At 32.1% G+C, this 144,179-nt stretch overlaps 6 protein-coding genes, 1 non-coding gene and 1 pseudogene across 10 annotated transcripts; 3 read left to right on the top strand and 5 right to left on the bottom strand.

Annotated features, from left to right (window-relative positions):
• The first annotated feature begins 2,023 nt into the window (after nucleotides 1-2,023).
• LOC126265176 (U6 spliceosomal RNA) lies at nucleotides 2,024-2,130 on the top strand. The gene has a single exon (XR_007547718.1). It is a non-coding gene; the product is annotated as a U6 spliceosomal RNA (small nuclear RNA).
• Nucleotides 2,131-6,469: 4,339 nt separating this feature from the next.
• LOC126264772 (exodeoxyribonuclease III-like) lies at nucleotides 6,470-7,069 on the top strand. Its single transcript, XM_049964044.1, has one exon. The coding sequence runs from the start codon at nucleotides 6,470-6,472 to the stop codon at nucleotides 7,067-7,069; it is 600 nt and encodes a 199-aa protein (XP_049820001.1).
• Nucleotides 7,070-35,547: 28,478 nt separating this feature from the next.
• On the bottom strand, nucleotides 35,548-36,704 carry LOC109607179 (peripherin-2). Of its 2 annotated transcripts, XM_049964626.1 has the most exons (4): nucleotides 36,595-36,624; nucleotides 36,082-36,536; nucleotides 35,811-36,030; nucleotides 35,548-35,764 (listed from the first exon to the last, which is right to left on the bottom strand). In XM_049964626.1, exons 2-4 carry the CDS (start codon nucleotides 36,438-36,440, stop codon nucleotides 35,588-35,590), a joined length of 756 nt encoding a protein of 251 aa, XP_049820583.1. In that variant the 5' UTR covers nucleotides 36,441-36,536; nucleotides 36,595-36,624; the 3' UTR covers nucleotides 35,548-35,587. The 2 variants fall into 2 exon arrangements, with proteins under 2 accessions (XP_049820583.1, XP_019879256.2); XM_020023697.2 differs by having other exon boundaries at nucleotides 36,082-36,704.
• A 9,736-nt stretch (nucleotides 36,705-46,440) lies between these two features.
• On the bottom strand, nucleotides 46,441-49,296 carry LOC126264941 (cyclin-dependent kinase 5 activator 1-like). Its single transcript, XM_049964728.1, has 4 exons — nucleotides 49,240-49,296; nucleotides 48,979-49,190; nucleotides 47,058-47,379; nucleotides 46,441-46,993 (listed from the first exon to the last, which is right to left on the bottom strand). Exons 1-3 carry the CDS (start codon nucleotides 49,241-49,243, stop codon nucleotides 47,131-47,133), a joined length of 465 nt encoding a protein of 154 aa, XP_049820685.1. The 5' UTR covers nucleotides 49,244-49,296; the 3' UTR covers nucleotides 46,441-46,993; nucleotides 47,058-47,130.
• A 37-nt stretch (nucleotides 49,297-49,333) lies between these two features.
• LOC109596905 (vesicular glutamate transporter 1) lies at nucleotides 49,334-55,580 on the top strand. Of its 3 annotated transcripts, XM_049965196.1 has the most exons (8): nucleotides 49,334-49,451; nucleotides 49,507-49,706; nucleotides 49,760-50,002; nucleotides 50,054-50,353; nucleotides 51,442-51,721; nucleotides 51,776-51,879; nucleotides 51,932-52,017; nucleotides 55,289-55,408. In XM_049965196.1, exons 1-7 carry the CDS (start codon nucleotides 49,448-49,450, stop codon nucleotides 51,980-51,982), a joined length of 1,182 nt encoding a protein of 393 aa, XP_049821153.1. In that variant the 5' UTR covers nucleotides 49,334-49,447; the 3' UTR covers nucleotides 51,983-52,017; nucleotides 55,289-55,408. The 3 variants fall into 3 exon arrangements, with proteins under 3 accessions (XP_049821153.1, XP_049821152.1, XP_049821154.1); XM_049965195.1 differs by having other exon boundaries at nucleotides 51,776-52,017; nucleotides 55,289-55,580; XM_049965197.1 differs by lacking the exon at nucleotides 49,334-49,451 and having other exon boundaries at nucleotides 49,569-49,706; nucleotides 49,782-50,002; nucleotides 51,776-52,017; nucleotides 55,289-55,580.
• On the bottom strand, nucleotides 55,529-57,113 carry LOC126265117 (2-hydroxyacyl-CoA lyase 1-like; annotated as a pseudogene).
• A 3,622-nt stretch (nucleotides 57,114-60,735) lies between these two features.
• On the bottom strand, nucleotides 60,736-61,974 carry LOC126264933 (uncharacterized). The gene is made up of 4 exons (XM_049964701.1): nucleotides 61,620-61,974; nucleotides 61,361-61,548; nucleotides 61,225-61,305; nucleotides 60,736-61,174 (listed from the first exon to the last, which is right to left on the bottom strand). The coding sequence occupies exons 1-4, from the start codon at nucleotides 61,673-61,675 to the stop codon at nucleotides 60,924-60,926; spliced, it is 576 nt and encodes a 191-aa protein (XP_049820658.1). The 5' UTR covers nucleotides 61,676-61,974; the 3' UTR covers nucleotides 60,736-60,923.
• Nucleotides 61,975-62,792: 818 nt separating this feature from the next.
• LOC109605213 (uncharacterized) lies at nucleotides 62,793-113,912 on the bottom strand. The gene is made up of 3 exons (XM_020021777.2): nucleotides 113,442-113,912; nucleotides 75,730-75,890; nucleotides 62,793-67,389 (listed from the first exon to the last, which is right to left on the bottom strand). The coding sequence occupies exons 1-3, from the start codon at nucleotides 113,677-113,679 to the stop codon at nucleotides 67,330-67,332; spliced, it is 459 nt and encodes a 152-aa protein (XP_019877336.1). The 5' UTR covers nucleotides 113,680-113,912; the 3' UTR covers nucleotides 62,793-67,329.
• Between the last annotated feature and the right edge of the window lie 30,267 nt (nucleotides 113,913-144,179).

The following is a 144,179-nucleotide window of genomic DNA, read 5'->3' as shown; positions in this document are numbered from 1 at the left end:
ATTACAATTTTTTGAAGAGCATGGAATTAGGGGGGTGTATCTAACAATACCACCAACAAGTGTGGAGTCAGAACGAGCCTTTTCGGCTGCTCAACATACAACCACAAAAATAAAATCGAGGTTAGACGACGGTACGTTGGATCATATATGTTTTTTGAAATAATATTTCAATTTGCATCAAAAATAATAATCACTTGGACGAATTAATATAATATATATTAAAAAAGTTGGATTTAATTTTGTTAAATTATTCTTAAAAATAAATATTTTGTAACCTATAGTAAGTGAATTTTAATTTTGTTTACATTTTTTAAAATAATACTAATACCGGTATTTTATCGATATTACCGGTTCCAAAAGCGAAAATACCGAAATACCGGTATCGAAAATTTTTAACGGTATTGCATTCCTTACTGCCTACTCCACATCACATCGTAACATGAGATTCCCAAATGTGTTATCGATTCAATGAGAATTGTTAATGCGAATAGTCAACAAATATGAATCTAAACAAAGAAACGCGTATGAGAATAATTTTCCTTAAAGAACAAGGGAAACAGTGAATTTTATATGTAGCGAAGGAAGAAAACGTTTACATATGGCTTAATGTTTTAGGTATTTTAATTTTAATTTGTTGTTATTGCAATTGTTAATTGAAGGAAGAGAACGTTTACATATGGTTTAATGTTTAAGGTATTTTAATTTTAATTTATTGTTATTGCAATTTAATGTTCCATATAATAAAATAAATACAATTTTGTGATTATAAAATGAATTGGGAAACACTATGGCCATTCTGCAAACCGACTTTCTGAGGTCAAAAATGATTTAGATTTAAGAATCGAATCGAAACACGACGTGAATTTTGTGATATATTAATATCAAATTATGTATCAACAATAATGTTAGAGATTTGCAGCCAGTTTCTTATATTCTATTTTAATAACAAAAATGACAAAAAGAAACACTTGTTTACTTCGCAGCTAGTCAGATAATTCATATAATTTAGTCATTCTATTTATTCATTTATTTTTTTCTAAAATTTCTAAATATTTTTATAATATTACATATAGAATCTCATAAACAATTTAAATAAATAAAAAAGTACAAAATATGTGTAACTGAGAGAATCTGGAAACGATAGAATGGATAAACATTATTATAACTAATATATTATATATGTTTACTCAATAAATATCTTATATTTTAATCTTATAATTTTTTTATTTTCATTTACAATATTGATATTTAATTTATTTGTTTAAAATAAATATCAATAATAAAAAATTAAATAATAGTAATTACAAAATTATATAACATGAAAACCTAATGTATATATTTTTTTAATATCTTACACTCGAGGCTATTTAAACTGTATGCAACAACATTTAAAGAATATCATTTATAGAAACAGATTACAAATGATGAATGAGTTATAAGATACAATCACAAATAATGTTCAAAGAAACAATAAATGAAAAACAAGAGTGAGGATCTTTTTTGAACAAACCAAAGTGGTATTTTTGAATTCATAGATCAAAATTCTGTTTTTCTATTTCTATCACTCGATCTTTTTAATATAATATTTGTTCATAACATTTAAAATGTTTTAATATGCACTATTTTACGTTTCGTAAATACTTGGTTTTGTTATGAAAATAGTTTATTTTATTTCTTGTATGTAATATTTTAAATATTTTTAAAATGTATCACATAGCTCAAATACTAATTTAAATCATTTTTAAAATAATTCAAAATAATATTAATTAAGATTATTTTAATATTATATTTTTATTAATATACTTAAATACTTGGTTTTGTTATGAAAATAGTTTATTTTATTTCTTGTATGTAATATTTTAAATATTTTTAAAATATATCACATACCTCAAATACTAATTTAAATCATTTTTAAAATAATATAAAATAATATTAATTAAGATTAATTTCATATTTGTTATTTAAATAATCGCTTTAAATATTGTAGTTATTATAACAATTTCAACAAAACACAAAAATATTCGTACTCGCTTCGGCGGTACATATATTAAAATTGGAACGATACAGAGAAGATTAGCATGGCCCCTGCGCAAGGATGACACGCAATATCGTGAAGCGTTCCACATTTTTCCCCAGGATGGATCCACCTTGTCGTGGTCCTGGGGCTCAGTACCGCTCCACAAGCCAGTGGTAGTGGGGAGCTAACGGATCCAACACCTGCAAGTCCAATCCATCCCCAGGAAGATCTTCGGATCTTCCTCAGATTGGACTTGTTCTTCCGAACCCAGTTCCCACGGGGCTGGCATCTTTGTCAGTCCCACGTCTTCTGGTTCAGCATACCCCGTATATGCAAATATACGTTCTTTTCCCCCATGTATACATGGTAAACACTATGGCCATGATCTTCGGATAGGTGCCCGGAGAGGGGTTTTTAAACTTTCCCCTCTTTGTCCCCCAAACAAAAAAAGAAACAAAAATATTCTCTGAATAATTAAAGCTCACAAAATTAGTTAATAATTTGGCGTGGCAGACCACTTATGCATCCGATAGTACCTCTCTGTACTATTTCAAAGTGGGTTCGTTCAGATCACCCTCTGACAAAGATGGACGAACGGCGGCATGGTTAAAGAATAATTTACATGGATAACATTTTTACGACTGTAAAGATGATTAAAACCCTGACGAAATTATTTCAGTTTTTATGGACCTTTGCCGTACCGCCGAGTAGGTAAATGTAGTAGTAACTAAATCACCTGCCTACTGTCCACAAATGGAGGTGAAATATTTTTATGAATTCCTGAAAAGGAATAATTGGTTGTGCAGACAAAAGGAATAAAAAAAACGACAGTGCAAAGATGACGAATAGTCTATCAGATAACTACTATTACTACTACTACTACTACCACCACTACTGGTAGAAGAAGAGAATTAATTTTTAAAAGTGTAACAAATTTAGAAAAATTAAGAGAACTTCTACAAGACATTAATTTATAAGAGCTGAAACGTAAGTTGTTGATAAATTTAAGATAAATTTAAAATTATAAATTGAATGGTGAAGCGACAGTATGGAAACAGTGAGTGAAACGATTTGCAAAATAAAACAATTATTAACGGAGAAAGAAAATTCATTGTTTACTGTATTAAAAGTAAACTGCTCTATTAAAAAAACAACTGGAACATTGTTATTGTAGCGAGCAGTGGGCTAAGCAACAGCGCGCCAGAAAATTCGGGAGCGTCCCATCTATGCCGTCAAACGCTGAGTGCAGCGCATAAGGTTACAGACTCGATCGCGATCGAATATCCTAGAACAACCGGCTGAGGATATAAACGCACGCTTGACCAACAGCAGAGAGTCAGAGAGAGTCAGACAGTCAGAGAGAGTCACACTAGCAAGCGTAATAACGGGCCATTGGAAATAAATAACCATAAGGGGTTGAAAATAAACATCAGTGCCTTAGATATAAATAGCTATAAATAGTGTGTGTTAGTTTTTAAGTAATTGTAAATATAGTTTAGTTTAATTTAGTATCGGTTTTTAATTTTCACACTGTCCGAACCCTTGAAATTGTTACATTATGAAGATGAGGAGTTACCGGAGCAACAGCAACAGCAGCAGCAGAAAACTCACTTTAATGGAAGTTGCTAGTCCTCTTCAGACACCACCGACGGTCCCAACACGTACAATTGTTTTCACATAAGACTATGTATTCAAAAAGACAATGAAATTATCAATTAATATAAATAAATGTAAGGTAGTAGTAATAGTAGTAGTAGTAGTAGTAGTAGTAGCAACAGCAGCAGCATCAGCAGCAGCAGTAACAGTAACAGCAGCAGCTGCAACAGTTCTTGATGATCATGATTTTGATAGAAACAACTACACGTGGATGGTTAAGTTGGAGCTACTGAAAGGGATAATAAATGACGAAAAGTATGATTATATTTTGAGTTTGGCATTGTAGTATTCTGGATGTGGCTATTTATTAGATAACTCTTTATTATATTCTTGTCAAAAATATGTATCCTACATTAGTGATGTTGTATTAATTAATTTTAAAGAGTTAATAGACATAACTGATAGGATTTGGGATAAATATGCAGATGTTTTATGTAAAGCATTGAAGGATATCTGTTTTAGCGATTGCTTTGCTAAGGAGTGTTTGTGTGATTTCTTAGGGATGTTCTTAGTGTGTAAACTAATACCTGTTTATTTCGACAATGTTTATTGTTCGTTATACACTGAGTGAAAGTAAAACGTCACGGAGTTGTGTGAGTGAGTTACACTGATGTCCTGTCTGAATGAGTGCTGATAATGACTGCGTGAACCACTGATGAGGGAATGACCAACTAAGAGGGCGAGTCAGGGAGTTTAGGTCATTTAAAGGGTACCCAGGCACTTCTACATCTGGTGGGCCTTCCCGGAACACGCACTTCCTAACGTCATAAACGTACGCCTCCAAAGAAGGTATATCCGCATCTGGTGAGCCTTCTCGATATTTGAAAGCTAAATCTAAAAAAAATATTTGTTATGTGGAAATTCCCACAGTGTAATTAATAATAATAGAAATATGTGTATTTAAATAATTATGTGTTTTATTCTGATTTTTTGTCATGCAAGCAGATGTCGTTGTATGGGTGGGAGTGGGGCTTTCTATATAATTCAAGTGGGAGATAAGTCACATGTCATCTCTCGGGCAGTCCCGCTCCACAAGCCAGTGGTGGCGGGAGGCCGACGGATCAACTTCAAGCCCAATCCTCACCCAGGGAGGTTCTAGGACCTTCCTCAGATTGGGCTTGTTCTTCCGGGAACCAGTTGACAGGGGGCTGGCATCTTTGTCAGTCCCGTCTTCTGGTTCAACTTCACCCGTGTATGTATATACACGCCCTTTCCCCCATATGTGCTAGCACATATGGTTTCCAATTGGTTATGATCTCCGGATCGGTGCCCGGAGGGGGGTTTACACTTTCCCCTCTCTGTCCCCAAAAAAAAAAAAAAAAAAAGTCACATGTCAAGACTTGCGTTCGAACCGTCGAGCTGTGCGGACGTGTTTTTCGGTGCGCTGCTATAGTGATCGTGTCAACAAGTTTGTTGGCAGTTGTTATAACTGTGTTCGTGGTGAGTGCTCCTCCTTCCACTTGCGGTAGGAGGGTGTCATTCCCGGTGCCCCAGGTTGGGGTATCTTCGGGTTCTTGGGACTTGGGTAAGTTTGTGTCTTGTGTTGGGACATGAAGTCACACCAAGAAAGCCCCGATGGTCGAGATGAGCGCGCTAGGGCGGCAGTGTCCAAAAGCCGCTCTAAATCTGAGAAGAGGCTGGAGAAGCGGGTTTCTGCCCTGCTCGATGAGAATGAGGACCTGAGAGGGCAATTAAGTCTTCAGGGTCAGCGTATTGAGGCTCAAAATAGTCAGATCGAGGAGCTGAAGGTGCTGGTTAGTCAGCTTCAGGCTGCACAAAACAGGGTTTCTTCTCCCAAGAGGAAGAAGGGTCGCGTCTCGCAAGAGGCGGCTACTCAAGAAGAACTGGACTTGGGACGCTCCCGTGTGTCCACGTCACCTGAGCCCTCTCAGGTAATATCCCCTCAGGCAGCTGAGCGTCCGGGGATGTTGTCTCAGGAGTCGGCCTCCTATGCCAAGGTGGCTGCGGCTCCTAAATTCAGTGCAAAGATCCCGCCGATTGTCGTCGAAAACCCTGACGATTGGGCGGCACTCCGTAAGGAGATCAAAGAGACGAAGACAGACATCGTCAAGGCGAAGATCCTTGGCAAGTCTGTTAAGATCTACGTGAAAGACTCCTCGGACTTTAGGAGACTGACGGCCTTCTTGGAATCGCACAATCGTGCGTATTACTCCTACCGGCTGCCCGAGGAGAAAAAAATCTATGCCGTGGTGCGAGGGCTACCCATCACGGCTGAGATTGAGGATATTCGTGATGAGCTTAGCAGCCTAGGCGTCACGGATAGCGAAGTGTCCCGCATGACCAGCTTCCGCACTAAGGAGCCCATGCCACTGTTCTTGGTGAAAACCAAGAACCAAGATGTCTTTAAGGTCACCAGGATGTTGGATCTGGTGGTTAGGGTGGAGCCCAAGAAGAAGTCTGCTATGCCGAGCCAGTGCTACCGATGCCAGCAGTTTGGCCACACCCAGCTGAGATGCACATTTCCGCAGAAATGCGTGAAGTGTGCAGGTAGTCACTCGGCCGGCGAGTGCACGTTAGCTAGCGCGGAAGGCGAGAGGAATGCCAGATGTGCTAATTGTAAGCAGGTTGGGCATCCTGCGAGCTATCGCGCGTGTCCCAATTACTCTTACAAGCGTAAGGTCCCGGTCGCGAAGTCCGGCCAGAGAGCGCCCATCAGCTCAAGGCCCACGGAGAAGGTTGCGAGCCAGTGCACAGGGCTGGTAACCACAATCGTCAGCACCATCATGCCAGAGATTCGGAAGGTGATCCTGGCGGCATTAGAAAACTATGACAAACATGTCTAGTACGACCTTAGGCAGTATAGCCGTGATATCCTGGAACGTAAACGGTTTTAAGACGAGGAGGGCGGATCTGGAGGAACTCATTTTTGAGCATTCCCCGGACGTCCTGTGTCTGCAGGAGACTAAAACCCCCTCGGGTTGCAGGTTGGCGCTCCTAGGCTACAGCGCCTATAGATTCGACCGGGACACCCGTTCGGGTGGGGTTGCTATCTTGGTCAAGCCAGGAGTTGATCACTGTTTCCTGGGGACGGATTCGGGTGTCACGATGGATAACATCTCCATTGAGCTGAGCACTGCAACTGGTCCAGTTAAAATTACCTCTCTGTACAAGTCCCCCCAGCAACTGCTGGAGAGGGATGATATACAGTCACTGGTTGGATCTGATGTTCCGACGATTGCGCTGGGAGACCTTAACTGCAAAAGCCCAGCGTGGAATAGCCGCATGGCAAATGCCAACGGCAGAAGATTGGAGGAATGGGCAGACGATTTTGGGGCAGTGGTAGTGGGCCCGTTGGAGCCTTCCTACATCCCCTATGGGAGGGGGCTGCCAGACGTCTTAGATATTGTAAAAAGCAGTTGTAAAAAGCAGTTGTAAAAAATGTCATGACTGACGTAGATCTCCGGGCGATCAATCTTGGTACGTCCGATCACAATCCAGTGGCCTTCACCCTAACAGCGGATCGTGACACGAACATGACGCTGTTCAAGAAGAGAACGGCTTGGTTGGATTACCAGGCGGCGCTGAATGCTAGTCTAAGGGCAGTGCCTCAGATCAACTCGTGTGCAGAGTTGGAGGTAGCTGTGGAAGACTTTCAGGCTAGTATCTCGTCTGCTTACGAGAGGATCCACTACGGTGTCACCGAGGGCGCGTAGTAACTACTATGACGTTCCTCGTGGCATTAGAGCGCTGATCACGGAGAATAGGCGGCTCCGAAGGAGGTATACTTCAAGTCACTTGGACCGGGACAGGCTTGCCTTGAATAGGCATAGCCATCAGCTGAAAAAAGCTCTGAGGGACTTCCGGCTTGAAGTTTGGAACAGGAGATTGGAGGAGTTGTCTATACGTGATCACTCTGCATGGCGCATGCAGAAAGTGCTCAGGAGAGAGAAGATGGTAATCCCGCCTATTCATGGGGTGTTTGGTATCGTATACAGGGACGAAGATAAGGCGGAGGCGTTCGCGGAGACTCTTGTTGAGGAGTGTTCGCTGAACGTCCCGGCGGAAGTCGAGGATGAGCAACATCTTGAGGATGTGCAGGTCCTCTGCAACAGGATTGCGCTTCACTCTCCTACATTAGGTGGCCTCAAACCAGCTTCTTTAAAGGAGCTGAGGGAGATTGTGAAGCGCCTCAACAAGAAAAAGTGCCCGGGTTACGATAGCATCACCAATGTCATGATCCGCTTCCTACCGAAGAAGGCCATGTGTCACCTGGTCAAAATTGCTAACAGCATCCTGCGTTTCTGTTATTTCCCAGAAGTATGGAAACGAGCTATTGTCCTGATGATCCCTAAACCTGGGAAGAATCATACCTTCCCACAAAACTATCGGCCCATCAGTCTCCTGCCGGGGCTAGGTAAGGTTGTGGAGAGGGTGATCCTGAAAAGGCTGGCGGAGGAGTCGGAGACGCTGGAGGCCATTCCTGATCATCAATTTGGATTTAGGGCTGGCCATTCCGCTGAGCACCAAGTGCTCAGAGTGGTCAACCAGATCACTTCTGGGTTTAACAGAAAAGAGGCCACCGGCGCAGTGTTCTTGGATGTAGCCCGAGCTTTTGACAGGGTTTGGCACGATGGCTTAGTTGCCAAGATGAGCAACCTGGGGTTCTCCTGTAACCTGGTGAAGCTGATCCAGAGCTTCTTGTGTGGCAGAGATGCTGTAGTTAGAGTTGGGAAAGCGTACGCTAGTGCGCGTAGAATTTCGGCAGGGGTGCCTCAGGGTGCAGTGCTCTCTCCTATGTTGTACAGCATCTTTGCGTCTGACATGCCAGCCGGCAGTCGTGTTCTGATGGCGCAATATGCTGATGATACAGCTATTGTTGCTAGCCATAGAAATACCTCCGTTATCTCCAAACGCCTGCAGGCAGCTATGGTAGATATCCAAAAATGGTGTGCCAGATGGAAAGTTAAGCTTAACCCGGGGAAGTGCCAGGCGGTTCTCTTTCAGAAGAGAAGGCTTGGCGTGCCGGACAACATAGTTGTAGATGGCAACGTGGTGGCATGGGCTAAGGACGCGAAGTACCTTGGAGTTCTCCTTGACTCGCGCCTCACCTGGCAGTTGCATACGGATCGTGCGAAGGCTATTGCGAAGAGAGCTCTGGTAAAGCTCTATCCGATGCTTTGCCGTCAAAGCAGGATGAATCCTGCTGTGAAGATTCAAATCATCCGGGCGGTTGCCCGTAGCCAGCTTTCCTACTGTTCGTCAGTGTGGGGCTACGCGGCAAAGACGCATATCAGTAAGCTGGCCAGAGTTGAGAGCGTGTGGTTGAGGATGTCCGTGGGTGCCCCCTGGTTTGTCCGTAACAGGCAAATTTTCAGGGACATCCACTGGACGGAATTCCAAGAGTACATCAAGAAGAAGGCTTCTAAGTTCTTCACCATCGCGGCGGACCACCGCAACGCGTTAGTGAGGAAGGCGGCTTTAGGGCCGACTCCGGAGGAGCGTGTTTGGTTCGCCAGGACAGCTCACAGAATGCCCAGGGACATCTTGAACGTCATGGAGTAGCGCTTGCGGTTGGTCGGCCTGGCAGGGCAGGAGCCTGGCTTCAGTTCTGGCGGGGAGCTGCAGTGGCGGCGGTCTACAGTTGGTCTTGTGGCGGTTGTTCGGGTTTGGGCGTTGTGGCCGAAGAGCAAAAGAATTTAGGAAATTATACCCCCTCTGTAGATGGGTTGGCTGTGGTTCGGTTGGGGTACTGGAGTTTTTCTTCAGTCCCTGGCGGGGCTGCGGTTGGCCACTCTGCAGAGGGCTCAAATCCCCCTCCCCTGTGTGTTTGTTGGTATGAGTGATGCTTACCCTGGATCCTGTTGTTTGGATACAGGAGTCGTGTGATGCTAGTGTACCCACGGCGGCGGTGCACGAGATGATACACGAATGTTGTGTTGTAATCTTGGTTTTAAAAAGGTTTTTACCTGTAAAACCGTATTCCTGTTTGCAGAGAGGACGTGTAGGTGGTTATAGGTTTGGTGGGTAGGCCCTTATGGCCAGCCCCACACTACTCAGCACTCGGTGCTGAGTGTGCGTAAAAGCATTCCCCCACCTTTAAAAAAAAAAAAAAGTCACATGTCAAAATTGATCAAAATTTTTCTTCAATCAAGCATTTTCATTGGCCGACAACTTCAAGTTAACAAAAATTCACGAATTCCCATTGGTCAGAACTACAAATTCCCATTGCACAAGGAACCTCCGCTTATCGCGTATTGGCCTAAAACAATAGCCCATATCTCTCCTACAGTCAAGGAGGGCGGGACAAGTCATGTGGAGGGAGGAACGAGCGCTGTGATTGGTCAGTGGGCCAGAATCCACTTTGCTATAATTACTTCAACGAATCCGAAACAAAATTCTACCCAACCTCACCTTCACCCCCATCCAAACCCAAGAAGCGGAGAACTGTTCTCAGCCCTCCAGCCCCTTCTGATTCTGATTCTGAAAAAGAATTCGATCCTTTCGATGAACTGACTTCCGCCTCTGAAGATTCCTCTGAATTTCCTCCATTGCCGTCCCCCTCGCCAATGGACACCGCACCTCCCACACCTACACCTCCATCTCCTTCTCCACGCAGGCAGCCACCCTCTGAACCCTCCGCCTCGAAGTCTTATCTGGTTCCTATACAAATTCGCTATGCCAAAGCATGGCCTACCGTTTTGGAGGTCATAAAGGCACGTAACATCTCCTATAAAACCGCCCGCAGTAACGCGGACGGAATCCGAATCTGTCCTTCTACAATTCAAGATCATCGTAATATAACGAGGATTCTTGAAAATAGAAAAATTCCTTACAATACCTTACACCGAATGCGCCGAGGCGCCAATCTCTGGCCTTTAGTGTGGGACGGTCACACAACAAATTATTGCCATGCTGATTGGGTGTGCGGCTACTGCACCCACAAGCATGCCACCTCTCTATGCAAGAAAATTGCTGACCCTAATTCCAAGCCCAAGTGCGCCAATTGTTCCGGTGAACACAGAGCTTATTACAAAGGCTGTCCTAGGGCCCCCCATAATAAAAATAACCCTAAATCCTGAACCTGAAAAACCCATAAAATCCCAAACAACTCCCCTGCCCTAGTCACACCTGGAATCTCCTTTGCCCAAAAAGTAGCTGGAACTTCCGCTGCTTCTCCTAAACAAATAACCCCCCAATCCACCCAACAACCCCAACCATCTTCTGATCCAAACTACTTAAACATGATGGCGGAACTCCAACGCTAAAACTCTCTTATCCTGGAGCTATTCAGTATGCTCAAAACCCTTCTGCCTAACCAAAATAATGGCCAGTAAACCCTCCTTAAAAATCCTATCCTGGAATGGCCGTGGCATTCAAAGTAAAATCCTTGAACTATTCAAATTCGTTGAGGACAATGACATTGAGGTCATCTGTCTTCAAGAGACCATGCTAACCCCGTCCAGAAACCTATACATCCCTGGATATATTACCTATCGTCTAAACAGAATCACCCAGCCCAATCAAAGGGCTTTTGGTGGTGTTTCAATCTCTGTTAAATCCTCCTTTCACCACAGGCAATCAAATATTGCAGGCTTTGCTGGTGAAACCGTTGGAATAGAAATCTTTCCCAGATTGGGCAAAATTATCCGTATCTTTTCTGTTTACATTCCTCCGAATGTAAACATAAATAATGTAGACCTTCCTGTCCTATTCCATCCTGGTTGTGAGATCATTCTGGCTGGTGATTTCAATTCGAAACACCAAGCCTGGAATTGTCTTCAAACCAACTCCAACGGCAAACATCTTCTTAGACTTTCCACCATCCGCGACTTCGCAATCGAACCCCCAGACTTCCCTAATCATTATCTAGGTGATCCCAATCTCAATCATGATATCATCGCTCTGTTCCTATGCTATAACCTCTCCCAAACTGTTGAAATATCCACTACTCCTGAATTATCCTCTGACCACAATTCAACGATTCTCAGCAAAACAGGCAACTACGTTGCAGGTGAGGTGAGTTACCGTTCAATGGATTGGACAAAACTCCGATACCTGCTTGAAAACTCATGCAATTTCATTCGAACCCCTTCCGACCTAGATATCTCCACTGCTATTAACCAGGCCACAATCCTGAAAAATCCCTCCCGTCCCACCAAAAACCTACCCCCGGATGCAGTCGATCTTATCCGACGAAAGAACCAAGCCAGACGTAGGTGGCAACGTTCTTGTGATCCTGCTTATAGACATCACTACAACTATCTCCTAAGGCAAGTAAAGTATCGCCTTACTAGAATTCGCAGTGACCATTTTATCAGTGAAGCTGAAGCCCACCCCAAACGTGTTTGGAAGATTATCAAATCCATTCGTGGATCCAAACACAAAATTCAATTTCTTCAACATAACGGTAGAAGAGTTTCTACCAACCCCGACATTGCTGAAACTTTTGCTTCGTGCTTAAGTGAGCAATGTTCCCCAAACCCCAGCGACCCGTCGCATGAGAACTATCACCGGGTAGTCACTCAGTTTATTTTCTATATTGAACCTGACCCCAACCCCTTTTCCCTGGCTTCTGTAGCTGAAATCCAAAATATCATCTCTTCCCTGAGAAACAAAAAAGCCTCTGGTCCCGATGGAATCCCAAACGCCGTCCTTAAAATCCTCCCACGCAAACATCTTGCAATGTTGACAAACATTGTCAACGCAATGATGAGATTACAGCATTTTCCAACTCCTTGGAAAAATGCTGTGGTTGTTTGCATTCCTAAAGCAGGGAAACCTGCAAATCTTCCCTCAAGCTACAGGCCGATTAGTCTTCTTTCTACGCTTAGCAAAGTTGCTGTGGAGGTCATTCGAGCCCGTCTCGAAGACCACGTCTCCGAAAATAACCTGATTCCTAATTTTCAATTCGGCTTTTGAAGGCAACATGGCACCGGCCATCAGTTGCTGAGGGTTACTGAGCATATCTTCCATACCAGGAACCTACGCCGACACGTTTCTATGCTACTATTAGACATCAAACAGGCTTTTGACAGAGTCTGGCATGACGGACTAATTTTAAAAATGCAACCCCGTTTCCCACCTTATCTTACGAACCTAATCAGATCATACCTCTCGGGCAGAACTTTCCAAGTTCGTGTCCAAAATGACCTATCCAATCCCGATCCTATCACCGCTGGAGTCCCTCAGGGCTCAAAATCTCTCCCACCCTATTTAATATTTACTGTTTTGACTTCCCGACTGATCCCAAGGTTCTCATTGCTGCCTACGCGGACGATGTAGCCCTCATTTCGTACTCACAGAATGTGGTACACTCCCCTACCAGAATCTAGCATTTCTTACCCGAAGTACTGGACTGGTACTCCAAGTGGAGGTTAGAAATTAACCCTACTAAATCCGTCACCTTATTCTTTTCCGATAACAGGCGGAAACCCCCAAAAATCCATATCAATGATCATTTCATTGATTGGAGTCCCAATGCCAAATATCTTGGCGTCATCCTTGATCGAAACCTCACCTGGTCACCCCAAGTCCGCGCAGTGAGAAACAAAATACTTGCCGCGTTTACCTCCCTCAAATCCTTTTTCATGTGTAAAAGGATCTCCAAGGATATCAAATTGCGCGTCTTTAAAGCAATTATTCATTCCATTATCACCTAAAGGTGGGGGAATGCTTTTACGCACACCCAGCACCGAGTGCTAAGTAGTGTGGGGCTGGCCTGAAGGGCCTACCCAAACCTACAACCACCTACGCGCCCTCTTTGCAATAGATATTCGGTTTTACAGGTTGAAGACCTTTTTAAAACCTTGATTCCTTCTCAAATATTCGTGTCTCATCCCATGCACCTCCGCCGCGGGTGCAATTGCATCACACGACTCCTGTATCCTTACATCAAGATACAGGTTGCCAACTCTAACGAACTTAACATCACAGTTAGATTCACACAGAACAAAAACAAAACAAAATAAAACAAAAACTAAACTAAAACATAAACTATTACAAACAGAAACAAAAACAACCTCAACCCCCTGCAAAGAGATCAGCCCTGATCCTGCTAGAGGCCAAAGCTAAGCTTCAGCACCCCAACAGGACCACCGCCAACCCCCCCACAGAGGGGATATAATTTCTTAAATTCTTCGTAAATTCCAAAAATTCTTCTAGCAAGTCCACCACACAACAGTCCGGACCTCTGCCCTACCTGGCAGACCACCCTCGCAGCCACTCTAGGCCGTCTGCAGGATGTCTCGCGGCATCCTGTATACACTCTTTCTAAACCAAACACGTTCCTCGGCCGTCGGCCCTTCCGCTGCTTTCCTCACTGCTGCGCTAGGGTGGTCTGCAACTGCAGTAAAGAACTTAGTAGCCTTATTCTTGATGTACTCTTGGAATTCCGTCCAATGAGTGTCCCTGAACAACTGGCGGACAAACCAGGGAACATTCATGGCCATCCTCAACCACACGCTCTCAACTCTGGCCAGCTTCTTAATATGGGTCTTCGCTGCATACCCCCACACCGACGAGCAGTAAGCTGACTCCTAGCCACGGCCCTGATTATTTGAATCTTTACGGCCGGATCCAGCCGACTCCCGCGACACATCATGGGATATAGTTTTGCCAAAGCCGCTTTCGCTTTGTCCCTAATCCTGTCGGTATGCAGTTTCCAAGTGAGCCGCGAGTCGAGGTGAACTCCAAGGTACTTAGCATTCTTGGCCTATGCCACCTCGTTGCCGTTCACCGCTATGCCGACCGGAACGCCAAGCCTTCTCTTTTGGAAGAGAACTGCTTGGAATTTCCCCGGATTTAGCTTAATATTCCATCTGACACACCATTTCTGGATTTCATCCATTGTGGCCTGCAGTCGCCTGGAGATCATGGAGGTATTTCTGTTGGAAGCTACAATAGCTGTATCATCAGCGTATTGCGCCATAAGGACGTTACTGCCTGCCGGCATGTCAGACGCAAAGATGCTATACAGCATGGGCGACAGTACAGCCCCCTGGGGCACTCCAGCCACAATTCTACGCGCACTAGCGTACGCACTCCCGACTCTGATTATGGCATCCCTGCCACTAATAAAGCTTTGTATAAGCTTCGTTATGTTACCGGAGAACCCCAAGCTGCACATTTTGGCAACTAAGCCATCATGCCAAACCCTGTCAAACGCTCGGGCTACATCTAGAAACACTGCGCCGGTGGCCTCTTTCCTGTTAAATGCAGAGGCGACCTGACTGACCACTCGCAGCACTTGGTGCTCCGCTGAATGGCCAGCCCTGAAACCGAACTGATGGTCCGGAATCACTTGAAGCGCCTCTGCCTCATCCGTCAACCTCTTCAAAATCACCCTTTCTACAACCTTACTCAATCCAGACAGGAGTCTAATAGGCCGGTAATTTTGTGGAAAGCTATGACTCTTCCCAGGTTTAGGGATCATCAAGACTATGGCTGGCTTCCACACCTCTGGGAAGTAACAGAAGCGCAAGATACTGTTACCGATCTTGACCAGGTGACTCATGGCCTTCTTGGATAGGAAGCGGATCATGACATTAGTGATATTGTCGTGTCCAGGGCTCTTCTTCTTGCTGAGTCACATAACTATCTCCTTGATCTCCTTAAAGGAGGCAGGTTTGAGGCCACCTAATCTCGGAGAATAGTTATCGACTCTCGCACACTGCTCCTGCACCCAACTCAGGTGTTCTTCATCCTCGTCTTTCTCGGAGACATTTAGCGAACACTCTTCTGCAAGAGTTTCCGCAAATGCCTTCGCCTTATCTTCGTCCCTGTACACGGCGCCAAACACTCCATGAATAGGAGGGATCACCGTTTTCCCCTTCTTGAGCACTCTCTGCATTTGCCACGCAGAACAATCACGTGTGGACAGCTCTTCTAGTCTCCTATTCCAAACTTTAAGCCTGAAGTCCCTCAGAGTTCTCTTCAGCTGTTGATTGTGCCTATTCAAGGCAAGCCTGTCCCGGTCTAAGTGGCTTGAGGTATACCTCCTTCTAAGTCGCCTATTCTCCGTGATGAGTGATCGAATATCACCAGGGACGTCATAATGATTCCTGATCCTCCTTGGCGATAATTTAGTGGCACGGTCGAACGCTTCAGAGATGTTATTTTGAAAGTCTTCCACAGCTGCTTCCAATTCTGCACACGAATTGATCTGAGGTACTGCCCTCAGACCTGCGTTCAACGCGACCTGGTAATCCCTCCAAGCCGTTTTCTTCTTGAACGGCATCATGTTCGTGCCATGATCCGCTGTTAGGGTGAAGATCACTGGGTTGTGATCAGATGTATCATGATTGATAGCCCGGAGATCTACGTCCGTCACGACATTTTTTATAACTGCAATGTCCATTACGTCCGGCAATCCTCTGCCGTACGAGACAAAGGTAGGCTCTCTCGGGCCCACGACGACTGCTCCAAAGTCATCAGCCCACTCCTCCAGCCTCCTCCCATTGGCGTTTGCCATACGGCTATTCCATATGGGGCTTTTGCAGTTAAGGTCTCCCAGCGCTATCGCTGACACATCTGATCCAACCAGTAACCGGATGTCCTCTCGCTCTAGCTGTTTTAGCGGGGGCTTGTAGAGAGAGGTGATCTTAACAGGGCCGTCTGCAGTGTTCAGCTCAGTGGAGATGTTATCCATCGTGATTCCCGAATCCGTCCCCGTTCCAGGATATCACGACTACTGCTTGGTCCTGGACTAGACATTATTGTCGTAGTCACGCAATTCCACCAGGATCGCCTTTTGGATCTCCGGCATAATTTTGCTGATTATGGTCGTGACAAGCCCTGTGCACTGACTTGCCACCCTCTCTGAAGGCCTCGAGCTAGGAGTAGCTCTCCGGCCGGACTTCTCGACCGAGACACTGCGCCTGGTGTAGGTGTATTTGGGACACCCGCGATAACTCGCCGTATGCCCAACCTGATTGCAGTTTGCGCATCTGGCATTCCTCTCTCCTTCTACACTAGCCAGTGTGCACTCGCCTGCAGAGTGGTTACCTGGACACTTCACGCATTTCTGCGGAAAGGTGCATCTCATCTGAGTGTGCCCAAACTGTTGGCACCTGTAACACTGGCTAGGCACGCCGGACTTCCTCTTCGGCTCCACCCTAACCACCAAGTCCATTATCCTATTAATTTTGAATACATCTTTATTCTTGGTCCTAACTAAGAATAGTGGCATGGCCTCCTTAGTACGAAAGCTGGTCATGCGAGACACTTCGCTATCCGTAATGCTTTGACTACTAAGTTCCTCTGCAACTTCGTCTACATCTGCTGTGATGGATAGCCCTCGCACCACAGCATAGACTTTCTTCTCCTCAGGCAGTCTGTAGGAATAATACGCACGATGGTTTGACTCCAGGAAGACCGTGAGCCTCCTGAAGTCATCTGCTTCCTTCACGTAAATTTTTACTGACTTTCCCAAGATCTTCGCCTGAACGATGTTCGTGTCAGTCTCTTTGATTTCTTTTCTCAGGGCAGCCCAATCGTCAGGATTTTCAACCACTATCGGTGGGATCTTTGCACTATATGCCGGCGCCGAAGTCACCTTGGCGTACGACATTGGTTCTGTCTTGGATGCCGCCCTGCTCCGCGCTGCCTGAGGAGTCTTCTGTTGGTTCTGCTGGCTGGGCTTTGCAGGACAGGATGCCTCCGAAGGCCTCATGTCCCCTGCGTCACCTGACACCAGCTCCTGGGGGACTCTCCCCTTCTTCCTTTTCGGGGAAGAAACCCCGTTCGGAGAGGACAAACATTTTTCTTGCAGCTGGAGAATTAACACCTTCAGGGCGTCAATCTCCCGATTTTGGTTCACTATTTGCTCTCCCTGAGCCTTCAACTGCATTTTAAGATCTTCATTTTCATCAAGCAGGGCAGAAACTTGCCTTTCTAGCTTCTTTTCGGTCTTAGACCTGGACTTCAGCCTACTCATGCTCCCTCTGGCCTGATCGTCCTTACTCTCTGGACTCAGCTGCTGGTGAGTGCACCCTTGTCGGAGTGCAGAACAAAAAAACACCTTCCTCCTACACCAACTCACCCACTTGGACACACTCTAACTTCCTTAAAAGTCAGTCGGAGGAAACTTGCTAACATATCTAACTAACTAACTAACACGCGCGCTAACTAACAGTAGTTGACAGTTCACTCTTGTCACACTACATCCAAACTTCCATCCCTCCAGAGCACATGTATGGGGTTTTTTCAACACGATATAGGCGAAGGTCAAGAGTGAAACTAGGCATACCATTGAAATGCCCCAACTGATGTAAGTGACACCAGGATGCAGATGAAATGGTTGGATTGGCGATATATCGAACCCAGTTGGTCCATTTTCTGTAAAAGCATTTTATGTTTGGTCAGAGGCAAATTATGAATGAAAAGATCTGGGGTGACGTCTTCATCTGCATCGGTGCATCGGATTGTAAAACAATCAGCAGCTATAGATTATTACACCGGAATATCTTTGTTGGGTAGAATACAATTCATCCATCTGGCAGATCGTATACAATTTTGGACTCAACTCTGGCAGATGGGCATCGATATGGATTAATTATCGAGCAATTGCTGAATATTTTCTTCTGGCAAAATGAGGATTTGATCTTCATTGGGTATTGGGAGAATTTTGATCAAAGGGTAGGATTTAGTATTTAGGATAAGAATTTTCAAAATCAATATAACTTTAAAATTTGTGTTATTTAAAATAGTCTGACTATGTTCAAGTAGATTAGTTGAAATAATTTGACTGGGTGTATAAAATTTGTGCAACTGAGTTTCTAATCTATCAATTTCTTCGGCTGAGAATAGTTATAAATTTGTCAAGTTTAGTTTTGATAAACTTGCTCTTCACAAAAACATTAATAAGAAATCATGTATGTGCTCGATATTCCAATTTGAGCTTCATGAGTGCCTAAATCATCTTGTATGGCTTGTAAGTATTTTTCTAATTGTTGGTTGTTTTTTATTAAAATTATCAACTATTAAATGGAATCTTGAATATGTTGAGCATTTGAAATAAGTTTATTAATTTGATAGATTGTTCATTTGTTTTATCAGAAATTGTTGATTGTTTGATTCGATCATTTCGAGGTCATCGCTGTCTGAATTACCAGCAATAAATTTAATAATAGATCCTAAAAAGTTTGCAAATCCGCGTTTTTTACGAGTAAAAGTCAATTTATGAAAATTATTGATGACTTCTTCGAGTTTTATATTGTAAATTCGGGATAAACGTGTCTCATTATTTAAAAAATGCAGTGATTTTAAATAAATTAATGGAAATTATGAATATGTGAAAGAGTGAAAATTTTTGTTGGATATCGGAATCGTATGAATAAAATCCATTATTGGGTATTAAAAGTGTAAGAGAGGACGAATCTGTAAAAATAAATTAAATTTACTTAAGAGGACGTTTGATTTTTCTTACATTACTTTTTATTTAGACATTTGTTCTCGTGTTGTTAGTAGTGATAATATTTTTATTTTTTGAGTCTTGGTTTTTGACAATCACTTTTCTGTACGGTTTTTCATGCTTTGATTTTCGGACCGTATGAAGATAAACTGGAGAATCGGTATTAATAGTCGGCTGATCTGTTCTGGTTTCATTAATTTTGGCAAGATTTTTGTCGGCTGTGGATTTTTGGTGAGAATAGACTTGTTCTAAAAAGAGAAGAATTTCATTTTCTCTGTTTTGATTGTATTGTTCGTAAAATGTCAAATTGTTGTCGAAAAATATCTCGTGTTCATAAAGACCGTAAATTAGGGAAAATGGGGAAAAACCTGTGGCTATCATACGTTCTATAACATTGGTTTCAGAAGATTCTAAAATATGTAGATAAATGATTCTAGAATGTAGACGTTCAACTGGAGAATTGAACGAGGAATTTGATCGTATAGATCGAAAAATTCTTTTAAAGTTTTCTTTTTAAACTCTCGACCTTGGTCGAAAACTATATTTTTTGGCGAAATTATGATGTGCAAAATAGTGTCTATATTTAGAAAGGACATGAATTGAAGTCCTGTTTTCTACTTTATTACCTAATAAGCTTGGACATATTTTGTGAAGGGATCAATGATTGTTAAGAATTTGTGTTTTAAATAGTTAAATATAACTATATGTATGGTTTTGATGGAAGCAAAGGACCTTTGAATTCAAACAAACCTGATAGGTTTTTTGTAGGTCAATGGTATTTTTTAATATTGTTAAAAAGTTGGATTCCATATTGTTTGAAATAAGAGTAATTAAGTGAATGTTTTTACGAAATCTGTTGCTAATTGAATTATATTCTATGAACTCTATACGTACAAAAATTTGGTTGTGAAATTTGTTTATACATTCTTCAGAAATAGATAGGGTGCAGAAAATATTTTCTTTTTGGGAATGTACTGTATATTTTCCAGAAATTATGTTTTCAGGTGCTTGACAGGAGCATGGACAGTGACAATTTCGTCAAAATCGACAATAACCATTACTAATTCTTTATCACTATCGTCGTTGGAACTGTGGATGTTAATTTCGACGTGAAAAAGTGAATCTAGAATCTTGGGATAAAACTGAACCTGTGGCAATATCGGATGCATCGTTAGCCACAGTAAATGTTTTCTTGAAGTCGGGATATTGTAGGATTGGTGAAAGGGTGATTAGGTTTTTGTACTATTTGAATGCCGAAATCTACCGCGAATCGTGAATATTAATTTTTTCTCCTTTTATTGTACATTTTAAACAACTTTGTCAAAATTTCGAATGAAACGTCTGTAGTAACCTACAATACCAAGAAATGATTTATATCTTTGATTGATTTCGGAATTGGAAAGTTAACAATCGCAGCAATTTTCTTAGGACTTGGCTGAAGGTCGGTGACAATGTGTCCTAAAATTAAGTGAGTTATGAAGTTGTATTTTTATATTTGCGGATTTTAAACAAGAGAAAATTAATTTGAGGACATGCATATACTCTTCAGGAGATCGAGAAAAGACGATTACATCGTCCGAAAGGCATTCGAACATACTCAAAATGTTCATTTAAAACAGAGAATGCAGTTTTGATGATCGATTTTCAGATTCCGAAATTTGGTGGAAATCTTGTACAAGGTCTAAATAGGAAAAATATGTGCATCTACCTAAGTTGTCAGTGTTTCGTCTATTCGGGGTAATGGTCGAATTTAAATTTCGATAATCTATGACCATTCTATATTTTTTTTACCAGAAGCGTTTAATTTTTTCGGGTTTTGAATTTGGGAAGAAATTTCTTTCTCGATTAAAATATGGTGTCTAAAGGTTCGGGTGTAAACTGGTGTATCGTCGGTTGTAGGAATGTTATGTTTTACTGTTGTGGTGGCAAAAAATAATTGATTTTCGTCATAAAAAATTCCTGAAAAATATTTACATAGCTTTGTAATTTTTTCTCTTTCTTCTGGGTTTAAATGGTCGAGTCCCAAATTGTTCAAACTAATAAAGTTTTGTCGTAGGAAAATTCGCCGATATCATAGTTTTGTAGGGATTATACAGGAATGATATTGTGGAAGTTCATGTCGATGTAAGGGACTGTTACATAGTCATTTGATGTGGTATGAATGGATTGGAGAATGACAATTTCACTGTTCTTGTTGTCGTCTGAAGTGGTTCATGGGGAAAAGTAAACATACTTGCGCATATTATATACTTGTGGTTTTTCCTACGCTGTAGTTCCAAGATGGCCCACGGGGAAAATTAAGCACATGTACGCATATCATATAGTGGGTCTTTCTGTGACCCACGTAAACAAATGTGCGTATAACATACTCTCGTTGGTCTTCCTATGCTGACGGTCTGAGGTGGCCCTCATATAGTGGGTCTTTCTGTGACCCACGTAAACAAATGTGCGTATAACATACTCTCGTTGGTCTTCCTATGCTGACGGTCTGAGGTGGCCCTCGGGGTAAAGTAAGCACGCATGCACATGTCTCACTATTGTGGGTTTCCTACTTTTGTCGGTCTTAGGTGGCCTATGGGGAATAGTCAGCATATGTGCGCATATCATACATCCGTGGATATTCTTTCGCTGTCGAATTTTATTTAATAACAAAGTTATTGGTGGTCAAACTTAAGTCATTTTTTACCATTTTTGTACAGCAAATAACTCAAAAAATATTGAACGTTTCCTACCCCGAAGGGAGGGAAACGGCTATTTCAGGTCTTGCCAAAGGCTTAACCTATCGGAGATTACCTACCGTATCTTTCATGCATATTTACCCAAAGTTACCAAATTCAGGCCTCAGTCCTGGCCGAAGGAGGGGAAATTCCCCCACCACTTGGCCTTCATGGTGCCGGGTAGCACGCACCGCTTAGGTCCGTGAGTCGTTAGTACATGCTCCGATTTAAGCCGGCAAGGGTTTGCTCAGGTCAAGCCTTTGGCAAGACCTGAAATAACCGTTTCCCTCCCTTCGGGGTAGGAAACGTTCAATATTTCAGTTCTGTGCCTTTGGTTTGACCTATCGGAGAGGTGTTTAGTTTCTGCCGGCACCTATCGCGTACTGTGACCCTGAAAAGAATTACCCCTATCGACTTTAACTACTTGCAAATAAACCAGGAAGACCTTTTTTTTATATATTTATTAAACATAACGTCATACATGTAAGTAATGAAATTCTAAAAGAAAGAAGCTTAGAATATTAGGCGGAGATCAACATTTTCGAGAAATCACTTATTCTATTTGTCAAGCAAGACTAATCTAATTGACTGATTCAAACACATTCAATACTGCTTGATTTTGAGACTTAGATTTAGGTTTCTGCACCTCCTTACAATAGTACTTAAAGAAGTTCTTAGCACCTTGCCAATTGCCTCGCTTCAAGATTCCATCCTGCTCCATCCCCTGTTCGAACCTGTACGAAGCCACTGCCGAACGGATAGACCCTGGACTCGTGCCAATTCCCAGGTCTTTGAAAATCGTCTTTAACCAGCCGGCGATCATTGCTTTCGATGCCTCGGCGACTTTCCCTCTCGTCGTAATAAATAGCCTAATCAAGCCTGGCACCGCCTTGCGCCTCTCTGCTGACACTTCTATTAATCGCTTCACCCAGAAGACCAAATCAAACTCTTGTTGCTTAGATTTTGACAGCTTCCATCCAGACTGTCGATGCCGTATATTTTCAGTCTTAGACCCAAAGGTCGGCCAAAAGGTAATAGACTCTCGCTGTGACACATAACTGTCCGCATCTATGGCTAGAAGAGTGAGATCGTGAATGCGCCTCCCCGAAGCTAACAGTAATAAAATCGCTGTGTGTCTGGAGACCTGGAAAAGGCTATCCCGGTCAGGGGGATGACTCTTCAACCACTCAATTAGCACTTCGACGTTCCAGATACTTGATTCAATAGATGTCTTAGCTGCTTCTCGATTACCTATCGCTTTAATCATTGATCTGACTAACGGGTGAGCACTCAACCGATTTTCACTACCTGGGTTGGCTAATGAGCTAACCACCGATTTCTTTGTTAAAATAGTCCGGTAACTCAGCTTCCTTTCATTTGCTAAATACCCTAAGTATGAAGCAAACTGCTGACCCGACGGCTGGCTAGGCGGTACCTGGTTCTTAGCACACCACTTCATCCATTGGCTCCAGGTGGAACCATATGTCTTCCACGTTGAACTCCTCCACGCCGATGACACGAGGTCTAAGTTGGAGCTACTCAAGCAAGACACTAAATCGGCCCACCCCGTATCTGCCAAACCTCCAAACACAGGTCTTTCACGTTCTGGGGGGGCATTCCGGTCGCTAGATCCACCAACGAGTGCTCCAGGTTCCGTAGTTCGAATGGAGCTGCCAGACTCCTCCTCTTCAGTTCGCTCCGCCAAAAGGTTCTCTCCCATCGAGGAGCCACGACCAGAAATGCTCCTTTCGCTGAGTTCAAGCGGTGTAGAACCTCCGGAATCAATGGAGGTGGAGGAAACACCCAGGCTAGGTCCACTACCCAAGCCCTGCTGAAGGCATTGATGAATGCTGCTTCGCTGTCGCTCGCCTCCAGCGTGACATATGCTTCGACTACCCTCGACCGGCTTGTGGCAAACAGATCTATCTGCGGTGTTCCCCTCTTCTCGAAGACCAGTTGCGTGGCATAGCTCTTCAGGTGCCAGTCCGTGAGAGGCATTCCTCGTGATAATCTGTCTGCCCAGCAGTTGTATATTCCTGGCAGGTAATAGGGAACCAGATGAATTCGGGTTCGGTGACTCAGTATCAGGATCTCCTTGACTACCTCTTGCAGAACTTTGGACCGGGTGCCTCCCTGCTTCCTGATGTAAGCCACTACAGTTTTGTTGTCGGATTGCAACATCACTGACCTGCCCCGGAGCCCCCTCTCGAATTCCCTGAGAGCTATCAACACGGTGTAAAGCTCCTTGCGATTTATGTACCATTGGCTCTGCTTCTGCGACCACTGACCCGCTCTCGTCTCGCCATTCAGATGGAATCCCCAACCCTTCTCGGACGCGTCTGTTGTCAGAAATATTGTCGGGTGATTCTGGAATAAAGGACTCGTCAGGTGGAGATTCTGCTTCCACCAAAATCAGTCTTTCACGGCAGGCGTCGGAATCGCCCTCTTCTCTTTCGGTTTGAACTCTGAGAGCTGCTTTAAATCTGTCTTACTGACCCCTCCGACTTTGGGACTAGAAACATGAGCGAAATGAACCCTTTTGACCACTTTGCCTTTTTTTTAACACTCCCTCTTTCAATAACTCCTCTATCTCCCGAGACATTTGCCGGGATTCTCTGGTCCCCAATCTTCTTATATTTTCCTTTAAAAACGGCACTGTAATTGGTTTCTTTACGAAGGGGATCTTGTAGCCTTGCAACATTTCCAAGATGTAATTCGGAGCCTCCAATTGCCGCCACTGGTTGATGAAGCTTTTTAAGTGACCCCCGCGAAACGGATAGTCACAACCTCTTGAACCTGACGCGATCTATTCTGCTCGAGCTGGAACTTGAAGGCGGTTTTCTGGAATTCCTGGTGTTGGTGCTAGTGACTGGTCTTCGAAATGAAGACGAATTAGATGATCTGTCTGGACCTCTCCTTTGGTCTCGAGACTGGATCGAGCTATTTGAGACACGACTTGGCTGGGGCCTGGGGTTGCGAAAACCTCCCCCTCTAGCAGCTTTTGAGGGAAAGTTCTGAGACTTTTGGTATGAGTAAAAGACTTTTTGAAAGCCACCTCGTTGATCAAAAAACTTTGACAGGGCTTCCTCATCGAACAGGTGAGACTCAGGAGGAATTTCAGCTAGCTTCACCGCAAGATGACTTGGGCTTAAGTGACTTCCTCCTTAACTCAATCAGTTCTGCCCGTCTCGCACAAGTATAATGGAGCAGATCGTCCGAGATCTCCCTGAAGACTGAGTCGCCCAAAAAGTTGTCCTTAATTTCGTTGTATACATCGGGATATTTTTGCGCAGTCTTCTACACAACCTCGGAAAACTTCTGTCGCTGCTTAAGAAGATCATGCGTGATCGTTCCTACCGTTTCTTCCGCTTTTTCTAACATTGAATTAGCAAAGGATTTGGGCACCAGGCTCTCCAACTGACTATTCACCTTGAGAGCATCAAATACCGGCGAGGCTTGAAGTTTTTTCTGGACCTCCTTGTATCTGATTCTATTCCAGCATGGGGTACCCAGCTTCTGACACTCCAAGCCCTGCGCTGCGCTGATTTCCGGAGTCGGTGGCGGCACTGTCGGCGCACTTTCCTTAACCTGAGGAACTAATGCCAGAGCTTCCAGGTCGACTGACGGCTTTTCTTGAATTGGCATTAAAGATAGTGCCTTCCAAGCTGCAGAATCGCCATCCAGTTCCTGCTCTGACTGGCTCTCTCCATCAGACTCATCTATACAATCGTCACTCCATTCAGGTTCGGCATCCCTGTTCTCCAACTTATCCAGCAACACCTGGAACATGTTCTCCATTCTCTGCTCCATCATTGCAATCCTTGATCTCTTGGCCAGCTTGCCCTGCAGATTCGAGCCCTTCCTTTTACCAACAAGGCCATCAGGGGCATCGTTTTCATGCTGTTCCTCCTCCGAAGAGTCTTCCTCCGGCCCTAGCAAGTCTGCCGCTTGCCTACGGGAAATAAACTGCTCTCTCAACGACTTCAAGGCATGCAGAAATAGCTCTGCCTGACTTGCCGAACCCTTGATCCTGTTCACCACTGCCGGAGGGCTCATAATCAGGGCCCTACAAAAGGCCCAGTTCAGCATGTCGATCTTGAAGTCCCGATACTGTTTTTCCGGCAAATCCTGAATTGACGGATTAAAGGCGCGTGCAATTGCTACCGTAGGTAGGGCAAATCTCAGCTTGTTGAACACCTGGGGATTGTAAATTTAGAAAGAAAGTCTGAAGTCAGTGAGGGTTCTAAAGTCAGCCGCTTGAGAGAGAATGTCTACAAGCAGGAGTTTGTGTCATCAAACACAGTGAGCTGTGCTACACATAGAATCGCTCCGTTTTGTATGCTTTACCAGGATTGAACGCCGGTATCAGCAAAACCCCGAGCCGATGGCTGCGGAGACACTCCTCGAGCCGTAGAGGCTGCTTAGCGGAGGTTAAACCGACGGCTGCGCCTCAACCTGAGCCTCCCAGGGAGAGCCGTTACGTCCGCGGCTGCGTTTCGCAGGCCGTGAGAGCAACTGCTACGGTTGTGCTTTACCAGGATTGAACGCCGGTATCAGCAAAAACCCCGAGCCGAGGGCTGCGGAGACACTCCTCGAGCCGTAGAAGCTACTTAGCGGAGGTTAAACCGACGGCTGCGTCTCAACCTGAGCCTTCCAGGGAGAGCCGTTGCGGCTCCTCGAGCCGCAACGTCTGCGGCTGCGGCTCAACCCGAGCCTCCCAGGGACCCGTCGCGGCTCCTCGAGCCGCAACGTCTGCGGCTGCGGCTCAACTCGAGCCTCCCAGGGAGCCGTCGCAAGACTGTACAGTGACAATTTTCCGAGAAAAATATTGCGTTTTTTAGATTTGCTCCAAATTAGCAAAATAATAAAATTTCATACGTAAACCAAATAATCATAGAAATCTGTAAGTATAATGAGTGATTGCGGCGGAGGAAGGGGGTATGTCATGTGTTCCACTCATTATTCATAAATGGCCTATTATTCATAAATGGCCGTATTCAGGGAAATTTGTACATATTTATACCAGTTATTATACCAATAAAATTTAAAAACTCTTTGATTCATAATATTACTAATTTCAGACTTACAAAGTGGCCACATGTAAGAAAGCCATTGACATGTGAGTCTGTATCACACAAGAAATTCAAAAATAATATATATTTTTTTAAAAAATATTGATAATTGATTATTCATCATTAATCAAATTTATGTGATGTAAATATATATTTTAAACTCATTATTTAAATAGTTATCAAGTTATTAAAATAGTAAATTTTTAACCTGGAAATCTAAACAGGAAATTTGGCTTATTGTTCAATATAATATAATACAATATAATTTTCATTATCTGATAAATTAAAATCAAAACACTTTTTATATACAATATTTTTTTATGTATAATTACAGTACAATAATGCGTAAACTTTGTAATTTGAATGGAATTTATAGGAATTTAACGTAGTGAAACAAATTATTTTAAAAATTAATATTTTGTTAAATTGACATTTTTTGTCCTCTTTTCCTGTGCTTCTCTGATGTAGGGTGGATCAAAACATTTTAAATTTCACCCTCTTCTATTTAATAGTATCTCTTGTCCTAGACAATTAAAATAGAATCTTTCTAATTTCGAAAGCATTTTGTTATTCCAAAAATTCGTCTTTATGAATGTTAGCTTACGCATCATCTTCACCGATGGACCGATGCGACGGGCTCACATCTATTTAGACTATTTTGTTTTGTAAACAAATCTGAAGGATTTGTTTATATTTGATAATCGGGGCAGTTGTTAAGAAAGAACCGGACAGTCAAGCTTTAGATGTCGAGGGTTAAAGTACGTTTGTTGTAATAAAGCGTATTATTGTGAATTTAGTGTTTTAATCAAACTAAAAAGACAGATTAACAGTCGCTAATCTATCATGAATTACTTCAACGAGAAGTTTATTTTTTGGACCTGAATATACAATAAAATAGCATAGATTAGTTCCAATAATATTTAATTGATCTTATATCTGAAAATAATATTCTATAAGTTCTATATTATAATCGTCTCATAAGAATACTTGACTTCCACAATTTCGTCTTCAGAAATAATTCCTGAAAATATAAAAATTTAATTGTAAAAATACACAATATAATTTATAAATATCCATGAAGAACATCTACAAATAAACCAGCAGGCTTTACAATTTTATTGCATTCTTCTTCAAATTTTTTTATTGCTACCGAATCATTAATTTTCCTGTAGACAGGAAAACACAAGATTCTTTTAAGCAGTAAGCTGGTGAATTTATTAATAATAATATGGGTTGTTAAATTGCCAATTGCTTTTTCATTTATTTAAATTGTTCTTTTTTAGTAATATTGAATTGATTTTAATTAATTGATGACATGAATTAACACATACGAAACAATAATACAGCAATATAAAAACTAAAATTGAATAAAAAACTTACCTTTAAAAGTTTATAACAAATTGCACTTTGTCTGATGACTAAAATAAGACTAATTTGTTTCTCTGCCTGAAACTGATGTTTCTTCAACCACCAAAACTGAACTAAAATTTCTAAGTCAAGTACTACCCAAACAGAAAAAATCCATTTGTTTTGTTATTACATTTCACTTAAATTTCGACCCAAAAAATTACACGCAGGTTACATGCACTGATTTGTATAACTCATCACTTTGAGGATGCGAAAGTAAGAGTTTGAAGTAAATACAAATTCAGAGCTAGGGTCACTATTAACTTTGAGATCATTTTTTTTTTTAATTAATAATAGATTTTAAATCGGCTTCCGTATTTGTATAACGTATTTATTATATTTGTTTATATGATAAAATGTAATTGGTTTACAACTAACTATACGACAAAATATCACAAAACTTATTAGCACTAAAAAAAGTTAATAACTGTATACGTTATTATATTTTTAATATATATTATTGTATTATATATTAATTTTATATAATTTTTATTAATAAAAATATAGTAAGACTTCACAAAAAAGAAAATATCACAAAACTTATTAGTTTTGTATTATATATATTATTGTATTATATATTAATTTTATATAATTTTTATTAATAAAAATATATTAAGAATTCATTACTATTATAAATTTCATAATCTATTTACAACCATTAAATTCACTATATGTATGGGATCTCAAGTGCGGTCCTGTTCCATGCAAAAAAAATTGCAGACGAACATTTTAGAACCGAATGTTTGTTTGATTTCGTGGCGGCACCACATTACGGGCTATATTTTGTTTTGCATCCTTTTCTGGCCGAAAGTGTGATTCCTTGTCTAGTAAACGCCGCTCTTAAGCACATGTGCGTATATCATCTCTCTTCCTCCGTTGTCGGTTTGAGATAGTCCATGGGAAAAAGATAACATATGTTCTCAAGCTCTTCCTACATTGTCGGTTTGAGATTTGCAAGTGAAGTGTGATGAAGTTGAAGGAATTCAATAAAAACAGGATGCCTTATATTGTGTGTTTGATGCGTCTTCCTACTATTACTACTACTACTGGTAGAAGAAAAGAATTGATTTTTAAAAGTGAAATACATTTGGAGAAATTAAGAAAACTTCAACAAGACATTAATTTATATGTACTGTTGAGTACTACGCGCAGCTCATGCGCTGCTCACGCGCATGCCACCACTGGGCCGTCACTTCGGGCGCCTCCCATCAACGATTGATTGATAGTTTGATTTGATTGATAGGTATCTTTTATAATTCCACCGATCCGTTCTTCTTATCTTATCTTATCTTAATTCAAAATATTTTGTTACATTTTTACTGCTTTCCTTTTTTACCTTTAAGTAATAATTATAAATAATTATAAATTAAATATATTGAGGAAAAGTAAGCACATACTTGTCCAGTATTTTGGTGGTATTTTTACTGTGTTTATATTAATTGAGTATTTTATTCGTTCGTAGCCCGGCATAGTCGCAACGCCACATTTAGAATTGAATTACTTACCTGTTGTTGTTTTGAGACAGCAACTATGGTTAAGAGCCCATTTGTTTTCGTATCTGCAGCGTGTTCGTTTGTGACTTATTGTGAATTTATTTTTTAAATATGGAAGGTGAACGTAAGGAAATACTTATAATCGGAAGTAGGTTTATGAGAACCACTCACAGCTAAGACCGTGAGATACACACAAGCCTGTCTTGTAGTACCAAATGTTATTTTGTTTTGTTTTCAGAACATATGAACATATGGTAGCAGGTCATCATCTGCTGTTGAGTGGTTCTCAACAGACAATGTATTGTCACCCTCAGGTAGTTGATAGTTTAGTTAGTATTAACTATACACATAACTGGAAATTATATTAACAATATTATTTTGTTTGTTTGTCAGAGGATGGGAAAGAAGCAGCCCTGGCTCCATAAGAGAGGACACTCCTGGGTCTGCAAGAGAAGACACTCCTAGGTCTGCAAAAGAGGAGACATCACCGAATACTGCTAAATATATTTTAATAGGTATTAAATAATATAACTTTTAGTATAGAGAAAACGAAAACGAAGCAACGAAACTTCAAATATTATCGTTATGGTCAAACAAATTTGTGTAAAACCAGAACCTAATGTAAACACAAAATTTGTGGAATTTGTAAAAGATTAAATCAGATATCACCAGAGGATGATAATTGAAAATTAAATATACAAATATTTTTAAACAGTTTTAATTATTTAGTTATTTAAACACAGAACAATTATAATTATAATATAACTAATTAATTAATCTACATATACATACCGATTGGAAAGCCTTTGATCCTACCGAATTTTGAGAGAGAAACCATGCATGATAGAGACTATAAAAGATTCCCACTACGAAGCAAATTTGAAGACTTTGACTGTTTCTGTCATGCATGATGTCTCTCTCAAAATACATACAATCTGATCAAACTGTTTTCGATTTGTATACAACATAAAATTGTTCAGATATAAATTAAATGTAATTATAATAAAACTGGCTAAATAATAAAAATATTGAAAAAAATTAAAAACTTACTTATTTAATAAATCTCTATTTATCATATTATTTTGCAAAGAAACTGTACCTTTGTTAATGAAATATTCGGCAAGAGTACTCCGATTTTCATACAGTTTTCTTTGGGACAAGTTGGCAGATAATTTTTCTACAGACACAAACGAATTTTGAGTCTCAGTTCTCCAATTACCACTTTTTGTTTGCGAATCAAGAAACGTTGGTGGACAATATGCATTTGGCAGTTGCGTTTGGCAATAATTATTTAAAACAACAATTGCTTCGGCAATTTAATATAATTGAATATTCTTTGAGTCGTGTTTAATTTTCTGCCGAGATATGGTTTGTATTTATTTAAATTATTTATAATCCTGTGTACTGATGTGTGTCCAACATTGAAATTCCAAGTCAAAGCACTGGTTCCTTGTGACAAGTATCTAAATTAATTTTAATTTAAATTTTTCTATTGACTTGAAAGCAAATGTTCTTATTTGTTTCTGTAGATTTAATTTTACCATAATACCATAATGTTTGAAAAGCACTTTAATTTTCAATTGTTGGTAATAAGAAAATCCCCCAGATATTATTCTTGCCCTATTAATAAGTCTTGCTTTAAATCTTCGCACCCAGGTTTGTCCTAACCCTGTACCTACTCCAAAAAAAACTTGTGTTCTTGTTTTTAGCACTTACGGTAGTGAACGTAGTTGTACATCTTTTGACAGATACTTAACAAACTTTCAGCCATTTTAGACGCGCAGTTTTTAGTTGACAGTCGTTTGAGTGATCTGATGTGTTTTTGAGAAAATGGAAAAAATTGATTATTGAGTTGATATTAAATTTTTGTTTTTGAAAGGCGCCTATGCAAATCAAAGCCGAGTTGGACTCTGTGTATGGGGACCACCATTTACCACAGTGAAATTTTGGGCAGCTGAATTTAAACGTGGCCGTAAGAGCTTGGAAGATAATGAACCTTCGGGACGTCCAAAATCTACTACTGACGATAACATTGTTAAAGTTCATCAAATAGTGTTAAACGACCGCCGAACTAAAGTGAGAGAGATAGCAGAGGTAATGAAAATGTCCAGAGAACATGTCTGTCACATATTAAATCAAGATTTAGACATGAGGAAGCTCTCCGCGCATTGGGTGCCGCGTTTGCTCACATTAGACCAAAAACGTGTTCAAATGAACATTTTCAAAGCTCTATTGGAGCAATTTAGGCGCAATAAATTCGAGTTTTGGCGTCAATTAATTACTCTAGATTAAACTTGGATACGCCCGAAAAAAAAATACAGTCAAAACAGTGTACTGCGAAAGGTAAACCGGCTCCAAAAAAGCAAAAACGACTGGGAAAGTGATGGCGACTGTTTTTTGAGATAGTCATGGAGATATCGTAATTACTTGACAAGCTGAAAGCAGAAATTCCGAAAAAACGGCAATATTTCCACAAAGACTACGCGCTGTCTCACACTTCAGCGGTTACCGTGGCAAAAATCCACGAATTACGGTTTGAACTGCTTGACCATCCACCTTACTCACCAGATCTAGCCCCAAGCGACTTCTTTTTGTTCCCTCATCTAAAAACTGCGCTCGGAGGGCAAAGATTTTTGTCAAATGAGGAGGCAATCACTTTTATGAACTATTATGTTGCAGAGAAAAACGCCGAGCACTATTTGGACGGGTTAGAGTGATGAGAGCATTGTTGGGAGAAGTGTGTTGAGTTACAAGGAGAACTATGTCGAAAAATAAATAAAAAAATTGTTAGGTTTTTCAGACCACTCTTGTGTATATTTATCACGGGTATATAATAAAGTTTATGCAAACTATGGTATTTAGTTGTTTTGTTTTTATATATTAAAAACCTAACCTATACACATTTAATAAATTTTGAATATAAGGCTTTTCGCTCTTTATAAAGTGACAGATGAAGCAAAAGAAACTGTCATGAAAAGGCAGCGTAATCAAAATCCCAAATCGTGCCCAGATATGTTTCTCGTTTATAATATTGGGTTGGTACTTCTTAGGTTTTCTATGGGGAGCATTATCGATGCTTTAAATGCATCGACGCTGCTCATTTAAAATCTAACAACGGAAGGTATTTCTTGGAATTTTATGTTGTGATTTTGCCTCAGATAAAGATAGTAGATGTGTAGAAACAACAAATTATACGAACAGACTGAAAGATTAGCAATGGCCAGTCCTCAAAATCCAGTGATCGTCATTTTCATTATGGAAAATTTTGAACAAAGAGCGATAGAGACTTTTAAACTCTAACATTCTGTTTGGTATCATTTCATAGATGATACTTTCGTGATATGTAAACGTGGACTATGAAAATTGATTCAATTTCTAAAACACCTAGTCTCAACATAACGTCAAATTCACAATGGTATTGGAAAAGGTGAACTCTGGTGTACTAGTAACAAGGATAGGTGAACATTTAGACCACAGAGTATGCCGGAAACCAAGTAAAAAGCAAGGGGTCATCAAAACACTAACCGAATGAGTCAAGAGGATGTGTGCTACACACCACCTCACTAAGGTACAAGAGCATTTAGAAAAAACACTACATGCCAACGGATATAAGTGCTCAGAAATAAAAGGAACAACGAATACGTTTTTCTCCCATATATACACAAATTAACCTATAGAATTGGAAAAATCCTACTAAAACATAAATCCATATTTTTATACCAACAAGAAAAATTTTACGCAGTCTCGGATCCGACAAAGATAAGAGGGACCCTCAAAGGGTTTTACAAAAGAATCTTTTACTAGTTCATTTAATATAACCTGGGGTGTAGGTAAGTAAAACATATTTTTTAATTAACCATTTTAAATGAATGTACGCTTGCTCCTACATCGGACATCAATTTTATTTGACTTTCTTTCATAGCTGAGCGAATAACATCATTTTTTAAATTCCTGTGTTTAAAAGCATCCGGAATACCATCGTCGTTAACTAATGAGTAGGTCATAGAGTATCATCATTTATTGTCATTTGTCTGTCTACTGTCTTTTCAATAATGCGTTTAAGGATTGCCTCCTCTCAAGTAAAATATTATCATCTAAAAACAATTTTCCAATATTGGTTAATTTTTTGCAAACAAGTTAAAACTAAGATCTGGTTACTAAATTCCCTATTCTTGGAAAATTTCTCTATTGTCATTATTAATCATTGTTTCTTTGAAACAATTTTTATAAATGTCAGTTTCATAATATTCCAAATAATTCCAATAGATATCAACTTAAAAAACCAAACAAATATAGTACTATGAAAAGTTTGTCAATAAAATAAATATTAGTTCACGGAAAGACATGCATGATCTTGCTTTGTAAACTTTACGAAGGTTTTTGACAGAATCAATCGCCAAGTATTCATGAATAGTTTAGATAATGTTGGAATTAGAGGTAATTTGGCCTTGTGAATTAAAGAATTAAGGTAATAGTGCCGACATTATCTCTAGAGTCCCACAGGTAGCATTTTGGAGCTCCTTCTATAGATATATAAGTGACCCTAAAATCATATTATCCATGCAAATGATTTAGTGTACTGCTTAAGAAACTATGAATATGAATGACAACATGCAGAATGAATTCAAAAGATTCCATCTATGGATTCATAACAAACATTTTCAAATTAATAGAAATAAAACCAAAATTATTCACATAAGTTCTCCACAAAAAATGCTCCTTTACACCTAACTGTTTTACACTCTGATGAGTGTCTGCACAATTTCCTTAATATTCAATTTACAACTTCATTGATAATATCCATGTTTATATATATATATATATATATATATATATATATATATATACACCCAAAATGGGACTCCAGAACAACCATTAGTTTGTTGTCAATCAACGTTTTTTTTTCGATGAGCAAAATTGTCAGCAAAAGGAAACCATAGGTCGCAAGTTGCTTCTAATGGAAATGCATACAAAATAACGAGTTGAGGCTCCTATTTCTGTCAGACGGTCCATAGATGTGTTGCTGAATAGTTTAGACACGAATAAATCAGCCTATAGTATTCAAGAGTGGCCCGAAATAGCAGAAGAAAACAAAGCAAGTCACCAGGCCAACTGAGGACATGATAACCAAAGGCAAACATAAAAACCACATGACGGACTTACTTTGTTATTTTAGGAATCATCCAATGTTACAAATAACGTAAAATAATTATTTACATTTTGTCAAATACTTTACCTAGACCATTATTTGCTACAGGTTTAGGTACTTGTATTAAATTATTTAACATTATTCATTACAAGAATTCATTGAGAGCAAGAAGTCGCAGTTATCTAATTAGTGTCAAAATTTACTGTTAACAGTGTAATTGAAGATACTCGTTTTCCATTTCGAAGATTTTTTGTAGGAACAGAGGTACAGTCAGTGCAGCCTGTTACATTGGGAAAATTTGCAATTCTGTTGCCAACAGGTGGAAACTTGATAATATTTCAATTTTTTGCCGAGATTTGATGTATTCTCTGATAGTGAAGAATACAGCTGCAATTGCACTGGTTCTTTTTCTTAAAATAATTTCTCTTCTCTTAATTGTTCCTTTCTTTTCGATTAAAAAATTTATTCGATGGTTTTTTCTTCTTCTAGGTCAGATTTTCAATTTTGACCACGAGGGTTTTTTAGCGTGATAACTCCTTTAAGAAAAACGTAGCTAGTTATTTATTAATCAACACTAACTAGTGTTATTTGTTAGTGGTGTCAAATTAATATAATTTGAATTTCTAACATAGTGATAATTTAGTCACACTTATTAAAATGGTGGCATGTATTTAATACTAATTATGACAATAAAATAATACTACTATTAAGACATCAAATCTTGAGGCACTTGTGGTGGTTCTGGAGCATTCTCTGGCACCATTATTTTTCCTCTATATCGACCAATCAGCCACATTGTGTATAAAATCTTTTCTTTAGTAAAATTAAAATTTGATGAAAAGTGGGCAGTTTGAATAAATCTTAATAAAATAATTGCCAGAAGCTAAAAAACAAATTCATTACTGAACAATGAAGAATAAAAGAAGCACCTCTAAAAACATTAAAAGAAACAAATTCCCAATTATTTGCCATCCATATTTTACTTTGGTTTTTAACAAACTGTCATAACACCCTGTTGTCGAAATACTTAAATTTCTTTCGGGGACATACAAATATGTAGTTCCTGTATTTTCAATATCATGATGAATGCAAGGGAATAAGGAATTCATCGAACAGCAACTGAATGGTGTATTTCCATTAGAAGAATCTCTAAAATAAATATTTATAACTAAAAGTTATTATTTTAGTTTGTACTCTTACTCAAAACCTTTGGACAAATAATTCTTATCGCTCCAATTAATAGAATACCATTCATCATATTTTTTGTTACCGCAACACTGGAATTCAATTTGTAGAGTATCAATCGTAGTTTTGATTAGAGAATTGTTTGAGTAGGAAAGCATTCCTTGTTTTAAACCTTCGTGCATATCGGGATGAGGTCTATAAACTTCCACTAGTATTATTATCATTATCATTATAACGAGTACAATTAACACCAAAGATATCAAAATTAATATAAAGAGTACTCGGTTATAAAACTGTCTAGGAGTTTTGTCAAAAATTTTTAGAATTACATACAGTTCTCCTGTATTAACCAGAAGGAAAAGAAGTGCTGGCATTGATTCAAGTACAGGTAGTATGTTTCCTTCTCTGTCTGTAATCAGATTAATAAAGTATCCAATATGAGCACCAGTTTTAATAGATGAAACAAAGTCCTGAAAACTACAAATCAAACACAAAAATAAATCTAAAACTGCTACAGATCTCATGCACTTGATGGAGTTATTGGTCACATTTAGGACTGGTTTACCCCATTTTATGTTAAATTTGGTAAGTGTTATACTCTCTAATTCTGACAGTTGCATTTGGGAATGTCAATGTAAATCGTTGATACTATTCTTCTTTTGTTTTTAAAGTATTGGTTATATCGTAAATTTAGGATATAGTTATACCATTTTATTATAGAACTATAGTTAGCCAAATATAAATTTAAAAAACGTGATGATAAATAACGATATTACACTGTTTAAATGTCTGAAAATGTCAATCTAAACTGTAAGTAGTTTTTGATGTTTTTAAGCGTTGGTGGAACTACTAAAGAAACATATAAAAGTACAAACAATTTAAACTTTATTTTCCTTTCTGATTTGAAATAAATTGTAATACAATACAATATAATAGAATACCTAAACTAATATAACAAGGTATAAAAAGTACGAAATAAAAAATCACCAAAAGTTTATTTAAACTATTAATGATTGTCATATATATTTTGACTAGAAGTATTTGGAGTTTATCCATAGTAGTAAATCATTACTACAACATTCTTCTTCAGTGTTGCCGACTTTCAAGTAAACTAAAAACTTTAACTAACCCCGTGTCCTCCGATACCCTCGATCTCTTGATGATGATTTAATTTTGAGAAATTTACTCTTTTGTGTTCTTTTTTTATTGTGTGGGGAATTATCAATCCCCGTTTTATGTAGTGAGGGTGGTAAATAGACCCAATTCGGACAATACAACTATTACCTGTGTTTATAAATAATTACAAGAATGTTGGTGATGTATACTTTTACTTTTATCGTTTTATGGTGTTATTCATGTTTTTACATTAAATCTATTTATAATTAAGGAAACCTTGCTTTCTGCGTTAATCACAAATCTGTTTAATAAAAAGAGTCCTAAACAACAAAAATTTTTACCAACAAATTTTACAACTGTCTCATATTTTTAGTTTCAGAAGAATATGAAAAGAATGAGAATTTTTCGCAACTGTCTTTAAATGGGAAGTATGTGATGACCCAAAAACCTATACTCAGTGACAGGGATTTATAAATCTACCTTTAGCACTTCTTGCCATTTATAATATATTGTTTGCTGATATAGGTTGCCAAGAATGAAGTTCGGATGGGGGCATCATTATACAAAAAAGATGATAACAAATGATTTACATTTTCCACAATCGGCGAAAGTAAACTGTATTGCATATTTTTTTATTGGCGACGATGCATTTGTTTTATGTGAATGAAACCATTTTCAGGATTTTTGTTCCTTTTACTATTTTCATGCAACTACAATTTTATCCCACCATATTTGGAATAGTAAAAGTACTATTATATAATCGATAAAGTGTAATTCTCTAAAGGACAAAAGAGTAAGATAAATTATTAAAAACCATGAATAAAAAGTAATTTGTCTAACCAAAAATATTACATTAAACAACAACCATTGCTAGGGTATTAATAGTAAAGTGATTATTTACTTATTTGATAACAGATGAAACCTAGTTACATATTTCATGATTCATTATTTAAATTAAGGTTTTTAAATCATCATAATAGTTCCTCAGATTTTTTCTAAAAAATTGAACAGTTTTAAAAAAACATAAGTATATTTTTAACTAATATAAATACATTTTTACACTTTCTATGATGTATTTGTCCACAGAGGGCATTTTATGTTGAAGTTCCCTATTTCAAAATTTATTTATTTTATTTAAAGTTGATTGTTATCAAAATTTTGAAGTGGTGTACATACACTTTCTATAATGCCACATTTTCAATATTTTAAATTACTATTGCCCATACCTAACATATAACTATAAGTTTTTTTTACAAATCTAGCTGTATCAAGTATTTCATACATTTTTTATTATAAAATATATTAATTTACACCCAACACACGTTATAAAACACGTTACTATTTACGTACAAAATGAAAGTTAACAACTACTACTCACAAATAGATTTATTTATATTATATTTATAATTGGCCGTTGATGTTGAGTGATTTTCATGTTAAATTCTTCCGTTCCTCCATTAGCATGCGTATAATTAATTACCTTATTGATGAAGATCTTGCCTCAAAATTATACACAAATTTAGCTCTAACTTAATCCCGTGCGAAATTTCAACAATATGTCTAATTAATTTTAATTGCCGCCTATTAAATGACTTACAAAATACATATTCAACTTACATTTTTCAAGAATATGTTTTGTTAATTTTAATTACCTTAAGTTAGGTTAGGTTAGGTTAGATTAGGTTCCCCCCGAGAGCCACTACCCTGTCATGGTGGGGGGCCTTGTAGTTCTCATCTCTAGTTGGAGATAAGGAAACTAAAAGTGTCTCAAAAAAACTTGACATGGTGGTGAATGGACAATGAGATGATGGAAAAGACTACGGTGCAGTCTACCCCAGTACCGGTCGACATCGGTGGCGGCAGTGTAGGTTCTGCCCGATCGTAAACAGAAAACTGTACATCCTCGGTAGGGAACCAGGCCGACGGGTTAGCAAACTTTACTGGAACTTGGAACAAGTTGGAAGTAAGAGGAGTCTCTTTCAAAAGGAGGGACTCAATTAAAAGATCTTCCCCCATAAGAAGGCATAGTCTCTCGGAGGACACCAGAAAAAGGAAACCCGAAAGCCAAGATACGAACCAGGACTCCCAACACATCGTAAAGAGGAGAGTAGAGAGCAAAGAGGCTGCGAATCATGCTGGTGCCCTCAGTGCGGTGACACTGGTGGCAGCGGAGCTTGACCAAGGGATAGAACAGAATACGAGTAGAAACATAAAGAAATTCAACAAAAAACTAAAGAGGCAAATCGCTGTGATCAATGAGCCCGACATAAAAAATATGAATTGAGGCTCAAATCTACGAAAAGAGGGAAAAAAAGACATATGAGAAAGAAATCCAAACGGATCCCTGGCTACGGGACAAGACGATGAAGGTAGGAGACTTTAACAATGTAGACGAATTTGAACAATTCAGATAACTGGCTGACAAAGAATGGGAATAGGCCGCATATAGGAATGTCACAACATGTAGGGGCAATCCTCATAAAATAGGAGAGGAAACTACGAAAATTATTATAACAGACATAGGCAAGGAGACGGATAAAGGGATAGATTCCCTGGAATAGAGTAATTAGATGAGAATATAGTAACTGTGGAGCAGACCTCTACTATTAGATGATTGGGTTATAAATTTTCTAAGTATAAATTATTTTGTTGATGTTTTTCATATACACTATTCTACATAGTGCTTAAATTATCTAGTTAATTTCTATTTCTTAATTATTTCAACCACATTAGGTTAGATTATAAGTATGAAATAGCTTTTTTAATATCTAACGGTTTAATTAATTTTATAAACATTTCAGAATAAACTAAATTTGCGCATAAACTTTAACAAATAATTACTTGCCAAATGAACCCTAGCCATTATCTATTAGGACAATATCAAATGGGTGAAAAATTAGTGTTTTAATATTATTAATTATTAATAAACAATATATTTTAAAAACAAAATCACTTATTTTCAAACATTTCCTTTTACTAGTAAGAGTATTATTATATAATTAATAAACTGTAATAATGTTCTCTGGATTTAACTAACTATTTATAGTAATCAATGTCAATAAATCTCCTTTAATTAATATGAATGACAAAAAAGTAAAACACATTATTAAAATATTTACTAAGTTTATAAATAAATAGAAAGTAATTTATATAACTAAAAATATTATATTAGAGTAAAGTGTTTATTAACTTATTTGGTAACATACATTTGGTAAATAAATTAAGGTTTTCACATCATCATAATAGTCTAATACTTCAGATTTGTTCTTAAAATTAAATGGTTTTAGCAATTCATAGGTATAATTTTAACTAATATCCATGTACATTTTTCACATCCTATGACGTCTTTGTCACATTTACTTTGTGTTACATTTCCCCATTTCTGAATTCAATTAAGATCTTCGATGCCTGTTGTCAAAATATTACTAATATTGTTGTTAAAAATTTAAATATGTTTAATACATTTGATATATAATTTTAAATTGTGTATATACACTTCCTGTGATATCCTTGTCATATTTTCTAATACTAATGTAATACTGCTGAGAGAATAATACGCATGTTGAGACCGTTTTATATATTGACCGTTTATTATATTGCGCATATTACATACATCTTAAAATTAAAATACATAAACCTCTTTACACAAAGCTAAGCTGTAAGATATTCATTTACATCCAAAAATTATAAAACACCTTAATATTTATGTACCAATTGATATTTTACTACTATTAAGTTTGAATGCCATCGGATATTTCCGTTTCGAGCATCCATCATTTCAAGCATTCGATATTTCGAGCAATCGGTACGTAGCCCATTTCGATCGTTGGACACATTTTACACTTGTAGTGTTGGGCATAATCAATATATTTCAATAATCCAACGATGTTCTGATCCCCAGGATAGATCCACCTTATCGTGTCCTAGGGCTCAGTACCACTCCACGAGCCAGTGGCAGTGGGAAGTTACCGGATCCAACTGCAATTCCAATCCTTTCCAAGAAAAATCTCTGATCTTCCTCGGTTGGTCTTATTCTTTCCGAACCAGTTGACAGCCTGCCTTGCTTCTTCTGGATCAGTAAACCCATGTATTTCTCGCATATATGTCTTGATATTCCTACATGAATTTTCATGTGTCTGACATTTGGTCATGTTCTGCGGATCGGTACCCAGAGATGGGTTTTTAGACTTTCCCCTCTGTGTTCAAAAAAAAAATGTTCTGATGTTAATGGTTCTAATTCTGTGTAGGATCAGGTGTATTCTGAAAAGAAATAATCTATGAAGAAGTGTGTAGGGTTATAAACTAAGGGAAATTTTTTCCATGTCGAATATTGACCGGAAGATTGTCACAGTGGTATCGACCTATGGTGCGAATGTAAAATCAGCCGTAAATGATCATTTACGTAAGCCTCAATATCCGTCCGTGGCTAACACTTTGTATTTATCTGTGAAGGATGGGCTAACCCAAAATGAAGAATCATGCAGATATTAGAATAGTGTAGTTGTATTGTGTGACATTTTAAGCATAGTGCACCGGCAGTGAACGAACTAATACGAATGTAATAAGAAATAATAAGTCTTCCCGTATTAAAAAAAAAAAAAAACAAGACATTGCAACTCGTTGGAGTAAGTAAAGACTTACACTATGTCTAATAGGTTAATCTCGACATTTATTCACTATTTAAAATTATTTTTATAAATTCGGTATCATTTGTTAGTATAATTAATTTATAGATATCGGTATTATTTGTCTTAACACAAACAGAAAAGATAATATTCACAAACGAAACAATGAAAACCCAAAAAAATCAGTCGCATATCAATTGCTGTTTTTGCAAGGTTTCGTCTCTAAATTCTTGTCGTTCGTACAATGAGCCAAACTCATCTCAATTTCACTGATTGTTCGTTTAGACCTATGCGTCTGTTTATGCCATCTATTCCCGGAGTAAGATAAAATTATAGTTTTCCCATGGCAAACGAGTTGGATGAATTTTTTCTGACGGTTCGTCACAGGAGGGTGTCGTATACTACGTAGTTCAGTTGAATGTTTTATCGACGAAACCCATACGTAGAGTATCCTGAACGTCTTTAAACACACCGACTTAAAGTTTCTCAAAGACAGATCAGAAAGTTTCTCCTAGTTAATAGGAAGATGAAGACAACTAGAGCTTTTGGAGCGTATAAAGAAAATCTGGTATAGACTGCTTTATTATACGTCCTAGTAGCCATTTTTTCTACACCTCTGAGTTTACAATAGAGACAGAGGAGCAACTGCAACTAAAGAGCTTTTAGATTTCATCTCGATAAAACATCCGTTAATGGTAGAACCCAGACATCTCGCAGCACATACACAGTCAATTATATTTGCTTAGTACAGGTCTCATTCCATATACGACACACGTCACATACCCTTCTAAAAGGAGACATGGAACTGAAGGAATTTAAAAACAATTCTAGTCTCAAATTTTTGGATCACTCATGGTAGAAGGAACTTTGGCACATTCATCCAAGTTATCACTAATCAAGGACGCCAATTTGGGTCATGCCTGTTGAAGCAACTGCTACGATTGGCAGATACTTACTACTTATCTATGCATCAAAGCCCCTTATCGACCAGCTAATGCAATGGTACAGCGATTTTATGACCGGTTAATGAGCAATTGGGTGTCACCAAGGAATCACTGATCAACAATTTTATCTACTGTACTGTTAAGCGTCTGGTCGTCGTGGAAGGATGACCTGCAAGCAGAAATTATTCACGATCAAATTTATTCGAATACATGGTAATACCTTAAATATAATAGGTCGTCAAGTAAAGATGTCTCAAGCTTAAACAAATCCTATATCCAGGGCAACACAGCTACAATCCAATCCGCGTATATGATTATGGATCTTTCGTGACTTCATTACAAATCAATCAATTTTAAATCAGAGTCAACCATACTCCAACGACGATCGGACTACTTAACTTTCCATTTTTCTCAGAAAATTATTACCACGAACCTTCTTGTGATCGATTATAGCCATCAGTTCGTAGTCACACGCGGCAGTGAAAGCTTGACCTCTCGAAAATAGGAGTCTTACGATCATAACAGGTACGACTCCATGAGCACTTAAGAACACATGGCCCTTACCCAGGTCAACGTGGATGCCGGGATTGCTGGAAGTGGCCGTACTCAAGTCAATGTGAATGTTGGAATTCCTGGAAAGATGGTAACGGGGAGGCTACGCGATAATGGGAACACTAAAATAACCATTCTGGTTCGAGACAAAGAAGAAAATGGTTGTTTAGATTCGTATTACATTAAATATTGTAAAAACGTTATTAAATATATGTATTAAAGTGGATCCTGGGTATTTTTGGTCTATCGTTAGAAAATATAATCTAACACAATGTGAATAATTATATTAACAAGATTCTAATATACTCACTGACAAAGAAATTGCAACAACAAGAAGGAGATGGTCAAATTTCATTTTGTTTAAAACATTTTTAAATATTGATAGTGTTTGGTAAAGGGTTTTTCATGTAAACTTATTTTTTACCACAAATCATAATTTTGTTATATTATATTTTAAAGAGGCCGAATTATTGGCCGAGAGACGGATTTCGACGAATCGATAATCACACAAACAGAAACTACTGTTGAGACGTTATCAAGCGTGGTTTGATAGTGCCCAAAATCAAAGACACCCGGTACCTAGGATGTCGAAGAGGCACAAATAAAAAATCGGTCCCATCTTGTACCACCTCTGACCACTGAGCAACGACTACAGTAATGTAGAGAACGACAACATTGGAATGCGGAATGGCATCAAGTCGTCTTCTCTGACGAATCCTGATTCTGCTTGGTTGGTCATGACCGGCGAAAAAGAGTCAGACGACGACGGGGAGAAACATGTCAACCTCAGTTTGATGTTGATCGACATGTACTATCGGATGCATAAGTGGTCTGCCACTTTCCTGACGTTAGGCCGTATACGGTCACATTCTGTCTGCATTACCGTGCACTGCCGACTCCCCACCACATCGTAAGATACGATTCCCAGATGTGTTGTCAATTCAATGCGAACCTTCACAGCAATCACATCACAAATGTGCATCCGATAGTACCAAACCGATAAACAACAGAAAACCTAGTAGAACGCCCCCAAACTTTGATATCAACAAAGGTATACAACATTGGGGACAGCAAAAACATTACAAAATTACTTATAAACATATTCTCCTAATTATATTTCTTACCGAAACATTTAGTTCTCTAGCTATTTCTGAAATATTTTTTCCCTGTTCCTTAAAAAAAATTATTCTCAAACGTTTTTTATCGTCTAAATTCATTTTATACGATGTGGCCAACAGTTAACTTGAGCGTTGGCCATGCCACCGAAGACGTGCAAAAGACCAGGTCCTGAGACAACCAGAACAGCTCCAGGCGTGCCTGTTAAATAACCAATCGCTTGGGCTGAGTAACAAGCTGCTTGCTCGTTTCTCATTCCTACGTAATAAATTCCAACTTGTTGCAATGCCATACTGAGCTCAATAACTGGAATTCCAACGATTCCGAACACATATTCAATTCCATAAATTTATAAATTCAAATTATTCCTGTAATGTTGTCACGTGACATCTGTTAGATGATAGGTGAAACATATGCAAAGGTGTTATGAACGTTTAATCAAAATACAGACACCTATATGCATATCGTCGCTTAATCTATTTACTTCAAATAACAAAATGGCATGTAAATATCTCAAAAAGTATTTTATGACATACCTGATCTTTTAAAGCTTGCGCCAAAACAGTATTTCCATCTACATCAGCCATTTTTCGATATTCTCAATAGGTTAATACCAAGCAAAAAACAAACAACAGGTTGACACAGTGGTCGACAGTAAACTGGGATCAATGTTTACGCGGTTTAGATTGTTGTTGAACGTTGAACTGTTTTATCGAGATTTTTCAAATTGGACTAAAAATAACATAAAATAAACAATATTGCAATAAAAGGATTTTGATTAGTTCTAAAAAATATAGCAAAATGAGAAATAAAACACATATTTGTTTATACCTACATTTATTTATCCAACGATAATCTTTCAAAATCACTTGACAATATCAATCACAACAATATCCAGAACATAAATCGTTAAAAATTAATGAAAAACTTCAGAATCGTCGATTCGTATTTATCACCGTGCTACTACAAATTTTATTTGAAAAATCAATTACGTACAAATTTACAAAATTTAACATAACATAACATGGAAAACATAATAAACAAAAACAGACAGATTTTTAGAGCACATTATTTTAATACCACATAATCCGATTTCACTCCATGCATATAATATTCGTCCTAGTTAGCTTGTAAGAAAAGGTTACACTATCGAATAATTGTTAGATAGATTAGTTAATTTTATGTAAATTCATTTAGAAAATTCTTAACTATACGTCCCGGTTTCATGTCACCGAAATTTGTGGTTAAGTTTTTTTCGTAAACCCAAACGTTTTGTTTTTATTTTTTGTTCTAAATTCTTATTTACTAAAACGGGTATTTATCCATTGTGTTTTAGGGTTAACTACCCTACAAAGTAATTGCACAACTCCCGACCATTTTATAACTCCTAAATTTATTTATGTCTACAAAACTTTCTATAAATTTTTCACTAATACTGGATTTTCGAAAGAAAATCATCAATTAAATAAATCCCAATTTGATTGGATAGAGAACGAAAACAACGGCCTCAAATTACTCTAAACAAATAATATCGCGCTTTATTTTTGAGTTGTTAACAAATTTATTTACAGTCTTTTATGATAAAGTGAAAATCCGTAGAAAGTAGAATTTCTGTAAGTTAATTTAAGAAAAAAAGCGCCTGCGCCACAATATCCAGTTCTCAATCGTTTCAAGTAATCTGAGTCCCAAACTGAAAATTTAACGCGTCTCACGATATTAATTTACAATGCAATAATATCAATAATAATCATTTTTCACGATCCATTTTTATCGAACTAAAATCCACAGTTAAACGACTATGAACACAATTATTTTTTTTTATACCACCCCGTACGAAATTCTCACAAAACTATCCTAGATAATGTTTATATTATATATACAACTCAGTCGGATTAGAATTTTTTCCTCGTCGACGGAGTCACAAACGTGAAAACAAATCCAATCAAATAATTTTATAGTTCTACCGTTTCAACAATCACGCCTTAAAAAAATTAAATTTTTGATGCCCGATTATCTGGTGACAATGAAAATCATCGAGCTGCGGTCATTTATTTTTTCTTTTTTTTTCTGTTTTTTCTATACTTTTAAGAATTTACTACATTTTTTCATAAGGAGTTTTGAAAAGAACGATCGACCAAAGTGATAAACATTTCAAATATTAACGTTACATAAGGTGGGACAAATATCCATTGTATATTACCAAATAATATTTACATAATTTAAATATTTGAAATGTTCGAACGAGAAGATTTTTCAATGTCAACGATCTCAATTTCAATACTGAAATAATCTTAATGATTCGTTCTTCACAAGCCATATTTTTAAAATCGTTTGATCCTTTTCTCAAACCGTGTATTCAATTTAACATATCTTTTAAGTAGTAGTCGCTAATCCGATACGACGGGGATGTTTTCTTTTTAGGAGAGTGTGGCAGTTACACTTCGCAGGGAACGGTCGGCGTCTCGGTCAGCTTGAGCTTAACCACGGTTAGCTCTTTATGTCAAGCGGTCGCGGATCCTGTGTTGCAAGCGGCCACCGGAACTGTTTGACATCCCATTGCAGCGACGTTGTTTCCTACATAACAAAAACGACAATTGTTAGGCGGGTTTCGAGTTGCGAGTTGCGATTGTCGCCATACCTACTATGCTACCAACACCACATGTCTTCAGTTCGGTGAAGATCTCGGTGAAATAGGAAGGTTCGGCATTTATTCAGAGCATGTTTGAGGACAATCGGTTCACGATTTCGAGACACCTGTCCCAGAACTTGTCCTTGGAATCCTCGACGAGGAACGGCTTCAGAGGGTAGGAGATCTCGTTGCCCATATAGGAATAACTGAGGTAAAGACATATCAGCACCACCGCCTGCAGATCTTGTTCGCAGTCTATGTCTTCGTCCACCAGTTCGCGCACCAACATGTAGACAAAGACCACGTTTGCTGGGTTTATGAAAGCGACATCCTAAAACAAATTGAATCCATATTGAAATTCGATAAAACGTTCGACCATGATATAACTTTTATTAAAATTAATGCGATTTTAGTATTTTGCCCCTTTTTGAGTAAGGGTTCTTCAATTATATCGAAGTGTCTCAATCTTGAATAATACATGATCCTGTTGCGGGCGACGTTGCATGCTCTTGGACGTTGTGCAGTGCATCGATCGAATATCGCAACGACCCAATTCGTTTTTGAACTTGATCACCGTCCAGGATCACAGAACCGAGAACCGAGTTTGCAGATTGCAACCGACGTTGTCGATGTAGTTTTAACCTGTTGTCTCCTCGGATGCGTAAATTATCGAATAGAACGTACGACGCAAGTTTGGTCAGCTTGGAGGAGGTCCATACACGCGATGTACTTACGTGCGTCTTAAATAAAACGTTCAAGTAATATTCGATTTGTTTTATCTTTTAAGTCTTCTCAATTTCACTGATGTTGGCGCATCCGCCATTTTTAAAAATAACTAAACCCTCTCATTTAGTGGAGATCCACAAAATCGCATAACAAACATGACAACACGATCAATTTTATTGACCTCCTCCTATATATTTTTTTTTTACTTTCAGCTTTTGCAGCGTTGCAACGAGACCGTGCAGTTACGGTTTTAGCGCGTCCGGTGGACCAATTATGATCTAATTCGATTTAATCGAGACCTGGATTCGATATCAAAGGGCAACCGTAAATAATTGATAAATGGATCAAGTCGCTGCCTTATCCATTTAACTTTAATCCGTTTATTTTTAATCGAAATCTTTTTCTAGTTTCATTTAAATTCAGCTATTTCAACTAATTTTTTGTGATTTACGCCGATAGATACATAAAAGACCCTTTCAATTATTTTATGGCAAAATAAATTGCATTTCGCATCGACATAACATATGACATATGACTGGCTACATACTATCAACTATTATGAACGTGGAATGATTTTTCAAGTGGGTGGCGAACAAATACTGAAACGATAAAGATAAATTCCACTATGCCGGTTAATTGGCCAATAAATGTCAGCATTACGTTAGATGTAACACAAGCATTATCCGATTACACACTACATTTGTTTAATTGAAATTCACATAATCAATTTCGTATGTTAATTACGAACATCAACAACAAGTTTGTTGCTAAATTATGATTAATGCAAGTGTTATGTGAAAACAACAAAATCATTTTTATGTATGGCACGCAATAAAGGAACCATTTTAACAACAAATATGTCATTACTGATTATTCTCGTCCCAGATTGTAAAGGGGGCATAAGAAAATCGATAGAAAACAGCACACAACACTTTGGTGCCAGTTATTATTGTTCAATAAATATTTGGCGAAAGGTAAACGTCTCATACGAATATGTAAAGTTCATTTAATACAATCATTATGCACAAACAAAATACTCTGCGAAAAACCCCCCAGATATCGATAATATAATGTAACCGTATCCGTAACCATCTAAAACCTGCCCCTGCTCTGTTTCGGACCATTCCGCCTTTGCAAAAATAACCCTTAATAAAAATGCAAAAAATATTACATCTTATTGATACATATACAATTGAAAACTTACTTCGTCCCCCGCTTCTCTTGTTTTGGTAGTTTTGGTGGTGTCGGGGAGACATTCGGAAGGCGCCACTGTAGGTCTATCATCGAATTCAGGGACTTGTCGTGGTGTAGACATTGTCAAAGCGCTAATCGATATTTTCACTCTCAGTACATAATTGGTGAACGTCGTCATGAAGATTAGCACACCAATCCATACTCTAAATGGTACTTTGAAAGCTGGAAATCAATGTTTTGATGAAAATGTTATAAGAAATTAGCTGTTTACCCATTTTAGACAGTATTGGAAGTCACATCAGATGAAGGAGTTTGAGTTTAGTAAAATTAAATTGACAATAATGTCGAATAAAAAAAATCTCCAAGGTTACCAATTTGTCAAAATTTAGTCTAACGTTATATACACATTTTTTTGATAGTTTCGAACTTTATTTTTACTCATTTTGTATATTTTTACAAAATCTAAACAGCAAAAAGTTATGCGTAAGTTATCTGTCTCGTCCAAAGTCTGAATTACGGTAATGTTTATTGTAATCAGATATACCGTTTCGATTTTGGATTGGAGTTATCATCTTCATGACGACCTACACTAATTACGTTATGAGAGTGAACATATCGATCAGCGCTTTAGCAATGATGACTCCTAAAGAGAGTGAGAATGCACAGAACAAAACAGAAGTCAAAACATCCGATTGCATCGTAGAAAAAAAAGAGCGAATCAAAAAAGAATACCACGAAGTAAGATTTTCTGTTAAACAGTTGTACAGCTTAGTCTGATTTCTTTTAATTAGTCGGACATATTTCCAAGAGCAGAATGGACTGAAACCCAGCAAGGACAGGTTTTGGCGGGTTACGGTTACGGTTATATGATCTTCTCTATTCCCGGAGGCTTCCTCGCCGAATACTTTGGTCCGTGGAAAACAATATTTTGGTCCACATTGGGATCCATCTTTGCAACTCTTCTTTGCGTCCCCGCAAACCTGGTCCATTGGTCGGCGGTGATGCTCGTCAGGGTTCTTATAGGAATGCTAGGCGTATATATTTATATATATATATTTATATATAAATAATACATTATTTTGTAGGGAGTTCATTATCCTGCCCTGCAAAATGTAATATCTCATTGGTCACCTCCGAAGGAAAAGGGCAAGTTTATGAGTGCGATGTTTGGTAACACAATGGGAACTGTCATGACTTTTGCTGTGGTTGGAGCAATTTCTGACGTCGCAAATTGGGTATGGGGCTTTGTGTTTGTTGCTAGTTTTGCCAGTTTATACTTGATCCTAGTTGCAATTGTTTTGTCTGATTCTCCCGAGAAAAGTCGGTGGTGTTCGGAAGAAGAAAAGGAGTACATCAGTTCACAACTGCCACCACCGAAAAGAAAGGTAAGGAAATTTATGTATCATATGTAGAGCAACTTATTTGACAGTCTTTTTGTATAGATTTTCCTATCAATTTCTTCTCACAGGTTTTCCATTGGATTGAGGTCTGGGTTTTGTGCTGGCCAAGGCATGACACGTACTGCTTGAGAAGCGAACCATTCTTTAACAAACTTAGACAATTGTTTCGATCGTTCTCGTGCTGGAAGGTTCAACTTTACTTTCAGCAAATGGAAGCATATGATTCTACGGAATATCATGATAAACAAAACGATCCATTATTCCGTCTAACTTAAACAGTGGGTCCATGCCAAACCCAGAAAAACATCCCCAAACCAAAACACCTCCTCCACCATGCCTCGCACTGGGTCTCGTGTACTTGTGATTATACATTTCATTACTTGTTCCTCTCGCCTATAATGTGCCATCAGACTTGAATAATTGGAGCCGACTTTCATCGGAAAATAAAATTGTTTTCTATTCTGTCCAGTTCACATGTTCTCTTGCAAAAAGTAGCTTCTGTAGTTTGCAGAAATGAAGTGCTTTTTTGCTGATTGTCTACCATAGAGACCTGCTCCTTTCAGTCTGCGTTTTATGATACTCAGTATTATCCGCAGCTCTACTAATTTTCGGAACTCCTTCCATTGTATTTCTTCTGTTAAAATTGGAATTCGTTTTCGAAATAATCAATTTGTTTAAATTTAAATCTACTTCAATTTTACTCTGCTTTTCACCATTCCGGAACTTGTCTTTGTTGTTTAATTTGTATGGATAAATGGTCACTTCTAGACATTTTTAACTTTAAGGAACGATGTCGGACACAGAAATAAATTATAAAATCAATTGTATTGAATATAGGGTTTGATTGATTTACTTATGAAACCTTCCCGAACTAAAATGTTGCATAAAAATTATGTAAATAGATATTCGTATATAAATTGGGGTACGAAATGTTTAGGCACTTATTAATTATAAAATTAATTAATTTCTTTTAATAAAATGGTTGTTTTTTAATTTGTTGTTCTACATATGAACGATAGTGTATATATATATATATATATATATATATATATTGATTGCTATATTATTTGCAGTTGATAGCCCCCTACAAGGATATTTTGACCTCGCGACCATTTTGGGGATTAGCAATTTGTCATTTAGCTAATTTATGGGGATTGTTTGTCCTTTTGACTTCAGTTCCAAAATTTTTTAATGATTATTTGGATTTTTCTTTAAAAGAATCTGGTGCTCTTTCAGCAGCTCCCCATATTGTACGTCTTTTAGCCGGATTCCTATATGGATGTGTAAACGACTTTTTCACCAAACGAGCATATTGTTCCATGACCATACAAAGGAAAGGTTTTGTGGTATTTTGTAAGTTGTACTAAATTTTTCACATTTTTTTTTTAATTCGTTAATTATTTTAAGCTCATTTGTTGCCCAGTTTATGTATGTTTGCCATGATGTTCATAGGATGTAATGCATATGTGGGCACAGTGCTACTCTGTATGACTCTGTTCTTCAACGCAGCGGTAGTTTGCACTACAATTTATAATCCGCAAGATTTGGCACCAAACTTTGCAGGAACCATTTTTGGCATTATCAGTACAATTGGAGGAATATCACAATTTTTAGTACCGGTTACAACTGCTGCCATTACTGAGGGTGGAGTAAGTGTCCATTAAGAGCGGCGTCTCCCTGTGTTAAATTCCCTATACAAACGCCGCCGACGACTTGGAGCAAATCTCAAAAACTACGCAATCAATCTATTTCAAATTTTGGGTGTGGATTAACAAATGTTTGATCTTTGACATGACATAGTTTTAAAGTCGTAATTTTATTTAATAACAAAGTTATTGATGGTCAAACTTAGGTCATTTTCTACCATTTTTGTACAGCAAATAACTCAAAAAATAAAGAATATTTTGGTAAATGAAATATGTCATGTCAAAGCTTAGATATTTAACAAGACTGTACAGTGACAATTTTCCGAGAAAAATATTGCGTTTTTTAGATTTGCTCCAAATTAGCAAAATAATAAAATTTCATACGTAAACCGAATAATCATAGAAATCTGTAAGTATAAGTGATTGTGGCGGAGGAAGGGGGGTATGTCATGTGTTCGACTCATTATTCATAGATGGCCTATTGACTGGACGTATTCAGGGAAATTTGTACATTTTTATACCAGTTATTATAGCAATAAAATTTAAAAACTCTTTGATTCATAATACTACTAATGTCACAATTACAAAGTGGCCATATGTAAGAAAGCCATTGACAAGTGAGTCTGTATCACAGAAGAAATTCAAAAATAATATATATTTTTTTTAAAAATATTGATAATTGATTATTCATCATTAATCAAATTTATGTGATGTAAATATATATTTTAAACTCATTTTTTAAATAGTTATCAAATTATTAAAATAGTAAATTTTTAACCTGGAAATCTAAACAGGAAATTCGGCTTATTGTTCAATATAATATAATACAATAAAATTTTCATTATCTGATAAATTAAAATCAAAACAGTTTTTATATACAATATTTTTTGATGTATAATTACAGTAAACTAATGCGTAAACTTTGTAATTTGAATGAAATTTATAGGAATTTAACGTAGTGAAACAAATTATTTTAAAAATTAATATTTTATTAAATTGACATTTTTTTGTCCTCTTTTCCCGCGTTTCTCTGATGTAGGGTGGATCAAAACATTTTAAATTTCACCCTCTTCTATTTAATAGTATCTCTTATCCTAGGCAATTAAAATAGAATCTTTCTAATTTCGAAAGCATTTTGTTATTCCAAAAATTCGTCTTTATGAATTACTTCAACGAGAAGTTTATTTTTTGGACCTGAATATACAATAAAATATAGCATAGATTAGTTCCAATAATATTTAATTGAAAATAATATTCTATAAGTTCTATATTATAATCGTCTCATAAGAACACTTGACTTCCACAATTTCGTCTTCAGAAATAATTCCTGAAAATATAAAAATTTAATTATAAAAATACACAATATAATTTATAAATATCCATGAAGAACATCTAAAAATAAACCAGCAGGCTTTACAATTTTATTGCATTCTTCTTCAATTTTTTATATTGCTACCGAATCATTAATTTTCCTGTAATTCGTAGCTTCTGTAGAAAAATTATTAATTTTTTTAACTATATTGACACAAGATTCTTTTAATTTTAACGTCTCCTAAATTAGAAGCAGTAAGCCGATGCATTTATTAATAATAATATGGGTTGTTAAATTGCCAATTGCTTTTTCATTTATTTAAATTGTTCTTTTTTAGTAATTTTGATCTAATATCTCATTTAAAATAAATTGTGAACATTGGGTAGATTCGTTATACTTCTCATCTCGTTCTAAAAGATTATCCACAATATATGATCCTATTTTCTTCAGTTTCCTGTTTCTTAGTTCCAGTAAATGTAAACTTTTGATTTTTTCTTAGACTAAGAAGCAAATCTACGCGTTTTTGGCATTTTCTAAGATTAATATTTCTTTTACTTTATTATTGTATACTATAATATATAATCGTACATGCTTCTTTGATTTTAAATTTCATATTAAAATTATGTGTCACTTGATTTTCCAATTTTATAAAGTCTAAGTTAATTTAACTACACAATACAAAATAGTTCAAAGACAAGTTATGTAACAACACGAAAAAATAATAGAAATAATTCAAGAATATTAGGTGAGCCAATAATATGAACGAAAAAACTATCATATTTATTTTAAATACACTAAAGTCGATTTGAAATGAACATAATACATTCTTCATCTTTATTCATAATTTCACGAGGAGAAAAACTAACAACAAACAATGAACACGGAATACAAATCCATCCAGACGCTTCCAATGGAAACCAAAAATATGAAATAATATCAAAATTATGACAGATACAAGTAAAAATTAATTAATTAATTGATGACATGAATTAACAAATATACATAATACATACGAAACAATAATACAGCAATATAAAAACTAAAATTGAATAAAAAACTTACCTTTAAAAGTTTATAACAAATTACACTTTGTCTGATGACTAAAATAAGACTAATTTGTTCCTCTGTTTGAAACTGATGTTTCTTCAACCACCAAAACTGAAGTAAAATTTCTAAGTCAAGTACTACCCAAACAGAAAAAATCCATTTGTTTTGTTATTACATTTCACTTAAATTTCGACCCAAAAAATTACACGCAGGTTACATGCACTAATTTGTGTAACTCATCACTTTGAGGATGCGACAGTAAGAGTTTGAAGTAAATACAAATTCAGAGCTAGGGTCACTATTAACTTTGAGATCATTTTTTTAATTAATAATAGATTTTAAATCGGCTTCCGTATTTGTATAACGTATTTATTATATTTGTTTATATGATAACATGTGATTGGTTTACAACTAACTATACGACAAAATATCACAAAACTTATTAGCACTAAAAAAAGTTAATAACTGTATACGTTATTATATTTTTAATATATATTATTGTATTATATATTAATTTTATATAATTTTTATTAATAAAAATATAGTAAAATTTCACAAAAAAGAAAATATCACAAAACTTATTAGTTTTGTATTATATATATTATTGTATTATATATTAATTTTATATAATTTTTATTAATAAAAATATATTAAGAATTCATTACTATTATAAATTTCATAATCTATTTACAACCAGTAAATTCACTATATGTATGGGATCTCAAGTGCGGTCCTGTTCCATGCAAAAAAAATTGCAGACGAACATTTTAGAACCGAATGTTTGTTTGATTTCGTGGCGGCACCACATTACGGGCTGTGTTTTGTTTTGCATCCTTTTCTGGCCGAAAGTGCGATTCCTTGTCTAGTAAACGCCGCTCTTAAAGTTTTTCTCTTTCTTATATAATTGTCTTTTAGAATACAATGGATGAATGGAGATGGGTATTTGTCTTGGCGGGTTCCATTTTCCTGGTTGGAGGTCTAGCTTTTATTTTTATGGGATCAAGTGAAAAGCAGCCTTGGAATGAACCTAAGGAAACAACATTATAAAACATTTTTGTTTATTGCTTATTGCTTATATTATAATTTTTGTTCTGAAATAGTGCACTAATAATTCTTCCTATACTGGACGCTTTATATCAATAACATCAACATATGTATTTGTAACAACTTTAATTTTTAATTTAACAAGAATAAAAAAGTAACATGAACAATGGCATGAAACAATCACAATTTAGATTCTGTTAACCAATTGAAAGCTTGTGGTTTTCTGTCAGCTGTCGGACTGATTATAACGTTGATAACACTAGGACCATCTGCAATTTTCAATGATTCTCTGACAGCGTTTTGAAGCTCCGGAATTGTTTTACACAAAAATATATTTTTGTCAAACAAATTGTTGTTGTTTTCGTATCTTGTACTGTATGACAAACTCGTGGGGGGAGTCCTGAAAATAATAGGTATTAAAAAATATCAAATCGTCATTTGACAAACTTACATCTTTGTTATGTCCTTGACACCCGATGATTCTTGAATTTCTTTGTAAGAATCACCGTCCATTCCACTGTAGATGCCGGAATTGTTAACGATCACGATTATAATGGGTAATTTGTAACGCACCATGGTCTCAACTTCCATGCCAGAAAAACCAAATGCTGAATCTCCTTCCACACAAATCACTTTGTTGTTTCATAATGTCTGCAATAGAGAGCTGCTGCGATCGCAAATCCTGGTCCAACCTGTAAATAAAGTTTACTGATAAAGATAAAAGAAAGGAAAGGTTGAAATTGTATAAAAACATACACCCATTGTTCCGAAAGTTCCAGCATCCAATCTATGTCTTGGTAAATTATTAGGCAACATAGATCTTCCAATATCCATAATGTTGGCACCTTCGCTGACAATAATACAGTCCTTGGGTAAAAGTTCATATCAGTGTTTGAAAACAGCATAGTAATTCAATGGACTGGACACATCAGTTGCCATAGCTTCAACAGCTTTCTTGTTTTCGTCACATTTTCTGCATAACATCTTCCACCATTCGCTGCTACTGGTAAAATTGTATCCCTTTTTCTCTAATCCCGCAGAGATCTGCTCAACAGCAGTCTTAACATCGCTCTGGATACCTACAGCAACTCTAACACTATTATGAATTTCCTATGGGCATAAATCAATTTGTATAAATTTGGTGTCGGGTGCGTAACGTCTGCCGAAATGCAAAATCCAGTTGAGCCTCGCGCCTAAAAGCAATACAACATCGGCTTTGAGCATAGCTGTGGATCTGGCAGAGGAAACGCTTTTAGGGGATTCATCTGGGACCACTCCTTTACCCATTGGTGTAGGTAAAAATGGCAGATTGGTCTTTTCTATTGGCTGTCTGATTTGTTTTTCGGCTCTGGAGTAGGCAGCACCTTTGCCGACAATCACTAACAGTCTTTGAGCCGTTATCAACAATTCGACAGCCTTTTCTATTTGCTGCGGATCGGGATAGATCAGTAGAACGGGAGCAGGTTGTACGATATAGAGGATAGTATCTTCAGAAGTTGCGTGCGCCGAGTAGATTGGCCGGAAAATTTAGATACGCAACACCAGGACGTCCAGATTTTGCGTATCTGATCGCATTCTCAACGTTTTGTGGGATCAATTGGACACTTGGAGGACGGGCCGAATATTTAGAATAGAGACGTGCCAACTCTACCTGGTTACATTCCTGGAAACCTCCTATACCTAAAATTTTGAACATCTGTAATTTTGAAATTTGAAACAGCCGTATACGGTCACATTCTGTCTGTATTACCGTGCACTGCCGACTCCCCACCACATCATAAGATTCAAATTTTATTTTGTTTAAAACATTTTTAAATATTGATAGTGTTTGGTAAAGGGTTTTTCATGTAAACTTATTTTTTACCACAAATCAAATAAATTTTGTTTTTAAAGAGGCCAATTATTGGCCGAGAGACGGATTTCGACGAATCGATAATCACACAAACAGGAACTACTGTTGAGATGTTATCAAGCGTGGTTTGATAGTGCCCAAAATCAAAGACACCCGGTACCTAGGATGTCGAAGAGGCACAAATAAAAAATCGGTCCCGTCTTGTACCACCTTTGACCACTTAGCAACGACTACAGTAATGTAGAGAACGACAACATTGGAATGCGAAATGGCATCAAGTCGTCTTCTCTGACGAATCCTGATTCTGCTTGGGTGGTCATGACCGGCGAAAAAGAGTCAGACGACGTCGGGGAGAAACATGTCAACCTCAGTCTGATGTTGAGCGACATGTACTCTCGGATGCATAAGTGGTCTGCCACTTTCCTGACGTCAGGCCGTTACGGTCACATTCTGTCTGTATTACCGTGCACTGCCGACTCCCCACCACATCGTAAGATGCGATTCCCAAATGTGTTGTCAATTCAATGCGAACCTTCACAGCAATCACATCACGAATGTGCATCCGATAGTACCAAACCGACAAACAACAGAAAACCTAGTAGAACGCCCCCAAACTTTGATATCAACAAAGGTATACAACATTGGGGACAGCAAAAACATTACAAAATTACTTATAAACATATTCTCCTAATTTTATTTCTTACCGAAACATTTAGTTCTCTAGCTATTTCTGAAATATTTTTCCCTGTTCCTTAAAAAAAAAATATTCTCAAACGTTTTTCTTCGTCTAAATTCATTTTATGCGTGACATGATTGCTGCGAAGGTTCGCATTGAATTGACAACACATTTGGGAATTGCATCTTACGATGTGGTGGGGAGTCGGCAGTGCACGGTAATACAGACAGAATGTGATCGTATACGGCCTCAAAGACTATATACACTTATAGATTGCTAACTCTGTAGTAAATTTTGGTAACCAAATAAACGTGGACAGCGCCATCTATTGGGACTGAACAGTTCTAAAATAACCCGCCAAGTATTAGGGGAATCCCATAGGTCTAGGTTTATATTAATTTTTTATTTTTATTTATTAAAATAATATTTTTAATAAAAAACTCAGACTATTAATATACATTTTTTATTTTTTCATTTTTAAACATTTAGTAAAAGCTTTATTTGCTAAATTGTCTAAATTCTTATGCCTACTATCTTTTCCTTTTAATAAATTATTTATAGTTTTTATATAATAAAATAAACAAATATTTATTACAATTTTATAAAAAAACAATTTTAAATTTTTATGCCTCGTACAAAATAAAGTTTCTACTTCCGAATTTCTTGTTTGAACACATTTTAATATAATTTTTTTTAAATGAATTTTATGAATTATGTTTAGAAGGATGTTAAAAACTATAGAAGAAATATTGTGAAAAATATTCGTAAACTCGCTTGTTGGTTCAGAAAGCAATCCACGAAGATAACGTTTTCGCCTAATGAACCTATTTTGCGGAAGATTTTTTTCAGTTACCATTAACTTTCTACAATTAACACATGATAATTTTTTAAACATTTTTTTAATAACTGCACCAGCTACATATGGTGTAGACAAATCTGATGTTTTATACAGAGTGTGATGGTATTCTGAAACAAAATCAATTTCGCTGTTTGACTCACTAGTGTCTTCTTGTGCAATGAGGTCTTTTAAACTATCCAATGCCCCAGTCGATAAATCCTCTTCACAGTTAAAACTTGGGGAGTGTGATGACATAAAATTGTTTACTATTAAAGCTTTGGTTGAGGAGATAAAGGAGGTGCACGTTGGATTGACATTTCTTACTCCATGACTTCTTATTTGACCGAAGAAGTTTTCAAGAGGGTCTTGGTTAAATGACCTGGGACTAACGAATTTAAATCCCATGTCTAATAACTTTTTCGATAAATTTATGAAGCCACGAAGTGTAAAATGCCAATTTTTTAGTGATGGTGTGACAATTTGATGGGAAGAAGGAGGGGAATTAAAATACATTGATTTTAGAATTGGAAGGGATTGTTGCCAAAACATGAAATGCTTAGATTTGAATGTCACCACACTTCTTAAATCTTTTCCTACATGAGAATTTATCGCACTGCCATTGACACTATCAAAGAGTTGGTCAAAAAATAGTAAAAGATCTGCTGTTTCTGTTGCCTTAGGGTTCACAAAATATTGAGAAGTTGGTGTCAGTTCCTTACTGATTTCAGCCATAATTTTCAGAGCTGTAGCAACAGTGCTACTAAACACTTGTGTACAGTTTTTTACCCTCATTTTTCTTATTTTGTGAGGTAAGACATGTTCGTCAATCAACTTTGAAAACTGACTAAAATTCCCCATTTTCTGGTCCATTTTATAAATATCTATAATATGTGACCAAGAAGCAACTTTATCCAACCCATCTTGCTTAAAATATAATAATTTATTTAATAAAGAATTTCGAACACCTTTTAGCAAATGGGGAGGATCAAACAAATGGACGATTTCTTTGCCATCAATTAAATACCCTTGAAATTTGTTTTCAATATTTTCTTTTATACAATAAGTATTCGTCTCATTTAATAAAACATTAATGGCAGCATTATTTGTTGCTCCTTGATCACATACTGTAGCGACAATTTTCAAACCTGATAAACGAACATGTCTTATTACTTCTTTTAATACCCGCACCAAATCTACTGTTGAAGTAGTATGTTCACAAAAATAAAAACAAATGGGTTGTTTCCAACTTTTGTGAACACCTTTCAGCATGAAAACTAGAGCGTGATCAGCAAAGTTTGATCGCCTATCATTGGCTCCAAAATCAACAAAACCTTCTACAAAATCTTTTTTGGGATTGTATGAAATGCCACTACTCAAAAAAATTTCATCGAACATTAGGACACAGTAAGTATCAATTTTTTTCATTTTACCCACCACACTCTTTAAATGTTTAAAAAACTTCTCATTAATTCCACAATGGAATGGAATTTGGCTTAAAAGATTGGAGAGAGTCTTGCGGCTAGGTAAACTAAAAATTTTGGAAAGGAACCTGTACCCTTTTCCACTCTGCTTAAATGCAGACAAAGCAAAAATTTTATCTTCCATAGTAAATTGCCTCCCTCTAGGTTTCAATTTTTGGTTACGAATCTGATTCTCAATAAAACTTACAGTGGTGTCATTAACATCCTTCAAAACATTTGTGAGGTTTCTATTTGCTATTATAAGTTTCAATTTTTGTTTTGTTTCTAAATGTTTTTTGTGTGCCCTCTTAGCTGCTCTCGTAATTTTTTGTACTGTGCACTTCAACTCAATGTATTTCTTATTTAATCTGGTTGCTCTCCTTGGACCTGAAAATAAGTTTTAAATTAACAAAAATTTAATAAGAAATTTTTAAATGAAGCAAAAATATTATGTGATAATTATAGTTGATCAACTGACAAATTTAACTAATCTTTGGCTCTAAATTTAATTTATATGATTTTTATGAAAAAACTTTTCTTAACATACCAATATTTTTATGAATGTAAACAGAAAAGTTGTTATACAATGTGGTTTAAGGCTGCAAAAATAAAAATAAAAAAAAAATGAAAAATGAGACAAATCATAAAAACACACTGGTATCAACAATCTACCCCTGAAATTAATATAATTTACACTTACTTCTTTTGGGAAGAATTTGCTGATATTCTGCTGCCATTGTTGTATCATAATTCAGCATGGAGGATGCCATTGAAGTATTTGAAGTTGAAGGATTTTCAGGTTCTTGGATAACGTTTAACTCTGTATCAGTTTCCATAACTCTGAATACCCGTTTTCTGCTATAACTTTTTGTAGGTTTTAGTACTGATTTTACAGGACTAAATTCTAGATTAGAAGTACTACCCACATTTTCTAAAATAAATATGATTAATTTATGTCATGCCTTTGAAAAAAAAAGTTACCTTTTATTTTTTTAGCAGTTGATGTAAGGGTTTCAGGAGGGGATGGAGGCAAAAAATTATCATTTTGCGTTTTTACGTATCCTACAAAAAATATATTTAAAGAACATTCAAACTTAACTCTAATACTAATAATTACCAGGTAAATGAAGTGATGGTAAGGCACCAATTCGTAGTTTTTCATTAGCTTCTTTGCAGCTATCCTCAAAATGTAAACCACAAATAAGGTAATTTCCTATTTGTTTATCATCCAATTGGGAAAGTTTCTCATTATTAATTCTTTGAAGCCAAGTAGGGCGAGTTTTTTTATTAGTAGTAATGCTGTATCTATAATTTAAATTACATGGTTTACTATTTACAGAATATAATATTTAATGATTATTAATGGTTAATATTACCTTTTTGTCTTTCTATCGTTACACCCAGGTACACAGCATGGTTTTACTCTACCCATAGTTATAAAATATAAATATACCGGTAAATAAAAAGGACGCTAACACAAACAACACAAATAACACAATTGAGAGGGGAAAATCCTTAAAAAACGCGCACCTAATGGAAATAAGCAACGCTAAACAAAGATTATCAAAACCGACGCTAACTCAACTTGGGAATAACGCTTCTTTCTGGATAGAAGACCGAGAGAAGGGAGAGCTGTTTCTGATTGGTGGAAATTTAAATGATTGTAATGGCCAGTCCCGATAGATGGCAGTAAAAATTCATGAACCATTTTACCCATTAGAGTTTCCTAGCCCTGTACGGCCTGACCTCAGGAAAGTGGCAGACCACTTATGCATCCGATAGTACACCGAACAATGGGCGTTGCTAATGGATGTATGTCACCTTTAGTATTTATTAGAGGCAACATGACGGCGCAAATTTAACAACAGGAAGTAGTGGAGGCGTATGTTCTTCCTTACTTTAATCGGCCCAGGGATCCAATATTTCAGCAATATAGTGCTTTGTCCCATGTTGCCAATGTTATAACATTTATGTTTTACCAAAACAAAATTAAATTTGTACACATCCACCTTAGTGTTGCAGTATATTATTTTCCCGCAAAATAAATAAATTGGTAATTTACCTCAGCCATTCGGATATCACGTTTTCGATTATAAAATTATGTTGAACATGAAAATGAAAAAATTAAATGAAAATAAAAAAATAAAATGAAATAAAGCTATAAAAGGGTCAAATCCAACTCTAATATTTTACTTCCTTTATAAAATATACAAACAAACTATATAACTATAAGTATACTTATCGACCAAGAACATCTATCAAATAATAAATGACACAATAAACATAAAAAAGTAAAATGGCAATTGTATTATTTAGAGCAATGAATCACTTTAATTTCATTTGATACAGATTTATTGTTTTAATTAGTATTCATTATAATAATGTTATCTAAGAAAAGCATATTCTGGTATTGTGCCATATTCTCCACTTCAAGAGTTTTGCTACACATTTTAGGGCACTCAATATATACATTACGCTGGCCAACTTGTCTTGTCAACCAATATTACATATAATCATATTTTGGGACTGGGGCAAAATTAATAAGAAACAACTTTTACACCATATTTATTGGCTGAGGCATTTATTGTACATAAATTTATATTCATTTACTGTTTATTATAATATAGATTCAGTATAGATAGTAGTTACCCTAAAGAGATATCAACGATATTTTTTCAGCGGACCACCATTATTTATATATTATATATGTACATTATACTGTTTTAATAGGCTAATAGTAAAATATACTCATTTACACATAGGTAGCAATAGGATTAACCTCAACATATAAGAATCGCAGTATTTTCTATTGTGACGAGCCGGCGTCTTCTGGGAAACTACAACAGCGCATAATGATCAGTCAACAAATACTAATTATAAAAATATTTAGGCCGTCAGATTACTATTTATTTTTAATTTACAACTGCGATTCCAGTGTGATAAGGTTCTTTAATTCTTTTTTTCTGGAACCAATGGTGAAAGGACAGCTGGGACAGGAGTCGGGAATTTGGTTGCGACAATGAAGTACTATTCTACGGGTGCTCGGTAGCGGATGGAATTCTTCAAAATGAATGAATATTTTCAAGAAATCCACTCGCTGATTGTGCGTTAGTGCATTGTGACATCTATAATTAAACACATTTATTAAAATTTAGGGAGATCAGTGCATTTTTTGTTATATAAACATTCATATTAACAGTTACTACTTTTCGTAAACTAAACACGTAAAAAATAAATATCTTTATAATAATAGAATATATATTTATTACTTTATTTAAATTTATGTGCACGTTATATGGTCCGACTCCTTAAACATTGTTTGAAGTTCATCTTGTGGATAAATTTAATAAATTTTCAAGATAAATAGTATATATGTATGATATTCTGTATATCAATATACACAATATTAAATATATATTTTGAATTAAAATACCGAAAAACTAAAAAAATATTGACTCTCTGTGAAAATACAATTTTTCACCTTAAAAATTGTTATGTTAATTGGTATTTCGGACCTGTTCTACAAATAACTTTAACAGGTAAATGTTTTTATAAAAACAATGGTGTATCACATTATAATAATTAGGAAGATAAAATTAGTGTACAAATATATATATTTTATTAATTACATAATTCAACATTAAAATTTAAAAATTACGTTGGTTTTTGGAAGTTAGTGATTGTGTCTCTTTTTTATGCCTAAGAATTTTTAAATTTTAGTGTGTAAATATTATTGCCAGTTGCATTTGATATATTTAATTATTACTTTTGTTACGAATATTGTTATTCACAAATGATAAGTTTAATTGTTAAATAGAATTGACTAGAGTTCGTTAAATCATCTTTATCATTAGTAATAAAACATATCTTAACACAACTTTTTTTACTTTAAATTTGAATTCGTAAAAATATGGTGATTTTCAAAAGACATTTTTTACAAAATTTACTTTAATAGGTGCCAAAATAATTTATTATTACTCTTAATATTTTATAATATGTAAAGAGTAATTAAAAATTGAAAATATACTGTTGTATTTTGCATAAAATATCTTTTGGAGTTGAAAGACATAGGAAATTAGAAACAATAATTTGTTTAACAACGCAAAATTATTAAATTACGCATTGCGTGTCATTGGCAACAAGTAAATATAAAATTAAATAAAAAATATATCATGTGAATATTAAGAATAGTAATGTATTTAAGGAGTCTGCCAATTCATATATACAAATATGATAAAAAGTTACATACAGTTAAACATTAAAGACAAAACTGTAGTCCTGTGGCAGGAATATAATAATATATATCATATCACATTTAAAAATGCTGCTATTCCATACCTCGCATCACTTTAATAGTAGACAGCCCTACGACACCTCAACATAAGGGGAAAAAACACAATTTGGTTTGGTGCTTATATGTGCAATTGTGCAGGGTGCACTTCTTATGCACTAAGTCAGGAACAATTTGGATTTGCCATTCAAATACTACTCAAATTGCTTCATTTGACAATCGTTCATACTTACTTGTGCAAATCGGAGTGAGTTTTTGAAAGGTAATATTTACAGGAAGGACATGAGGGCAGGAATGTGGACAATGTGCCTTTTACCCTGAGAACAACTAAAATCTATTCCAATTTCATTTTCATCATTGAAAAAATATTTTTAAAAGTTCTAATTTTTCTCTCCCTGTCTATAGTGTAGGTATGGTTGATAGACTTTACAATTATCCCTTGTCTGTAGCTAACCAAATAAAAAAATATTTTATTACTAATAATATCACTGTCCTTGATTGCATCAGTTTTTGTGTATTTTTGAATTATGATAGTCATTACATTATTTTGTACATACACTTTCATTTAAAGAAAAATATATATTTAATTCAAAATGTCTTATAAAATACTCTTTCTTACAAACATTTTATTGTATTTATTAAAAAAATAAATCTATTCTAAAAATAAAAATTTTTATTTATATGTTTGCTTTCTCTAATCTACACTTTATTATAATTACTTACATGGCTACAGAATACTTGATATCTAAAGAGTTCACTCCATAACATTCCCATCACATTTCTTACACTTACTCCCCATAAAAAAACACGCATTTAGTGCTGGACTAATCAGTCTCATATACACTTAATGAAAATTTATTTAAATCATATGAAATTATTGTTATTATTAGAACTGAGAATTATTTGAATTTTACCTCTATTTAAAACCAATAATTATCATTTTTGATTTAGGTTTCCAGCCTCAGCAAATTATTACTAAATCTAAATATTATTTTTTAATGTAACATAATTTAGAAGAAAATTATCATAATTTATTTATAAATTAGACTAAAAAATTTATACAAATTTGAAATATGATAGGCCTGACATAGAGTGATTAAAAACATTAATAACATATTGACAACTTTTGTTAAAACTTATAATATCACTGTTGTCACAAACAAGCAAAACATCTTATGTTTGTAAGTTTAAAATGATTAATAGGGATTCGAATTAGAGGTTATTGACTTGTAATCTCGTTCCGGTTGTTTTCAGTTTCAGGAATTGATTTTCACAGTGCACCAGGACAACTGTAAACTCTCTCAACTACACTACAAATCTATTAGCTTGTTTATTTTTATAGGCCGATATTTCGTTTTACGTTATGGGTTTTATTTTAATTAACTTACTTTCAGTACTAACTAATATGGAACTTAAATATTCAGACTTTGTCAGTACATTATTAAGATTATCTAAATTGAAAAATAATTTTACCTAACTTAAGTCGACATATGTTCTCGACTTGAGATTCAAGAAAAAGAAATATTTTGGCCTTAAGGATAAAATATTTCTTTAAATTATTTGTATACATCATGCTAGTGCACAATGGATGAAATATTCTAAAACCATTGGTTAGAAGTAGATGCTACTTCACCCAATATCAATTAATGGTGGTCGGTGGCTCAGGATGAAAATCATCGCCCGATACCATAAATTGAATTGTATCGTACTATATGTACATACTAGCAGGAGTAGCTTGTTCTTTCCAAGCAAGGGTCCAGCCTCCATTATTTAATCCAATATGACACATTCTCCAACAATGTACAATCAATTTCCGTGTTTATATTTTACGTGCGCCATATATATTACATTAAAAGCATTTATTTCTCTTTTAAATATCTTATATAATGCCACATCTAGAACTACAAACTAGTTTTTTTTATTATTTTTTAATAATCTATATTAGTGTAAGGGTGCATTAGAAATGGAATTTGATTATACATGGAGACCATACGAAATTTGAGCCATTGCTTAGCCCAGTATCAAGTCGAGATATAATTATAAAGTTCCTAATTTAGAATATTAATAACATTAACATTGATAAAGGTGTAACAAATATGGATTAACAAATTTGTCTTATTTAACAATTTGATTCAGTTTATTCAATTTGTTGTAGACATTTATAGAATATAAATTAAATATACTTGAAAGTCAGGCTAAAATATTGTTGTAAGATGTTGCCATGAAATTAATTAATATTCTTGTTTGTATAATACCGACTTTTGTTAAACATGTTACAAATTAAAATATTAAAACAAAAATATAATTTTATGAAGACGAGGGTTAAAATATCCAATAAAATTAAGGAATTTTGAAAAAGTAACATTACGCTAAGGCCTTCTTCCTTCATGGGAACATCCTGAAGTCAGATAAAGGGTATATTTCGATTTATGGAATCTCTAATTGGGAATGATTTTCTCTACAAGGCTAGCGGCAGCGCAGGACAGAGCGAATGAATTGCGAGGCCGACCGATTTTAATGTTGATTTTACACCATCGTATTGGAGTTGAACTAAGATCTAAGTAACTCGTATGTGAGTGAAGAAGTTGTGGTGGAGGAGGTTTGGTGATCATTGGATTGCGTCGCTTAAGTTTTTCGTGCCGGCGTTGCGTGCTTTTGACCTCGTCCGTAGCTGCTGCTGGCGAAGTCTTTTTACTCTCTGAAGTATACGCTAGACGGTGGGCGAAGAGGATCGGGCAGAGGGGCGCACGACCTGACTAGCTAGCGCTCCACTGTCCGCCCGCTGGCGTGAGAGGTTAACGTCCGCGTGCCCACCGAAGCAGCGCGTCGGCTATTACGTCCAGGTGCGCTTTTGTCTGGAATAGAAATATGTGTTAAACTATATAATAATTTTCTACACACTTGAGAGGACGAACAACTTAAATGATCTATAACAAGAGTAAAAACATTTACATACAAGATTAGTTTAAGGGTGTTTTTGTAAATTTGCCTCACTTCTGGAAAAAATAATTAATTAAGCATACATCGACTTTGGCACTGTTTATTCATATATTTTTGAATTGTTTTATTATAATTTATCCTGTATCTACCTTCCAATGGATTTTTGGGTAGAAAGTAGGGAACTGGAGATCGGTAGTGAAGGTCACCCACTACTCATGGTCCGAGAGTGCACATGTTCTTGATATGTTGTGGAGACAATGTGGAGACCATTTACTTTCGGGAACTATTCACTATAATGACAAATTATAATAGTGATATTTTACCCAACAATTGTGGGCGGTTGACTAAAGTAGTACATGCAGTATTGCATATCTTTTGGAATATGTTTTTATTTGACCTACTCCTTAACCCCCAATTAAGTCAGAGTTGTGACTATTCAACAGTACATAACTATTTTGTCCAAGTATCTAAATATCCAATGAAGTGAACAGTGCATGGAAGTAAAAAAATCACATTATGTACAAGAGTTCATCTCTTTAGCCCCGGTTATGTATTGGGTTGTTCGGAAAGTAATTTCGTTTTTTCCCGACAGAGGATTTAATTGTATTTTTTTGCACCCCACTTATAAATTTTATATGCATTGAGAGCTCATATAGCAAGGCTTGTATGTGAAAAATTCCAATTAATTCTACGCAGTAGTTTTTGGTTGGAGACTTTTAAATATGGAGAGCGATAAGCAGCATTTTCGACATATCTTACTGTTTTACTACAGAAAGGGTAAAAATGCTGTTCAAGCCAGAAATAAATTGACCGATGTGTATGGAGAAGGTGTGTTGACAGTACGCCAGTGCCAGAACTGATTCGCTAAATTTCGATCCGGCAATTTTGATGTCGAAGATGCACCACGTTCGGGAAGGCCGGTTGAAGCTTATAAAGACGCGATAAAGCCATTAGTTGATGCGAACCGGCGAATAACAACACGTGAGATCGGATTGAGGTTAAATTTATCAAATTCAACAGTTTATGACCACTTGAAAGGCTTGGGATTATCCTCGAAGCTCGATGTATGGGTTTCCCATGTTCTCACAGAGACAAATCTGTGTTGCCGCATTGACGTCTGCGATTCGCTTCTCAAACGTCACGAAAATGATCCGTTATTGAAGCGCATCATCACTGGGGACGAAAAATGGGTTGTATATAACAACGTCAAACGCAAAAGGTCATGGAGCATTTCCAAAGCCGATATTCACCAAAAAAAGGAAATGCTGTTTGTTTGGTGGGATTTTAAAGGAATTGTTTTTTTTAGCTTTTACCAGATAACACAACGATTAATTCGGAAGTCTACTGTCATCAGCTGGACAAACTGAATGATGCATAGTTTTTTGCCAGCAAAGACCAAAAATTTTATGAGCGTGGAATTATGCTACTACCAAAAAGATGGCAATAGGTTTTGGACCAAAACGGCCAATATATAATTTAATAAAGTCATTTCCACAAAAAAAAAAACAAAATTACTTTCCGAACAACCCAATGGTTTGGTAGAATCTCAGAATTCGTATAATCAATAACTATTTTTAAAAATTGATAAATCACAGAACTTTGACTTAAATTCAAATCGAATTACTAAATTGGCGTTAAATACGACCGTATTGTATAAAAAAAACTATCTCTTGTATTACAAAATTCAATTACATTCATCATTATAGCTAGTAGTAATTGCTTAATAAACGTAAAGGCTAAGTGTCACAAAAACGTAAGAAGTAAAATGGAACATAAAATTAGTGAAGGCCCAAAGATGATTTCCTGAATCTGAACAAGACTATCATCATGCCTTATTTTGGTTACTGTTAAAATACTTAAGCCCAAAAACTTGCACCAAACTTTTAGAACAGGATTGTAGTTCACAAAAGTTAACATGATGCTAAGTATTTATCGAGAAACCTCGTGAACGATGGAAGTCGAAAAATTACATGACAGTCGAAAAAGCAGTCTTATCGTGGCACTAAGAAAGAAAGCAAGATTGGAGCGCCGCTTTGTACGAAGATCATAGAAATCCTACTCCCAATGGGCTACTTTAAACTATTTCTAGACATCTTGTTGCTAATTTCCATGTATATCCCAATGAACTTGTGGTTGGCCACCTAGGTATCTATAAGTCAAGCACGAGAAGTACTAGAATGGAGTACAGTACATCCTTATCACCTTATTACACCACTTGGACCACAGAGTTGCCCACTCCATCGTCAAATATATAAAAATTCAAAACAACCAATTTTCATAGAAATTCAACCCTTGACATATCTGTCAAGCTCTTCAATATAACCAAATAGGGTCTATCAATAACCTCTGTCGAGATTAAATCGTGTGCATATTGGAAATAACTGAGAACAATACTGGCGTATGTCTACATCACATTCACATAGGCACAGGACGAGGCTGTAATGAAGTATCCAATTTCATAGGAATCAGCTAGGACTTCTTCAAGAAAATGCTGAAGCCGTTTTTTACGACATAACTTAAATTATTAGAAATCTCACATGGAAAAATATGGGGCCTCAGACAAAAATCGGTGCTAAGGAGCAGCTACAAACAGAAATTTCGCTCAACGATAATGAACAAAGATGTTCAACACCAAGACAAAGAAATTGTTGAAAGGAGAGGAAACTAAAAGGCTACATTAACTTTTCAAAAGAATACGTATATTAGAATAGTGTAGAAGACAGAAGATTCCGTTGGACATAATGGTGTATTCGCAGGACACGTCAAAATTAGGAACTCGAATCACGATGTGCTTATACTATTACAGGACACCCAAAGGTACTCTCAACTACTTATTTTGGTCTCCATAATTTTGAGAAATACAATTACAGTCCTTCTGTAATGCTCCTCCGAACGATTTCAGTCTGCCACGGTTTCAAGGTTTTCACATTGAGAGTACCACTATCGAACAGATTTCCTAGGCATGTACGATGCTCAATTCAAGTCAACCTTCGATGCAAATGTATCAGACAACCAAAACAGTTCGTGCGGTTTTTCTTTATTGTCTAATTTTATGAATTATATTAGGTAAACAGGATGTAGTGGTAGGGTAATTTTGAATATAGGTTAAAACTCATGTCAAAGAGTTAGATTACTTTTGAATTAAACTGCAAAATCTTTACTAGAGTATGGCCGTGTCAAATGCATTAATTCGTGCTTATTTATTTTATGAATTCAAACTTGGTACCAGGGCTGCAGAAGCTTGTCATAACATATGCGCTGCTTTTGGAGAAGGTACTGCAGCTGACAGATGGGTCAGAAGTGGTTTAAGAATTTGAAAATAGAGAGGTTTTGGAAAACCAGGTGACACACTTCTTCAATTCCCAAAAGCAAGACATTTACAAAAGTGGGATATATGATCTTGTGTCTAGGTGGAAAAGGGTAATACTTGCAGAGGGTGATTATTTTTCAAATTTTTGGTTGCTTGGTAATTTGTAATTAGAAAACGATGTTTTCATATGAAAGCGTTACACAAGTTTCGATAATTTTCCAAGCCACCTGGTTCAATCTGGTTCCTTCGTTCCAAGGGACATCAGGACCAATCCAACTCTTTGTCTCTATATATATTTTCTGAACGTACACATTCTAATAATAATGCATTTACTACTATTCGTAATTATACTGGTAACACATAGTATGTGGTATTTCTGACTCGAAAGAAAATATGAGGATGCCAATACAGAAAACCCCGAGGATTCGCAACAAACGAACAGACGAAGTAGAAGTTTTGATTCATACATTTGATTCCTTATTGTAAGTAATTTTAATTTATTTCTTATGTAGTATAGTTAACAAATACAATATATACTGAATAAGATGAGAATGAGTCATAAATTCAATTGTCGTACAGGGAAGGAATTATTCAGGAAACCAACATCTAAGCAATTTGAACTCAGCTTTTTCACGACAACAAATGTATTTCCGCTACGTTGTGTGTGAGACCATCAACATAGACTTGATTGGTCAATTACACACGACGAAAAATTAGGAAAGCCAAATCGTTTATAATTTTGAATAAGTTGTTATAATTTTATATCACATGTTGAATATTATAATAATTAAACAGCGTTTAAATGTTTTAGTAATTCAACGAGGCCCTCAGCCATTACAAAAAGGAAATAAGGCATGTTAATTCCTGACCATACAATTACAATTTTATTACAAAAATAATTTACCTGTTTGAAATCTCTCTTACCGATGTCGTAACTTTTATTCTACTGTCAATAATGTATATCTAAATGACCATTCACAATAATCATCGAATCAACGAATTGCTACTTGACGTTTTAATCAATCAATAAACTTTTGTAGATGCTAATCACTAGAGTCGGTGAAGCTTTAGGTAATATTCATTGTCAAATCTTCACGTGTGAAAACTATTTTAGAGTTAGTCAGTTTCCGATGACAAAGTTGGTAATAAAATTAAGAACTTACCCCTTTCCGCTTGCAACATTTGAATAAAGGCTACTAACATCTATTTTTAGTAATGTATTGTCGGCGACAGATCTGAGGTTACACTTCGTGTTCAAAATTGCTTGTAGTGTTAAGTAGATCCCAAATCTATCAGTGAATAATCTCTTGCTGATCCTCACACAATACCACGACTTTCACTCGGTATCACATGCAATGTATATGTGTATGTATATTGCAAGAGATTATAGATGTAATTGCAAATCTGTCGTCTACCCTACGTTAGGGATGTAATCCACCTATATTCTTTTTGACTGAATATAGTATGAATATATTTACTTACCTTCAGGAATAAAAGGGTTAAGAGAAAGCTTTAACATTTACTTAATTCTCTAATAATTTCCATGACATTATTCTTCTGAAATGATTTTGTAATTTAGAAGTTAGTTATTAATAATAATAACTAACTACTTCATAAGAATAATCAAATATTATATAGTTGTCTTGCATTTGAAATGGCGTTTTAGATTGTGATTTTAGTAATAATGGTTAACGACTAAAAGTATAAAATGACTTTTATCTTTTGTTATTAAATATTAGTATGTATAGCACCCCAGTGAGTCGTGTCACTTAGAGGTAGGAAAAATTATATGAATAAATGTTTTTTAACTTAATCAATATTCATATGATAAAGAGAATTTTTTTTTTTTTAAATCTATAAAAGACATAAGTGAGTCATGAAACGAAATTTTAGTCTCAGGATGTTTGATAATGAATGAACTTCTCACGGACTAGACAGACGCCGTAGAGTCTACGTAGATCCGATATAGTGTAGGCGTAACATCACTAACCCATACCACACTATTATATACTACGTTAAAATCTGGATCAACATTTTACAAACATTTCCAATATCAAATTCATATCAAGCCTGGGTTAAATGTCTATTACGTGTGATTTAAGCCTCATTCCATGAATATTTAATGAATGAATGTTGTCTTAATTTATAATTAACAGAACAATGAAAATATAGACGTAATAAAATATATTTAGCTACATAATAGAAATATTGCGACGTGACAGTTACTTCAAACTCCAACACAGCCGTGTTTTGCAAAATGTTTAACTACATCATTAGGATTTAATTTTTGATACATATAAGCAAAGTTGTAATTTAATAAGTTAAAATTCGTACAAAACCATTTAACTCAGCACTCAGCAGGGGAATATTTCAAAAAGTGAACGGAAAGAAGCAACAGATATGTAGAGGAATGAAAATATGGCCATTGGACTAGACTGGAAATAGTAAAACATAGTGTTTGTGTCAAGTAATATTATTAATATTCTATTAAATGCCGATATTGATTGTTTGTCGGCTTACAGGAAATGACAAGGCTTTCCGCGGAAAGACGAGTTACGCCGAATAATATTTGTAGTCAGTAACACATTTTTGTAAAACATTGATGACATTCAATTGATGCAATTGTTTCAAAATATTGAAAAATAAAATTTTCAAGGCTCCCACATATGGACAATAAGAACCCCGAGTGTTTATTATGGTTTATAGTAACATTATATTTGACATGGACTCTAACTGTAATACATACCAAGTGAATAGTTTTAACAATCAATCGTGTATTGTTTAATCAAAAATATAAAAGTATGATAGTCGACTAGATGTGAAGATGGTAGAGAAGACAGTGAAGACAAAAGACAGTAAGTACAATTATGTATGGATTTGTTTTATTCCCAGACTTAAAGATGGCTCTTAAAGTTAGAATAAATTATTATTGTTTGTTTCCTATTTGCAACTATTTGCTATAAGTAGTTTAAATTATGGGTAAAAAATAAAACAAAGAAAAAATATTTAATATACAAAACTAAATAAATAAAATTATTGTAAATTGTGATGTTATCAAAAGATTTTTGTGTAATTAATTTTTTGAATTGCGCTTTTTTTTATTGTTAGTTTTTTAGTACTTATATCGGCAATGATACAGAGAACCATAAAAACATTTGTTTTGTATCATTGCCGATAATAGGGTATTAGGAAAAAATTAGGTTTTTCTATCTTCTGTAACAATTCAGTATAACATCGTAATTAAGGGTAAGTTGTCTGTTAAGTAATCCAATCATGTTACCGAAATAAGAGGTACTCGTGAGCATTGATAATTATTGTCGCAAAAAAATTTAAATACATCATTATTAACAAAGTGGTCGGAATAAAAGGAAGGCTAAAATTAAGCGATTTATGGATATAATTAAATTAAATATATTTTTTGATTAACTAATTAACATTCACTATTATCATGTACATAAAATGTACACATCAAGAACATAAAATGTGACTATAAACTATAAGTTCACTTATAAAAACGATGAGAGTCTACCATCTCTTTTCAGACCATATAAAGCCTTTTTCAATCTTCAAACATCTTCATTGTCAACATCTTATCAAAATTTCTGTAATCGCCTTGATTAGTATCAAACCAGCAATTTTGCTCTATTATTACTAAAAAATATTTGCAGCTGAAACTTTACTTGATGAGGCTTACGACGAATATGCACTATCGTGTACCTCTTAGTGAAGAACTTAAGGTTGCCGATCTATAAGATCTCTATGTCTATCCAAGGCATTCTGAACGGATTATTTGAAAAACGACCAGAATGGGACCTAAGACACTAGAAGTCACTTCAAACTAATCCATCAGAAATAACCGAATCTTTGGATCTTCTGAATGGTTGAAACATATTATGAAATATAGCAATTAAGATTTTTATCTTCATAAACATTTTCTTAGGGTAATAACTTTTTATAGGAGTATAACAAGATTAGAAACCGTTATTTAAAATTTTGCATAGATATATGGTTATCAACAGTTAAATTTTTATGTGTTTATTTTACATTCTATATTCACACGTGTTTACTGAAAGAGGGTGTTATCACACAGTGGGGTTGAAATTTCGTTAGTTCGAATTATGTGTGAAAAGTTCGCCAATGTAGCATTCAAAAATAAATACATTTAGTTTAATATGTTATACTTAAGATTTTAAAATGTTTTATTGTGTTTTGTTACTTAATAATTGTAAACTTGAATGTGAATATTTGAAAATGTTTATGAGTATATATTGCTATTTATTTATTTAGTTTATTTTACTGATGAAATAAAAATGTTATTGAAACCGTTCTGTTTAATAAGGACTTCATCCTTTCCTAGAATCTCTAACATTTTATTGCTGAGTATTGATTAAATATTATTTCTTTTTAATTGTTTTATATACTTAATTCTTTTGTTTTACTATTACTTATTTGTTAATACACATAGATATTGTTAACTAGAATTTGTGTCCAATTGTCAAAATCGAAATTAAGAATAGAAAAAAGTATGTTTTTTGGTTAAATACAATGAGTAAAGTATGTGTACTCCAATTGAAGATTAGTTAATTCTATTTTCATCTAAGAAAAACTGATAGTGGGTAAAGGTTAGTGATATTGAAAGTTATTAATAAGTAGAAATTGTATAATCATTTCTATACTAACCTAATCTAATATATCTAATACTTCAGGAGTAGTAATATTAATAATTAAAGTTACAGTTAAAAAACTACTATCATTAGTTTTGTTTAATAAGAAGATATCATATATTTTTATTGCTGAATATGGTTATAACCTTACTATAGGTGTAAAATATTTATTTAATTATAGTGAATAATAATTTCAAAAAATACTCTTGGCAAGGCTATATTTTATTGATTGTTTATCACAATGTTCTTTTAAGAAAAATTCTTGAAAAATGTTTACTTACTGTTTTATAAAACATGCATGCCTGACGGTTTTCATCTTCCGCTGAAGGACAGTCTATGAATCCGTCGCAAAGAACATGGTCATCTATGCAGTGATAGCGGCCCTGTAGGTCTGGTGTAGGACAGGCGAACCGTTCCATGCCGTCGGCCGCTGGGGGACATTCTGCAACAGACAAAAAATAACAATATTAACAGTAAAATTAAATTGATCAGATATGATCGCTGTGTATATACACATCAGTGTATATACACAGCGTGTCTTGAAGTAATGTAAAATCTCAGTGTTTAAACCTAATTTGAAAACAGTGATATAGCTTGGCCTCCACGGTCGTCAAAACTGAATCCTGTAGTTTTTTTCCTTCTAAGGATATTCAAAAAATGGATTATATTGTATCGAAGTTCAAAATGTTGAAGAATTGTGGTTCTGATCAAAACAATATGCGATAATTTGCATGGGGATCTTTTTCCTTCCTTTATTACATTTTTTTTATTTGAAAAATTAAAAGATGCTAATGTTAACACATGTTTGTCGATACACTCATTAATATTCCAGTCAGTAATGAAGCTAACACAATAATACATGAACTGTATGAGGTTCTAAGGAATTCTTAAAAAAACATAAATAAATATATTGTTCTCAAAGTTATATAAGAATGGGATCATGACGGTGATATGCATATCCTGAGATGGATTTTTTTACATATTCTCCATTAATGTACGTTTAGGACAATAATTGTTATCTTGAAATCTTGGAAACATTGAAATAAATATAAATTAAAGGGACAGAAGAAAAAACTTCATGATAAAACCATAAATAATATATGCCAGAGCGATTCATAAATTTCACAAAGCAAAAATAAATATTAGGTTAATTTTTCAATTTTGCGGCCAAGTTTAGTTACAAATCCGTTGTTAGAATTGTTATTAATTTATGGTATTTGTTATAGTGTAAAAATAGTACCGATTATTTGTGTAACCTTTAAAAAAAACTTGTGATGTTTAAAAATTCAAACCTTCGACAAGTAAAACGACTCCAAAATCAACAATTGGGGAAAGAAGCTAAATTAGTCGTGATAGAATATAAAAACAGGGGAAAATCGTTGATTTCATTTGAATATTACAATGAAAGGATTCTGCAACAATTCATAGATAAACGTAACAATCGAAAAGGAATGAGACGAAAAGCACATTAATGCTTCAAAAAGAAATGATTCTCATTTATTTGCGGATCTATATTCAATAAGTCAAGAGTTGGCTATTATAGGAGAATAAACTGTCACATTTTGATTAATACATTTAAAAATATCATAATCATTTTATTGACTCTTAGGATAATTTGATATGTGACAATGAAAATAGTATTATACCTTATATAAAACACTGGTTTGTAAATTTCAATTATAAATTGTTTCTCTTAAATGTTAGTAGGAATATTTGAATAAGTTGAATTCAAAAAACATATTAATTTTTGTCTAATTTGGACCACTCATTTTTGGTTAAAATTTAAATTGACGTCCTAAATGAACGACAAAAGAAAGAAAATATATTTCATTAGAAAGGTGCGTTCAAGGATAGTTAATTCGTTTCAATGAAATATTGACTTACACTTTTTCATTTTTATTGAAAAAGGGCACAAGTCAACTGTTAGCAATCCTATTTTCAATTGGTAGCCATATAAAATAATTAAATAATACTTGAAATTATTATTGATTGAAAATCTCGATGTCAAAATAGATTCGTTTAGCTGACATATTTATTGTTTAGCGAAAATATTCTAAATAATTTTTTAAATTAACTGCTTAAATTATATTTAATCTACCAATATGAAATAATAATAGTAGTCAGAATACAATTACTTATCCCGTTATTGTAACTTACCGAGTGTGCTTTGAAATTTTTTTTTTTTCAATAGTTTATCGCATATTATATTCTCCATGGAAACGATATTATTATAATTTTATAAAATCGTGATTGTACACAGCTCGCACATCATAATCTTAATTTTAATAGTAATTAAATATGGGTGGACATGGCGGTAGAAGATACTACATCAGAAATATCGTATATTACACATTATCACCATTCCATCAAGCTGCATTTGTAGGAAGTATTTCAAAAGGAATACCGAATGTATTTAAAAGAATTTCTTATCAAATTCCATATATTATTCCACGTAAGTAATTTATATTTTTAGTACAAAATTAGTTAAAATAATAAATAAATTTTGCTCTTATTATTTTCTCGATTTTACCCTTATTATTTTTTTCTCAATTTTACCCTTGGGTTTCAAGTATTTGTGAAATGTCCTAGAGTGTTAATCTGTATAAATGTGTCAACAAAGGTATTTGTGTCACTCACAAAACACTCGTGTAAATATTTAAAACATTGAATATTGGAGCACAAAGTGATATTAAGCTTAAATTAGAAAAGTTAAAGTTAGTTCATTGTAATCTATGTAAATGTAAATGAAACAATATGCCAATGACCACTCTCTAACAGGGTCTTCATTCTTTGAGGCATTAAGTTACCGGCTCAACGAGCATGACAATGACCAACATTACAGATTAACTCGGCATCAATAAATTAATAAGTTATGAGGTCAGAATATTGAGAAACAGTTGCTCCTCTAATATTTTGCTTTAATAATACATAATAGAAGTAATTATATTTTACGGGCAAATATTTAACAAGATGATATTATAAATGAATGTCAGTGTTATAAGTAATTCTACCTAAGCACTATCTCGGAAACAGCAAACCAAATATGAAGATCAAAAAATTGCATAAATAATGTTTGACATGTCATTGTTGTTTAGCTGTTACTAGGATAGCTAACAACGTAGTTACGAGTTTTAAGGTGACTAGATTTTTTCATTTAATAAATAAAAATTTAAAATGAATCATAACTGTGTTTTCGATGTTTTTTGGCCACTAGAATATATTGATCCCTATATCAGACAAAATTCACCTCAAACGAACATGTGCTTAGCTTCTTTTGTAAAGACAGCTTCTAATTCACTGCTCGCGTATAAAGTTAAATTATTAATTTGAAAATGGATAGGAATCTGCCCTTATTCAATACTGAAAACTAATATGTAAAATATTGTTAGATTATATTAGTTTAAAAAAAGATTTTTTTGACAGAATTTTTTTTAATCTATATATTTTTTTAATAAAATGACCATAATAATTCTATTATTTTTTATTTTTTCAGCGACCGCTTTAGGGCTCATTGTTTATACAGCAGTTGAGAGCAGACATAACAAAAATATGAGGAAAAAACCAGGTGATTTTCCATGCACTTAAGTTTCACATTTCATATATGATGTATCTGTTTATTATTAATAAATAAAATTTTATTATTTATTTATTCGCATTTTTAATTAATATATTTTTTCCATATTATGACCGACCTAATGTTATCATCCATAGATTTATTTGCAGCTAAAGAATTGAAAATAGCGTAGAAATGCTTTAGCCATAATGTGCTAAACAAAATTAATTCTAAAACTGTATTGAAAAATGTTTAGAAAGAAGCATGTGAGATAAATCACATATAATTACAATTATTGTAGTATGATGTGTGGTTTATGAAATTTTTATTTATTTTTTTTAAATTTTTAAAAATTACCTGTTCAAAGAATTAGAAAACAACTAAGTGAATATGAACTTCTAGTGATTGTGAATATTGGTATAAGTTGTACAAGTGAAAAATTATTTATTAGTGAATAAACATATAAGTGTAATTTTAAGACAATTGTAATTTTTTATTGGACAATTAAATTGTTAAAACGGTACTATTGGCAGTAGACACCATAAATGTACACAAAATATGGTAACGCCAATATGATTACATAAATTTTTTACAGCAAAAAATAAATGTTCCAGCACTCTTCTAGTTAATTCAAATTAATTTTTATTCATAATCATTTTTTGTCAAAACCGTATATACAAATTGATGTTATATGAAAAAAATTCTTGGTTCTGAGAATGAATGACTTCCTCATCAGAATTAAACTATTTATTACGAAAAAAATATGACTGAAATATAGAGAAATATCTGGGCTATATACTGAATGAAATAGAACAATTGAAGCTTCATCTAAGTCTCTATGCAACATGTGCATTCTCACAAAGTGGTAAGGTACGATTTCTATTGATTGAAGTAAGAATTTTGTAAATTTGCGACCAGTAAACAATTTAACTGAGTTTGGTTTCTTAGTAAATGTATAATTCCAACCGCAGTCCGCCAACACTCATCAAAGTCTAGAATTAAAACTTTTTTTTATAAACGATTGTAGTACGTTTATCTGCTTCAACTCATTGAACATACCAAAAAAATAGTGGTCCCATGTAATAATTCATCAATTTCAATTTATTGCTTTGCATGGGGGAGAGAATTATCAAACGTCTGAATTTGTTACCCTCGTTTAATTTATATCCAACTTTTCTATGAAATTCGACCTATTTCCAACATGTCGTACGAAGATTTTACAAGAGAAATTGCTTGGTTGACTCGTTGGTATAGGTTTCAGGACAACCTTGTTCACCTTCAGTGCATTCGTTGACATTTATAAATCTATGAATAAATCGTGTAACTTCATCTCTTACTGCATCATCTCTTTCCAAAGTTGATTTTTCACGCAAATTTGCACGAAATGTAGAATATATTTAAGACCAGTTTAAGAATATATTTAAGATCAGTTTATTTGACTGACGTGTTGCTCATCAGTTGATATGAATGATCGTCCAGGTCGCTCTTCGTCTTCAATGCGTTGTCTGCCTTCTTTGAACATTTTGAATTAATCACCTGTTGTTGTTTTTGATAGAGCTTGGTCCCCAAAGGCCTTCTGTAACATTCTCAACGTTGCCTCAGCGGTTATATAATCGCACTCCTTTGTTGGATAATTTCAGACATTGTAAAAATCGAAAAATTCACTTTTAATGTCGTACAAAAGATTTATGACATGAAGTTTGATATGTTTGCCAATAATAGTGCTACAAACGTAAGAGAAAAATATTTCGGCGAAAATAATTACCTGTGTATTATAGTTTAAATAGACATATTTCGACAATTTTTTGGACACTGTAGTGTATACTGTTGAATACAAAAATTTTAAAATATGTTAAATCAACAAGACAAAAATAATTCTAAAATTTTTAAAGAACTGAATATTGCTAATAATATTGATTAAAAAATGTACAGTATATGCTAAGTAAACTGGGATAAGGAAGAAATTTACAGTTTTCTATATTCACAATTTCATTCGCTAAAAATATGATTTGACTGAAAATAATTTTGATTTTAAATAATTATTTAAACTATCAAATTATTAATAAACATTAAATTACAAGTCGAATGTTAGAGCATTGAAAGGAAATCTTCAAAGAAATGATTCTCAAGCTTAGTAAAGATAACAAATGTTGTCATTCATGTCATTGAAAAACGATGCATTGCCGCGAAAATGGGAATCTAAATATAAAATTTGTGAAATCTTTAAATTTAACAATAAATGGATGATGAGGTCATTCAACATCATATGATGTAATGTAAAACACCAAACTATCACCTCTGTGGTAGAGGAAACAACACAAAAATAGTATTCAATTATAATATTCATATGTTATAGTATGTAAATAACCAAATTATTAAAAGTTTCTAATTGTAATTATTTAATTTTTATATTTCGAGTTCTGCACTTCGTATTCTTCGTATTCGTATTATCATCAAATTCTTCTCGTGTCAATTATTATTATTGTATTCTTTTCCCCGATTTCTCTTAATTCAAGTACAAAATATACAAATAGCCAATAGCATATCTGTAGACCATTCTGGTTGTCAGCTTCAGATAAATTTTACTATCAAATTTTAATTCATTGTTGCTTCATTCATTCCATTTCCATAAAATATTCTTTAATTTTTTGTCATTATTTAAGTTCAGGGAATGTTTTCCTTTATATTTAATTCAGCGTTTAGATATTTTAATAAAATTTATATGATTTCGATTGCAGTTCTCAGAGAATAATATTCTCCGACATATGTTAATAGCAGGTAAATATTTATTTATTTCTGTTATTCTGTATCCTATATTTTTTCTTTTAATTGAATATAATTTTAGAAAGTGTTTTGTAACAATTCAAAGTACTATATTTTTCTTCAAAAAATATTTGTTAATCTTTCTATGTGTGTTTTCTTAAAACTTTAGGATCTCATTCATACTTGTGACACGATATTCTACCTCCAAACATTCCAGTACAATTTAAATTATACGTTAATTATCAGTGAAAAGCACTAAAATCGCTATCGTATTTACACAACTACAACTTGTTAATGAAACCATACATTGAAAAAGGAAATATGGATTTTAAGATCAATATATTTATTTTTAGTTTGGATAAATTATAATTATAAGGTTATTATTATAGTATAGTCAATAGAAGAAATAACTATTACTCTAAAATAATATAAATAGTATACATAGATATTTATATTTAGAAATTTATTTTTTATACCAACTAAGAATGTTTCACACGCATAACAAAAATTTGTGGTGTATTTGTGTTCTGATTAATCAGATTCATAATTTAATTTTAGAACAATCTTTTCGTGGTATTTGGATCCAAAAATAGACCAATTTAAAAAGTATATTTAATATAAATATTATATCAGTTAAAATTATTTACTTAGTGATTTTTGAAAACAAAATACTTTTGTTTTTTTATTTCAATGTTTCCAATTCCAGTTGTTTTCTAATTAGTTATTTATATAATAATTAAAAAATATGTGATCTGGCAAAAAGGAAAAAGAAATAATCTTCTAAGTTGGTTTAACTAAAACAATATACAATATTAAATGACGTTTTGTTTTAGATTTACCGTTACTAAATTGTACGTCGACGATCGAAATATATATTAAATAATATGAAGTAGTATTTCGAGTTTAAAAATATCATAATTATGGATGGATATTAGTATTAAAAAAATAGGTGAAATAATGCAGAATTCTGTATATCCACATTATTACCCACTTTAAATATTTTACATTATTTGACAGCCTGTATATTTTGAAATCTAAGTTACACCTCAACCTTTTCCCCACCAAAAAGTACCGCTGCGAAAGAACTTTTCGACAAAATCCAAAAACACGATAAGTTTGTCCTGACGATTTGAATAGTTAAAACTCACATCTGAATTTTTTTCAAATGGGAATTGAAGTTAAATGATAGTTCATTAATAGCCAATACATTGTTGTAGTTTTTTAAAATCAATAAACTTGTATAAAAATGTATAAGGTTTTAAAAAGTCGTTTAGTTTTTAAGTAAAAGTAAATTGATTTTCGAATTTTATATTCAATATATAGTTGATATTTTAAAACCCTATTTCCAAACTAATGGATCAATTTTCAAAAACTAAATTAAAAAGATTTAAACCCTTTTTAATGAGATATCTTTAGACGCCCTATTTGCAAATTTGAGGTAGGACACCCCCAGTTAGAAAGTATCATCTTTTCAAACCTCCATTTTTTGATATGATTTTTACATCAAAAGTTGTTCCTCTAACAAATGAACTTGACGTCTTTTAAGACTTTGCCGAAAAGTCTTTTCCCAGCTTGCAACGTCTCGCGGTACGTTTTCCGTGGGAACCTTCCATATACAGTATCAAAAATGATGAACGTGTCTACTCGCGTATTGAGACGGAACATCAATACCCCTTTGTAAACAAAAAAGAAAGATATACATGCAATTATGTGGGCGGGCCGGACTGACTGGAGGGGATCATTTGGTTTTGCTGCGTTTAGCATGCGGTTCGTCTCCGCAAACGAGTCGGTGTCTTTGAACTCTTTATTTAATTGTTTTTAGTTTTTTTTATATAAGCATTTATTTATTTTATGTAATTTTTGAGATACATTTTTATTTTGAAAAATGAAGTTTATTTTTAGAATACTTATTTTGTTTTTAATATCGCATATGGAGAGTTACTAAATGCATTCGCAAAGATTAATTTATATTGTGCGCAAGCGCGCAGTAGCACAACGCATTGTCACTGAGAGTGGGGATTCCTACTACCGGGCAAAACTTTTCTCTCTTTGTCGTGCATCCATCTCTTACAACATCCAGACACGGAGAGCATTTTTCGCACTGTATACTGAGAATTATTGATAAATTTGAGATCTCATAAAGTATATTAAGGGTATAAAATTTGATTTAACTACATAAGCTTAATTGTTCAGTATTAAACTCAGTTATATATGTTAATAACAGAAATGATAACAGAATACCATTATCCACAAAGATATGAGTACCATCAAGCTTTACGTCACTATGCAAGACATGCTAATTTGGTGGAATGACTTAAAACTTCTCATAGTTTTAGTCAGTCAGCGAAGCAGATAATTTCATATGCACCATTATTTTCTAAACAGAACACTTTAACGTCTTTAAAATTGTTGGGCTCTGTTAATAATTTTTATACATTATTTATTTAAAACTGGTCTTATTTTTATATCATCGTAAAATAATTTAAAAATTTTATTGATTTATGCAATATTCATAACTAATTTAGTTTTAAATACAGTCGAATTTATTGCACAATGTAAAATTCCAAACACGTTTCTCAATTCGTGACAGTATTTAAAACGAGTCGGTAAGAGAATTTAGACATAAAATAGATGGGGAACACTTTCGCGACAGTCGCTTCACTTCGGTTGAATATTGTGTATGTCAAATAGAGTAAAACGGATCGTGACTTGGACTTTCCAGTATCTATTTTAGGATCAACTAAGTAACCTGCGGACGAGCTGAAGATTTTTTCCTATGCACGTAGGTTGATGATGCGTGACTTACATCCAATTTCATTCTTGTTGATTTCCCTTGAGTACAAGTTAACTAAACACGACACCAGCCTAATTTAATGTGTAATTAAACGATAAGAATTTATGCTTTTATTTTAATTGAAACGAGTAATTTTCAATTTCAACAGAATAATTTGGTATTTAGTGTAGTTTATCTAAAATCTGATTTATTATTGAATTATTTAAATAGTAAATTACATCTGTGCAATGATGCATAAAACAAAAAAAATTATTTAAAATGTGAATAATATATTTATACTATTTGATTATTTGGATACTGTGAGGTTAACTATATATATTTGAACTATACCTACACAATGTCAGTTAAAATACAAAATTTCACTTATGTTTTTCAAACATAAAAGTTTCATTCCTCTCCATTCATATATTATTTTTCTTAATTAGAACAAATATTTTAACCATTTTATCTTAACTCCACTTATTTTTGTTTTTATAAAGTCGAAAATTTATAAACTTTCCTTTGCACATTTTAGGGTACTCTGAACATGAAAAATATATAATACTATTTTTACTTAGCAATCTACATTGAGATGATAAATTTTTCGTTAGAAATGTAATTCAGTTATATCTAAAACAGTAATAAAATAGAATGGAAAATAATGAAACAGATTTTCAGTTGATGAAATTTCCAATAGAATTCCAGATTCATTATAAAACTTCTTTTGCAGGTGAAACCTTTGCCGTCATGCACGTGGAAGAATATATCATTCACAAAAACGCTTTTCCATTTAAGAAGACTTCAATAATGTGTATTCAACAAGAAGTTTCCGTTAATATGTATTATATTATTAGGATTTTATTAAAAGATAATATCAGCTAAGTGCGACTTCAATTTAGATTATATAAAATTGATTGAATGATTTGTGACTTTGCAAGATTAAATTATTTAAATGCCTTCAAAAGGTTAAGATTGATCCTAAAATTTTATTTTGTATATTATAACAAAGATTTCTTATATGAATTAATTACGTTGATACATATGGATAATAACGTAGTATTCCATAATATTTATTATTTTTTTTTACTCATTTGGTACTGACTTGGATTGTATTGGAGGGCCAACCATCTAAGAATTACTTCATCTCCTTTCTTAATGTACTGTAGTTTGGAATGGTTTATTATTTGTTTCTTATTAATTTTAGATTCTATTTATAACTTTCAGAATTATTTTTTCTTAACAACACAGCAACCCCCTGAAGGTACCATAGTTGTTGTCATCGTTAGCCAGTTTTTGTTTTAAATTATTTATGATTTCCGTCAATTCCCTTTGAGTTGTATTGTATCTTAACAGAATAACATTTGTTGATATAATATTTCAAAAGATCTTATAGAATCAGTAAAATAAATACCACACCATGCAACTACATAAATTTCTTTAAATTTTAATTAATACAAATCGTGAGTGATACAATTTTGTTCGAAAAGCAAGCATAAAATATGTAAATAGTTGAATATGAAATAATTCTTTTTCAATGGTTAAATAATGTTCTTCGTCAGCAGGATTTTTTGTAGTATGTGATCTAAATTCTGTCATTCTTTTTATTCAATTATTATTTTTCATAATCATCCAAAAAATGTTTTCTAATCCACATGGACATATTTCCAAATTGTTTATGGTTTATATTTTTTTTTAAAATATCAATTTATCACTTGAAATTGGTCGAAAAGAAAATGTGTGTGTCGTCTTGCGTTGTTGTGTTGTAGAATGATGTCTTTTCTAAAGATTGGTTCACAGGATCCAATTGTTCCCATGGATCTTCTTCCACTTTAGCCCTTAGCATGCCCCCTTCCTGATCGATGGGAATCAGATAGATCAAATATACCTTATTTAAGCTTGGAAAACTATCTTTGGGATTTACGAATGTCTAATGTCCTTGGATAAACATCGTAAATGTTTTTGGTCGCAATTGTTGTATTACTACCCTTGTGAAACTCGTAATACATTTGGTATTTGGTTAGCCATTTTACTCCAAATTGTAAAAAAAGTTTAATTGAAGGTCTAACAGAATTTAATAATTGCGTTCATCACTGGTCAGTTGATCATATGGGAGTGACGCTAGGATGACTAAGAAAACTAATCTGATAAACTGCATTAATAAAATAAATGTCCTTAATCATAAAATTGCGAAGATATACCAGAAGCCTTATATAAAAATATATTTTTGTCGAGCTGTGCGAATTTCATAGATGGTCAGAATAAACGGGATAAGATCCATCGGATGGATTCTCACTATTATTTCATTCATAATAAAATGTAATGGACTGAATATTTTCTGAAATTTTGGTTATTTTAGATCATGAAAAATATCAATAATTGGTTAATTAAATTTACTAGGATCTAATTACTTACATTACTAATTAAAAATTGCACATGAAATCTACGAAAAATAAATTTTCCGTGAAATTAAAATTATTTTTTTTAGAGAGGTAAAAAATTTTCATTATTATAGGACATCTTAACTTTGATATGTTGCGGACTATTAGTAAGTAAAAAGAAACTGCTTTTTCGTCTTTTTCCATATATTCTTTGAAGAACTAAGAAAAATGAGATAAAAATATATATACTATTAAAGAACGATTTTTATTTGTCCTCTACAATAAAAACACTAAATAAAAATGTCTTCATGTAAGTACTTTTAATTGCATAAATATAACTTTTTAGCAGATATTTCAAAAATCTGTGCAAGAACTATTCACATTATAGAATCCTAAGAAAAATTTTACTATAGAAAAGTTTGCTTTGCCGTTATGCGTATTTCCGTGCAAACTAATGTAATTAACCACACTGATTTAGAATACGTCACATATACTGTTGAAATCTATACTTAAAATTAAAATTATTTATAATCTACACATTTTATTTGATAATGATATTGTAAAATATGTATCATAAACCTTAATTGAAGATAGAATTAAATAACGGGCACATCCAATGTCTGCGTAACATATGTCAGAACCATGAGAATTGAATTTATTGAATCAGAGAGGAATTACTGAATTATTATTATCAGTATACATATCTAATTTTAAAATATTTATTAACACGGATATAATAATATAATAGTAAGATGTCGAGAAAATCTAGAAAAATTTATAATAACTTATAATTGAACATATTTATTTATTCATTTTATCATTACGTCTAAATGAACAGATCGCCACACTGATTAAAAATACTTGAATCCTTGAAAAAAATTTAAATAAATTGAACAAAGTACTTGAATTTTAATATGCTTAAGTTATACCTTCCGAGTACTGGATCGAGGCAGTATTCTATGCCAAGTACTCGTCTAATATTATCATGTTAAAGACAAACGACTATTGATCCTAAGTTGTATACAATATAGTAAACGGCAGTGTTGATTCCCCACTCTCGATTCATTGCTAGTACTGTAATTTGCTCAATATCGAAGCGAGGCGACAATATAATTCATTTAAGCGTATAAATCTGTATTGTTTTATATCTTAACTACCATATAACCCGCTTAACAAGTATGCGCTTATGGCTCTAATTTCCTTTCTAAGAAGTTGCGGCCGCATCCAAACTTTTTGTCTTCATTGTCTAATTCTTTCTTTAAGTTTGAGATTATCACGTTTCAATACTTTTTCTCAGCTGAATGATTCACCCCTGTAAACATAGTGTAATCACCCGACCCTCTTCAAAATTATTCAACCGAGAGCCACGATGAAACAGGTGTAATACGGTTTTAAATGATGCGTTCAACTCTTCGACAGAATTGTTCAAACTGGATAAAAGCACATTTTGACCCAGATACCTAAACATGATAAACCACTCAAATAAATGTGTAAAAATCAAATAACGTACTCGTCATCTAATCATACATACTACAGTTGATGATGAGTTTAATTGTAATATTAATGCTGACGGGCTATCTTAGGCAATGCCGCAGTCCTTGGACACAAAGAGTTTGGGACAATTCTTAGGAAATTACACTCCTTTTTTTCGGTATAAACGACGATGTCAGCATTTTGCCTGGGGCTCTGTCCGAAAGTCAGAACTGAATGCTGGTTATACTAATTACGTCTAGATACATATATGTCTTAGCTCGCAGATAAGGTGCTTGTACCTCAAATTTCTACACGAAGCTCTACACCATTATTATGTGTATTCCATGCTTCATATCCCCAGTAAAAAGTAATATTTCTAAATATACATATATCAAGCAATTCCGATAAACTTGAATTATCAAATTTAATTTAGTTCTATAGAACTATCAAAGTAAATATATTCTTGAAACACAGACTCAGGCAGGCTAATTCTAATCTTGCTGTTACGTTTGCACGTATTCAGCCACTGTAGTATTCATATGTATGACAACAACACTATCGACCCTTTTATTATTCATATGTTTTGTCCAGGCACTGCATTTAAGTGCTAATCTAGAATGACTTGTATGAACACTTTTAGAAGAAGCTACCAAAGTGGCACATAAATGCTCAGGCATCCCACTCATAAAAACATTTCGTTCAAAAAAACGATTAACCTACTTAAACAATAGATTTCAGAAGTTTAAAATATTGGACAACGTGAATTGTCTTTTTGACTAGTATATTAATTAGTAACTCCAATGAAGAATTTATGAAACATTGTAAATATTTATTTCTGAGATTCAAAGACGATTAAGGATTGAATGAAATGAATCATATAATGTTTTGAATTTTGAAAAGTTTAAATTGAACAAAAATTATTTGAAGTCAACTGGCATCTGAACCTTGATAATTTATTTGTTATTCGTAATAATAACTTAAAAATGGTTCAGTAGTCAAAGGTTCATTTCGAACGAAGTAATTAAAGACAAAACTGAAGCCTATTGTGGAGAACTACAAAAAACTGTAGAGAAAGAGTGTATTGAAGAGTATTATTATATGTAGTTGTTTTATTATTTGAAGGTTTGCAGCTTTAGACAGTCAGTAGTTTAGATTTATTTCACATTTTATATATCTAATAGACAATAAATAAACAACATTCCATTTGTTGCAAAATTTTATTTTCAAATAACGCATTTTATGTACTTGAACAGGTTTTATTCCAGCAAATTTGATGATTTATTAACTGTTTGAAAGTTACTCTCTAAGATTGCAATAAGCCTTCGGAACAATTGGTAATAAAAACAGGTCAGTTTAATCGTGATAAGGACTTAATCAATATTTCCTACACATATTTAAACATACAGTTTAATTAATAAATTGCGTTGCAATTTTATAAATTATGTTCAATAATTCAAATGACTGATATTTGATACAACCATTCAAGTAAGAACAAATATATATATATATATGCATGGATTTAACTTCTTAAGCCTAGGCTATTAAAATATTTAAAACCAATCCACATTTCTCAAGAACCAAACAATAATGTTTACCCCTATATTCAATTATATCCATTTGTTTATTCAGTTAAATGATTATCTTAATTATATTTTATATTTAGATGATTTTAAGTGCTCTTTTTTTTTAAATAAGGAATATAAAGTAGTCGAGAAATGTAATTCCACACATCTACAAAGGGTGCTGTGGAATGGTGCTTGTTGAAACCAGTGTGATTTCCATCACCACCATTTACCATACCATCTGGACGTCATAGGATACACCAAACTTCAAATTAATGTAAAGTATATGTAATATAAAGTTTATAAAATCTTTGTTAGTGGTTAAATGGGTTGAATGTAATTTGCTTTTTTATATCTAAATAACACAAGAAAAATATCCTTTTTTTTAATATTTATGTCAACGGTCAAAAACCTTATACGATTACTCGAAATATTAACAACAGGTTGCATATATAAGACAATATGTATGACAGTAATAGGTATAAACTAAATTTTAGACGTAATCTGAGGCTAATGTGACATCAGTACTATGGTGGCGAAATATTATGGTAATAATATTTTGTTAGATATTATCGTTTTTATTTATTTCAAATGAAACGTACTTTTATCAAATTTAAGATATTGAAAATGACATTGAAAATTAATATATATATATATATATATATATATATTACTATTATTACATTATTGTTATTATTATTATTATTTAATGTCTTTATAATTGGGATTAAATCAATAATACAAATATCGTTTAAATTGAATAAAAACTGTGAACAATGAGTAAGCACAATATCCGTTGACACCTGGTATGTTCGCACGAATTTAGAAATTTTGTATCATTCGTCATGGGCGTTGACACTAAATCACTCTATTTTTTCTAAACTGAAGACATTTATATGTGTGATTTATATTTCACTTTATTTATGCGACGTAAATAAGTTGAAATGTACAAGTACGCATTTTTATGATTTACACGTAAAAAATAAATAAATAAACAAAATTTAATTAAAACATAATTATTAAACGAAATCCCAACAAGCATCACGATCTTAATCGCATAGTGTTGTAAGTAATAAAGATAGGTTCAGAAATGGGCAATAAAATTTCAGTAGCAGCGAGGATGTTTGCGTAAAACTCGGGAGTAAAAAGGTTCTGAATTGGGGCCAGTCAAAATTATTCGACAGTTGACGATGTGCGATGTTTGGCTGCAGCCCGAAGGACTGAAGTTACGTCAGCGGCGCCCCAGAGGTGAGCGCTGAACACCATCCCACGCGCGATCAATACCGTATCAACGCGCATCTTACAATGGCCACACTCACTCCTTCATACATCTTCATTCACATTTTCTCGGGACTTTTCTGTACTCACTCCCGTTAAGCGGATTTGTATATTTATTACCATCATGCTTTTCTGGAACATTTTTTAAAAAACAGTATAGCCTCCTTATAGGGCACTCTGTACGTTACGTACGTTGGTTAGATACAGTTCACCAATTTATATTAAATTAAAATTAATTAATTTATTTTGTTATTAAAAATTATGTGATTTATTATTCTTAGCCATCTTTTAAGAGGGATTTCCAAGATTTTTTTAAGAAACATACATCAATGTATAATACAGATATACAGTCTTTTTAGTACTTGTTGAATTATAAGTAAGAAGTACAAATGGTTATTTTAAGCATATATTAACTGTAGTGATATAAAGAAATGTTAATAGATTCTACAATCTTCAATAATAAATGTAATTTTAGAAAGACAAAATTTTCTTATTTTCCAAAACTCTTAAAAAATTTATTTTTACTAAGAAACTATCACTCAATGCTATAAAAAGTATATAAAATATCCTGTTATCTTGTTTCACTTGATGAATTGCTATAGATCTTAAATTAAGATAAATTTCCTTGAAATGTTTGTTTTGTATTTGACGTCAATTGTTCCTATTCTTCGAACTATATACTAACAATTAATTTAAGTTACGGTTACTTTATGTGATGGTAAAAGGTCATTAGAGTTAGGTGGCGCATTTTGTTTACATTAAAAACTGTTTATCGGTTTAGTTGCACATCGATCTTCAATAAGGTTCTATGTTTCTATTATAAATGAGTATATATATAAATATATATGTGATTAAATGTTTAATTTTTTTCACATGTAGATGGAAAAAATCGATAATTTAAGGATTTCTCTACACGATTTTAAAATTCAGTAAACAATAGTATACCTACTACATTATTTCTTTCTAAATCGATATATATATTCTTACTTTATTCGTATTGCAAAATTCATCACACAACACTTGGCTCACAAAGACAACTGGAAAACGTAGATCCTATAGCTGAAAGCAATACTAATTTATATCACAAGTAAATTAAGTATTCCGACAATTCTCAAAAGACTTACATTATTAAAAAAAGGATTTCTTTGATTGTCCTACTTATCATAGACTTCACTCCTATGATACAGCATTAAAGTTAATCTGCGTCATGCTTACTGTTCCAAACGACTTACAATATTATTTCTAATTTTGTTTGAAATTCAAGTAGACTTTCAATCGATTTGTTAAGGATTTATATTGTCATGACATTTAAATTATCGCAACTTACAATTTCGATCAATCAGGTATTATCGATCATTGTCAAACATGGAAAACACATGTTTTTAATCTATATCTTATAAAAACTGTCTTTAATATCTTTCATTTTATAGAACATGTCGAAATAATTAAAAATTTTTTATCAAATTCCGAATTTCACTCGTATGTTTGTTTTAATGTAGTGGGCATTTTTATTTTCTGTGGCCTAAACTAGTTATGAACGTGAAATAATTGAATGACCGTTTAACTTTTTGGCATGCATAAAACATGAACACCGAATAAATTCCTAACAACATTGAGCGCATAATAGACATCCTAAACTGATTAATATATATTAATGAATACACTCGAATCAGGTCTAAATGTTTCTTTAACCTAATTATATATTTATACTTGACTATTAATTCTAATAATGGTTGTGTATTGAAACTAGTCGCAAAGTAAATATAAATATTGACTTAAACAAGAAAGTATTTATTTTTAAACTATTTTTATATTTAACTAAGGTTACTAAAATGGACAAAAATGAATTAATATAATAGATACCAAATTGTATTTCAACTTTATCTTAATTTAATATTCTAATTTTGATATTGTTAACATATTTGAATTATTATTGGAATCTAAGATCCATTTTGAAAATAGAGATTAAATTAAACACCAATAAAAAATCCCACTTAACATTTAAAACAAAACTCGAAAAATATTTTGATATAAAATATGGTGGAAGTTTAATTTAGTACCACATCTTAATATTTGAAAATCTCTAGGTATCAAAAACTAACTTTAAATAAAGTTCCTAATTACAACATAAATTTAAACACAAAGTATTCATAAATCAGTAAGTAAAGTAAGTGTTCATTTATATTTTCACAGACATTATGTTCTTCAGCTTAATAAAATCCGCCTAAGAGAATGGAAACGGTTATTTTGTATTGGAATGTACAGAATTTATCTGTGAAATTAGATATTACAGTTTATAATTGTTTTAGAGATATTAGCTATTACATATATTATAAGAAGTCGCATAATCCATAATTATAACGATATTTTACACATTCCATTTACTAAAATAAGAAAATGGATTTTCTTGTGATTCATAAATTAAGTTACATGTACATTTAGGGAAATTAAATTTAGTTATTCAAAATTGAAATTACTATTCATAAAAATATTATGAATGAATTATGAATAAATGAGTTAGCTATTTAATATTATTTAAGAAATAAGAAAGTTTACGACAAAAAAACAATAAATTAATTGATGACTAAATTACTGTGAGAGTTCAGCGAAGACACGTGTGAATTTAAACATCTTAAGGGCATGTTTATAAGTAAAGAAGAAGTAATAAAATGTCAAAGTAGATTGCGTCTTTAAAATCGAAGATTGTTTTACTAAATAAGTTGTAACAAAATCGTAATAATAATTCATCTGCACTTCTTCATTTCTAAAATTGAGCATTTTTACACACCAGATGATACTCCAAACTGAATTAAACTGGATTTTTGGTGAGAATATTTTTTCTTCCGAAAAACATGAGGTAATGGAACATTTACAATAAAAACTTCACAGTGCCACATGTCTTTTAAATATCGTGGTATAAATACTGGACCACTAAAAACGAATTGTTGTTGAATATGTTGTATTCATCCGACTCAATTCAAATTGGGAACAGCTTTCATAAATTCATCAAAATAATGAAGAGGATGTTGAGTTTAATCTGATTTAATTATAAATGTGATGATTCTAATTTTAGTTTTAATGGTGAAAAATATATGTTTCAATTTCCATTTCAAATGCGCTGTTACTGATAGTTCTAGTTCCTTTTCAATGTGAAGAAAATACAATGAATATAGGCTAATTAACTACTGATGGATTATTAGTAAGGAGTAAATTATATGGTTTGTTACAAAATTTGGTTTCTTAATATTTGAAATATATAAATTAAGATTACCTTTCCTGGAAAAAAGAGTTTGCTTAAATTCAAATAAGAAAGATGAAACAATTACAATTTTACAAATCTATGACATATTACATAAAAAAGTAATAAAATGCAGATGTTGGCCCCCTCTTTTAAATATACGTAAATACATTTATATAAATTGGAGTACAAGAATTTATTGTACAAAAGCCTCTGTTTTTTATTGTAGAGGATAAATGCACGAATGAGTAATTAAATGCAAAAGGAAAATTATATTTATGTTTTCTCTCTTTACATTTTCTACGTTTCATGCATTATTAATCTCAGAAAGTAAATAAATCTTATATAATTTGTATAGAAGGCTTCTCTTTGAACATTTTGATAATATACAATATCATGAGATGAACTTTTGTTGCAATTCTTATAGAAATCACTAATTAGCATATCCTCATTCCTATTCCTTTTCTCTACACTAATTAAATTGTACTGAAAAAGTTCACGTTATTCATTATTTTCAACTCTCAAATAATCTAAATGAGAGTACAAAAGATTTAAACAATTGACTCACATGTTCATGGATTTGTGGAGCACCTTAACGTTGTTGAAATTTAATATTTAACAGCATATGATATATATTACGAATTGAGAATATTCCAATAAGTGCAGTTCCTTTATAGCGGATTCGTTGAAAAACATATTTGGGTGGATAATTTTGCAATAGAGCTTGTAATAAACAATGTTAGGGGGCGATATGACAAGAACTTCACTTTAAAATAAATAAAACAGACAAAATGGAAAAAAATTATATTAACATTGTGGATTGTAGAGAAAGATATAATCTTTTATTTTACTCTGTCGTCGTAAAAAAACTTCAGTGAGAATTGAACTTTAGGATGACATAGAATTAGGTTTGTCAAAAACTTAACTACGAACTTTCCGTTGTTCACCTCGAATTTATATTTAGTCCATGGGTTGAATACTAATATTTCTGTTATTTAAATTTAAACGGTGGGTACTAAGGTATTCAATTTATTATCTATATTTTATATAGATAAATATATATAAATTTGAAAATCCTTCAAGTATAATTTATAGAATTAAAAGTAAAATATTTCTATTTTTTATGATACACCTATTTGTTATCGATTTTATTTTTTAAAAAAGAAAAGTCTAATTTTTATCTCCATTTAAAATTTAATACTTACTTAAAATTCAGATTAATAAAAATACCTGTAAAGTAAAAATAAATAAATTATCCACTTGATCATTTTAATTATTACCTACATCGAAATAAAATATCAATTTTTCTTTTCAAATAATTTTCTAAAGCTAGGGGATAGATACATTGCAAATCACTTATTTTTTATTTGAAAAAGATAATTTCACCTTTTAGATTGCTATTATTTTGTTTTTAAACAGAACGTGTATATAAATTAATACAATTACTTAAAAAATATTATATAAAATAAATTGGAAATATGGGATTTGAATAATTTTAATTAAATATTTAGAAAGAATACAATATTTTAACTTAGATGTCAAGTACCAGTAAAATGCCAAATATTCGACGGCGTAGATATTTTTATCAATTAACAGACTTTAACCGAGGGCACTTACGTATGATAGGTAGAAATAAAAATGAATTTTTTGAAATTTGTATTTCAGCTTCTATATAACAGAGATTTCGTTCAAACGGCTTTCTTTTCTGTGAACCCTCTACTTTCAAGACAAAATATATTGGCGTTTAACTCATTTCCGACTTAACTGGAAACTTCCAACTAAACCACTGCATTACCTGTTTTCAAAATGCTCTCAAATCTACAGCTTCCAAAGTATAGGGTTAAATAACTGCTGATATTTTTATGGAGGTGTATTCTGTTGCTATCTTCCCATTTTTCTTTAATTGTCTCGATTTCGTTATTATACGGCTATCTAAAGCTGATAGTTTTTTAAAAAATCAATTTTTTTCAAATTTTCAAGGAAGCCCTTTAACTACGTATATCTATTCGGTCTGAACGTTGACTCTCAAAGACAGATTGTCCACAACGTGTTCTGTAGGAAATGTTTGGATGAAAACGATAGGACACGAATTGATCACTCAAAGCATGTCTAATTTAATACAAGAGTGTTGGTGCAGGAGTGACATATTATTAAATAAGCTAAGTATATAATATCTAATAATTAGTTATATATCATTAAAGTTTGGGACCAAATAATGCAATAAGGAATACGGAATGGTGGAGGAGCCATACATTATTAAATAGGTCAATTAAATTTTAATTTTCAAGTATAACCATTTCTATATCTTGCTTATTCTGAAAATTTCATTAAAATTAATCAATATTAAAGCCTGCAACCAGATAACGCAGTCAGGAATTGATCACCTTATTCAAAACATACTTAATTGAATACAATAGAGTTTATAAAATGGTGGAGGAGCCATACAATATTAAATAAGTCGATTCATTTTTAACTGTTATATACCAAATTGTATTAATTTATATATCTTGCTACTTGTACTTATTCTGAAAATTTCATTGAAATTACTCAACATTGGGACCAGATAAGGCACACAGGAATTTACCACCTTATTTAAAGCATGCTTAATTAAATAAAAGAGTGTTTACGAAATGGTGAAAGAGCCACACATTATTAAATAAGTCAATTAATTTTTAATTGTTACATGTTGAATTGTAATAATTTCTGTATCTTGTATCTCTATTTTTTCTCAAAATTTCTTTGATTTCGCACAACATTAAAACTTGGGAACCAGATAACGCAGCCACGGATTGATCACAATATTCAAAGCATGCATAATTGAAATGGTGGAGGAGCCATACATTATTAAACAAGTCAATTAATTTTTAAATGTTATATCCTGCTATTTCTACTTATTCTTAAAATTTCATTAAAATTGCTTGACATTAAAGCTTGGGTTCAGATAACACAAGTAGGAATTGATCATCTTATTCAAAAAATATCTATTTGAATACAAGTGTTTAGAGGCGCCACTCATTATGAAAGAAGTCAATTAATTTTTAAGTGTTATATATCAAATAGTAATCATTTGTATACAAATTCTAGATGTTAAGACAGTATATTTCGTATTAGGATAATTTCATCTCATTTGTGCCCTGTATATTTTTGTTTTTACCATTTTGATTTTTATTAAGTATTAGACTGAAATGAAATACTATTTTTTATAAATTTATTCATTTAAAATATATTATTTTTGTAAAAATTATTTTTCAAATATTATCTACAATCTCTTTCCACTATAAAGATACAAAATTGGAATTATTTGTATAGTTTCAAAGAGAAGAGTTTAAGTAATTAAAAAATAATAGGACTCTAAACATGAAATACTTGATTATCAGACATAAAATCAAAAATATTAAAAAAGTTATTAAACATCCGTCTACCAAGTTAATCAGACTTGAATTATTACAATAATTTAATTTACAGTGTGGGCGTAAAAATGTCCCTTCTCTAATAATTTTTTAATACGTAAGCCATCCTATACCAATCCATAGAATAAAATAAGTTTCATTTAGAATATATCAAATAGGTTTGAAATAATCGGCGTACATTCTATCTTCAAAGCAATTCGAGAACAAGAACGTCTTCCAGATGAAATTATAAATGAGAATAAATTAGTAAATATTTATTTTACTCAAATATTACGTCAATGACTTAGTTTAATTGCTGTACTAAATGTTTATATTGTCTAATCACTTTAATTATTATGTAGTTTGTAAAGCCGATGTGATTAAAATACTACATAGAATGGATGTGAAACCAGTGATTGAATCAAATGAAAATTTGTTTCCGCCTATTAGGCCATCATAAATAATTTTATTTGAAAGCGTGGCATCTATTGATTAACAAATATGTCATACAAGGAAATGCTTTGTAATTATCAAAGACTATAGGCGGTGTACCATGTAGGTCGAGGATTATAAATATAATCCTATAAAGTTTGTTATATAATAATATTGTATACATCACCACAGACGTAACCTATACAATCATTTACACTACATAATAATATGTATTCATAACAAATTTATGAATATCCTGAATAATTTTTGAATGTAATACTAACGATCTAAATAAAATTCAATGATATTTTCTAAATATATAACTGATGCCAGCAAGTACAAATGAAAATTTCTACACTTATCTTAGTTCAAAAAGTGTACGTAGATGACATTATTTTGTACTACAAGCTAGAAATTTAATCTAAAAATCTTTAAAACAAATCTTATGATAAGCTATGTAATACCATGTTTTGATAAAATATTTGTATATATCGTATAATTTTGTAACTATAAATGTAAACTTCCCACTAGCTCAGTATCAAAAAGTATTTTCTATGCATAGAACTGGAAAAAGTGTATACAATGACTATAGATTTATTTAATTTATGTAAAAAAAAGAGTGTCTTTCAAAAAGTTAGAAATAATTCTAAAAAAATATTAAAAATAATACCAGAAAATAAAATGTCACGTGAAATCTTTAATGTGAAACAATACCTAGACAGATTTCGACAAATCTGCTATGAATTGTAATGCATTTTAAAAAAGTTACAATCATAGTTTCAATTACTTTTACAAGGATCTGAACAAAAAGTTGGCAACAAATGTGTTAGTATTTACTTCTGCTGTTACACAAATAATATTAAAAGAATTATATTAAGTATAGGAGTAAAAATTACTGAAATGTAAAAATTATTTCTTTAATACCATGGATAAAACTGTTTTCAGTAAATGATACAAATCTAAACAATGAAATTTATATTTCTGTGTAATAATATGTTAAGCCCTCTTTCAAGAGCGGAGGGTTAAAGGAGTTGTTAACTAATTTAATTACAAACTTAAACTACATCCTCAGAGTTCAAACATTGATTTAGAACTAGGTAATTTGGGATGTTCTTTTTCAAACGACATTCGTAAATAAAATTCTTATAGAATTTAAAATGTTCTACATACTAAAGATTAATATATCAAGGATTTATATACTTTTTAAATTAACATGCACTTACTATGAGGTATTTTTATATGGAATTCGGTTAAAACCACATTTTCACTACATCTATACTAGATTTAATAATAGCAAAACAATTTTAACTGTTGCAGTTGACGTTTAGCATTCTGTCCATATTAAAATTTTAAAAAGAATAGTTAAACTTTTAACAGATAATTCAATAATAGTAATGACGTTAAAAATGATATACGATGATGAATGATATGATTAAAAGGAGGTTAAGAATTTTTAAATTTTATTAGAGAATAGAAATAATCGAATATTGATATAGCATCATGCAGGTGCAGTGTGATATGTTGTAGGAAGTGTGGTGAATCAATATTTGGGGGCGGTGGAATCGCGAGAGGATCATCATACCAATCCGACTGGCGACGCAGATGTGAGACACACCGGCCCCATCGGTCTTCCTTCGTCCAACATAAGGATCACAAGGTTTATGCAGGTAGCATACAATTTTTTAAAGTATATTTTCACAGATTTAAACTAGTTACCATATTTTGTTTCCTTAATGAATATAGTTAAGTATATATTTCAAGAAAAATAAACTATCTGGGGAATATTAATGACTCAAATCGAACTTGTTTAGTTAATTTGTGAAGGTGTTAATGTTCTCCAAGTTGGTTAATATTCTAAAATCTTTAAATTCCCATCTCTAGATGCATCTTATAATTTTATGCACTAAACCTGCGATAATTAAATATATTTTATTGTCTGTTTTTGTATCAAATGTTTCATCTATCTGTGAATACACAAAGACTGTGTAGTTGAGGATCCACTAATTTTGTTACTATTAAAAATACTAATTTCATAAAAATGACAATCTGATATATTCTCAATAGATGAAATCAAAGTTTTCATTAGCAATGTTTTCTTTCCAGCATTTTCGAGTTCTTATTAGCACATCACTAAATTATTTTCTATTAAGTAGTATCCTTTTCCAATACACATGTCCATTTATTTGGCTGTAAAACCATTTTAATAATTACTGTTTAATTACAAATAGAATATAATTAAATCTTAAAATCTATTTCTAAAATAAATAGGATTTTAACTATAACTGGTGCAATGAATGGTAATCCCTGTAGTTTCTTTCTGAAGAAGAATAATTCAGTTGACTGCAAATAAGTTTAAAGAATACCACTGGTTCCAGGAAACACGAAGAATGCACCGAACTATTGGTCTGTTGCCATAAGCAACTTTATTTATGTTCAACCCAGAATTTAATAGTTCCTCAATGGATATCGAGTTGACCGTCTAACTATCTGATCGACATTACTTTATCATCCACATTGGATTTAAACCAGAAATAGCTGCATTCGACGTTAAATATATATCACCTATGATTTTAACGGAATGCAAACGAACATCACTTATTCCTCAACATCGTCACATTAATTCGGAATACAATCTAGTACAGGGGTGGCCAAGCTCCTTGATAGTCCGAGCCATTTTTCAAAATTTGAAATGTTTCGCGAGTCGCAAAAAAGATGTTAAAAATTAATTTTGTTTACGGAAATTATATTTATTGAAAACATATAAATAAAACTACAAATATATGTATTGAATTTAAATATTAAAAATTAAATACATTTATTTTACTTCTCATGATAATTCTGGAATGAAAAGGGAACTCGGGTACATTTATCGAGAGCCACAAATAATCCTTGAAAGAGCCGCAGGTTGGCCACCCCTGATCTAGTATATAACAAATTCACCTGAAGTAGTCAGGGTTCTTAATAAATTTGTTCTGGAAAGGAACAGAATAGTATAGGAATACGAGTAATAGCAAAGAAAATTAAATCAATCAACTGTGTTTGAGCGTATCCTTTTGAACTAAAATTTAAAATTTTATTAAATTACAAACTCCTTGAATATTTAAAAAATCAGAACTCTAAATTGGGAAATTATGTTTGCTAGAACTGAATTATATACACAAGTTACACAAAGAATGGAAAATGTTATGCTTCGAGAATTAACGCATATTTGATGTTACCTTTAATCCAATAGATAATAAAACCATTTTTATAAGTTAAATCATGTCTGTAGTTAACATACTTAAGTATACTTGAAGTTTTAAAATTTACAATTTACTGGATAATGTACTTTTTAAGTCAGGTATCTAGTATCTATTACGTCAGGTACAATAATTATTTAAATACTTAATTTTATTTTTTTAGGAACTATTTTTTTTAAATTATTACTGCTTTCACCCAATTTTCCTATTTGGATCGTGATAGTATCAAAAATATAACATACTTATTGTTCTTATCAAACTTTTTTTCCTCCCTTTTCAGGATTGGTGGTTTAAATAAATTGATCAGTGATGTTTTACTATGACAAAATGTACATCATTTCGGTAGTTGAACAAAAATCTTTTCTCTATAATATTTAAACTTACACTCATATTTAATTCATCTCTTAACATTTTTAGTAAACTGCTTTTAAAACTTTTAACTAATTTTTTAGCTGAAGGGGAGTAAAGTTAAAAATGAATTTCGTTATTAAAAAGAAAATTAAATTCTGAAACCCGATCCTCGGAAAACACTTTTATTTTTTTGGTTTGGTTTGTAAACATTTACCTAATTTTCCATGTCCTCATTTAAATTTCGCCTTAAAAAACGGTCATAACTTTCATCTTAACTTCTTAATTTTAAAAGAATTACAACTTGGTATCCTCATATTGTGTCTCCCAATAGATAATTATTTTTTATGAACAAAAAATTTCATCATTTCGTTCTTCTTAAACTTGAACCTGAGAATTTTCAATAAAATTTAAATAATCTACATCATTCCTGGTCAGTAATCCTGATAATGCGTCTCCTCGTGTATCTTTTCATTTGAATATCTTACATTAATTCTATGTAGTCTTAGCAACAAATTAATATAACTTTTAATCTGTATAGTAAGCAGCTAATGTTTCCTTTTGGATAACTGAATAATTTTGCTTTGCCTTTCATAAACCAACTTTAGTAGTCACAACTAATATTTCTAAAATAATCACATAATCAGTAGCACCACTTTTACTCAAAAAATATATTTCAACCTCAATTTCAGTTAGTCTCGTCACCACAAAGTATAGTGTAACGGGAAAAATATTATAACTAACTTGATCTTTATAATTGTCGTAATCTACAATATATCGTTTTCTTTATGGTGTCACTGCATTTAAACCAATACATCACAGATAAATATTTGGACAAATATTTCGGTGATGAAACAACATCTATTTACACAGACAAACGAAGTATCAAAAAAAACTTTTATCATAAAGTGTAAAATAATGGTAGAAGATATCAACAATGCCGAAAAACAAAAGATGATCTTACAGAATAATCTCAAAGGATTTACAAATTATAGAGGAAAGACGGAAAATGAGAAGTATTCATAAATGTAATAATGTATCGGCAATCACTTCTTCTTATTATTAACTCACCTTCAAAATAGAACAGAATATTGTGACTGATAAGTACTGACGCTACTTTGTATGATATTTAAAATGATTTCTTATGTAAAATATCTTACGTACCAACAATTAGGATTAAGAAATCTTAATTTTATTCAATAATTATTAAAGTTTACAAAATATAATGTTTGCGATAGATGTAGTTTACGCAATGTTTACGAGGAATGAGTTCAACGGTCTTTCTATAGCATTTGTAATATAGCATTATCCTTCTTTATGAGCCATATTGGCATACCATCTCGAGACTGCATATACTACGTCCGCCTCCTCATCTTTTATTTGAATTAACTGGGCCAGCTTTTACAATTAATTATAATAATTGCAATCAGACTCTCTAAATTTTTTAAAGATTTTTACAATTGTATACAATTAACATTATTCTCGTTATACAGGTTGTTTATAGGATTGAAACTCTGCTGTATTATAATAATACAATTATAATTTTCAAACCCAACATCCCAATAATTTTATAACATAACAAAGATAATCAAAAGTGTTCATAAAACAAGTATAACACCTAACAATAGTATTTCTGTGAGTGTTTTATAATACAAGTCCAAGCAACCTGTTGTATTTGGAACGCTAAATGGCGTGATACACATTTTAGTTCCGCCAGGGAACATTGTTGCACAATAATACAAAATATAAGAATGTCTTAAAGAATGAATTAAAAGTTATCTTGAAACTGGTTGAATATGTTCGACTAAATCTTAATGAGGACAAAGACTTAAGGAATAACCCCAAATTCCATCTTTAGGTCCAGCATTAACAGTAGTTGATCATACACCTCGATTAAATTTACTATTAGTTCAGATTTCGTATTTTCCAATAATCAAACGAGCAACGTACACCATATAACTTTATGAATACTTTATTTGATGTCGATTCAGTTATGAGATCGTTAATCCAATCGCAAATGTTTAAGACATAATTTGAATAAAACAACATTTTAAACATCAATTGAAGATGTGAGGACGTAATCCGAAACAAAGGTGAAAATATTCGATAAATCAATAATAACTGGCTGAATATTTTAATATGATAATTTCGAAATTATGATTTTCTAATTATCATTTATCAATGTTAGGGTCATATAAGTGAGTTTTTTAGCAAATCTGCTGTTGGTTATTTAAAATATCATGAATTTGTGGAAATGGAATTGGTTATGACCAACAATACAAGATGTGTTAAAAATTGTTCATTCAGAATTCAAGTTTCGAAGAACATTCAAGGAAAACAGAACCTACAAAAAAATTCGTCATAAAACTGACTAACCACGGTGTTATCTAATGCGATTCAGAAATCAAGCACCAAAGTGTCAATGCGGGTCAGCGAACTGGCAAAAATTAAAAAAAAAATTCGTTTGGAAAAGTTAAACATAAAAACAATGTTTCCATAAAGACTTCGTTCCACCTGACCAGACTATGTTGTATTTTATGTTGGTGTGTTATTTCGAATTCGGCCAGAATATGATGAAACAGGATGTTGTAAGTTGCAGGATAATGTGTATGGTCTTGTATTGTCGTGTTGACGCCTTTTCTGATGATAATTTCCGTATACTTTTCTACTAAAGATTATTTCACTCGATCCAATTGTTCACAATAAAGGTCAGCATTAACAGTTTGTCTAGGTCTCATCACTTCAAAATGAACAATTACATGAATACTTGACCAAATACATTGAAACACCTTTTTGGGACGTGAATCCGGTTGATTCATTTGGAGAGAACCACTGCCTTTTGCTCTGCTTATTTTCCCAATTTGCTGTAAATGTTCCTGAATGATCGACCAAGGTTGGTTAAGGGTATTTGGCTCTTCTTTGAATGTTTGACATGGGTTTGTTTCCACTTCTGCCCTTAGCATGTAGTTGTCTAATGTCGTTGATCTTCCTGATCAATAAGAGTCAGATAAATCAAAATTACGTTGTTACCCTTGCAAAACTCGAAAAGCATACTAAGTTGCAAAAAACCTCAAATCGCAAAAAAGTTAATATTTGATTATTTAGATGTAAATAAGTCACATTAACTATAAAATGACTCTGGCACGCCTTCGAGATGTACAATAAGCTGATAACACATTACATTCTGGTCCCCTAATATATATAAAACAATTCTTAGATGACACCAATAAAATACAATTAGGTAGCACAAGTGGCGACAAATAGATTGCTTTAAAATCTCGAACCACCACAACTGAAACACGAAATGTAAACTGATCGAAGTCAATGGTGTTACCGAAGCAATGCAACCAACCGTACACGAAGAATGGATGCATTGCAAATTAAATTCGAGAATAAATATTCATTGTCATTATTAAAGAATAATGACATATTTTAGAAAATGATATTTTTATAAGATTTATTTTGAACAAGGACTGTTCTGCTGCATAATATAAATAAAGAAAAATAACAAAAAAAAAATAATAGACTAAATTTATAATAATGTACTAAATTTTAAATAATTTTACCTTTTAAAAATGATTCTTACAATAAATTGTACTATTAATAAAAATTCCTGGTTAGACATTCAATTAAACTCGGACAAACATTTTTTTTTGGAATTCATAATTGAATACAAACTTGTTATTTAAGTTCTGCTAAAAATAACACAAAAATGTCGACGTATTTATGAATGATTAAACTGTCGATCTAATTTTTAACCGTTGTTAAAAAGCTCAATTATCACAAGTGAAACATAAAAGCAGATATAGATTAAGATTTAATAGATTAACAATAACTACTTTCTCTCAAAGACACATTTAAAATAATGAATATGTAAAACAAATTGTGTTTTAAGTAAAGTAAGAAAACAATTATTAATTTATTTCATATTTTTATTACTTATAATTACAAATCGTAATTGATTATTTAAACTAAAATTATTAACTAGTAAAAAATATACAAATATTGTAATTAAGTTGTATTTTATCATAAAATAACAAAAATTATTTAAATGAAAATAATATATTTTTATGGATTTTGTAATAATTAGTTGACATACAAAATAACATTTGATGCTAACATCATTGTAATTGCATTAAATACTTAATATTACCGTCAAGAATTGATTTTTGTAACAGGTTGGAAGTCTCGAACATGCCTTCATTCTAAAAATAGAATCATTGATTGTTTATTTTTAAACTACTCATAAACACTAATAAATGTTCTCATTTGTATTGTGTTAGCTAATATTCCATATTTATTATTAAGATTTTAAATACAGGGTAAATAATTTACAACTTCTAGCATTATGACATATTAAATATTTAAAGTACATTAAAATTACATATAGTGACTTAGTAAACACAATTCCTTAGGGTATGTCTTTTCTATTTTCATTTCATTGCTTGGGTATAAGGAAACTAAATAAAAAAATGTACAATTTGGTTTAAATTTGATATTGTTAGAACTTATATATAATAAAATATAAGATATATTAAAATTTATTGACATATGATGGTAATAATATATTGGGAATATATTTATTTAACATTTATATGTAATGTTCGATGTGTCTGGACAAATTCTATATTTAACAATATATGTGCTCAACTGTTAACTTAAATTTCAATCACTTTTATTTTAAGGTCACTTCTAAAAAGTAAAACATAATGCTTAGGATTTTATAGAAAACTTTTCATTTCAGGCGCCTATATCTTCTGTTTTCTTTCAGAAGTACAGTTATTAATTAATAGTCTCCCGGTCCTATTATGAAAAGTTCAGCTTCATTTGCTCCTCCAATGATCGCATATGTATCTGTCTTAAAAATTGATACATGTGCGATTTTTTATTTGTATTATATTTTAACCATAAACAATTTATAATTGTGACAATAATAGGGTAATTTCTTTTGATAATAAACATTTATTTTGATTATATTTTATTGAAATATAAAAATAATTCTTTTTACTAAATCATATTTTAAAGAATTTCGGAAAATTGACGAGTGTTTTAGTAAAATCTAATTTTAAATATCGATCGTATTAGAAAACTACGTAGGCTGTTATAGGGGCTAATGAGACTCATAATATGTCATGAAACGTTTTGATATTTTTTGAAATCTATATATGTATATATAATTAAACGAAAATCATACATTACCAGAATTGTATGGTAATACATAGAACAAGCCTTAAATAAATAAGTAAACTGAGATAAGTTTCGAATATCCATTAAAGTTTAAGCAAAAAGTTTTTTTGCCAATCAGTAATGGAAAATTGAGCGTTAATTTTCAGGATTAGTCTCAGTCTTGTCACAACAACACGTCGGAAACTAGAAGGGGTAATATTAGTTCACTAAGATTATGATGATTATGTTCAGGATTATAATTTGTATTGGGATTTTAAAGTGTGTATTGCTTATGACATTGGTTATTAACCTCTTCGTGTTTAGGATGATAGACTAAACCTTAAGGTGATAGGGGCTGCTTTTAGTATATCTCTTGTATAATTCAGACTTTTCAAATGACATTCTCTTCGTTCCAATTGTGCAACATATTTCTTACCCAATATTGTCCTCATCTTTTATTATATCCATATTATTCAAATATATCTGTTTAGCTTTACAACCGAATAAATAAATTGCTCCTCAAAAAATAAAAATAAAAAATAAAACAATAGAACTGACTAACAAATAAAAATTTATTTTTCATTTAATCTAAATAGTCAGCCAACAAATTAACTTAAGAAGCTGTTTGAATTCAGTTTTTAAAATATCCTTCAAAAAATTACATTTATGAAAATGTCTGTACATAAAGAAAAGAACAAACATTTTCATTTTGTAACAATTAACTGAATGTGAAAGAAAATTACTTTTTCACTTTATTTTCCACATATTGTCATTTTCAAGCATTATATATCACAGAAGAAAAACTGACCAAAAAAATTTTTCACAAATATTTTAAGTTAATGAAGCATCTAACTGAAACAATGTGGTATTACTTCTCATTCTCTTTGAGTACAATGCTGAAAAGGCAAATAATTGAAGTTTTTAATGAAAAATTGTAATTCAGGGTTTTTAATTTTAATCATTGAATTGAATCATTAATTCCTTTGAATTATTATTATTATATATTATTATTATTATATTATAAAATAGAATAAATATTGTAGAGACAAACAATTCGTAGATTCACTGATATTGTTATTTTTCATGTTTTCGTTATAGTTGTCGTTTCGTTACAACGTAGATTACTCGAATGATATGTACGTTATCAAAAGCTTTTTTATAAACTCCAAACATTCTCCACTCACTGTGTTTATGACAGACATGCACGCAGACAATCTTGATTTTACTAATAGAAATTATTGTCAATCCTTTAATTTTTTTTGTACTTATGACGTTTTTACCAAATCTAACTGACAAAATGGAAGATATACCTTATCGGTTACGTTAAAAAGCATCTATTATTTTTCATCAAACTATCTATTTTATTGTGTTACTTCTTCAAATACATAATCAAAAATAAAATCTGACCTTAAATTAGCGAGACCTTCTAAAATATTCGATTTTCCATTTCTGGCTATTAATATCTTTAGCCACTTAAATTAATCACAAGAAATCATTGACTATTGAGACAGTCAATGTCGATTAAAATAGAATAATACAAAAATAACTTATTAGTTTGGAATCAATAAGAAATTTATATTTTACATTCTAAAAAGATTGAATAATTAAATAGTTGCATCTAGAAAATGGTGACAAAAATCAGAAGAAACGTTGAAATATACGTAGTCACCATAACAGTGTTACAACGAAAGAACAGATGACTACTCCAGCATTTTATAAAAATATTAAAGCGAGTATGAAAGTGGTAAACATCGTAACTCTTTTCCATAGAGGAATCATATGTAAATGAAAATTTTCCCTTGAGAACTATAATCCTATATGGTCGGATGTTTTTATGCGTCTATCCAGAGGTTTTTAACAAAACTTTCTTACTAAAGAATATTTATTACGCTGTACAATATATAACTTAAACAACGGTACTTCAGGAAGAAAAAATTAATATTTTTTTGTACAATAAAATGTGTTTATGTTAAATAAATTTATTTTATATTATTCTACTTAAAAAAAGACGGTGTTCTTATATTTTTAAATAATTCGTAATTTATTCATCGAATTTGCAACCAATTTGTTTGAAATTGGTAGCTGTATATTTTCAAGTACTATAAGTTTCAGTATTTAAGTTTAAGTTTAAGTATAAGATAATCGTCACTTTTATCATTATTGCCAATCTATTATAAACAAGTTATCGATCTCCACATAAAATCAATTAATAAAAATGTTTTTTCATCATAAATATAACGTAGTTTTATGATATTGTTTCAATAATAATTAGGTTGAAAGAAGACGCTAACGATTTTGTTCACAACTATTCGAGTAAAATAATTATTTAGCAACACATTGATATAAAAATTTTCCCACTATGCATTTATTAATTATATTTATTTTTTTCAAATTTTATGATTTTAATTATTAAAAATATTTTCCCTTTTTTACTTTTAATGTATTGTATTTCAAAAATCCTTTTGCATTATTTTTACAAAGGTAAAATTATAAAAATACATTTTGAATACACTTCAAATCACTTCAAATAATAATTAATATTTTGAGCTCGAAAATTGTTAAATTATAATAAAATTATTCTCAAAATGTGATAGGAATATATTATGGATTATACGTATTCACGTTTTTTGCATATCTCTTTATACTTTATGGGATCCCACAAACCCATTAAATTTATACTGATCCAATTTTGAAACCTAATTGGATGAAAATAATTAATTTTCGGGCGTGGAAATACACATGTTTTATAAAATACGACTAAACAATATAATGTAAAATATCAAGTAATTTACACTTCTTTTCCTTTAAATACGTTATAAACTGCCGGCAAAATATAGAGGATATTGGATTTTCGCCACCTTAACCGAATACTATTTGAAATTTTCTTATTTAGTATAAAATGTATAGCGTTTCAGGTTTTTACTTTTTCAAATGTGTGTGTTTTTACCATTTAAATGTAATTGATGTTGTGATAGCGACGGAAACATTACAAAATGTGATAAACAGGATAAGGTTACGTAGAAGACCTGAACAGGGTTGGTCTACCCTGCACAACCGTCAGGCAAAACTCTTACATTAGCCAAAATGCAGGAAGGAACACCACAATATCGGCTACCTTGATACATCGCCCATTCCACACCGCCACTGGTACAAGAATATCTGTTAGAATCAATCAAAATGGATTCCACGAACTTGATTTAGTGTCTAGAAGACCGCTTAGAAGTGTACTCCTCACTGGTCGCCACCGACAAGACAATCTCAAATATGGGATAACATTTCTCAAAATACGATTGACAATTTAATGCGAAACATGCTTCATCATATTCGAGCTGTTGTGGAAAGTAGAGGTGGCCCTACAAGATACTGAACCGTTTTCCATCTTTCATTTTGCAATTAAATTTTATGTTAGACTTTTAAATTGCTAAATTATATTTTATTTATATAAAAAGCAAAGTACTTTGAGAATACATTTGACAATTGTTTGCCTTTCCTCCTTTTAACCGAACTTGCAGTATCCCCTACTTTTTACCGGCAGTTTATTTACATTTTAAATTTATTTGTTTAAAACCGAAACTTTAATTAATCAATTAAATATAATCAAATAATAAAAAAAGTGTTTCATTATAAATAAAACTGCTAGATCAGTTTGAGGACTAAACTAATTACGTAATAAATTTTTATTGGGGCTGTAACGAAGTAATTTTTAACAAGATTCAATATTATTGATGATGTGACTCTAATATAGAAAACTGTATATATAAAATATATAGTTTACCTATCAGCAAAAATGTTTTGGTTTATTTAATTTTATTGAAATTGAAAGAGCCTCCTGAAAATTTGATTTTTGATACACATATTAACAAATATCCTAACTATTTTCTTACTTTATATTCCAATAGCTTCCTTATTTCAAATTAAATCACAATAAAATGTTTACACTATTCGACCAGACGAATTTTATTAACTATTTACATGTAATATATCTTACTAATATTTTGATAATATTGCATAAAAAGAGTTCTTGTAAAACAATAGTATGTAACCAATTTCCAGACCATCGAATTTAGGTCCTCTTCATAATTATAGTCATGATTATACATAAAATTTCCTCAAATCGCCTAAACCGTAAATATTCGAAAAACGTTCAACCCACATATGAAGTCACATTGAAAATTATTAAAATTTACAAAAAATATTAGGATTAAATTTAGTCTTAAATAAATTTATTTAAGAAACTGGCAAAATATTGAGCTCTTAATTGGGTTTATTTATGGTAATAGACTAATAATTGTAGTCAGCCATAAAAAGTTGTGCATATATGGAACAATATTAAAATTTATAAAGAGTGCAAAAATCTTTTTTGTTAATAATGTTGTTTTTGTGAGAGGTTACTATATAGATTGATTAAATCCGACGCCGTTACATTAACGAAGTATTATATAACATCGCAAAGTACTTGAAATAAAGAAGACTTATATGGTAGAGTACTAAATATTAAAGTATTATTTGATAAATAAAGCGTTAATTTAAAATTAAATAACCAGAATTATTTTAATATTGGTTCATTTTTCCTCCAAATTTAAAGGAGGTATAACATTTTATTATATAATGATAATTTATAATTTATTACGATTCTGACTTTTTAATTAGTATTTTAATTAAATGGGACTTAAAAGTTCCAACATGTCAGAGTATTTTTATAAATGGAAACAAACATTACAGCTTAAAAAATTTAATTCAATTTAATTTCATATGTTAAAATTTATTATGAATTTAGAAATAAGCATTCCATGTTTCAACTAATATTTTCCCTTTCGGTGTCCTTAATTTAAACATGCATGGCTAATTCTAAAAAATTTTACAATAAAATTATTTTCAAATGGAAACAAATTAAAAATAAAATTATGCTAACATATTTTAATATAATTAATTTTTTTTTTTGAACATATAAATTATAAGTATTTTTCTAATCGTATAATTAATGTATCACATTAAATTTATTTGTTTGCAACATTAACGTTCTAGTTAAGAAGTTAAAAGCATTAAATCCCTAGAATCTAATTTATTTTATGATGACAAATCAAGAAAAATGACCCAAAGTTCAACTGCATCTCAGATTCATTGAATATAATATACTATTATTGCAGTTAAAATTTCAATAAAATTTAAAAGTACAATTAATAGATGAGTTCATTAACTTGTTATTTATTTACCTTATTAGAGTGGTTCGTAATTTTTAATAATATATTTGTTTAGATGCCGATACATATTTTTTTAAACTCTAAACAGTAAAAATTTTAAAAATATAAAATTAACACGTAACGCTCAGTGCATTTAGTAAAATAAATATGTAAATGCAAAATCACCCTTTTTGTTCGTTTATAAAGTGAACCTAAACAAACATATTAATTTTCCACGAAAAGTTATGCTATATATAAGGATTTTAGTTATCGGAAAAACCGAAAGGCACTAAAGAAAGTCTCCAAATATCACTGATAAATGTATGTGTAGTGAACAAAGTTTGAGTCAAAGTCGAGAAATATTCCGTCTGAGCAAGAGCGCTGAGGTGAAGCCAGGGATGGAAATGCTGGGATACCTTGTTTTTGACACAAACATGTAGATAGCATCGATCTTTTTCTTAATGGCCAATGAACTTTATCGTGGCGAATTTATTTGGAAATCGATGTACTACCAGGATTTTATAAAAATAAATGGGCAATTTTTGGTTACGACTTATGGTGAAAAACAACGATTTAACCGAAAAATTAATAATAATTGAATTTGAAAAGAATTAAATTTATATTCAGATTATGTAGATGAAGGTGGATAATATAATGACTAAGCTTTTCTGGAGTTAGTAATTACCCTCACCATTTTATTCATTACTTAGAAACAAGTAATTTAGATTTTATTACAGAGTTAAACGACATTTTTCAATAAATATATACACACTTATGAGTACCATTAAATAAATTAATGGAAGCTTAAATCAAAAATAAAGTTATTACAGCCCTTTACATGTATTAACTACAATTTAAGATCGCAGAATATAGACATCGGAAGAACGACCAGGCAATTTTGACTGTCATAGTTTAACCCTTAATGTTCTAGTCAAATTTTTAACAACTTTGTGATGTTGGGACAGCGGCGCAGCTAGAAACAATAATAATATTTAAATTTCTTGGTTCATTTTTTTATATTTTCTTGTTAAACAAAAAAAAATGAACTTGAAATATGATATATCAATTTTTAAACTCTAAGTATAATTTGAATCATAATGTAGTCTCCTAAACCTTGGTCTACTGAAATGAAATATATAACACAAATTACAGTTTTCAATAATAATTATTAATTTTTAATAATTATATATATGTAAGTATAATATATGAATGAAAGCTTACCTATTTGGGGAACGTCATACTGACGAGATCCTCTGGGAGAGCGCAACATAAGTTGCGAATTTGCCGAATTAATTTGCGGGATGTGATGTGCTAATATTTCCGACGTGGGACTGTGGGGATCTTCAGATAGTCTCTTCTGCCAGGTGGTGGGCCTTCCGAAGGAGTCCTGTTTGAGGTGCAGCGGCTGCGGAGTGGCCACAACGCACCCCCATAGGACGGCCACAACCACGGCCCACATAGCCGCATGCACTTTCACGCTCTCAGGTTATCATCTTGTCCAACCATCAATCCAGGCACAGCGTGTCACTTGTTGCTTTTTGCCGCCACCAAACGGCCTCTAATGGATCGGACTCGCGTTTTTGCTTAACCCCTTGCTCGCCCGACAAAACCTACAACTAGGGTTCACAAGAATTTTTCAGACACACACAGACAGGACTGCTTTGCTTCGTTTGTCCTGGTCTGAACGGTGTGTTTTCGGCACTGGAGACGGCTCAGGACTAATAGTAACGCAGGCGAACAGCGAAGTCTCGTTCGAGTCCGCCTACGCGCGCGACCACCCCACTACCGCCAACAGTTCGACGCCGCTCCCCATTCACTACCTCACCAATTCATAATGTATTTTTTAACTGCGAACAATTTTTTTCTTACGCCCTCTCCAAGAATATTTGTTTTATTTATTGCTGACAAATACTCAATATACTTCATATAGAGAAGGAATATCGACTTATTAACTTTAATATGAAGTATCTTCAGTTTGTACATCTTTACAATTATAATATCAATCATTTGATATTTTTTCTCTATATGTTTTTACTATTATAAAGACCAGAAACATTGAGTCCTTAAGTTAAATTTGATATATCTGCATCATCTTATCAATATTGATTAAACAATATAAATCTGAGTATCTATTACAGGGGTGGACAAGCTCCTTGATAGTTCGAAGCATTTTTCAAAATTTGAAATGTTTCTCGATTCTTCTAAGATCCGCAGGTTGGCTACCCATATATATATATATATGTTGATATATATGATGTTTTGTTTCTTTTACATATTCAATATTATTACATCCAACTTCACATAAATATTAAACTTATAATATTATTTCCAAAAACTTATGACCCATTTTGTTGTGACACTATATTCAACAAAAGTAGTTATACATATTATTAATTAATTGATTAATTGATTGATTATAAGTATTAATTACGAAATTAGAATATGAACATAAAAATCCTAATCAAAAAAATATAATTTGAGCTATCATCCATTACAAATAAATTAAAATTATAAGTTATGGAGTATTTCCACATTAAATAGGCTATACTATATTTAAATCTTCTACAAAATGTAACAGTATTTCCAACTAAACAAACTGATTCACGAGGGGAACTACTTAATTGGTCTATTAGTGCTCACCAGAATACATTAGTCATTTTTAGTAAATTAAATGACACTCAATGAAAAACGTTGGTTATATTTGGAGTATTCTAGTAACAATGATATATAGTATAAAAAAATATACATACAAGGTGTCCCAAAATTAAAGTAAAAAAATTTAACAGTGCATTCTACTGTCAAAATAAGTTCTAGTTTTCTTAATAATTATATGGTAAAAAAGGCCCCCTTACAGAGTTACACCCTTGAAAAGGATGCTCTCTGAAACGGTTATGGCTTACCTAAGCATTAAATTGTGGTAATCCTTAAAAACTGAGCTATTTATTATGTTCGTTAAGAATCAAATTATTTTATGCTTAAAAATTTAAAAAAAAAAAATGATTCTTAACGTATAAAACAAATATGTTTAGAATTCAATATAGTCAAGATTGAACTCTATCTGGATACAAGGTAAATCGAATTGCAATCTCATAAATTAATAAATTTAATTTTCATGAGCTTATGTAATTGTTAATGTGTAATGCAGTAGAAAATATTTCTGTATAAAGCTGTCTAAAATTTAACTTTAATTTGATTTCTAGGAATTTTCTGTAAATATACATTTTAGTTATAGGGTGTGTTACATAATATAGAGAATTTGTAAAATTTAAACATGTTTAATATTTACAAATTCTATTAATAGTTCTTGATCTTGATGGACATTTTGGATGGATAACAATCTTAATATTTAAACAACGACAGAAAGGAATAACGTAAAACTAATAAAGTTCAATTCAATATATCTATAAAAGCTGTTCGAAATTGTTCCCAGTGGATTTCAATGCAAGTTTGGTCCTGTAGAATCCAATTTTGACGCACTAGTTCAAATGTTCCTCCCTCCTGCTGATACATAAGATGCCAATTATCCCATGCCGTTACGATTCGGTCCCACAATTCTTCAATATTTCAAGGCCCACCTAATTCATTCCTTCAATTCAGGTTTTAAACACTAGACAAGAACATTTATTATTATTACATATAAATAATTGTAATAATAATAAATAAATAATAATAATAATTGTTAATATCACTTTTGGAATATTATATAGATAACTAGTATTAATGATAACAGGAAAACATATCTTTTACTACAGCTTAATATAAATGTTAAAAATGTATCTCTAAAAAAATTGACACCAGCCAACCTCAATAAAAACAAACTGGGGACTAGGAGTTTAATTTTTACAGAAATTAAATAGTTTGGCGTAGATCTAAACAGTTCATTGGTTTAGATATATTAACTCTAACCAACAAAATAGAAAAACCATGAACCATCACACCTGGAGCTTCGAATGCTTACAAGAATGGTTTTTGAAACATTTGTCATTTAGAATTAATGTTATATTTACAGATAGAGATATAAATCTGGATGAACTGTGCTTTCAACTAAAATTAAAAGTGCTGAATTTTTCATAAAAAATATCTAACCATCATAACAAACTAACATGCTTCACCGTGCACATGTCACTGTAATGGATGACAATGCCCATCGAGTTTCTGATATTTTCCCTTAAAATATTATTATATTTATTTACTTTATGTAATTTTACTGTCCTTCATTCAGTCATCTATTATTAAATATTAATGATATTTTATTAGTTTTAGTTTATTTATTTATTATCCTGTAAGTGAAAAAACCTGTTGTACTTATATGTCACTATTATTATTATTTTTTTATTTATAGAATTATGGTATTATGTCTTTAGTAAATATATTTTAAAATGACATTTTAATTGTATGTATTAGTCTATTTTTCATTAAATATTCGGTTATAAATAGTCCAAAATATATTTTTAATTCATCATTAATTCAAAAAGTCTATTCGAAAGGCGCTAAATTCGTGCTGTGAGGCTATAACGGTACCGTGGTATTAAAATTTTGTTCCTTACCCTGGACATTCAACTCACAATCACAGTGACGTGGGCATTTCCTTAGATTGTTGGCCCCCGTTTTTTTGAAAAATTTTCTTCACGGCTTGGTGAATTAGATTTAAGATCCTTTTGACTCCAAAAAGGCGGAACAATGACTCACTTTTCATGAGCATCAGTGGCTGTTTTGAGAGAACACTTCCTAGGGCGATAAGGGGCAGTTTGAAGTAGCTAGTCTACACACCGACTGCACCCTTTTACAATATTTGCAATACATTATCATTCAGAAAATCAAAATTTCACATGCCAACAGAACTAAGTTATCTGAATGCAGAATGTATTTCAGAAATATTTTTAAAATTTATATAAATCTTTGTAATTAATATATTAAATTAAATAGCATATCAACATCAAACACATACATCACTAGAAAATACTTACAAAAGGTCGGGCACTGATTTGTATATACAATTAATTTAAAATTATAATACGTGTTGGTGCTTCACTTACTCACCTAAACAAAATGCACACTATATGAACTTGTTTTCAGGAAAGTTGTTAACTAGCATCTTAATTTGTGCGATGGGATTCAACCAATGTATAATTCTGGTATTTATCCTGGTGTAGTATTAATTTAATGTCCTAGTTAAGGTACAGTTTACTTTGAGTGTTCAGTACTCGCGTCTAACAGTCACGTGCTGTAGTTAGTAACTTCTAGTGACTGCCACTTTATGCTTCTATTTAAAAGTACACGTTTATGAAAGTTGATGATCATGTTTGATGCTCAGGTGACAAAGATTTGTCAATGAGGACAAAAAAAACATTGCTACACTACTAATAGTAAGGAAGGAAGACGAAGAGGATTTATTATTAACCAAAAAAATATTTGAGGTTATTTAAAACAAGACATACAGAAGTTTATTAATAAGCAATTTTCCAAGTTTGTTAAAAAAGTCAGTAATTATGCTTGTTTTCAAAAGAGGCTACATAAAATTTTGTTTGTAATATATAACATAAATATATACCTTTGTAAAATATTTTTGAAAAATGGGTTGCCTGGTCAATTAAACACTTAAAACTAAATAATTAAGTAAATTTTAAGATTTAAATTTCAAATATGAAATAAACTATCAGATTTTTGCAAAATTCAAGAAACTTTAAATGTTATAATTTTTAAATGAAATTTTTTCAGATAATAAAATATTTAGTTTCAAGTGTTGTGTTGTTTTTGAAAGGCTCCAAATATTCACTTTTTGTATGTTGATGTCTTTATATTGTACCGCAAATTTTAATTTTGGTCCCATAAGTGTGGTTATAACAAACATTTTAAATATATGTTTATAAAAAAAGTTTAAAATCACAATGCGTACAAACGTTTTATAAAGTAGTACATTTCAATACTCGAAAAATATTTATTTTATGTTGAGTTCTACTCTACAACTCCTCTTCCATGGTTAACAAATATGTGGTACACAAACACTCCATATAAAGTGGTCCAACGGTCACATAACAGGTCAGTGGGAAGACCTGTAAATGGGGACATTATTTTCCCTCCCAATCATGACTTCATTATGGAAGGTTGTGTCAAGGGTTGTTTGGATAATAGAATTTTCAATATAAATATAATTTTATCATTTTATAACGTAGATAAGGATCCACTGCACATTTATAATATTAGTTGAATATTTACATCAATAAGAAAATTTATGTATCATTCAAGAGATTTAAATTTTTGACAATATTCTGTGCTGACTATATTATAAAATATTCCTCTTCGACAAAAACCACTTATCTTCCAAAAATTGTTAAGATTTCACAAGCGAACATTATTTGAGTTGTTTTGGTTCCTAAATCAAAATTATTTTGCATATAATTAATATTATAAAACTATACTATCTATAGAACTAATAACCTAAAATAAATTAAAAAAACAATAAATTTGCGGATTTTCTTACATTGAAAAGCTCAATTAAAAACATTTTTGACGAAAAATTTAAGTTTCTTTAGAATATAGGATATGTATATATGTATGTATGTATATGAACTTAAGTCGTACCACGTGTATTTTAAACAATTTTCGGCAACAACTAGATATACATCTGATATCATATAACTATTATCATTTGATGTAAACTACTTACGTAGTCATTTGATTGAAAATATGTTTGCTTCATTTTTTGCATATTTGGTAGTTTACCTTGCAAGTAAGTGATTGATAAAATTAATCAGGTTATGTTAGTTTTAAAATTTCGATTGCCGTGTCCTAAGTCACCCCCCGTATGAAATTCCTAATTCATGCTGGTACGACTTAAGAGATTATTGCTTGTTATTACTTACTCACAACTTCAGCTACTTACATTTTTCATAGTTTAGATCAGAATAATGTGAAGTTGTCAAAGTGGATTTATAATGCGTGGAAACCAGAAGATATGTATGAGGCGTTAAACAAATTATCAGAAAACCAAAAATGTTTTTTTGGGCTAACAGCAGCTGACCTAAGAAAACTTGCAGTTGGCATAAAAATATAAATTATCACACTGTTTTAATAATATAATATGAATATATAATAGAAGAACTTCAACTCAATATTGTAACTCCTATTCTAATAATAAACCAAACTAAAGCGTTCTATGAATGTTTTACCTCGTCAGTCGAAATTATTTCAACTAAAAATAAAGAAACAATAAAAAATGCAGCAAATAAAAGGAACTCATTAATTATTAAAAAGGGGTTAGAAATTAAGAAAAAAATTAACAAAAGCCAGTGATTTTGTTTTATTTGTAAAGAAAATCTTGCGGAAAACATGATTAAATGCTTGAAATGCAAATCATGAATTTTAAATAATTCACATTGTAGTTAAATTTTATTATTCTTTAATATACAAATAATTTTCTTTTAATTTCGTAATGCACCCATTAACATATAAAATAAATTCCAACGTAAATGTCAAGGAAAAACTGCCATTATACACATCTGCAATTGAAAAGGTGAAATCGAAACTTTAATTGACAAAACACTTTTTTTAAGAATACAATCTAAGAAGTGTTGCATAAAACCTGTGGTTACTATGCACCGAATTTCTATTTTCGTTAAATATTTCAGACAATAAATGCAGTATTCTCTAACAGCTTTATTAAATTTTAAAGGCTTTTAAAATGTTTACGAAATTCCAATTCCGATGCTGGTGCTCACCCTAAATGTAAAGTTAAAAATTTGTATAGGGAAAAATTAAGTAGGTATAACTGCAACATCCACAATATTTTGTATTTAAAAGTTACTGATATTAAAAAGGCACAGTAACGAATAATAATTTACGTTCTGGAACTTGAAATGTCCCCAAGATGGATCCACCTTGGGATCGTGGGACTCAGTGTCACTCCACAAACCAGTGGCAGTGGAAAGCTAACGGATCCAACCTCGTAAGTCCAGTCCTTCCCCAGGAAGATTTCGGATCTTCCTCAAATGAGCTCTTATATATGTGTCCCATTTTATTTATTTGACTTTCCCCTCTTTGTTAAAAAAAAGGTTTAATTTTTTTGTATATGAATAAATTTAATTAAAATCAATTTTTTCTAATGTACTTCATTTACTAATTATCTATTAATTATCTAATATTATCTAAATGATGAAAATTGTAGAATGAAATGAGAAATGAAATAAAAGAGATTATTAAATTTAAGGATTAATTTTCACAATCTATTTAGTGCTGCAAAAGACATCTTTAATAGTATGTAACTACTAACACAGTTAACAAACGAAATTGAGGTTGGGTACCTTGTTGACCTTTAAACATTAAATCAAACTGTTTTTAAAACAAATCCTAAAATACGTTCTGCCATTATAGCTGTTTTTTGAGGTATTTCAGTTTTTATGTTTGAAGAAAATTAAAGTTATCATTAAAACTGAAATATCTCAAAAACGACTGTAGTATATAAAATTGCTTAAGTATATGAAAAGCTTAACTGTTTTAAAAAATATTCAATTATTCAAGGGCGTAATTAATATATACGAAAAAAATGAGAACTCCCTAGAATCTAAGCCACCACAGGTTTAGGTACGTATTAAAGGATAATAATACTAAATATAATCACGATTTGATTAAAGGTGATGGAACTATGATAAAAAAACAATTTTTGAAATTTATATTTGGGGGATGTATTTTCTTATTTAGATTTTATTTATTATTGTGTTCTAACTGCTTCTAAAATTTGATCACCAAATAATATGCTTAAATCGGAATTCTGTATACTATATACTTTCATTATAAATGATAAAATATTGTCATTGTTGAAACGAATATTTATTTTAAAGATTTGGAAAAATATTATTTTAAAATAAAATGCGATAGTTAGAAAAGTATGAATTCAAATGTCTCGAACTGAAAGGTAGTTGGTTGAAAAATAAACGAAATTTTATATTCTTTTTTTTTCTTGTCAGAGCTAGACACACACCTATCATATACGTAATTAGTAATTAAATAAAATATATTTCTAATTTTTAAGTAATAATTTAATAAAATTAGATAAAAATTTGTTGAGTAACTAACTAACAACTAATTTGTAACAATTCCAGATTACTCCCACTTTCGTTGTTGTTGACTTGTTTGTATTCCAAATTTTAAGCATAACATAACATTTACAATTAAGTGAGTTAATATCTATTCCACAACGGAAAATAAATAAATAGTTAATCAGAATGTGGTGTTTTCATGAAACCGAAGAAGTCAGGAAACTAATAAGTGTGTTTACTTGTAAAACACTCATAAATATGTTAATCATAAGTACTCCCAACAACGACTGTTATTTATTAATGGATAAATATGTGTACATTTTTGATTTTATGTAAATAATGATCTCAAGAGGAAATTCTTACGTAAGGCTTCCCAGTTTTTTTAAAGTTCGTAATAACTTCCCAGTTATTGAAAATATTTTCAGTTTCTAAATATTCCCAGAATGTGATTAAAAAACTTATAAATATTTTCACGATATTACCTTCTACAGGCACTAATTATCTTATTTAAGATATTTTTGGACCAAGTAGACCATCAAGAATAGATAAAGCAATTTATAAATTAACTTTCAATTTATAACTTCTGTGATTTATTCAGAATAAAATTGGCGTCATATATCCCAGTGGTGCTCTCATATTAATCACCCATTAAAGCAGGATGATTTCACTATTTAATAATATCTTATAAATTACCAACCTTGCTAAAAAAGAAATATTCCAACATCAAATGCGAAGTGGATGAATTGGTGAAACATTTGGATAGATAGTCAAATATTACGAATAATGGTTATGTTTTTTTATAGATATTTTGGACGCAGAAAAAATAAACATCCAGATGAATATTCACACAATCTTCTGTTCTAGAAGAAATGTTTGACAATAGTGTCATAACATAACCAATACATAGTTGACTATTAAAAGAAAAGTACCCAAATGTAATTTGATTTGGATGTCTAGCACTTACATTGCTTTTGTTCATGTGTTTTGATAAAACAATTGAAATCGTTAAAAAATTACATTTTCTAAAAACTAGTTTAGAACAAATAAATAGAGAAAAACTATTAATATACTTTTAAACTAAACTATTTGTTAGCTTTCAAAATAATCTTAAAAAATATTCAGGAAAATAAAATTAAAATAATTTTAAATTATTGTACAATGAATAATTGGATTAAAAGTTAATTATTGTAAGGTTCAATTGAGTTTCAAAGCATTCATGGAATTGACTGTAAATTTGCAAACTTCTGTCTGTCTACTGTCCTCAGACATTAGATTCAATATCAATGTTAGGAAGATCGGAGAGAAATTACGTATTACATTGTTTCAAGAATTTTGGTCGACGATTCGAATTAACGAAGAACAGAAATTAATTAAATATGTTGTTTTATGATCTTTTGATAACACAAAACATGGAATCGTTTTTAAAATGAAACTAAAATCTCATTTGAGTTCTTATGTTATAACCTGGAAAACCAGTGAATACATGTTATATTGGAATTGGATTAAAAAAATCTATATTTAATTAACAATTAATGGTATACCATATGTAATAAGTGTCATATTACCCAAGAAGAACTTTAGAAAGACTAAAGAACTGAAGTGAGAGATTCTATATTATATTCAAAAAGCCAGTACCACATTGACAAGAGTATGCAGCACAAGAGTATTCAGTTTGGACAGATAATTTAAACGAGGTAATCATCGTCGAAAATTATTTTCGAATATTTAGTATCTTTATGTTTTTTTATATTATGTTACAAAAGATTCTTTAGACTCAAATACAAAAATTTTAATAAACATTCTTTAAATTTGAATAAACTTGTTTGTTTTAAAAATGAATGTTTTATGTTATGTTATAAAACAGTCTTTAGGCTCACATACAATAATTTTAATAAACATTCTGTAAATTTAAATAAACATGTACTTATTTTTAATTTTTATTGTATAAAATTAATGTGGTATAATATAAACAAATATATATATTTGTCGTATCTGAATTCGAATTCAGTAATTCTGTAACTGATGATACAGATTATCCGCTGCTCAGAAATATATAATCGGATATATCGAGTATTATTAAAATCGAATCGGAATTTACACTTTTAAAATATCTGCTGTTTCGAGATATCTGCTTGTGATTAATTTTTGTAGAAATGTACACATATATTTATATTTACATATTTTTGAGTTTTCAAATTTACATATGTTGTTTATGTACAAATAAAGCTCTATAGTACATCTGTAAACGTTGAAAATTTTATTACAACTATGAACAAAATTAACATAACTTAAAAAATATGAAAATACAGTAAATTCTGGTGACCACTTAAAGTTCGGACGTGTACCTATTTCGATCATTTAGTATCCCCTTTAACTTGGATTACAGCTTGAATACGAGCTGACATATTATCTAATAAGACCCTACTATACTCAGAGGTACAAAATTCCCATATTTCAGTTAATATACCCTTCAATTCACGAATCGTCCTTTGGGTATTTCTCAGGTAACTTTTTATTTGATGCCATAAACTACTACTATTCGCTATTTGGAGGCCATGCCAAAACTCGTATATCATGAACCCCAAACCATCTTTTGTTGTCTTAGCAATATGGCATCCAGCTAAAAAATAAAACTACCTCTTCAACACTAGGCACTAGATTATTGGTCAAATATTGTTGATATTTTTGACCACTGACAATACTGACATGCACTTCCAAATCATAACGCCTTTTGCAAACTTTAGTCTTTTTAAGGCAATCCTTATAAAATACTTTTGTTTTATCGCAAATTATTCGTTTACTGCAATCTCTAACAGCGAAGTCAAACTTAGATTTATCGCTAAACATAACTTTGGACTAATTATCTATTATCCATGATAATTTCGATTTGGCCCAAATTAATCGATTTTTCTTTTGATTTTTAGTTAAAAGTGGTTTTTCTTTCCACAGAAATAAAATTTTAATCAGTAAAGGTAATTGTCTATATCTTAAATTGTATACCTTACAAAAACCTAGCCCCGATTTATATATCCACTGCCTGCAACATTCACGGCAAATCCTAGTTCCCGTTACGGCACTAAGAATTGCAATCATATGCTTAATGTGGCCCTTCTGTGACTTTTACAATTTTTTTCTAATGCTCCTCTCATTCGTGGCGTCATTTTTTATGTTTCCTATTGCTTTTTCCCCGTATTTCTCATAAAATTTTATGGTATCACCTACCTAAATTTTGATAAATTCAAAATTTATTTATTGAACCTATGCTTTTAACCAGCCCTTTTTATAACAAAATATATGAACACAATGATTACACGTTTACATATATAATAATTGTTCAAACTATTAAATTATTTTAGCAACCATAATTGAAATAAAATTAAAATTTCTAATCGTCCGAACATAAACTTGTCAACGTAAATTGCTGTGTTGATAAACTATTCTTTCTGTAATATGATATTTATTTTAAAAAAGTGTTTGTTGTCGTTTTACAAGTAAATGTAAGTGTGTTTAATGAATTATAAAAAATATATATGAAGGCATGATTTATCTCATACGGTACGTATAATATGGGGTAAACAATTATTTCTTGTATTTAGTTTTTTCGTTTTTTTTTTCAATTTTAACTTTAGTGAGATGATAATTTACAATTTACGACGCTATTATAACAGAAAGTCTAGTTCGATAGATAAGATGGATTTTAATATATTTCCAGAATGATTAATATCACCTTGTAAAAAGGTTTTTTTGACTTTTGATTGTTTAGAAATTTCTAACCTGCTGTTCAGAATTCAAAAGAATAATTTTCGAAAATTTAATAGACTATTCAATTGAGGACTTTCATAAACAAATAAATAATAATTCAATTATTCAATATCTAATCACTAGAATTATTAAAAAATACAAGACCAACATCCACCTCTACTCAAACAATTGCAAAATTCTGCAATTTGACAAATTACATAAAATTCATATTAACAAAACCACAACGATTGACTTTTATCCGAAGAAACATCAAACGACTATTAAATTACTGAGCCCTGTGATGCACATAATTACTAAAATTAACTAAAATTATATTGCTTTTATGCCTTTGTTTACCAATAACACTGTGTGTTTTAATTAACAAAAACCTTGTTCTCAATTTATTGAAAATCGTCCTTATCCAATAAAACAAGTGGACAAAATATTAAAAAAAATATCAGAAAATGCAAATATTTCACTTGCTTTGATTTTGCTTAGAGTTTTAGTATAATATAAACGTTTTTTATATGAATTTATATTTTCTGATATTCAGAAGACCAATCTTCAAGAAAAGTTACCTAAATAACAATTTTCGAATCCATGTTCCATATTTCTGAGAATCATTCTAACTGAAAATGGTCTTAAATTTAACTACAACATAATTAAATTAAAAAAATTGAAAGCTTCTATTTCTATATTAGAAGTATATAGTAATACTGGAGAAAACAAAAAGGTCAAGATAATATTGTTGCTGACGCCTTATCTAGAACAATAATTAAAATGACACAAATCTAACACTATTATAAATCATTCATATAATTTATATTTAAACTTCTAAGAATGAAAAAACACATCAATCATTTCACAATAAAATTTTTGTTTCTATTGGAAAATCTCAAAATAATTGATTGATTTTATATTAAATCCAACAAAAAAATGAAAGCTTCAATAACTTTTCAGAAAATCATTAAAAATTACACTATCTTCTTCAGTTTATATTAAAAAAAAGTTAGGAACATCCCATTTCAAATTATCACATATCAAATCATATATAAAAAAACTTCTAAGAATTTATAGAAATAAATTTCGATTTTTCAAATAATATATTTAAAAGTTCCTTACATCGTTTTAAAATCTTTTCATTGATGTGTATATTCGTCTATACGAGTGAATATTTTCTGTTTACTTTGTTAAATTATACGACAGAGAAATTATTAATTAAAGAAATTAGTTCCTAAAATTAATGCGAAAATTTCAAAAATAGATTTAATAAACACAATTGACGCCACTATTAAATTTGTAACTGGTAATCTCAATCAGTCTGATACCGATTTAATTATTATGAAGCTTGAAGTAATACAAGATTCTAATAATCCTCTGAATCTCCTAACCCTTACATAATAATAATAATCTCAGTCTTATATATATTAGTAAAGCAGCGATACGTTTTTTTATCTTACCGAATACCAGAAACGTGAAAAAGCCGCAAATGTCGGACGTTACTATGACGTCAATCTTCAGATGTGACCGCAGGACGTTCAAGCGAAATCATGCCTTAAGCTCGTTGTGGCCACGACTAAACTTTGGAGGTGACATCGATGTAACACAGTAGATGAACGTTCTCCCATTGAATTACAATTAAAGTGAATTTAATATATGGAATCAAGTGGAATATATAGGAAAAAAGTTTGTGTTTGTGTTTAATGAATTATAAAAAATAAATATGAATATGTAATTTTTAATAGTCAAAACCGTGCTATGCACATCTCAATTCTATTATCTATATTATACCAAATACTAATTCAAATATTCTCCATTTGAATTAGTGATTGATGTGGAGAAATTGTAGTTGTTTTGTAACAAGATTAATGTTTTATTGAATTGTCCCAATCAAATCTAATTACAAACCAACTCATTATGAAGGCATGATTTATCTCATATATCTCCAGGTAATGATATGGAGTAGAAAATTGTTTCTTGCGTTTAGTTCTCTTCAAAATTATTGAAATGATAATTTACAATTCTTCATATAGTGTGTGACGTAACCTACATATTCTTCCACATATACTGGAACTTTAACATCTCTAATAACCTTTTAATCTAGGTCCTGAAATATTTTATCAATTCCACCTCTTCATTTTCACTCGATATATAAAATACAGTCGTCAACATTATTTGTTGAATTACTTAGATTTTGACAAGTTACTGGAACCGAGGATTCGATGCCACTATAACAGAAAGTTTCTTACAATAAATAAAATTGATGTTATGTTAAAATATTTCAAGAATGATTAATATCATATTGTACTGTTAAAGATCTCTAGTTTAATAAATGTATTAAATTGTATCCTATGATCATTTAACCAATTTAATATTCCAAAGACATTTATTTTCGCCAATAAATTTATTCAAAATTGTTTTCGTTAAGAATACATATTGAACTATAAAAATATTAAATAATAATTCTATATTAATACAATAAATTTGGTAAACCAAGATGAGAAAAATCGAAGAACGATTTACTTAGTGTATTCAAAGTATAACAAGAACTATTTTCATTTACGTCTCGACACAAGACTGAATGAACTAATTGTTATTATTACATTATAAATATTAAGTCTACTTTCCAAAAAAGGCTTTTTTGACTTTTGACTTTTAAATTAGAAATTTCTAACCTGCTTTTCAGAATACAAAAGAATAATTTACGAAATCTTACTAGACCATTTGATTAAGGATTTTTATAAATAAATAAATAATAATTAAATTATTTGATATCTAATACCTAGAAATATTAAAAAATACAAGACCAACACCCACATCAACTCAAACAATTCTAATACAAAATTCTGCAATTTGACAAATTACATACAACTCATATTAACAAAACGATAACGATTGATTGTCTTTTATCCGAAGAAACTTCTATTAACTACCAAATTATTGAGCCCTGTGATGCACATACTTACCGATAAAATTAAAATTAACCAAAATTATATTGATTTTAAGCCTTTGTTTATCAATAACACTGTTTGTTTTAACTAACAAAAACCTGATTTTTAATTTAGTGAAAATCCTTTGACGTTAAATCACCAAACAAAACAAATGGACAAAATATTAAAAAAATATCGGAAAATGCAAATATTTTACTTGCTTTGATTTTGCTTATAGTTGTAAATGTGTTTTTATTATTTATATTTTCTGCTATTCAGAAGACTAATCGAAGTTATCTAAATAACAATTTTAGAATCCATCTTCCATATTTCTGTGAATCATTCAAACTGAAAATGGTATTAATGGGACAACATAATTAAATTAAAAAAAAATAATGGGACCTGACAAACAATACGTCAAAACCTTTAATAAATACAAAGGATTACTGTTAAATTCACTATTTTTAAAATATTCTGATTTTAATGAAACCTTTACTTTGATTGATGACTCTTTTAATATTTTATTTGGTTTAATTCTGCATTTCTGTATTAGAAGTATATAGTAATACTGGAGAAAACACAAACGTTGCTGACGCCTTGTCTACAACAATAATGAAAATGACAGAAGAAATTTCTCAAATCCATATATATATATATATATATATATATATATATATTATACATACAAATTAAATTTAAACTTCTCATATTGAAAAAACACATCAATTATTTTACAATCAAATTTTTGTTTTTGTTGGAGAATCTCAAGATAATTGATTTTATTTTAAATCCAATAAAAAATAATTGAAAGCTTCAACAACTTTTCAGAAAATCATCGATTTCCCAAATATCTATTTAAAAGTTCCTTACATTGTTTTAAAATCTATACATTGTTGTACATGGATCTTTTCCTACCTTTAGAGAATCGTTTACAAAATACCCATACTAATACTTTGCTAAATTAATTATACGCTATTATTAATTTAAGAAATTCCTGAAATTAATCCGAAAAGTTCAAAAATTGATTTAATAAACACACTTCACACCACTAATAAATTTGTAACTGATCTCATTCAGTGTGATCCCGATTTGATTATTATTTATTAAGCTTGAAGAAATACAAGATTCTAATAATCCCCTGAATCTCCTAACCCTTACATAATCATAATAATCTCTGTCTTTTATGTATTAGTAAAGCAGCGTTCATTGTTTACCTTGCCAAATACCAGAAACGTGAAAAAGCCGCAAATGTCGGACGTTACTATGACGTCAATCTTCAGATATGACCGCAGGACGTTCAAGCGAATTCATACCTTAAGCTCGTTGAGCCACGACTAAACCTTGGAGGTGATATCAATATAGATGGGCATTCCATTGGATTGGAATCATGTCCTAGAATTTATGAGCAATCTCAAAATAAATTAAGCTAGAATATGGCTTTTCTAAAATCTTTTGATCCACATATAATATAATATTTTTTATTGGTTTTAGACATATTCTTTGTATGTTATATATTTTTGAAAAAATGTAATATGCCTTTTTCACGAATGCATATATTTTTGATCTCGGATATCCAGGGATCAAAATATAAGAATCTCGGGATTTTAGTAAATGTTCCAAATAAATGAACTTTTTCCTAAGTCATCTTCGTTGTTTTACATTATTAAATTATGCAATATTATCTTTAAAATATATAAAAAATATTCGTAGTGCGCCGGTTAGAATGATAATGTCAAGTATAATAAAATACGTCAAGCATTTCAAATAAAGTATTGATAGAATGAATGATAAGATAAGATGCAAAATATAAACAATGTTCTGCTTTTTTATTTATACATGAGATGGTTCAAAAAAGAGTTTTGAATTCAAAAATGAACAACAAATTTTAAGGTTTACTAAAATCATCTTCTAGTATTAGTTGCGCAAATAAGCACATGTTAATTGATTATTTTTATGAAATAACGGTACGGTGTTTGACGGGTACTTTTAAAAATTTATTCGAATAATTATGTGATATGAGTAGAACTATTAGAATGTTGGAATGTGAGGTCAAGCAGATCGAAGTCATAGTCTTATACTATATTTTTTCGAACTGACCTTAATTGAGAAATACCAAAGAGTGGTAGACTACTTGCGATTGATGGTTTTCGCTCACAAAGACCATTACGATGCTTGCATTTTTCCGTCGACCCTTTTGTTAACAGGAATGCTCATCTTTATCACTCAGGAATTGTATGAATATAACCACATACTCAGCTTCCGTAGGCAAGTATTCATAGCACCAGAAGGATCTAAAAATCTCCCAGAATCAATTCTGATTTCCTTTAACAACACACAACTAATACACAATTGCATACCTGGACACACCGCATTTCAATGCACCAAAAATGTCTCTCAAACAATTCCGAACACAAACACACAAATGGAAACTACAGAACCAAAAATAGAGAATCATCAAACAACAAACATTCAATCAACAACCACTCCAACTAACTCCAGAGATATTGAAGCTGAAGAAGCCCTAATAGCTGCAACTAATTCATATAATACAGACATGTCCACAGAAGTACCAAAATCAAAATAATCAATTGATGCAATTTTCAAGAATCGCCTCACAACAATGAAGACCCACAAATCCCATTTATTAAAGGTTTAACGGACTATCTAAGCTGTTCTAAACAGTATGCACATATACCAAATATACCCGCATCTAACCGTCAGAAAAATAAAAGCAAACCTTACCAAACTAAAAAAGAAAATAAATATAAAAATAAAAGGAAAATCATTAACTGATATTGTAGCGCTCCTCTCAAAATAGCGTTAATTAAAATGATAGCACAAAATATTGCAATGGAACATAAATGGAGTGTTTAGTCATCTAGAATCACTCCAAATATTAGTAAAAGAACACCAATCAAACATAATATGCCTCCAAGAAACTCATTTTCAGGAATCTAAAGAATATATGCTAAAAAAATTTAATGTATACAGTAAAAGTAGAACAAATTACAGAAGAGCAAGTGGTGGAGTATAAACCTATATAACCAAAAATATTAAATCGTCAGAAATCCCCTTACAAACAAACCTTGAAGCAATAGCAATAAATATTAATTTTCCTCGCAATATCAGTATTCTAAACTTGTACATTTCTCTCAATTATGAATTATCTAAACGTTAACTACAGAACTTATTCAAACAAGTGTCCACCCTTAACTTATTTTAGGAGACCTAAATGGGCACAACACTATATCGGGATCAGAAAACACAAATATTCAGAGGAACGGTAATAGAATCTGTAATCAGCCCACAAAACCTCACTCTGTTAAACAGTGGAGAACCTACTCGCTACAATGTCTTTACCGGAAACTCTTCTACTCTTGATCTTATCATCAGTGAAGCAAATGTTATAGATCCGCTTGAATGGAATTTTCTGCCCAATAACACGTGCCCCAAAATGGAATCTCAATAAAGTAAACTGGTCACAGTTTAAATCTATCATCGAGGAAAATCTACCGACCAGTTTACTCCCGGATGTAGACGAATCAGTTGACAATTTTACCAATCTTATCACATCAACAGCAGAAGGAGTACTAGGTTTCTCTAAACTTGTAAATAAAAAACAGTACAATGGTGGAACACACCAAAAACATTGCTCTATCAAGAGTTAAAACACATAATACGGAATTAAATCGGATAGAGTTTAAAAAAATTAGGGCTCAAGTAAGATACATAATTAAAAAATCTAAAAAAGGAAAGAAAAACCATCAAAACATAATAAATAGTCAAGAAACAGAGACACCAGCAGATATTTTCAAAGAAAACTCTAATGACGATACTGCAGACTTTCTCAACATTAAATCTGCCTAAGAAGAAAAAGAAACCATAATTACTGACAACAGTGACTCTATAAACGAAATATTCCCGCTAACAGAACTTCAAAACGCCATAAAAAGCTCAAAAAAATACCAGTCCAGGGCCAGACAACATACCTTTTATATTTCTCAAAAACCTACCCTTATCAGCACTACTATATAATTATAAGTGGACAAAAAAGAAATTTCCTAAGCGATGATCAGAAGCACACTTAATTCCAATTCTAAACCCAAGAAAAAACTAATGTGATCCTCAATCTTACAGACTAATTGCATTAACATCAACAATGTGCAAATTACTAGGAAAAATGATCAACAAAAGATTAATGTAGAAATAAACAATCAGCTAACAAATGCACAAAGTGGTTTTCGTCAAGGGAGGTCTACCATAGACAACATATTATAGTTAGAAAGCTTTTTTAACGAACCTTGGAGTACTGATAAACAAAGCCTACTACACATATATCAGAGTCTCATAAGATCAAGGATTACATCCTTCGAACAATACCAAATATACAGAATGAGGCTTTGGGGATAGTGACAGGAGCTTTCCTATCGAAAACATTCTTAATGAAACCAGCAAACCACCACTCAAATTAAGAAGACAATACAATGCTGCCACAGTTACATCAGCGAAATACCAAATTCTACAACCGCAACTACCACAAGATTCCACAAAACATTTACCAACAAACCATGACTTAGCTCCACCTTTGGAAAGAGAATATCTAAGTACAAAGATGAGTTGGGCTTGAAAGAATTACCACAAAATTTTAAACAACCAACAAAAGTGCAACTACCTCCCTCCAAACGATACAAGTCAGACAAAAATGAAAATAATTATAAAGGAATCATAAATAATTATAAATAGCCAAATATAGTAATTACATCATTTTAAGGTCTCACCTGACGCCTCTGAATTTTAGTAAAAGAATTACGGCGGTGAAGTACTGTCAACAATTCGATGAAATGCACCAGAAATTGCAATACATGTGTCCGGCATTGGTCAACAGAAAGAGGCAAATTCTTCATTATAACAATGCTTACCCACAAGTTCCACAACTGACACTGCAGAAGTTGAAGGACTATGGGTAAAAATGAGTCTTATTTCGATTAATAAAGCTATGTTGAAACTGAGATTTGTACATTTTATTTTTAAGATTGAAAAACGAAATAATTTTCTCGACAACCTAAGAATAACAATAATATCAATGAAAATTCTGGAAATATTGTAAATTTTTCCTAGAATTACAATTTTCATTAAAAATTTATCACAACAAATCTATGTAAAACATGAATTTAGGCATTCTTCTATATCTACAATATGCAAATTACCAAGAATTTGATGAACTATTAACAATTAGTAAAATGTGGCTTAATCTTCAAAAACGATTGCGAATAAAATCAAAACTTTTTAATTTTTATTAAACCATTCTGTTCTTTTACTTTTATTATTTATTGTAATTTATAAAATATTAATTGTGACTACGTATTTCCAAATCTTGCGAATGAAATTTTGGTCGAAGAACTTATTGCATATTTATTTTTGTATTTATATTTTATATTTGTCGAAGTTAATAATATTGCAAATATTATTATTATATTTTTGTACTGAAACTGAAATTTAAATCTAAATTTAATTTTGTGCATCCATTTTAAATATAACTTTCTTTATTTGAAAGAAAACTGACATAATATTCATTCCCTATGGAAATTAGAACAAACTTTTTAATTGCAATTAAAAAGTTTGTTCTAATTTCCGAGAGGCCCACACAGATTATGTTTATGACAGGTATAAATTTTGTATAAAAATATATTTGAAACTAAAAAACTACTTTAGAAAAGGAAACTTAATAAGAAATATAAATTTAAATATATCAATTAGTAGAATGAAATTTTGTTTTTTAAAAAATACTATTCTATAAAATATTATATTAAAATTAATATATTAATTATTATTATTATTATATTAAAATTAATTTACAAGTGCCTAGAAATATTTATTATATTTAACATATTAATAATCTTGTTGTTAATACCAATAGCAAATAATAAAATTGTATTGACAAACAGTTAAGCAATCACCCACACAACTAAAAATTAATTAAATGCCCAACTATTAAATCTGTTTACACCAATATCAAGATAGTCTTGCATATAGACTATTATAGCTGTTATTAATTATTATTAAATTTACATTTTATGACAAATAAAATTGTTATACAGAAAAGATACTAAAAATGTGATTATGTTAGTATGACATTTAAAACTCGTGGTGAATGCAACCCACTCAATATTTTTGGCAACTTCTACGTATTATATCACGCCCGAAAGAAATACGCCCTCGCAGTCCAGCGCTTGATAACGAATGCGTCACTTAAATGACTTTTAGAAAAGATAAAATATTACGACATTAAACAAAAGCAACACACTACTTTACAGTAGCCGACAAGTCTAAATTATCTCTTTTAATGTAAGGGTGAATATATAATTAATTTATAATTACTGATAATTCAGTTGTAATCTAAAGATTAATTCCTTCAAATAAAATATTATATTGTTTACTGGTAAGCAAATTATTATAAAACAAATTGTAGGAGGCATTTACCAAAATATAATCAAATATACAGGGATGTTTAGTAAATAACATATCAAATTTAAAAAAAGGCATTGCTTTTTTCGAAGAACGCGTACTGGTCACGAGAATTTATCACCGGAGTCCAAATAAGAATTAATTATCTAATTGTAAAATAATTAATAAGGAAATGATCAACAGTAGTGTGAAGTACTACCCCCATTCGGTGTCAGGGCATGAACTTATCCCTAATTTTCTCTCCCAAATGTAATCAAAATTTTGGGGAATGTGAACCCAGTAAACCGGCTGTACTTTTTAAGATCGTTCGTTGTTAGGCTTAGTAAGAAGGTTCCTCAGGTTACACCCAATCAACTCTGACATTCGGTATCAGATGTGGATAACTGTACATTTCTAATTGTCAAAGATAACGTATCTAGTCAACTTATAAAGCTATGGGACTGTTGAATTCCTTGTAGTACTTATTCTATATTATACTTTCTAAAAATGCCCTACTATTTAGGGTGTTCCATTTAAAATTCTGTTGACGTCACCATATCTAAAATAGATAATGAGAATAGTCTAATTTTAGTAGAAAACCTATATTAAATGAAAGAATTAACATTAATTAATTATTTAATCATAAAGTTAATGAGCAACATTTTTAATGTCTAAGAAAATACTATACTATAAATAGAAGTTACTTGTAATTGATATTTTTTTCTGTCGCATTAGTGTTCTTTTCTTGATTCCCTTTTGTTTTAATAAAAAACTTTGCAATTACGCATGCTTGGTATCTCTGAATCCGTTCATTTGCGGACCCTTGTTGATTAAGACTATCGTATTTTAGCATATACTTTGTACACTTAAGGTTTATGGTACTTTTTTAACAATTTATTAAGGGGTGAATCAAGAAATTTTGGCACCCTCGCCATAAAAAAATAAAATTAAAATAAAAATTTTACCACTGGAATATAATAGTACCAATCTAGTACCCATTACCTTATTTGAACCGTTTTACGTATATTTACACAATTATTAAAAAGGTAGGTTTGAAATAGGCTGTTTTGCGATATTTCAGGCGTAACATAATGTAGGGGAAATATTTATAAAGAATCTATATATGTATATTTTATTTTATTGTTTTTGTGTGAATATTGTATAAATTTTAATATTTATGTATTAAGAACATATGTGTAGGGTAATTAGTCAAATTTGCAACTGGAAAAATAAGAATCAAATAATATTATTTGATTATTATTTTAAGTGAATGGTAACATCATTTACCAAAATATATAATGAAAATAAAATATTAATTAATAACTAAGAAATTAAGAATGCTTCGACCAAAAGAATATAAAATATAATACTCACAAATGATTTCATTTCATAAAAATATATGAAATCGGTGCCTCACACGTATGTGCCAGTTAATCTATTTTAAAGTAGTGAATTGTGCAACATTACATATAAAAATAATACAAAACATTGTACAAAAAAATGTTATAAAGTAAATTCAGTTAACTGCACAAGATGTGATTCCCCAAAGAATCCTTTTACCCATATGTAACTCTACGAAGTTTCGCTTTGCGCTATGCATTTTACATAGTTATGAGGTGTTCCGTTATCTCTGTGCTTGCACTTAATTATGTGGTAATTATTTGAACAATGTTAAACGAAATAGAAGTAAACGTTGAAAAAATGTGGATTAGAGGTCATAAGAGCTTGTTTTGAAATTGGAAGTAACAATTAATAAATACAATATATTTAGAAATATTTTTTGCCCACTGTACTTCTATTTTGTCCTAATTGATTATGTGCCCATCATATGTGAAAGAAGGCTTTGCTTCTCAACCTTTTTTCCATTTACCGATAATGAAAAGACATTATAAAGATGATAGGTATTTGGAGTGTTTTTTATTTATGTATATGACAAATATAATCGGTACTGAAACTCCACACTTACTTACCGCACTACTTTAGAATAGTACAGTAAAAGTACTGGTGTTATTCTCAACTATTTTTCCTTACACCTCTCTATTGGTAATTTATTTTTCTCTAAAACATTTATCGGGATCCTGTTGTTTTGTTTAATGAATTTTAATACTATAAACAGTGTGAGTAGGAGTGAGTAATTTTCTCTGAATGTTAAATAGATTAACATTATTAATGAAAATAAAACAATTTATGTTCCGAATTAATTACAACTTTCTTATATTAAAATGAAAATATAAATAACGAATATATCACACATTCAAAAGAAAATCACTATAATAGCTTTGTTATGTCGCATTTTTTATTGCTAGAAATACAAGCATGTTCTAGTTTTCACAATGACAGAATATATCTAGATCAGCCCAGCCAAATGGGGAGCCTTTTAGTGTAACTCTCGATGAGTACACTTTTAGTAGGTTTATGAATGTAAACGTACATGGATTACATAGGAAGGTTAGGAACCTTTTTTTATTAAATACTTAATTAAAATTAACTCAGTTTTAATGAAAATATAGTTTGTATCACTACAGATGGAGCCAATATCATCATATAAAAAGAAAACTTTTCTAAGTTGTCAACATTTGCGCTTTGCGTGTGGCGGTTACAAATTTAAAAATAATTATAATCAAGATGACGATATTTTATTTTATCGATGAATCAGACACTGAAGGGACACTTAATTTTACTGCAAATTTTGACATTAATCCAACAATAAGAAAATGTACTTCCTGCGATCTTTTACATAGATTCATATTTTACAATCACTCTTCATTACAAAACTATGGGATTTATAATCAACAGGCCTTAATAGATTTAGATAACCCATTTTAAAATAGCGACACTGAAATATGTCGTACAACAAATATAGTAAACCAGTTCAACTAATAGCAGAAGCAATTTGTTCATCTATGTAGTCCGGACGCAAATAATAAATATGGTGAAGGAACGATAGAAGAAAAGGCTTTCAGTGTAGAAGTCAATAAAGTCCTATCTTTCACTGAATTAGACAAATAGACAGACAAGAAAACAATGGACTTCTTTATTACCTTTTCTCTTATATAGATTTCTTGAAACATGATCTTCTCAGGAATTTTTAGAGGCGGAATGATTATATAAGATATACTCTTTAATTTACAGTATGTGTATAGTATATATAAACTCTGTGGAATAAAATAGCATAAATCTTCTAAACATGAAGCAATAAGCATTAACCAAAATCCAGCCTCACCTTATGACAATCTCATACCTTAAAGTGCGTACGTAAAGATTGGTGCAAAATAATAGGTCAAAGTGCACTTAAAACACTTTGATATCAATAAAATAATTATAGATGAGGCTCTGCTTCACTTGAGTGCTTATAATAATAATATGATTATTTTAATATATAACCCTCATAAGTTTATATAGGAAGATTATACTGTTCTATAATATAATGAATTGAAATAAATAATATAATACTACATCAGCAATATAAATATTGCCACTATACTTGTACGTTGGTTACAAAATATTCTGCAAATTCAATAATAACTTTTGCACCAATGCTAGATTTTCTTGGAATGTTACGTAGTGGAAGGTTTGTTTTAACTTTAGCACCACGTCTCAAATGGCTTTTCATTTTCCTCAGAGTCAAACTTGTCTGAAGGTCAATAGTTTGGACGTGAGGTTGTTTTCTCACAAAAAAATATTCTGAAATACACAAGCCGCTACAAATAATGAAACCTATTCTGGCCGCAGTGACATTGATTTCCTTAATACTCTGAAAATAGAGACTATAAAATTATTATTATTCGAATTTTGAAGTAATTCTAATATGACATATGAATATTAGTTTTATAAAAAATGTGTTTTTTCCAGGTATATTGAATAATTATACATTTTTTTAATTTGTGATGTTGGACAAATATTAACTATTAATATCTATATTAATATTAATACTGAAAATAAAGAACCAACGAAAATTTGTTGCATCGTAGTTAATTATGTTTATTAATATTTTATAAGTTTACTACTATAAATAAAATTTGACATGACACCACAGCTTTTACATGATAAAACACTTTAACTGACCTAAACAGTGGGAAAATGTAATGGATTATTGAAAATGTAAACAATCAAAATATTGTGAAGGTACGTTAAATTAAAGAAATAATTAATATAACTTCACACAATACGGCTTCCAACATCAAAAATTTTTATGTATCAGAATAGGAAGTTTTGAATAGTGAAAATTTTAAACAAATAATTAAAACTTCTCCGTTACTACGAATCTTATACTTATTTTCAAAAAGACTTTCAACATTCTCTTTATTTTAACACATCAAATGTATTCTAGTATATCCAAAAATAATTTGAGAGATTTCAGATAATGCCCACTTTTAACACACTATGTCTTCCTTTCGGTGTTTCAGTTAAAAGATACTATCCACCATTTTCTTCTTATAAAGTTCTTCTTTTGCAGCAAAATATAAAAACAACCCGTAACTATAAAAGAAGCTCCTTGAATAGTTTTACTATTCATGTGTCTATAATAAAATATTTTTTAAAGAGTATACACTGTTAGCCAAATACAAACAAATTTTATAATTTACATGTTCCTGATTCAGATCAGTAATTGTTAAAAAAAGACTTGAGTACCCAGTTCCTCTGGCTTCTTAAAAAAATGCAGTATCCAAAACTGCTGAGGCCACATAATTATCAACAAGTCTCCAAATTGAAGAACAAGTAGATATATATCCGTATATGCATACGAAAAATCTATAAAATAAGCTAACAAGAAAACAAGAAATCCGAGGCTTATGCGCAAGACATGCGGGGTCCACCGTTACCAGGAAGCTGCTGCTGAGGATACTCAGGAGAAAATATCAAAAGATCCACCTCCCTGCCCCAAAGTATTAATATTTAATATATTATAAAAACTCATTTCAAAATCATATTGTACATTCATTATAGTTTTAAGTATATTTTCAAAAACCATCACAAAAATAAAAAAAAATGAAACAACAATGAAACAGTTCCAAGACCATGTGAAGTTTATTCCTGAGTTATTCCAATTTTAATGGTTGTTCTTGGCAAGAATTATCTCAATATTTAGATAGACATAAAAAGAATAAGGATTTTCGATAGAGTTGAACTGAGAAAATCTAGCTTTTAGAGTAAACAATCAGAAACTTTTTAAAACATGAAAATGACAATTCTAATTGAATATGCAAAATTTGATTTGTCTTTGTATTTGGCGGAATATGTTGGTAAAAATCAAAATATAAGCAATAATACCCACATTATTTCCTTGATAAAATTAAAGGGGATTTATTTGTTTGTTATGAATAAAAAATAGATTCAAAACATCGAAATTATGAGTATATTACTGAACATACTCATTTTATACGACTATTCAATGAAGAATTCGAAATATAAAAATTAAAAAACAAAAAATATGTTTTTCATCAAAGTCTACCTTTTTGATAATAGAAATTTGGTACATTGTATCAAAAATGTGTAATAAAAATTTAACAATTTTTGGTAATCCACTGATATATCGATATCGCTATCGTCCAAATTTTTTTATAAACTTTTTTTATGATAATAATTTAACTACTTTGTCATGGCACTGCCGTATATATACGTATATAGTAACATTATATTTGACATTTCTTGTATTGTACTACATGTTGAATGGTTGAATTGCCTGGGTCTTGTTTAATAAACAAACATGTATTGTTTTGTTAAAGAAAATATAAATATAACTTGAAACTAGTTAGAATAGGAGAAATGAACATGACTATAAATGTAAGAGTTTAGGTATTATCATTCTTAAATATGATACTTAGTGTTCATTAGAATAGTTATTTTTTTGTCATTTATTGATTTATAATTATTAATTAAAAGATATTTATAAAAACTCATTGAAACTAGTTATGCATAAATTTATATTTTTACAGAAATAGGTAAAATAATGTTACAGTTAATAGTTATTTATTATTTATTTTCGACAACATAAAATTTATTATAACAGATTCTCATTACAATTTGAAACAACTAAATGTTACATGTTATTCTATTAGGACAGTAAAGAAAAGTGTTTCTTAGTCTTACTTGACAAAATAAATTTTAACTGGTAAAATAAGTTTATATTCATCTATAGGTAAAATTATTAAGGGCATATATCGATAGGTTAATTTAACGAGATATTCTTTGGTGGGTACAATTATTTTTAACAATTCAAGTATAAAAATGGGATTTGTATCTATATTTATATGTAGTACAAATATGAAAGACGGTACCATGTATCTCATAAAGTATCTAAAAATTTTATTGAGCTCGACAAAGCCTTGTAAACCTATGTTACATAAATTTCGGTTCAAAAAGTGTAATGTGTAAAAATTTTTTATAATGGAAATTCTACATTTCCAAATTCAATTTATGAACTTATTTATTCGCAATCTGCAATTTTTTCTGCCTTCTAATTTGTATTAAAATTGGTCTGGAGTTTATTTTCCATATTTTCTAGAAATATGGTGTTGTAGCTCTTCTAATGTAGAATCTGTGAAAAATTAGTTCCAAAAATCCATAAAGATTAACACATTTGCTATATAGACCGTTCTATTCAATATAATATGTTAAATAGTTTTCCCTTCACATAGGAAATCAAAAAACTCTCATGAGGTTACTAAGAACCCAAAACAACACTATTTTTGGAATTTGTTGTTGTATAAGAATGGATAACGGAATCTAACTATATCTTTTTTAGTTTTGAGAGTCCTTACAGATCCAGTGATCAAATTAGTGACATTGTATGTATAAGTGAGTTCCTTCTATAAGTTGTCTTTATCTGTTTGTTTTCAATCGATTTTGAAAACACTTGATATTACTAAGGCAGTAAAACACGAAAATCTATCCTATTCACCTTTTTCCCACCTTCATTTATTCCTTCACGCTGAAAACAATAATATAAATTGAAATAAGTATTTGTCAAGAAATCAATAATTTCCATTTAATAGCATCCGTCATTTTTTATATTTTTTTATAATATATCTGTTCCCTGAAAGGCAAATTTTGTAGCATTCTACATGATCGTTATTTATATATTTATTAGAAAGAATTCAAGACATGGCTCCTATGCTTTGGAAAATCAGAAAATATTGTTATAAAAATGTGTTTTAATGTTTATCTAAATATATCAAAAATAAGGGATTAATATTAACTCCTAGTAAACTGGATGTCATCTAAATTTGTAAATATAAATTATTGAACAAAATATTTACAAGCACTTAGTCAGTAATTGTTATTGTTCGTCAATCAGATGTCAAAGAAACACGAACCAGATCTCTGAAGATGCTCTGCTAGCGAAACGTCAGGAAATAATTCCAACAAACGCCGACCTATAAACCCGAACAAATTTTGTTTTAATTACTTATATATAAATATTTTCACAGGGAAAGAGTATCCATGCTACCGTTGAAATGTATACAAAAATCAGCTATATTGTTCGCCCTTGTTAGGATTCATTGTATCTCACAGTTACATAAAAATATTTTTAGTTCTCGATATAATGTAGCAGTATACACAATTCAAATTGAAGACAGACTTGTTTACATGAAGAATTGCAACATATAATTACAAGAATGTTGACATATAACTAAAAAATGGTAGATATTCCTGAGGCCACATCTTCATGGTTTAGTCTGTAAAGACAAAAACCTGAGGCCATATCTTCATGGTTTAGTCTGTAAAGACTGTGTTATCCTTTGAGCTTATGAAGGCTCGTTGTTTGTAATATCCATTCTCGATTTTCTTTTTTACACAGAGATGAAGATGTGCAAAGATGTAATGAATGTATTGAATACTATTGAAATTTCAGTATATACGTAGTTGAGACTTTTTCCAATCCTGAAATAATCATCTAAGTGGCAAGATTTCCTATCTATGATAAATTTTGATTCTGTATCTGGCCATGTCTGTTAAAATGATTTATTAATTCCATTCCAAATATAAGTTTGGAAGTAACTGACTTAAAGATATGAGAATAATTTTCATGATTCTTTTCTGGATATTTAATGCAAACTGTGGTACCCTGGTAATCGCAGTAAATAATACTCTAGTACTTTGGTAACCAAACTTGTTTATTCAAATCACCAAAATACAAATCAATAATATAATAATTAAATAATAACACTAATTATAACAAGGTCTTCACTATGCGAGTGTTGCCGTCTGAACGACTCGTCTTCAGCATGTTACGTAGTTCATTATCAATAGAACCTTTGGAGCTTCTTCTTCGGGAGTCCTGGTCTCTTTTCCGGGGGTCTTGATTTGTTCCCCGGGGATCCTGGTTTTGTCTGGGTGACTGGTGAATATCTCAACTGCTCCGCTGGTTGATGTTTGATTGGGTGTTACTTCAGAATCGGTTGAGTTTTCTTGTGCTATATGGTACTGCAGTACTTATACATAAATATTTTTACAGGCAGAGAGTATCCATGCTACCGTTGAAATACAAAAATCAGCTATATTGTTCGTACTGTTATGATCCATTGTATCTCACAGTTACATAAAAACATGTTTAATTCTCGATATAATGTAGCAGTATACACAATTCAAATTGAAGACAGACTTGATTACATGAAGAATTGCAATATATAAGTTTACAATAATGTTGACATATAACTAAAAAAGGGTAGATATTCCTAAGGACATACCTTCATGGTTTAGTCTGTAAGGACTGTGTTATCATTTGAGCTGGTGAAAACTCGTTGTTTACAATATTCATTCTCGATTTTCTTTTTTATACAGAAAGGAAGAAGTGCAAACATGTGATGAATATGAAATTTCCGTATATACGTGATTGAGGTTTTTTCCAATCCTGAAATAATCATCTGACCATGTTTGTTAAAATGATTTATTAATTCCATTCCAAATGTAAATTTGGAAGTAACTGGCTTAAAGATATGAAAATAATCTTCGTGATTCTTTTTTGGATATTTAGTGCAAACTATGGTTTGTCCATTGGTTAGGTCTTACATTTATCGGTTAATGTTGAGGCGTTGAAAATGTATTTAATTAATTTTTATACTTTCTAATAATGTAGCCAGATCTGAAGTGATTTCTGAATACGAATGTGAATTAACATTTCCTTTCATATTTTTATTAACTATTAATTCTGTTTGAAAACTAAAAAACATAGTTAGTGCTACTTTATAATTGTATTACAAGTTTATACTATTACTAATTTGGTCTATTTAATATTAAATAAATATTTAATTTTTTTTTTAATGATTAACTTTTTTGTGTTATTTGACCTGGGTATGTATGCATCTTTGAGATAATAGTGTTATTTATTTTTTCACATTTTGTATTTTCAATTATTTACCTTAACAAGAACTTTTTTATAGTTTTTGATAAATTACATATGTTGCTGATAGTTTAGTTGTACAGTTAGTTTTAGATGGTATTTTCTAATTAAGTCATAAACTTATGTAACTCTTTTTAGTAAAGTCGTTGTAAAAAGGTAAATTTTCTCTTTTGATGTTGGGTTGAAAATGTTTTTTTTTTTTCTAATAATTGTATTAGTAAAAATGTTTTGAGGAAGCAAAATTTTAAAGGTTAATCTAGTATAAAAAGAAAAAAACTAGGTTTTGACAGTTGCTTGTTAGTTTAGTTATCATCGACGGTTTGAATGGTTGGATTTTGAAAAATTATCTGTTGATTTCGAATCGTGAAAAAATGTTTGAGGTAAATAATTTCGTGTGGATCATTAGCGTCGAGGAACGATAAATTGGAACTCAGTATACTCAGAGGAATATAGAAATAAGATCGAT

Source organism: Aethina tumida, chromosome 3 (assembly GCF_024364675.1).
Source record: "Aethina tumida isolate Nest 87 chromosome 3, icAetTumi1.1, whole genome shotgun sequence".
Classification (NCBI taxonomy): Eukaryota; Metazoa; Arthropoda; class Insecta; order Coleoptera; family Nitidulidae; genus Aethina; species Aethina tumida.
This window is presented reverse-complemented; position numbering and strand designations above follow the sequence as displayed.

Coding starts and splice junctions, on each gene's coding strand:
- LOC126264772 (XM_049964044.1), top strand. CDS start 6,470: ATGTCTAGTACGACCTTAGGCAGTATAGCCGTGATATCCTGGAACGTA.
- LOC109607179 (XM_020023697.2), bottom strand. CDS start 36,686: ATGCAACTGTCAGAATTAGAGAGTATAACACTTACCAAATTTAACATA. Junction 36,031..36,081: donor TATTTGTCCAAAGGTTTTGA/GTAAGAGTACAA, acceptor TATTTATTTTAG/AGATTCTTCTAATGGAAATA. Junction 35,765..35,810: donor TTCTTTTAATGTTTTTAGAG/GTGCTTCTTTTA, acceptor TTTGTTTTTTAG/CTTCTGGCAATTATTTTATT.
- LOC126264941 (XM_049964728.1), bottom strand. Junction 47,380..48,978: donor CAAGAGAAGCGGGGGACGAA/GTAAGTTTTCAA, acceptor AATTTGTTTTAG/GATGTCGCTTTCATAAACCC.
- LOC109596905 (XM_049965195.1), top strand. Junction 50,354..51,441: donor TGCCACCACCGAAAAGAAAG/GTAAGGAAATTT, acceptor TATTATTTGCAG/TTGATAGCCCCCTACAAGGA. Junction 52,018..55,288: donor CTGCCATTACTGAGGGTGGA/GTAAGTGTCCAT, acceptor ATTGTCTTTTAG/AATACAATGGATGAATGGAG.
- LOC126264933 (XM_049964701.1), bottom strand. CDS start 61,675: ATGGGTAGAGTAAAACCATGCTGTGTACCTGGGTGTAACGATAGAAAG. Junction 61,549..61,619: donor AACGATAGAAAGACAAAAAG/GTAATATTAACC, acceptor TTTAAATTATAG/ATACAGCATTACTACTAATA. Junction 61,175..61,224: donor AACTGCTAAAAAAATAAAAG/GTAACTTTTTTT, acceptor TATTTATTTTAG/AAAATGTGGGTAGTACTTCT.
- LOC109605213 (XM_020021777.2), bottom strand. CDS start 113,679: ATGTGGGCCGTGGTTGTGGCCGTCCTATGGGGGTGCGTTGTGGCCACT. Junction 75,891..113,441: donor GTATGACGTTCCCCAAATAG/GTAAGCTTTCAT, acceptor TGTCTGTTGCAG/AATGTCCCCCAGCGGCCGAC. Junction 67,390..75,729: donor CATGCATGTTTTATAAAACA/GTAAGTAAACAT, acceptor TTTCTATTCCAG/ACAAAAGCGCACCTGGACGT.